The following is a 144,179-nucleotide window of genomic DNA, read 5'->3' on the forward strand; positions in this document are numbered from 1 at the left end:
TGTATATATTTATTTTTTTTATTGGTATTTTTATTATTTCTCTCTAACTTGCTTTGGCAATACGAATGTCCTCATTTGTCATGCCAGTAAAGCTTCTTTTGAGTTTGAGTTGAGAGAGCCGTAACCGAGCTACAGAGAGAACATGCAGACAATGAGCAGTGCTAGTGGTATAATGACAAATAATTGAGAAATAAACTATAAACTTGTTTAATGATGTTAAATCTGATTGGTTCATGGCGCGTATGTTTTAAAGCAGAAACAAACACGGGCACATCTCTGCACAAGAGAGGATCTTTCTGAAACTTAATGCGATGCAACCGCAGTACGTCTCTTCCCTGTAGTGTTTTTGTGTGTTAGCAGTCCGAGGGATGCAGAGTGTAAGTTTTTTAATACATTTTAGACCGGGGTGACTTGAGATTTTGAATACTTTTAAAGGGTGCCGTGACTGAAAAAAGGTTGAGAAACACTGGCTTAGACTATACTTGTATATATTGTCACAGCACTTTTCCAGATGGTGGCTGCAGTACCCGGGGACGGCCTGTAGGGGGAGCCTGCTGGATGCTTGTTCAGTTTCCCGGCATGCACCTGCCGTCCCGATCAGCCGTCTCTCGGCAGCAGCAGCGAACATGGCGGTCGTCAGTAAATACTTGACGGCGAAGAACTGTTCACTAGCCGGCGGTGCTCTGCTCGTTCTGTACCTGCTGAACCAGAGACGGAAGTCCTCCAGATTAAACGGGTGAGTGTTTAACATGTTTAACTGCAGCGCGCTTCTGTCCTTTATCTCCAGAACATGGTACATGCGGAGTTAGCAGGTTAGCTTAGCACTGTTACACTTGACCTGCATTGAGCGAGCTGTCAATCACTAACGGTCAACTTCAGTTTCTGCTGCTGTCATCAACGGAAACATAAAAAACCCCACACATTTTACATCTAATAAAAATAAGCCTTGTTTATCAGTCTTCATCTGTGTTTTAATCGGACTTCACAGCTTGTATTTAGTTTATTGCTCATTAATAGTCAAGCTGACCGGCTGGAATGTTGCAACAGTGCCTGAAGAGAAGAGAAATAGTTTCACTCTTTTAACAAACGATTGGGGTGGTTTGCTGGGTAGCACTGTCCCCTCACTGGGTTCGATTCCCAGGTGAAGTTTGCATGTTCTCCCCGTGTCTGTGTGGGTTTCCTCCGGGAGCTCCGGTTTCCTCCCATAGTCCAAAGACGTGCATTGTCCATGACTGTGTTCGATATAACCTCGTGAACTGATGAACCTTGTGTGATGAGTAACTACCGTTCCTGTCATGAATGTAACCAAAGTGTAAAAACATGATAAACAAACAGTTTTGCTGCTGGAGATCCATAAACATCACAACTACACCTGTCAAAGGAGAATCCTAACTGAATTACAGTCTGTCTGGGCGGCACGGTGGCTCGGCGGGTAGCACCGTCGCCTCACGGCGAGAAGGTCCCGGGTTCGATCCCCAGGCGGGCCGGTCCGGGTCCTTTCTGTGTGGAGTTTGCATGTTCTCCCCGTGTCTGTGTGGGTTTCCTCCGGGAGCTCCGGTTTCCTCCCACAGTACAATTGTCCATGACTGATTTATCTTGTGTAACCAGTAACTATCTGTCCTGTCATAAATGTAACCAAAGTGTTGAGCTATTAATTGAAAGGTTGAGCGTTCAAATCCCAGCTCTGCCATACAGCACGGTTGGGCCCTTGAGCGAGGCCCTTAACCCTCTCGACTCTAGGGGGCGCCGCACGATGGCTGACCCTGCTCTCTGACCCCAGCTTCCAAACAAGCTGGGATATGTGAAGAAAGAATTTCATTGTACTGTACAAATGTATATGTATATATGACAAATAAAGGCGTTCTAGTCTAAACCATGTGGTTAAAATCCTAATAAACAAACAATTATGCCGCCGTAGACCCATAAACAAATGAGAATCCTAATTGAATAACAGTTGTCTAACATTTTCCTTTTTTTAATTCCCCAAACAGCAAGAAGGGATCGTCAGAGCTCTTGAATAACGAAGTAAGTAATTTATTCTTACATTTATTTATAAAATTTATTTGTAGAGCACTTTTTACAATAGACATCGTCTCAAAGCAATTTTACAGCATCCAGGACCGAAAAACCAAAACAAAAACTTCCTGTTAAGCAAGCCGAGGGCCACAGTGGCAAAGAAAAACTGCCTTAAAATTACAGGGAAGAAATGTTGAGATCGTCAGCTGTACAGGCATCTCAGGAATCTGATCATTCAAACTCTGAGGCAAAGAAATAAAAATGCAGTAAAACATGGGATAATTTGGGTCTGTATACATAGTGAATTTTAAGTGACCTGAGTTGCCATGAAAGTAAAACTTGGGAAGGAAATTTCAGCTAATGATTGTCATCCAAGAAATTGCTCTGCCCACATTGTCATTTCTATTTCTATTTAGTTTAGAATCGAATGAAAAGGGTGCTCAGGTGGCAGTGTAACATGCTAGCACACACTGTGAAGTGTTCTCAGTAAAAACACCGTCCTGGCTGGGAGTCCACACAAACACAACTGGCCGTGCTTAAGGGAGGGGGGGTCGGACGGAGTCTTTTATCGTTGTTGCGCCACAACTCACACAGGACGGAGTCTTTTATCGTTGTTGCACCACAACTCACACAGGCACCCTGACCAGTTCCAGAGACCACATATCGCGGGATATGTGGTCTCTGGAACTGGTCAGGGTGCCTGTGTGAGTTGTGGTGGTGGTGGGGGGGGGACCACATGGAGCGGAGCGTGGCTCTCTGTGCACAATATGGACACCCAAAATCGGAAGGTGATAAGCAGTGCGTGTTGATTTGTCTCTTCTTGATCAGATCGGGGGTCATGCAAGCGGCAGCGGATTCACAAACGGGAATTGGAAATGACTAGATCGGGAGATAAAGGGGGGAAGATCCAGAAAAAGAAACAAAATTGAATAAAATATTATACATTTTAAAGAATATTAGTAACATGCTTGCATTTTATATACTTAACCAACATTAATCTATATGTGAAACAAATTATTACTATTAGTATTAAAACAAGTTCCCTTAGAAATAAATACATGATCAAAACAAAATGTATCCAGAGTGATTATTAACCACTGCTAGCATCGAATAAAGGGGTCACCATAAATTGTCTCATCACATTTATCTGTTAAGTCATAAGAGAGGGTTTATTCTTTTCTATCCTTTGTTTTGACAAGGGGGTGGACCAAACAAGAAAATCCACATTTCTGAGCAACAAACTATGTAAAAGTCTTTTCAGGGAGTAGACTGGGGTAAAATGTTAGAAGTTTGTAGGTCCCTGAGAAACTTGTTCTGTTTTAAAACTTAGTAAGTAATGTACTTCCTCATTCAAGAAATTCTCCATAAGAAGTGACTGTGTAAAATGAATGTGTTTACACTACGTTAGAGTTTATTGTTAGAGTTTGTGATCAGCGATGTAATATGAGTGAGTTTTAACTGAACTAACAGACTTGCTTTTACTTTACCAGAAAGATGCTAAAAAGGACCGAGCTGTCGTGGACAAAGCTTTTTGTGGCAGAATCTGTCGAATACTTAAGATCATGGTCCCAAGGTTTTTCTGTAAAGAGGTGAGAGCTTTGAAACAGTTAAACCATTACACTTTGTGTTCACACAAGCAAGCAACAAGTCACTGATGCTACTCATGTATGCAGTGTACTAAATAATGAATAGATAATATAAAACACTGCTCAATGTAAAGGTGTAATTTGGGTTTTACAGTGTTATTTAAAGCCAAATGTAAGATATTGACTTGTACACCTTTTATTAGACCTACTGTAAGGTAAATGATGCGTTTGTTCTTATGTAACACAGCCAGACCTTGTAATGAATAAAATAAAAAACGTCACTTTTAAACCAGCATTGTCTGCAGAAGCATTTTTGAATATCTAAAAGCTTCTGTTGTTATTATTTTAACTGAATGTTATTAGACTGCTAAAATCTATTACAATATTACCTGCTTGATTGTGTTGTCAACCTTACCAGGAGTCTACCAGGCACAGGGGAGGTCGACAGCGTTTCATTGCCGCTGTACAAATGCAAACTCTGCCGTCTGATTAGAGCACCCTGCACTAGTGATGGATGAAGAAGGGAGATTTGATAGCGTGTCTCTTCATGTACAGTACAGCTCCGAGACTGTGCGCTTTCCAGAGGGGGCATGTGGCCGTTTTAGCACTCTTCAGCCATCGCGATGGTGGTACAAGTGCCAATAATCTGCTTCAATCTAGTCAATTCCAATCACTGATTGTGAACTCCCAACCTGATCATGAAGGGTCGGTTCACTACAAGCCCCCTCCGACACGCGTCCGATCTGAAGCCGGTTATTATTCCCCGTCTTTCTTTCCTTTTAGATATTCCACAATCAAAACCTTCTTTGGTGTGCCAGGAGCCCCATGGCCTGGATTTCCATGGCAGAACAGTTCCATGCAAGCCTTACGTAATGCAGCGCAATGCCAAGCGCTCTAAACCATGCCACCACTGGACTCTGGAGTCATGAAAACGTGTTCTGGTCGTTCTGATGGACTTGGCCCTTTAGTTCCAGTGAAGGAAAATATTAATGTTTCAGCATACCGAGACATTTTGGGCAGTTGTATGCTTCTAACTTTGTAGGAATAGTTTGGGGGAGGCTCTTCTCTGCTTTAGCATGACTGTGCCTCAGTGCACAAAGCAAGGTCCATAAAGGCATGGTTGGGTAAGTGTGATATGGAAGAACATGACTGGAGCCCTGATCTCAACCCCTTTGGGATGAAACAGAACGGAGATCATGAGCCGCCAGACCCTGTCGTCCAACTTTAGTGTGACTTTGCTTGTTATAATGAATAGTTACTCTCTGATTTGAAATTTACATGCTGTGTTTTGTTTGGCCTAGACGTGGTACCTGCTCCTGATCGCAGCGATGCTGGTGACCCGCACATACTGTGACGTTTGGATGATCCAGAACGGCACGATGATCGAAAGGTTGGATACTGATCTTGTGCTGTACATAAATAATAATAATAGTCTAGAACTGTAAACAGTGCTGTCATATTTAAACACAAATGTCATTATTATTAGTTCTGATCATGGTTCTTTTTGTGTTTTAATCTTCCACAGTGGTATAATTAGCAGAGATATTACACTGTTCAAAGAGCATTTTTATTCCTACATTACAGTTATACCCGGGGTAATGTCTGTCCATGTGACTGTTGCTTTTAGAAAGACTAATTTCAGACTAATAACAGTGTGAAATAGTGCTCTCGACTAAAACACAGCCCTGGATATGTCTGCTGATTGAGAGCTGCCACAAAACAGACTTACGTTACCTAAACCTGCAGCTAATGCATTACCTAACCCTGTATTAAAATACAGATCTCCTCTGATGAATGTTATAATAGGACTGATATTGTCTATAAATCCATGTTCTCTTGTTTTTGTGCATGTTTTGGTTTACAGTGCAATTATTGGTCGCTCTACAAAAGATTTCAAGAAGTATTTGTTCAACTTTATGAAGGTCATGCCAGTTGTAAGTCTTGTTTTCAGTCCTTTTATAGTATTGACTCATTGCTCTGTTTTAATATTACTGTAGTTTGCTGTTTAAATGGTTAAAGAAAGTCAGAGGAGGCCTGATATAAATGCAACCACTTAACCAGTCTGAGTTTATGATGCAGTTATAACCCTGCGTTCACACCGGCAGCGATGCGTTATGACAAAAAAAGGGCCGTTATTTTCAGTTTGAGCTGGCGATTGCTGGTGACAAAAGGCAGCGCAAACTGTCGAATCTCAGCTCTGTACCATCCGACTGGGCTCGGCGGCTATATGAGCGACGATTGGCCTGTTGTTCATACAGGGTTAGGGAGCCGGATAGGGACCTCATAACTGATGCAATCACGACCTTGATGGTTGATGGTGTCTGCACAGAGTTGAGGAAAAATGCTGATCAGGGTGTGGCTCTCCGTGCACAGGGCCGATTCGCATATGAACTCGGCTGGTCGTAGTGGACGTGTGTCGGTTCACTCTCCTCAATCGGGGGCGGGGGTCAGCACCAGTAGAGCGGAAGCAAAATGCAATTGGGTAAAAGTTGGACGCGCTAACAATCGGGAGAAAATGCATAAAAAAAACAGTTTTAGCTTACTAAGCTAACACACTTCGCCTCAGGCCATTCAAACCAACGGGCTGAGGCGGCACAACCCGCTAGCGTGCCAACTAACATCATTGTTTTTTCTATACGCTCTGTAGATACTAGCCAGTAAAGTACGCTGTACTGCCATGGTAGTTTTTTTTCCCTTGGCAATCAAATGCCCACAGGAGGGTAGCACTGTCGCCTCACAGCAAGAAGGTCCTGGGTTCGATCCCCAGGTGGGTGGGTTTCCTCTGGGTGCTCCGGTTTCCTCCCACAGTCCGAAGACGTGCAAGTGAGGTGAATTGGAGACACTAAATTGTCCATAACTGTGTTCGATATAACCTTGTGAACTGATGAATCTTGTGTAATGAGTAACTACCGTTCCTGTCATGGATGTAACCAAAGTGTAAAAACATGACGTTAAAATACTAATAAACAAACAAACAAATGCCCACAGGCTGTAATGACTCTGCCGGTGTGGACGCAGGGCAGCGAGTGATCCGCTGTTTGGGCGACAAGAAGTAAAAAATCGCTGCCAGCGTGAATGCAGTTTAAGAGGCAGGCTTTAAGAAATAAACTAATTGTGTGTGTGTGTGTGTGTGTGTTTTCTGTTCTGGCTTCACCTCTCCCCTGTCTGTACTAAGAGGACATTCAGATGAGAAGCGTTTTGCACTTTGATCACTGCCAGGCTGGGTGTAAATTTGCTTGGCTTGTGCTGCGGTGCTTTGAAACGTCATCAAAACGTGCTCACTGTAGATAATCGGCTGTAAATTTGAAAACCATCAAATCCACTCACAAATCATCCACATGTATCTAAGTTGGGTTGGATTTTTCCTCACTGTATGGTGGGACACTTTAAAACTTGTGTTATTTAGCTGGAGGTGCTGAGAAACTATGAGAATCAGATTCTCCTCCATGTTCGTCCTGCCTGAGTCGCTTTTATCACGTCACAGGACAGACTTTGTCTCGTTGGAGGCGCTTTAAAAAGGTCAACAGCAGTTTAATCTGATTGAACTTTGAGCGCCACAGCAAGCACTGAAATGGCGAAGCGATGCAGCACACGCCACACTCTAGGAAACAATGGCACAGCCGGTGCAAAAGCCGGTTTGCGGCGTATCATGTGAATGTCCCCTAATAGTGAGACGTCCCTTTTTGACCCTGTTGTTGTTAATGTAGTGTGACTATAGAATTTAAGTGATCTAGGGCTGATTGTATGTAAATGATTAGTGTACAAGCCAGCTGATCTTTTACCCTGTAGATTGCCCTAGTGAACAACTTCTTGAAGTTAGGACTGAACGAGCTGAAACTTCGCTTCAGAGAACGACTCACTAAACATCTGTATGATGAGTACCTGAAGTAAGAGCAATTATTAACTCATTTCACGCATCAGATTGAGTTTCCTTCCCCGGTACTCGTCCTCAAGGTTCTGTTCTCTTGATTGAAATGTTTTAGGGGGTACACCTACTACAAGATGGGGAACCTGGATAACCGAATCGCCAACGCCGATCAGCTCCTGACTCAGGACGTGGAAAAGTTCTGCAACAGCGTTGTGGACCTGTACTCCAATCTTAGCAAAGTACAAAACATCTACACTCTAGTCATTCAGTAAAATGTCCATATTTAACATTTTCAGCATTTAGCAGACGCCTTTATCCAAAGCGACTTACGTTACAGTCTGAGCAACTGAGGGTTAAGGGCCTTGCTCAAGGTCCCAACAGCAGCAATCTAGCAGTGGTGGGGCTTGAACCAGCAACCTTTGGATTACTAGTCCTGTGCCTTAACCACTAGGCTACGGCTTGCCCTTGTCCATATGCCAGTCTCTCAATCGTATCTGACACACTAAGATAAATTCTCACAAATGAAACAAGATATATATTATTAATCAGGGTCCTACTAAATTCACGGGAAAATGTGCTTCATTTTACTGACCATGTTTTTCAAAATTCACAGATTTCACAGATTTATAAAGAAAAGAGCCACGTTTCACATCAGTCGTTAAATGACACTCATAAATTGAATGATAGAATAAATAGAAGCTGCAAGACACAGCACAGCTACCTTAATAGTTGAATGTAAACCTAGAACATTCAGCAACGGTGCGAGGCTTCGCGTTCTGTCTCGAAGACGAAAATATCACAGGTCTGTGATAGAGCTGTTTTGGTTATTCCACGTAATCTTTATGTTTTTGGGTGCGCTGAATCCGAAAATGACCTCCGTTTTGTCGTAGGACATCACATTTTCTGACAATTTAGGTAACTATGTTAAATAAGGCAATACCTCAAAATAAATGAAAGTAGACTTATAAAATTAATTTTTTATTACAAATTTTTCATGAAAATCATTTTTTTAACTGGAATGAGCTCACTAACACACACTAAAATCGATTCTTCTTCCCTGTGAGGCTCCTCTTGGTACATTTACGCTTGTGAGTAGCATCTGCGATGTCTCTCTGAAGCGTCCAACAGTAGTCTGCCATCATTGTAATTAGGGGTGGGTTTATAAAATCGATTTTTCGATTTTAATCGATCTTTATTTGAACGATCCGATATCGATTCATATAAATGCGAGATCGATTTTTTAAATACGTCCCTTTTTACGGTGCACACGGAAATCTATTACTATTGTTACCCCCTTTAATTTCGCGTGACCAGCCACTGTTTTTTCATGCAACGAGATCTGACCTGCACATCAGTTTAGCATGGCAGAAGCTCAAGTTATGACCACTACACAACTTTTTGCACTGATTTTCGCTCGGCTCTGGATTCAGGAGGAACTCGGTGTTCGCTCTGCGATCAAAACTCGGCTCTCAATCAATGTGAGAAACAGCGAGGGGAAACACGGGGGAGAGGTTGGAAACAGGTGGTGGAGCGCAATATAGTTTCTATCAGAATACATCAGCACACGCGAGATCGTTCTCTACAAAACAAAATATTTATTAACCTCCAACTCACTACAGAACGATCCATGCTGCTCGTGTTGCCAAATCCACTCAGATTCATTTATTTCATCAGCGCACAAACTTTGATCTCTCGCTACTTGTTGATGTGCATGTTTGGACGTGGTATCATTAAACCTTTCATCACTTCTCATGTGTGTTTTCGTGACAGAACGTAGTTTTGGAGAGCAGAGAAGCTCGCCTGTGATTCCCCCTGGTGATAGATGGTGTGGTGTAAAACCCCCCATCGCCGATCAGTCGTGTAGTGTGAACATTACAGCGACCAGGTGTTAATCAGAGTGTCGTGTCGTGTAAACTTGGCATAAGCTGTACAACAGCCAGGTGTATGTTTACATTACATTTACAATGTTGTAGCATGTCAGACAAATGGAAGAAAACAGTAACATTCATTTTTTATTATTATTTCATTTGTCTGACATGCTACAACATTGTAAATGTAATGTAAACATACACCTGGCTGTTGAATGTTACTGTTTTCTGTTTTGGATTAATTATTTATGTAAACAAAATACACAAATATTTTTAATAATGAGTGTTCTTTGTACAATTATCACATTCGTTCTCTGAACATCTGTACATATGTAAACAAAACCTGTTAATGTAACTCAAATATGCCTAAATGTGTTGAATCGAAATTGGATCGAAAATCGAATCGAAAATCGAAGATCGAATCGAATCGGGACCTGGTGAATCGGAATCGAATCGATCCAGGAAATTGGTGGTGATACCCAGCCCTAATTGTAATGCTCCGTCTTCCCTGGTATCTTCTTTCCATCTCTTTAATGTCCTGGTGGAATCGTTCACCTTGCTCTTCACTCACAGCTCCCAAATTTTCAGGAAAGTTGTCAAGGTGGGAGTGGAGGAAATGCACTTTCAAACCCATCAGGCAACCTAAAGCTTAAAATGCTTTCAGCATTCGTCCGACGATCTTTTTGTAGTCAGGATCTTTGTTATTGCCTAAAAATTTCTTTACGACTTCTGTAAATGCAATCCACCCTTCTTTTTGAGGATCCGTCATGGTATCGATAAACTCTTGATCAGCTATAAGCCTTCTAATGTCTGGTCCGACGAACACACCTTCCTTCAGTTTTGCCTCCGAGAGGCCTGGAAACTTGATGACCAAGTATGTGAAGCATTCTCCGTCTCTTGGAAGGGATTTTACGAATTGCTTCATCAATCCCAATTTTATGTGCAGAGGTGGTAGAAGAACTTTATCGGGAGGTACCAAAGTTTCTCGGAGGACATTCTTTTCACCAACTGTGAGCACCCTCGGCTGGCAGCTCTTCTTGGTCCAGTGATTTTGTCGGTCTCGACTGTCCCGTAGACACAGAAAACAAGGGTATTTGGTATGCCCAGCTTGTTGCCCGAGCAGCATGCGCAAGACTTTCAAATCCCCGCACACTTGCCAACCGTGGTCTTCATATTTAGGTTTACGAAGAACCAATTCCAAGTTCTCGTAGGTTTCCTTGAGGTGTACGGAATGACCTACAGGGATGGAAGCATAAAAACCGCCGTTGTGGAGTAAAACTGCTTTGAGACTTATTTTTGAAGAATCTATAAAAAGACGCCATTGCGCTGAATCATATTGGATTTTGAATTGACCCATCAAACCTTCGACATCGATGCAATTAACCAACTTATCTTCCTGGGCAAAGTAAGGAACGAACTCCTTTTCACGATGTCTGAACCATGAAAAAGACACTCCTGGCAACAATAAATTGATCCGTGTAACTCAGCGGCATCTTTGGGAAGATTCAGGTCTCTTACCAAATCATTCATCTCCTCCTGGGAAAACAATTTTGGTCTTGTATCATCTTCAAAGTCAGAACTTGATTCATCATCTGGTTCAGGTATGACTCCATCTTCATCGGAGCTAGTTATCTCTTCCAAGGTAGCAGGGGCCTTGGGTACTGGTATATCTGTGCCATGGGGGATGGGACGAATTGCTGAGTGAAGATTGGGGTATGAAATGGAATGCTTCCATTTTGAATTATGCCCTTTCACATCGCATGAACAAAAGTAACAATCGTCACTATGGTTCTTCTGCTCTCGCCATACCATAGGAATCCCATAACGGAAAGCTTTTTTCTTACCCTTGAACCAATTTCGGAGGTCCTCAACACACCGTTTGCACACTTTATGAGGCGCCCAAGCTTTATCTTGATCTCCAAGCTTTAGTCCGAAGTATGTGAAGTATACTTTTTTCACAAAGTCTGTAATATTCAGCTGTTCAGCTTCAACACTGTATATTCACCACAAATGTAACAGAAACTGTCAGGCGAATTAATACACTTCCGCTGAGCCATAATGCTGATTTTAAGAAACACGGTTGAATAATGACGAGCTAACACGAACTGAGATAAAAAAAGTGTGAACAGGCGAGAACCAAGAAAAAACTATTGAATCAAGCCCGGGCATGTCAGAGCCTGCGTGTTCAGCTTGCAACATGTTGATGCTGGTTTCATTAGCTCACTGTGGAAGTTCATTTCTTTGAAAGTTATATTTTTTTGGCATTGTACATCTTGAATGCACTGATGTGAATTAATTAATAGTAATTTTGACTTTAAATTTGGTTAAAAACCCTAAGATCAAAAAATACCAAAAATTGAGAAAAATTTACTACATTTAAAGAGAATTTTGCATTTTGTGGCAAATCCTGACGTCCAGGATTTTTTTCAATATTTTTTTCGTTTTCAGCACACCAAAATACATGGAAATTAGATGAAAATAATCAAACAGCTTTTTAGTCGCACACCTGTGTATTCATTCGTGTTTTGATCATCTTCATCAACAGACTTGGTTGGGATTTTTCCAAACTTAGTTACCTGAGTCGTGTTTTTAGCTGCTTTAGACTTCGACATCTTGAACATTTTGACTAAGTGATTGCTAACAGTAGGATTGCTCTCAGTAAACATGAGGCACTGAGACGCTATGCGAGTAAACAATGTTAAATCGCGCTGCCGCTCAGGTGGCGCAGCGGTAAAAAGAAACGCGCTGCAACCAGGGCTGGATTCTGAGAGCGTGGTATCGAATCCAGCCTTGCTTTACCGGTTCGAAGCGGAGTGGCTGTATGAGCAACGATTGGCCGGTTGCTCATGTGGCGGGTGGGACAAAGAACCGGATGTGGGTCTCTCTCTGTCAGAATGCGATTGCGTTCTCTGCCGGCTGACTGGAGGCGCTTACACAGAGATGGGAGGGGGTGCCCTTAGGGTGTGTCTCTCCGCATGCAACGCTAGGTGGCGCCAAACTCGTCAATGTGTGGGTGGCAAAGATGCATCTGGCTGCTACTCGTGTTTCGGAGGGGATACGGGTTAGCTTCAATCACCTCCGTCAGGGCAGGGTTCGGCATAGACAGAGAGGAAGCACGATGCTAATTGAACAATTGGATGTGCTAAAAGGGGAGAAAAAGGGGTAAAAAAAAAAAACAATGTTAAATCGCTAAACACAAACCTTAAAGTTTAAATTTCACAGCAAATTGCTTATTACACAAGAAAAGGCTCGTTTCACGGTCCGAGACACGATCTTCATGGCCGTGAGTTAGGTAGGGCCTGAATTATTATATATTTATTACTAGGAAACTCATATAAACTTGCTGATGGAGCATTAGATGCTCGCTCTGAATTGTTGTTAATAATTGAGATGATTGTGTTCGAGTGTGTCACCTGCCTGGTGCCCAGTATTTCTAGGTGTACTACCCACTGCGACCCTAACCAGGATTAGTTAGTCAAAATTAATCGTTTTGGGCGGCAATAGAGTAACGAGAAGCAACATGTGCAGACTGCAGGACCTCACTACTTATCTAACTGTTTACTTAATCAAAAATAAAGGATGTCTTGTTAAATAATCAAGTGATATTTAAACCTTTATCTGATTCGTTTGATGCTTTTTAAAAAAGGAGCTTATTCTTCTGTAGCATTGTAGATGCAGGGTTACGTATAAAGCATACAAGCCAGACATGTGATCTGTTGTGCTGAAAGTGAGTGTTTGATCTAAATATTACAATGAATAAAAATAAATAAAATATCAAGGTAACCTTCTAGTACAAACAGTGATCACTGTAGTGTGTCATACTCAGGTTATTAATCAATTTATTACATTGTCAGGGGAATAAAACACACCTTACTGGTCATTCATGCTTACCAATCTAACATATCAAATTTACAGTGCATGTATGGCTGTGGGTAGAACTGTCACCTCACAGCAAGAAGGTCCTGGGTTCAGTTCTCAGATCGAGAGGTCTGGGTCCCTTCTGTGTGGAGTTTGCATGTTCTCCCCGTATCTGTGTGGGTTTCCTCCAGGAGATCCGGTTTCCTCCCACAATACAAAGATATGCAACTTAAGTGCACTGGGGATACAAAATTGTCCATGACTGTGTTTGATATTGAAGCTGAACCTGATGAATCATGGGTAACCTGTGACTACCTGACCTGTCAAGAACGGACCTCAAAATCGAAGTGTTCACATGAATAATTTCTATTTAAACTGGGGTTTCAGTCTGACTATCAGATCTTAATATGAGGCAGCATGAAAACCTAGCAAGTGTATTAGATTTAAGGCTAGAATTAAGCATTCTGACCCTGATTTATTAATTTTATTTCATTTCTTCAGCCTCTTCTAGATATCGGTCTCTACATCTTCAAGCTAACAACAGCCATTGGAGCACAGGTAAGCTTACCGGTGCTTCGGAGCCTGATTTAGCATTCGTGTGTAAATCACTGGCATCAATCACATCTTCGTCTGTGCTGTCAGGGTCCCGCTACTATGATGACCTACCTGCTGATCTCAGGCCTCTTTTTGACGAGGTTGAGAAGACCCATCGGAAAGATGACCATCGTCGAACAGAAGTATGAGGGCGAGTACCGATACGTCAACTCCCGACTCATCACCAACAGGTGAGGTGTAATATTAGAATTACACTGTATAGACTTACGTATATATGTGTCTTCATACAAAGACGATTGATCCTGTTCTGCTGTTTCCTAGTGAGGAAATCGCCTTCTACAACGGAAATACGAGGGAGAAGCTGACAATCCACTCTACCTTCAAGAAGCTGGTGAGAGCTCCTTCTGTGCTTCTTCAATGTTTTTTAAACATGAGCAACGTATAAATTAAACTAACTTAAAGTAAAGGACAGTTTTTAATGTATATGTAATGTATGTGTGTTGTGTGTATATGTATGTGTGTGTGTGTGTATATACAGGGTTTTAGACCACAATAATTTATTAGTATGGTGTAGGGCCTCCTTTTGCGGCCAATACAGCGTCAATTCGTCTTGGAAATGACATATACAAGTCCTGCACAGTGGTCAGAGGGATTTTAAGCCATTCTTCTTGCAGGATAGTGGCCAGGTCACTACGTGATGCTGGTGGAGGAAAACGTTTCCTGACTCGCTTCTCCAAAACACCCCAAAGTGGCTCAATAATATTTAGATCTGGTGACTGTGCAGGCCATGGGAGATGTTCAACTTCACTTTCATGTTCATCAAACCAATCTTTCACCAGTCTTGCTGTGTGTATTGGTGCATTGTCATCCTGATACACGGCACCGCCATTGGATGCACATGGTCCTCCAGAATGGTTCGGTAGTCCTTGGCAGTGACGCGCCCATCTAGCACAAGTATTGGGCCAAGGGAATGCCATGATATGGCAGCCCAAACCATCACTGATCCACCCCCATGCTTCACTCTGGGCATGCAACAGTCTGGGTGGTACGCTTCTTTGGGGCTTCTCCACACCGTAACTCTCCCGGATGTGGGGAAAACAGTAAAGGTGGACTCATCAGAGAACAATACATGTTTCACATTGTCCACAGCCCAAGATTTGCGCTCCTTGCACCATTGAAACCGACGTTTGGCATCGGCACGAGTGACCGAAGGTTTGGCTATAGCAGCCCGGCCGTGTATATCGACCCTGTGGAGCTCCCGACGGACAGTTCTGGTGGAAACAGGAGAGTCGAGGTGCACATTTAATTCTGCCGTGATTTGGGCAGCCGTGGTTTTATGTTTTTTGGATACAATCCGGGTTAGCACCCGAACATCCCTTTCAGACAGCTTCCTCTTGCGTCCACAGTTAATCCTGTTGGATGTGGTTTGTCCTTCTTGGTGGTATGCTGACATTACCCTGGATACCGTGGCTCTTGATACATCACAAAGACTTGCTGTCTTGGTCACAGATGCGCCAGCAAGACGTGCACCAACAATTTGTCCTCTTTTGAACTCTGGTATGTCACCCATAATGTTGTGTGCATTGCAATATTTTGAGCAAAACTGTGCTCTTACCCTGCTAATTGAACCTTCACACTCTGCTCTTACTGGTGCAATGTGCAATTAATGAAGATTGGCCACCAGACTGGTCCAATTTAGCCATGAAACCTCCCACACTAAAATGACAGGTGTTTCAGTTATTTTGCGGGTATACAGTTTTTATGTATATGTAATATTGGTGTAATATTCACAACTCTGCATTATGTTGCACAATATAGATTCAGTATTATGTTCAGTTCTTGCACAACTGTTGTCACTTTTGCACACTTGGTTCACTTTTTTTTGTCTATTTTGTAACTAATGTGGCCGTGCAGTCACAAAAGCATTTCACTGCCAGTTGTACTGTGTATGACTCTGTATGTGACCAATAAACCTTGATTCGATTTGACTTTTATTTCTTGTACTTACCTTTCTTTTCCTTCAGGTTGACCACTTGCACAACTTCATCTTTTTCCGCTTCTCCATGGGTATGATAGACAGCATCATTGCTAAGTGTAAGTTCAAGTTTGCTGTTAACATCCAGGTTAAACAGTGCAACTGAATTGCGAATAAACCTCACCTGAAAAGTGTAAAAAAACGACAACAAATAATAAACTGGTGTTTTTGTTGTGGTCTGTTGTGCAGATCTGGCCACAGTGGTCGGATATCTGGTTGTCAGTCGACCCTTCTTGAACCTGAAGCACCCGCGCCACCTGCACAGCACACACGCTGAACTTCTGGAGGTAAGATGCTTTAGCTTCACACCGGAGAGGAAAAGTAGGTGGGTAGCACTGTCGCCTCACAGCGAGAAGGTCCTGGGTTCGATCCCCAGGTGTGGCGGTCCGGGTCCTTTCTGTGCGGAGTTTACATGTTCTCCCCGTGTCCGTGTGGGTTTACTCCGGGTGCTCCGGTTTCCTCCCACAGTCCAAAAACATGCAGCCAGGCTAATTGGAGACACTGAATCGTCCTTTAGGTACCGAGCCACTAGGATGCATAAACCAGTGCGTTGTAGTGCCCAAGCCCGGATAAATAGTGAGGATCGTGTCAGGAAGGGCGTCCGGCGTAAAAACTGTGCCAAATCAATAATGCGGATCCTGATCCGCCGGCGACCCCTAATGTGTGCAGCCGAGGAAATACAGAGAGATATATAGGGGTCACCACAGCGGATCTGATCCACATACCAGACTTGTCACAGTTTTTACTCCTGATGCAACCCTCCTATTTTTATCTGCGGCTGGGACCTGCATTAAGAGTGCACTGATAAGTGCACCTCCCAGTGGCTAGGCTGTTTTAGACATTAGCCAATCACGTCCATGTAGAGGCCTGACTGGCCGATAGCACAGCTGAGATTCAAACTCTGGATTCCTAGATCTCAGCAGTAGTGAGCTAGCGTACTTTTGCGCTGCACAACTTAAACGCCCCTTTAATAAGTTTAACTATTTATGGGTGTTGTACTGGAAATGGCTAAATGTCATCCGTAAAAATACCAGTTTAGGCTTTACTAACCTTGTTCTTGTTTGATCTTGTTTCTCTTGTTCAGCATTTACATCACATTTAACTGTAATTGTGGCTCAAAAACAAACATGAAACTGAAGCTGTAAAGCTTAAAAACAGGGTGGATTTAAAACACCAGTAAGCATGTTCACGGAGCACCTAGTTAAACCCTCATATTTTTCTCTCTCTGTAGGATTACTACCAGAGCGGCCGCATGCTGTTGCGCATGTCACAAGCCCTGGGCAGGATCGTGCTCGCTGGGCGAGAAATGACGAGGCTTGCTGGGTAATTTTTTCTGCACCGATTTCAAGACTGTTTTACTTGCACTGCACCATTTACAATCAGTAAACATTCATCCCATATTTAAATCTGATCATGAACGATACATTTGAACTGTTTTCAGCATGAACCAGAACCACAGCCACCCTGACCAGGATAAAGCATTTACATTTACATTTTCTGCATTTAGCAGACGCCTTTATCCAAAGCGACTTATGCCAAGTTCACACTACACGACTCTCCAAGTGGTCAGGTCGCTGTACAGTTCACACTACACGACTGGATCTCCTGCACCCGGGAGTCTTTCAGTGGGTGTGTATTTCACACTACACGACTGATCGGCGATAGGGGGGTTTCACACTACACACCATCTATCACCGACTGGAATCGCAGGCGAGCTTCTCTGGTCTCCCTTTTTTTTCTTCTTTTAAACAAAAACACACGTGAGAAGTGACGAGGGTTTTAATGACACCACGTCCAAAAATGCACGTCAACAAGTAGCGAGTGATCAAAGCTGTTTGTGGTCTGATGTGCAGCGTAAAATCAAAGAGGAAAAATAAATGAATCTGAGTGGATTTGGCAACACGAACAGTATATGGCTTGTTCTGCAGTAAAGTGGATGTTAATTAATAATTTTGTAATGCAGCGTGGGTGTTATGTTTTGTAGAGGACGATCAAATCAGAAATACTACGTGTGTGTGCCGGTGTATCCTGATATAAACTATATCCTCTCCTGCATTTCCCCTCACGCCGTATCCTGCGTTCTCATTGGCTGTTCGACATGTCACTCATTCCCAGTCGCACGTCTGAGATCAGATATCTGACGTGCTAGAAGACTCGATCCGGTCGCCGAGCGGTCGGCGAGCCGGTCGGGTCGAGTGGTCGGGTAGTTCACACTTAGCGACCGAGAGCCGAGTTTTGATCGCCGAGTGAACGCCGAGTTGCTCCCGACCCGGAAAATCAATCGCCGAGCGAAAATCAGGGCAAAAATCGTGTAGTGTGAACTAGGCATTACAGTATAGTTACAGTATACAGTCTGAGCAACTGAGGGTTAAGGGCCTTGCTCAAGGGCCCAACAGCAGCAAACTAGCAGTGGTGGGGCTTGAACCTGCAACCTTTGGATGACTAGTCCTGTGCCTTAACCACTAGGCTACGTAAAGCATGTTTACATAAAGCCCCTAAAAAATTTTTAAAATGCCAATAACAAGGATAAAAACATGCGTGAAAGGACACGACCCAGTTGCTGTGTGGTACCAGCTTATGCAAAAGATTCACTTTTATATAGGGCCCTACTAAATTCACGAGAAAATGTGCTTGATTTCATGGACCTCGTTTTTCAAAAATCACAGATTTCACACATTTCACGTCACTCATTAAATGACACTCATAAATTAAATGATAGAATAAATAGAAGCTATAATACACAGTACAGCTACCTTAATAGTTGAATGTAAATCTAGAACATCCAGCAACGACGCGAGGCTTCATGTTCTGGCTTCTTCCAACCGAGTCGTGTTTTTAGCTGCTTTACACTTCGACATCTTGGACATTTTGTCTGAGCGATTGCTAACTGAATCGCCATAGGATTGTTAGGACGCCTCATAGTTTAAATTAACCAGTAAATGTGAGACACTTGAAGGCTACACATATAAAAAAAACACTAAATCGCCAAACACAAACCTTAAAGTTTGAATTTCACAGTAAATTGCATATTACATAAGAAAAGGCTCAATTCCTGATTGTGAATTAGGTAGGGCCTTACTTATGTGCTTTATACAGGCTTTCTCAGGATTTTAAGGAGCTTTGGATGCTTCACTTGACTTCTGTATATTTAGCCTGGATTAGTGGTTTCAAAGCTATGCAGCTTCACATTAGTGTAGACCTGAACTACGCATGTCTCAAAAGCTGTGGTTTTAGTAAAGGATATTTCATCGGTTGTATGTTCTTGTTAGATATGACTGAATACGCGCTCCGGTGGCGCAACGGTTTACTAAAGGTACGAAGTAAAGTACGAAGGTCAAATAGGATAAGTAGATTGAATTAGTACTAGGTAGAGATGGGACGATCGGGGTTTTTGGCACCGATTCCGATCTCCGATCTCCTTTCAGGGACATCTGCCGATAGCCGATTGCGATCGGGGGGGGGGGGGTTAGCAGTAAATAAAATAAATAAACTTAAAAAGAGCCTCACAGTGAAGATAAACCGGAGCAGCGCGCGCGTGTTTGTGTGTGTGTGTGCGCCTTCAGAAGAGACGCTTTGTTCACAGTATCGCTATAAGTGATTCATTGATTCATGAGTTGATTCGTTTTTATGTGAAGCGTAAGTGTCTCTTCTCAGTTATCTCTCCGTGTTTACTGTTATTAATTAAATGTCGTGGTTTTAAATAAACACCAGCTACTACAGAACATTTTGTGTGACTCTCTTACATTAAAAAGCTTCATTAAAAGCTTCATTAAACTGCTATTACCACAGATCTGTAACCGACCGTCAGACTCGTTCCGTCTAAGGAGCTAAAAGTTCAGCAGATGATCCTGAACTAACGAATTTGGTAATGAATAAACTTTTGCCTCTGATTGGCTCTGTAACGTTTTCTGTTCTCATCTACATCACAAGTAAGAACCGCTTACGATTTACCAAAGTGAACCAGGAGTTTATATAACGTGCTGATAGAATCGACTCAGATGTGACCGGGTTGAATTATCTTTTTAAAGTAAATATTACAATCAGCAAAATTACATCGTATGTATGATGCACAACGTTAATGACGTTATTTTAGGTCATGAAGAGCTTTCACTGTGGTTTCTGTACGATGGTTGATGAATGGTGATGTGATGGTTGGTGCTTCGTAGCTCAAAGTCTGGATCAATCCACTGAGCTGTTAACTTAACATGGTCTTTATATATCACACGATCGGATCGGCTACTTTTAGGAAATATCGCCGATCGCCGATAGCATATTTTGATTAAAAATCGGCCGATACCGATTCATAGCCGATCGATCGTCCCATCTCTAGTACTAGGTGATGCTGTGTGTTCCACCCCGGTGGGAATCAGACGACGCTGTGTGATACCGTCTGCCCCATAGTACCAGAAAAGGTGAGACGCTGTGTGTTCCACCTGACCCGTCGTTTAAGGATTAACAGTAAAGACGTCTGGGACGCCTGTCTATGTAAGACAGAGATATCACCACGGACGAATTCGCTATATGAGAGAATGTCATTGTGTGGCAGTAGAACTGGAACACTGTACTATTGGTGACGGCCGGTAGTATAAGTTACTTTGTCTGCTGTCAGTCTGTGGGATAGTCTTAGTATTTAATACTGTAATTTCCCTGTTAATATGTATAATTAATCCCTTATAATAACGTGTATTTCTCTTGTTTTAATTTCATGTTCTCTTAATTGTAACTAAATGTTTGTTTCTGAGGTTTTAGATCTCAGGAATGTTTGAATGCTTTTAATAATTATTTTTCCCTTATGTAAAGCACTTTGAATTGCCACTGTGTATGAAAGGTGCTATACAAATGAACTTGCATTGCCTTACTACACTAGCCTAGATCCGGGTTCAGATTTCCTCTGTGCTGTCATTCGGTCAGGCATGATTGGTTATGTCTGGTGGAGAGTGGCTGAAGCCCTGCGATGAATTGGCACCCTGTCCAGTGTCTTCCCGCCGCGCACCCTGTGTTTCCGGGCAAACCGGATCTGACAAAGATTAAGCCTTTGATAAAAATGAAATGGACAGGACTAAATATTGACTAAATGTAGCTAATAATTTCATTAAGCCAAAAATAGACAGAAAAAGTGTAAAAATAAAGACGCTTTATTTTTCCTCGCAGGTTTACCACTCGTATCACAGAACTCATGAAGGTCTTGAAGGAACTAAACTCTGGGAAGTATGAGCGCACCATGGTCTCTCACTCGGAGAAAGGTAACTCTTAATGTTCATTTAGAGGATTTTAAGCCAGTATCAGATCATGTTTTTCACACTTAATGTCTAATTTCCAGACGCCGATGCCTTAGGAAAACTAACCTTGGTGCCTGGAAGTGGAAAAATCATCATCATGGATAAAATCATCAAGTATGTACGAATCCTCGATGGAGCCAGATTTCATAAATGTGTCCGATTACTGTCGAACACACGGACAGGATATTAATTAATATCTGTTGTTTTTGTCTAGGTTTGAACACACACCCTTGGCAACACCTAATGGAGATGTCCTGATTAAGGATCTGAATTTTGAGGTAATCATTTTTGGGGGTCATCGTTTCATACGTGACATAGCTAAAAAGATGTGGACAACTGAACATCTGTATGAGTTTCTTTTGCTTAAACAATCAGCATACATAAAAAGTTTTTAGCCTATTCGATGCTATAGCAGTCTTTACTCCTTTGAGAATGCTTATGTGTTTGCCAGTATTTACCTTTTTAGGTGCAAAAGCTATAGCTGTAAGATCAGGCTTAAAGTCACCTTTCCAATTCATCCCAAAAGTGTTGACTGGAGTATAGATCAGAGGTCTCAGAAGCCTTTCCGATTACGTTCAACACACCCAACACACTTGGTGCATTTCTTTAACCAATCAGTGGGGCGGCACGGTGGCTCGGTGGGTAGCACTGTCGCCTCACAGCAAGAAGGTCCTGGGTTCGATCCCAGGTGGGGCGGTCCGGGTCTTTTCTGTGTGGAGTTTGCATGTTCTCCCCTTGTCCGCATGGGTTTACTCTAGGTGCTCCGGTTTCCTCCCACAGTCCAAAGACATGCAAGTGAGGTGAATTGGAGACACTAAATTGTCCATCACTGTGTTTGATATAACTTTGTGTACTAATCACATCATTTTGTGGAAAAGCTGTCCTCTAGAACAGCACTACTAGTTAGTGGGTGGCTTTAGTATGCAAAAAAAGATGCCACCCGGTGACGGTTATTGACCTCTGCACTACAACCCATTCTGCTGCCAGTGTTTGTAGAGATTGTGCCGCTACATATTTGATTTTCTGCATCATTTACTTAGTCAGCGGGGCGGCACAGTGGCTCGGTGGGTAGCACTGTCGCCTCACAACAAGAAGGTCCTGGGTTCGATTCCCAGGTGAAGCGGTCCAGGTCCTTTCTGTGTGGAGTTTGCATGTTCTCCCCGTGTCTGTGTGGGTTTCCTCCGGGAGCTCCGGTTTCCTCCCACAGTCCAAAGACGTGCAAGTGAGGTGAATTGGAGATACAAAATTATCCATGACTGTGTTTGATATTAAAAACTTGAACTGATGAATCTTGTGTAACCAGTAACTATCTGTCCTGTCATGAATGGAACCAAAGTGTCTAAAACATGACGTTAAAATCCTAATAAAATAAACAAATAAATAGATTGTGTTCACACAGGCTTTGGCTAGTCATGTAAAGCCGGATAGCCCCAGTGACCAAGTGGTCATCATAAGTTATTTCTGATATACTACAGACTTTAATTTGAAATCACTTTTGTGTGTGTGATGCAACATAAGTATTTTTGTAGTAAGGCATGTTAAGGACTGAAGAAAAATCGACATTTTTGTATTTGAAATGTTTACAGAACCAAGATGTGAACGTTGTACCACAAAGCAAACCCTGTTAAATGTGAACCACTTACTCCGGTGTTTAATTCCTCCTCGGGAATCAACATGTTTTGGATATGTAATGTTTGTCTGTATAGAAGATGTTCATAAAGATCTTACATGGAGTATTTTGTTGTATGCAGGTCAGATCTGGCACCAACGTTTTGGTGTGTGGGCCCAACGGCTGTGGGAAAAGCTCACTCTTCAGAGTGCTTGGAGAGGTACGCCCTTTGACCTTTTGGATTTCATTTATATTTGAACGGCTCTACAAGACAGCCCAATCTGAGGGAATTGGTAATATACTGGAAGATTTTAATGAGATTGTGCTTTTTTTTTTTTTTTTTTAAAGCTGTGGCCTCTGTTTGGTGGAAGCTTGACCAAACCTGAGAGAGGAAAGCTCTTCTATGTCCCTCAGGTAAGATCCGTAAAACAGCAACGACATTAAGAGTGATTAAATGGTTCTGTTTTTTTGTAAAAATACATTTGTCTTTAATTGTAGAGGCCATATATGACGCTTGGATCGCTGAGGGATCAGGTGATCTACCCTGACACCTATGAGGACCAAAAGAAGAAGGGGATTTCAGATCAGGTCCTGATTAACATCAGCATTTATGCGTGTGTTATTCATTTTCAGTATTCGCTTTATCCTGATCAGGGTCGCGGTGGGAACAGAGCCTGAGTGTTGTGTAAATTAACAACCAGTGAAGGTTTTCTTGTGTTTATTTCAAACCCATTAAAGTTCCAAATACGTTCCTCTCAGGAATCTTGTAAAATGTGTAACGCATGTAAAATCATGTAAAATGGGTAAAGATTAGGATTCTACTAAATTCATGGGAAAATGTGCTTAATTTTATGGACAGATTTCACAGATTTTTACAGAAAGGGGCACATTTTAAGGCCGTCATTAAAATTACACTCATCAATCGAATGACAGAATAAATAGAAGCTTCAATACACAGCACAGCTACCTTAATAGTTAAATGTAAACCCAGAACAGGTGCGCGGCTTCATGTTCTGTCTCAAATATAAAAATATTACCCAGTCCACAGAATTGGTTGTTAGTTTTCCAAACTCAGTTACCCGAGTCGTGTTTTTATCTGCTTTAGACTTTGACGTCTTGGACATTTTGACTAACCGATTGCTAACCGAATTGCCGTAGGATGGCTAGGACGCCTCATAGTGCGAATTAACCAGAAAACGCGAGACACTTGAACGCTACACGAATGACAAATGTTAAATCTCTAAACACAAACCTTAAAGTTAGAATTTCCCAGCAAATTGCGTATTACACGAGAAATGTCTCTGTGAATTAGGTAGGTCCTTCGGGGCGACACGGTGGCTAAGTGGGTAGCACCGTCGCCTCACAGCAAGAAGGTCCTGGGTTCGATCCCCAGGCGGGGCGGTCCGGGTCCTTTCTGTGTGGAGTTCACATGTTTGCATGCCCGTTTCCTCCCACAGTCCAAAGACATGCAAGTTAGGTAAATTGGTGACACTAAATCGTCCATGACTGGTTACATTCATGACAGGAACGGTAGTTACTCGTTACACAAGGTTCATCAGTTCACCAGTTTATATCAAACACAAAGTGTAAAACATGACGTTAAAATCCTAATAAACAAACAAACAAGGTAGGTCCTTAGTAATGATCAATGAGTAAAGAATTAGCTGCTCGCTTTATTGCTGTGCCAGTGCTGTGTGCTGTGCCGTCTCCGTCTCACTCTTCAGTTTCCTCTCTGTGTTGGTGATAGGTGCTGAAGGGATACCTAGACAATGTACAGCTGGGCCACATTCTTGGCAGAGAAGGGTCTTGGGACACTGTTCAGGACTGGATGGATGTTCTCAGTGGCGGAGAGAAGCAGAGGATGGCGGTAAGGATACAAAGACTCATTAATGCTTCCAGTCGGGACCGAGCCTCTGTCTGTACATGTACACACCACACCAGTCTCTCACACACACACACACACACACACACAGTATATTTGATTTATTTTTACTATGATAAAAAAGCTGTTCATTATATAGAAGACAAAAACCAAAACATGAACAATTTGCACTGGCATGTTTAGTTAAGACAAACCAAACTACCTGTTCTAGTTTAAGTCAGACAAATGCATCAGGGTTCGATTCAATTATAAATACAACAGGGGGCGCTCAGGTGGCGCAGCAGTGAAACCCTTTAGCATTCCAGCACTTGAGTCTGAATCTCAGCTTTGCTACCTATACAGACAATGATTGGTTCCTCCAAGGGTGGGAATGCCGGGAATTCCTCTTAATGTACGGGGCGGCACGGTGGCTAAGTGGGCGGCGCTGTCGCCTCACGGTAAGAAGGTCCTGGGTTCGATCCCCAGGTGGGGCGGTGCGGGCCGGGTCCTTTCTGTGTGGAGTTTGCATGTTCTCCCCGTGTCCACATGGGTTTCCTCCGGGTGCTCCGGTTTCCTCCCACAGTCCAAAGACGTGCAAGTGAGGTGAATTGGAGATACGGGATTGTCCATGAGTGTGTTCGATATAACCTGGTGAACTGATGAATCTTGTGTAATGAGTAACTACCGTTCCTGTCATGAATGTAACCAAAGTGTAAAACATGACATTAAAATCCTAATAATCCTCTTAATTTACGACCTCTGCTGGCGGATGAATGGCGCCTGCACAGAGGAGGGGGGGGGAATAGAGATCAGTGCTTGTTTCTCCGTGTGCTATACAGATCTCCATATGAACCTGTCGTGCAGATAAAAAAAAGCAGCTGGCTACTGTACCCATATGGGGATGGGGGGTGTCCGTTAGTTACACCTTTCCTTGGTCAGGAGTGGAGGTCAGCAGCAGTAGATGAAGCGAAATGCGATCAGACTAGATTGGGAGGAAAATTGGGGGGGGAATGAATTCTGGGCCTTGTTTTAAAAACTTAAATATTTGTGGTTTTGAAGGGGAAAGGATTTAAAACAATTAAAGAATAAATCTGATGAATTTTAAAGAGCCGTGCACATAACAAAACATTAACAAATCTACTGATACCTTTAATACAACTTTTCAGTACAACTATATGTCAGAACCAGCTTTATTCGCCAAGTATGTTTGCACACACAAGGAATTTGTTTCTGGCTGTTGTTATCTCTGTACAATATACAAACAATACAATATACAGACAAAACTACATGCAGGCAATGTACAGATTTAACATGCTAGGCAGAATTTGCGTATATACAGAAAATAAAAAAGTAGCATAAGATAAATAGTAAAAACTATATATTGGTGTTTCTTGCCTGCAGATGGCTCGACTGTTTTACCACAAGCCCCAGTTTGCCATTCTAGATGAGTGCACCAGCGCTGTGAGTGTGGATGTGGAGGATTATATCTACAGCCACTGCAGGAAGGTAACCAGGTCTTATTCAGTGTGTGATATGTAGTAGGATCTCAGGAAGAAATCATCAGTATTAGTTTTTAATTTGCTAAATGTGGAAATCAACCGTCTATTGATATGCCTTATTGTGGCCAATATCGTAAGTCGTTAGTGTAGGTTTCATTTATCCAAAGCGACTTACAGTAATGTGACAGTATTTTGTCTAAGCAATCGAGGGTTAAAGACCTGCTCAAGGGCCCAACAGTGGCAACCTGGCAGTCATGGGGGCTTTTAATTACTAGTCCAGTACCTTAATCACTAGGCTACAACTGCCCAGGTTTCATTCGATTATATAGCTTACTCAGTACAATGAGAGCTTCGGCAAATAGCCTCAAACAGCTGCTAAGTGAAATGTGTGTGTTATATAGGGTGTCCCAAAATTCACGCAAGATTTTAATCATGCAATTTAACGCCGTTGGACTTTTTTCTTTGGGTTTTTTTGAAGTCTAAGGTTTATGCCATCAAGCCCACGACCACCCACGCCTTGAAGGAGGAAATCGAGCGCTGTATCAACGAAATTCAGCCACATTTATGCAAAATGGTCATGGAAAATTTCATGGGCCAGCTGTAGCCTAGTGGTTAAGGTACTGGACCAGTGATCAGAGGGTTGCTGGTTCAAGCCCCACTACTGCCAGGTTGCTGCTGCTGGGCCCTTGAGCAAGGCCCTTAACCCTCAATTGCTTAGACTGTATACTGTAACTGTAATGTAAGTCGCTTTGGATAAAGGCGTCTGCTACATGTAAATGTAAATTTCGACAAAAGAGTGCGTATGTGCCAGCAAAGCCGTGGAGGCCATCTACCCGATATGCTATTCCATACATAACCCTATACTGTATACTTTATGAATCAATTAAAAATGTACAATTTTTAATTAAAAACCTGTGTTCTCTATCAAAATTACTTCTTGCGTGAATTTTGGGACACCCTTTAGTTTACTCATTATTAAGGTTTTGTTTGAATTTGCATTCGTGTGTGACGGACAAGTCATTCCATGGTTCGGTGCATCGTCTGGCCCGCAGCTGGCCATGACGGACACAAATCTGGTCTTGTTGGCTGCAGACATGCATTAATCAATAGACGTATAGTCTGACATGCACGTTCATTCTGCACTTTAAATGGCTGCAGGATAAGAAATACAAAGTTTACAGCCTATATGGCTAATAAAGCCAAACTGATTGATTTGAAAAAGCTAAGAATTGATCTATCTATCTATTCCCCCGGCTGCTTCCGTTAGGGGTCGCTGGCTGATCGTGATCTGCATTATTGATCTGGCACAGTTTTTACGCCGGATGCCCTTCCTGACACGACCCTCCCTATTTATCCGGGCTTGGGACCGGCACTACAACGCACTGGTTTATGCATCCTAGCGGCTCGGTACCTATAGGGCAATTCAGTGTCTCCAATTAGCCTGGCTGCATGTTTTTGGACTGTGGGAGGAAACCCACGCAGACACGGGGAGAACATGCAAACTCCACACAGAAATGACCCGGACCGCCCCGCCTGGGGATCGAACACAGGACCTTCTTGCTGTGAGGCGACAGTGCTACCCACTAAGCCACCGTGCCACCCTAAAAAGCTAAGAATTGATCAATTAGATTTGGTAAAGACAGTTTTACTAAATCACGGCTTAACTAATATGATAATATGATAGGGCAGTGATAGCTCAGTGGTTAAGGTACTGGACTAGTAAATATAACATTTGCTGGTTCAAGCCCCACCATCACCAAGTTGCCACTGTTGGGCCCTTGAGCAAGGCCCTTAACCCTCAATTGCTCAAATTGTATTCAGTAATAATTGTAAGTCGCTTTGGATAAAAGCTTCTGCTAAATGCAGCAAATATAAATGATAATGATTATGTGATCATGTCTAATTGCATAAGAATACCTATTAAAACAGCATAGTTTTGAATATAGAGAGTGCAAGTATATAATAACTCAATAAACTCTCTGCAAATAACATGTTTTTATCAGTAATGTAAGTATATCATAGTCTGTTTTGTCACAATTGTATTGCCTGTGTGTGGACCAAACAATTTCACTGTAAATCACCTCCAAAGCTTTGTTCCTGAAATGTAGAAGAAGGGCACCTGACATTAACTGGAATGCACTCGAGTCCTCTGCTCCTCAGTGAGACCCGTTTCTAGCGGCTAAAGCTCAGTCCAATGTAAACAAGTTCTGTGCCATACAGTGCACATTGCTCTACCTTTCTGAAAATGAGTCAGCGAAAAACAGGGCTGAATATCATGCTGCTGTCTGTTAGCTCTACGTAATGTCCTATCGTCTGAACTTCCTTTGTAAAGCACAGACTAATTTTCTGTTTTTTTCTGGCAGGTTGGCATCACTCTGTTTACAGTCTCTCACAGAAAGTCCCTCTGGAAACACCATGAGGTGAGTCTGAAACTCCTCTGGTCAGACAACATTCATTTATTTAGGCATTACCAGCTATTAAACAACTACACACACACATCCACACACACACACTCACACACACACACAGTCACCTTCCGATGCATTTTTACAGCGTCGTACCAATTTTTTAATGTCATCAGCAAAACATGTTTGTTGTTGAGCTTGTAGCCACTGATGCAGCGCTGCTTTCACATCATCATCAGATGAAAATCTTCTTCCTCTTAAATCTTCTTTTAGCAAAATCAGATGGAGCAAAATCTGGACTATGAGCATCTCTTGGTCTCTTAGACACGACCGATTACTCTTCCTCCCACCCTCACCGTTTATAACCAAAATAAAAGTACAGAAACATTTTGAGAGTGAGAGTGAGAGTGAGAGTGAGAGTGAGAGAGTGTGAGAGTGAGTGAGTGAGTGAGTGAGAGAGTGAGAGAGTGAGAGAGAGAGAGAGGATTCTGAGAAGTCATCGACTTATAAGTCAGGTTATTCAGACTTTTACTGATACAGCGATTACACCAGTTTTTGCTTGCTAAGCTAACACAGTTAGCCTCAGGCCATTCAAACCAATGGGATGAGGTGGCACAACGTGCTAGCATGTCAACTAACATTTCCATCGGTTAAACTGTTTCTGATTAACCCAAATTTACAAATAAATGACACTTGTGCACCTTTATACAAATGAAACATCAGTGAGAATTTATTTACAATTAAAAATAACTTCATTGGTTGCTCTGCATTCGTCCGCCATATTTGTAATTTTCTGTGAGAGAAGTTGTGCCGCACTGAATGCTGGGAGTGCCTTCACCACTAAAATGACTTCCCTTGTTATTCAGTCAAAATACAGTTCAAATTTAAGCTACCCTGCTAGACAGCATTTTAGAGCCTTCTTCTCGGGAGTGCACGTAGGATGGAGTAAAATGCGTCTATGTAGAGAGATCACTAGGTTTTCGAACGGACCCACCGTCTGCTCCAGGGGCGGCTTACAATGGCTGACCCCAGCTCTGACCCCAGCTTCCAAACACGCTGGAATATGCGGAAAAAGAATGTCATTGTACTGTACACCTGTGTCTGTATATATAACAAATAAAGGCCTTCCTCCTCTTTTTTACAGTACTACCTGCACATGGATGGAAGAGGGAACTACGAATTTAAGCCCATCACCGCCGACACGGTCGAGTTCGGCTCCTAGAAGAGCGGACGCCAGCTCCTCACGCGGCTTCAAGACTCGCACGTAGCTTCAGCTCGGAGGCGTAGTGATATTGCAATTAATGAATGCAGTTAAAGAGTGGCCAGATGGATTCGTTTTTAATCATTCGTAACAGTTCCTAGTTTTTGACACTAATGTTCCGTGATTGTGTAATTTGTGATTAAAAACGCGGTCCGATTTACTGGACAGCCGCTAATAAGAATAGTGAACGGGCTAATCACGATAAAATGTTCACCCCGTGTGTGAACTAAATCATGTTTTTATGATCAGTGTAAATGACATTAGCCTGTGCTTTGGGGATGAGAGATGTACTAATAACCTGATTATGACCCCAGGTACACTATTCGTTTTGAAAATATCAAGCTACTAAGTGGCCTTAGTACTTACCGTAGTGATCAATGATGGGTCAGTTATGTGGCCCTGCTGAATAGAATAATGGACCTATAATATAAGTGGGATACCTTCTAAGGTAAATAGATTGCACTGATTTGCAAGCCAGAAAGCTTTGTACAACATACCGTCTGTAACCGGCAAATATTTGCCAGTATGCATCATTTAGTTCGATGTAAAGCATAATATTTCTTTGTGGTAATGTTTAATAACTGAGAAGATCTGTAGAAAACAGAAGTCTTTTTGTAACCTATTAACACACTTTACAAGACGTCCATAGACCTGCAATGAACTAATCCATGCGTTTTCATTAAAATATTGCAGACAGTCTGAATGTGTGCTTTTGTGTACTTTACTTTTGAGTCACGGTAACAAACAAGGTTTAAAAGATAACATTTGAGAAAGGTGAGGGGGTTGCTCACATGATTACCTGCCCTTTCACCCTGTCCATAAATGACACTAGTTATTTTTCATTATTTGTACAGGCCGTTTGAGACAGTAAGAACACCACGAAATATTCATTTACTGTCAAGGCTAAAAAACAAGCTTCTTTATTATAATAATTATTTTGATGACTTCTACACAAGTTGCAAGTAAGGTGATTTGATTGTTTATGTACATGGGAGGTTGAGGGCAGGTTTGGTGTTTGTGCTCTACAAAGACAGACAGCTCCCATGAGGTAAGCTCCCTGTAAAGTTGGAACCTAGATGTGTGTGCATTAATGTTTAGTTTAATAGAGGGTGCATCATTTTTTTGGACCTGCTTTGCTATCCAGAGTAAGCAAATAGTCTAACGTGTAAATGACATCTTTTAGTCATTAGTGGACAGTGGTAGCCTAGTTGGTAGAGCTTTGGGCTATCAACTGAAAGGTTGAGAGTTCGAATCCCAGCTCTGCCATGCAGCAAACTGTTGAGCCCTTGAGCAAGGCCATTAACGATCTCTGCTCCAGGTATTTATAACAAATAAAGGCATTCTATTCTATTTAATGCAAGACTACAAGGCCAAATGCTACAGGCTAACAACATTGATTACCATAGTTATGCAGATGACACACACATATATCTGGCTCTCTCACCAGATGATTACAGCCCAATAGATTCACTGTGTCAGTGTCTGGAGGTCATCAATAACTGGATGAGCCAGAATTTTTTACAGTTAAATAAGGACAAAACAGAGATTGTTGTGTTTGGTAGCAAAGAAAAGAGGACCAGTGTCGGTGAACACCTCAGTTCCCGGGCTCTAAAAACCAAAGACCAAGTCCGAAATCTTGGCGTTCTAATAGATTCAGATCTCACATTCACCAGCCATATTAAAACCATCACCAAAACAGCCTTCTACCATCTTAGAAATATAGCCAAAATCAGGGGTCTAGTGTGCCAACAAGACCTAGAGAAGCTGATCCATGCTTTTATCTCCAGTAGGGTGGACTATTGTAATGGTCTCTTAACTGGACTTCCCAAAAAGACCATTAAACAGTTACAGCTCATTCAGAACGCTGCTGCTAGAGTTTTAACTAAGACGAAGAGAACTGAGCACATCACTCCAGTTCTAAAATCTCTACACTGGCTTCCGGTTAGTTACAGAATAGAATTTAAAGTGCTGCTACTGGTCTATAAATCACTGAATGGGTTCGGCCCAGAATACATCTCAGAAATGTTTAGAGAATATAAACCCAGTAGATCTCTTAGATCCATGGACTCAGGTCAGCTAGTTGAGCCCAGAGTCCAAACTAAACATGGTGAAGCAGCATTTAGCTGTTGGGCTGCATATAACTGGAACAGACTGCCAGGAGATATTAGATGTTCCTCAAATGTAGAAATCTTTAAATCCAGGTTTAAAACATTTCTTTTTTCTTGTGCCTATGATTGAGCTCGAAATTTTTGCTATTACCCTCATTTTACCATATTTCTTTTAGTTTTTCATGCTCTTCTAAATTGTAGGGTATATTTTACTATATTTTCTTTTAGTTTTCATGTTCTTAATTTTTTTATCTCTCTTGTTTTAATTTCATATTCCCTAAATTGTAGGTTATACTTTACAATAATTTCTTTTAATTTTTCATGTCCTTAATTTTTTTTTATCTCTCTTGTTTGAATTTCATGTTCCTAATTGTAACTAAATGTTTGCAAGAAGTCTTTCTGAGGTTCTAGATCTCAGGAATGTTTTAATGCTTTTAATTAAATTTTTTTTCCTTATGTAAAGCACTTTGAATTGCCACTGTGTATGAAAGGTGCTATACAAATAAACTTGCCTTGCCTTGCCTTGCCTTACAAGGAATTCTGGGATTTCACTACCTAAAGTACCTAACTTTAATGAAGGCGGAGCACTGTCACCTCACAGCAAGACGGTCCTGGGTTCGATTTCCAGGTGGAGTGGCCCGGGTCCTTTCTGTGTGGGTTTGCTCCGGTAGCTCCGGTTTCCTCCCACGGTCCAAAGACGTGCAGGTGAGGTGAATTAGAGATACTAAATTGACTGTGACCGTGTTTGACATTAAACTTGAACTGATGAGTCTTTTTTTTTTTTTTTTTTTGCTCCCAATCTAGTTGTATCCAATTACCTGATTGCATTACGCTTCCTCTCTACCGATGCTGATCTCCACTAGCGAGACTATCACACCCCCCCTCCGACACGTGTGCATCTTTTTGGCGTCTGCATCTTTTTGGCGCGTTCATATGCAGATCAGCTTTGTGTACAGAGAGCCACTTTTTGGCGCGTTCATATGCAGATCAGCTTTGTGTACAGAGAGCCACTGCAGGCGTCATCAGTCAGCCAGCAGAGAGCGTAACTGCATCAGTTATGAGGTCATGGCTCCCACCGGACAACAGCCAATTGTTCGTGTAGCTGCCTAGCCTGCCACAGCTGAGTTTTGAACCGACAAGTTTGACATGTCAGCTCTGGTGCGCTAGCGTGTTTAACCGCTGTGCCACCTGAGCGGCCGAACTAATGAATCTTGTGTAACCAGTAACTACCTGTCCTGTCATAAATGTAATCCAAGTGTGTAAAACATGATGCTAAAATCCTAATAAATAAATACAGCAATACCATGTCGCATTCTACATGTTACAACAGCATAGTTTTGTATTAGGAGATTGCAGGTGCTAGACTGGCCTGTCTGCAGCCCAGATTTGTCTCCAGTTAAATGGAGATCCTCCAATAAATGGAAATAATGCCACTTTCTACAACTAACTACAACAGTTAGTGTCATCAGTTCCCAAATGATTATATAACATATAAAAAGTGATGTTGCACGGTGGTAAACATGCCTCTGTCCTAACTTTTTAAAATCAATTTTATGCCTCTAGCTTCTGAACAGCTTTTGGTTTTATGTGCATGTTTTTGGCCACCAGAACCTACTTATTACGACTCAAAGTTCAGACCATAATTTTGATTAATTAGTGCAGGAATTCAGATAATGCCAACGGGTTCACAAACTGTTCCTCACCACGTTAGTCTCTTTTTAAACTTTACAGTCCTAGTGAAGATAGCGGCACTTTATGAGGACCCCACCCTGCCCTGCTCATACTGGGTTAAAGTCTGGTTGATCAGGCTTCAGTCAGTTCATTCTTATTGGTGGTGTGGTGCTCGTGCGGCAATGAGCTGATATTTTATTTTGCTAATGATTAATAAGGGAGCAACTGAAGAAGCTACACTCAGTTCTTTTGTAAGCACTCTGTCTTTTTCTTTTTTGATTTAGAAATACATAAATAAATAAATGTAGAAATAAGTAAATGCAGAAATATAGAAATCGACCAAATAGATGTTGATAAATGGAAATGTAGAGATAAATTCAAAACATTTATTTTAAAATGCCCTTCTTAACAACACGTATTTATTCATGTATTTATTCATATATTAAACTATGTATTCATTTTCTCGTCCTCCATATACCCCATGACCATAGGCTAGCTGGTAATTTGATCATTGCTAGGTTATATCACATGGTTCTGTTTTCGGCTGGGTTGACACGTGAACTACATGACAAAGCACTTCTGTGTTTTTTCCCCGTAGAACAATTCAGGAAGCTTCTGTTAAACCACAAACTACTTCCTCTTCTCAGAAAAAAAGAAAGTGTTAATCATATCACTACACTTCGGCTCTGGCTTGGTGACTCATTAATGTTGCTTCCATGTTGATTTAACTGGACAAAAACCTTCTAAAATCAAGCATGAACTGGATAGCACCAGTGCTCCTGGTCGTCCTTCAGACATTCTGCAAGTCATGCCAAGCTCAGCAACAAAGTACATACCTTTTAATATTACTTATTTTATTAAGATGCTTTAATTGCTAATTATTTTGTCATTTTGTTTAATTGAATTACATGTTGGAAGAATCTTACAGGTTTATGCACCTGTTGTTTCTTTTCAGGCTCCTTGCGATTTGTTGGCATTGGAGATTGGGGTGGTCTCCCCATTCCTCCCTACTATACACCTCATGAGCAGTCGATAGCTGAGGAACTGGGCAGACTGGCTGAAAATGTAGGATTGGACTTTGTTCTCAGTCTGGGAGATCACTTCTACTTCCACGGAGTCAAGGACATCGATGATATCCGCTTCAAGGTCTGTCACTGTACTTCATCATTACAGAAATTATGCCAACGTGTGAGCGTGCAGTATCTGCGTCTACTGTTTATAAATAAATTTATAAATAAATATGGTGGCATGTTGGTGCAGCAAGTGGTGTGGGAGTCCCTGGGACCTCAGCTCTATCCCTGTCTCCAGTCCCTGACTGTAAGGAGTTTTGCATGTTCTCCTAGTGTTGGTGTGGGGTTCCACCAGCTACTTTGTTTTTCTTTCACCTCTTCAAAAATACCAGGAGGTGGACTGACTTCTCTGTATTGTCCCTAGGTGTGACATTGTGAATAAGTACGTGTGTAGCGCCCTGTGATGGATTGGTGTGCTGTCCTGCGTGTATTTTTGCCACACGCTCTATAATTTTGGATAGATCTGGACCCACCACAACACAGACCAGGATTAAGCCGTTACTAAAAAGGATTTTATGAATAATTGTATAAATAAATCTGAAACGCAGCTACCTTTAGCAGTCACTTTAATGTAAATAAATGTTAGGGTGGCACGGGGCGCAGTGGGTATCACTGTCGCTTCACAGCAAGAAGAATCTGGGTTTGATTCCCCAGTCAGGAGGCCAGGGAACTTTCTGTGTGAAGTTTGTATGTGTCTGTGGGGGCAGTTGTAGCCTAGCAATTAAGATACTGGACTAGTAATCAGAAGGTTGCTGGTTCAAGCCCCACCACTGCCAGGTTGCCACTGTTGGGCCCTTGAGCAAGGCCCTGAACCCTCAATTGCTTGGACTGTAAACTGTAAGTCGCGTTGGGTCTGCTAAATTATTAGGATTTTAACGTCATGTTTTACACTTTGGTTACATTCATGACAGGAACGGTAGTTACTGGTTACACAAGATTCATCAGTTCGAGTTTAATATCAAACACAGTCATGGACAATTTTGTATCTCCAATTCACCTCACTTGCACGTCTTTGGACTGTGGGAGGAAACCCATGCAGACACAGGGAGAACATGCAAACTCCACACAGAAAGGACCCGGACCGCTCCATCTGGGAATCGAACCCAGGACCCTCTTGCTGTGAGGCGACAGTGCTACCCACTGAGCCACCGTGCCGCCTTATAGCAGCATGATTAAGTCCATGTTTTGGAACTGGATGTCCAAAAAGCTTATGGTCAATTGTACATACTTTTGTCCATATATAGTACCTTTGTTTATGTGGATGTGCACGAGAGGCACAGTGGTAAATTATGCTAGCCCACTACTGCAGGGATTCGAATCCCACAGCAACGGCAGTGCTATTGACTGGTCAGGCAGCTACATACAGACATAATGTAAGAATATGGCTTGGGATTTCTTGGATTGGCGTCCTGTGTAGAGCGTGTTTAACGCATTATGCCAAGTGATTCCTGGGAAGGTGGACCCACCACAATCCTGACCAAAATAAAGTGGTGATAAAGCTTTCGGAAAGGAAATTATGTAGAAAGTAGTAAAATGTGTATACCTGGACTCATATGACTAGTATGAGTATACCTAGACTTCCATGACTAGTATGAGTATACCTGGACTCATATGACTAGTATGAGTATACCTAGACTTCCATGACTAGTATGAGTATACCTGGACTCATATGACTAGTATAAGTATACCTGGACTCATATGACTAGTATGAGTATACCTGGACTCATATGACTAGTACGAGTATACCTGGACTTACATGACTAGTACGAGTATACCTGGACTCATATGACTAGTATGAGTATACCTAGACTTCCATGACTAGTATGAGTATACCTGGACTCATATGACTAGTATAAGTATACCTGGACTCATATGACTAGTATAAGTATACCTGGACTCATATGACTAGTATAAGTATACCTGGACTCATATGACTAGTATGAGTATACCTGGACTCATATGACTAGTACGAGTATACCTGGACTTACATGACTAGTACGAGTATACCTGGACTTATATGACTAGTATAAGTATACCTGGACTCATATGACTAGTACGAGTATACCTGGACTCATATGACTAGTACGAGTATACCTGGACTTACATGACTAGTACGAGTATACCTGGACTTACATGACTAGTATGAGTATACCTGAACTCATATGACTAGTACGAGTATACCTGGACTTACATGACTAGTACGAGTATACCTGAACTCATATGACTAGTACGAGTATACCTGGACTTACATGACTAGTACGAGTATACCTGGACTTATATGACTAGTACGAGTATACCTGGACTCATATGACTAGTACGAGTATACCTGGACTCATATGACTAGTACGAGTATACCTGGACTTACATACCTGGACTCATATGACTAGTATAAGTATACCTGGACTTACATGACTAGTATGAGTATACCTGGACTTACATGACTAGTATAAGTATACCTGGACTTACATGACTAGTATGAGTATACCTGGACTCATATGACTAGTATAAGTATACCTGGACCTACATGACTAGTATGAGTATACCTGGACTCATATGACTAGTATAAGTATACCTGGACTTACATGACTAGTATGAGTATACCTGGACTTACATGACTAGTATGAGTATACCTGGACTTACATGACTAGTATGAGTATACCTGGACTTACATGACTAGTACGAGTATACCTGGACTTACATGACTAGTACGAGTATACCTGGACTTACATGACTAGTACGAGTATACCTGGACTTACATGACTAGTACGAGTATACCTGGACTCATATGACTAGTATGAGTATACCTGGACTTACATGACTAGTACGAGTATACCTGGACTTACATGACTAGTACGAGTATACCTGGACTTACATGACTAGTACGAGTATACCTGGACTTACATGACTAGTACGAGTATACCTGGACTTACATGACTAGTACGAGTATACCTGGACTTACATGACTAGTACGAGTATACCTGGACTCATATGACTAGTATGAGTATACCTGGACTTACATGACTAGTATGAGTATACCTGGACTTACATGACTAGTACGAGTATACCGGGACTTACATGACTAGTATGAGTATACCTGGACTTACATGACTAGTATGAGTATACCTGGACTTACATGACTAGTACGAGTATACCGGGACTTACATGACTAGTATGAGTATATCAGTGGCGATTTCTCTAAGACTGCAAGGGAAGCTCAGCTTCCCCTAAAATGTCAAAAATTAAATGGTCAAATATGTACAGTTGTGTTAACATTTAATTGACTACAAATGCGTTAGAACACGTTCATCTCGAAGACGAGTTCGTTCAGAATCAGCTACTTATCACAAATCGACCGACTCGAACTTCTCATACTTTCCCGTAGCGTCAATGCATTTACCCGTAGAAGCTGAGCGTCTATTCACTTCAATGGGGCTGCATGGAACGTTTTTTTTCATTGCTTCGAAACTCACCGGTCATTGGATAAATGCCACGATTTTGGAGAAAGTTAGAATTAAACAGCAGGGCAGATCAACACTTAAGATTGATTTGGTGCAAAAAGTAAGTACAATGGGCCAAGGCCGTCTAAGCAGCCTAGCTCTGCTGGCCATTGAAAGGACACTGGTCAAGTCGCTGGAAAAGACGTCTACTTGGTATGATAGGATCACAGGCCATTTTCTTGAAAAGGAACGGAGGGCAGAATTTATGTATAAATAAATTGACAAATTTTATGATGTAAGCCGACAGTGAGCTTCCCCTCTTTGAAAGACCAGCAGCCGCCACTGCAGTATACCTGGTTAGCTCTGCAGTAGAAGGTTCACATGGTAGGTAATGGCAGTAAGCACACGTGTCACGTGTTACTGCCACTTATAGTTTGATCATTCTGCCCTCTAGTGGAAATATTGATACTTGTCACTAGGAGCAATCAAACAAATACACTGTATTGTTCAGAAAAAAGAAGTGATACCTGTAAATATAACATTTTATTACACATTTCTCTCTTTTGTTTGGTTTCAGGCTACATTTGAGCAAGTCTTCTCTCACCCAGCTGTGCTTGAGGTACCGTGGTATTTGGTGGCAGGAAATCATGATCACTTGAGGAATGTGTCTGCTCAGATTGCCTACTCAAGCAGATCAGAAAGATGGTGAGTTTGGGATCAATATACAACCCCTGGCAAAAATTATGGAATCACCACTCTTGGAAGATGTTCTTTCAATTGTTTAATTTTGTAGAAAAAAAAGAAATCACAGACATGCCACAAAACTATCATTTTTCAAAATGTCAACCTTCTGGCATTAAGAAACAATAAAAAAAAGAAACAAATATAATAGTTGTGGTCAGTCACAATTGCTTTTTTTTAGATCAAGTAGAGGAAAAAAATATGGAATCACTCAAATCTGAGGAAAAAATTATGGAATCATTAGAAAACACTGCACCATTATTACTTTGTTGCACCACCTCTGGCTTTTATAATGGTTTAAACTCTATGAGGCATGGAGTTAACTAATGACAAACAGTATTCTTCATCAATCTGCCTTCAACTGTCTCTTGCTGTTGCCAGATCAGCTTTGCAGGTTGGAATCTTGTCATTGACCATTTTCTTCAATTTCCACCATTGACATTACATGTTTTCTTGAAGGAAAGTTTTCACGTCCTTTGCCCTATGGCAAGATGCATTATCATCTTGAAAAATGAAGTCATCATCACCAAACATCCTTTCAACTGATGGAATAAGAAAAGCGTCCAAAATTTCAATGTGGACTTTGGCATTTATTGAAGACCATCTCCCCTGTGCCTTTACCCGACATGCAGGCCCATATCATCAACAACTGTGGAAATTAACATGTTTTCTTTAGGCAGTTATCTTCATAAATTTCATTGGACAGACACCAAACAAAAGTTCCAGCATCATCACCTTGCCCAATGCAGATTCGCGATTCATCACTGAAGATCACTTTTATCCAGTCACCCACAGTCCACGATTGCTTTTCTTTAGCCTACTTTAACCTTGTTCTTTTCTTTTTAGGTGTTAATGGTGGCTTTTGTTTGGCTTTTCTGTATGTAAATCCCATTTCTTTTAGGTGATTTCTTACAGTTCAGTCACAGACATTGACTCCACTTTCCGGCCACTTGTTTCTCATTTGTTTTGTTGTGCATTTTCTGTTTTCAAGACATATTGCTTTAAGTTTTCTATCTTGATGCTTTGATGTCTTACTTGGTCTACCAGTATGCTTCCCTTTTACAACCTTCCCATTTTGTTTGTACTTGGTCCAGATTTTAAACACAGCTTACTGGGAACAACCAACATCTTTTGCGACATTCCACAATGATTTATCTTCTTGAAGGAGTTTTATAATCCTCTCATTTGTTTCAACTGACATATCTTGTGTTGGAACCATGATTCATGACAATCTGCTTTGTGCAACAGCTCTCCGAGGTGTAAGCACTCTTTTTAAACTGAAGAATAATTAGCAAATCTAATCTGCTGCAGATGTTTTGTTTTTAAACTGCAAATTACAGAGTGATTCCATAATTTTTTCCTCAGATTTGAGGGATTCCATATTTTTTTCCTCTACTTGATCTAAAAAAAGCAATTGTGACTGACCACAACTATTATATTTGTTTCTTTTTTTTATTGTTTCTTAATGCCAGAAGGTTGACATTTTGAAAAATGATAGTTTTGTGGCATGTCTGTGATTTATTTTTTTTCTACAAAATTAAACAATTGACAGAACATCTTCCAAGAGTGGTGATTCCATAATATTTGCCAGGGGTTGTATATATAGTGAATATAGATCTAAAAAGGGTTAATTAAACGAATTATAGTGCTCTTTGTTGCCAGTCACAAATAATTAAAAAAAAGTCCCTGGAAAAGGTAGCCAGGCAAGCAGGGGAGGCCATCAAATGTTCATGGTTAAGCATTACAAAAGATTCTAATCCAACTTGAAACGTTATTTAGATTGGGGAAAAAATTGCATACAATTTAATATTTAATATATTATTATTATTATTATATTAACCAATATTATCCTCACAGCCTGTTTTGATGAATGAATGAATGAATGCCTTTATTTGTCATATATACATATACAGGTGTACAGTACAACTAAATTCTTTCTTCACATATCCCAGCTTGTTTGGAAGCTGGGGTCAGAGCGCAGGGTCAGCCATCGTATAGCACCCCTGAAACAAAGAGGGTTAAGGGCCTCGCTCAGGGGCCCCACAGTGGCTGCATGGCAGAGCTGGGATTCAAACTCTCAACCTTTCAGTTGATAGCCCAAAGCTCTACCCACTAGGCTACCACTCTCCTGAATCGTTATGTGTGTAAAAATACATTTTTGTGTGTTTGTACACTGTATGGCCAAAAGTATCTGGTAACCTGAACACCTTATTTCAAAACCATGTGCATTAATATGCACCCTCCTCTCTGCAGGTATAACAGCCTCCACTATTGTGGATTTCCACAAAATTTTAAAGTGTGTTAAGTGGGATAATAATTTGTTTACTAAAATGGAAGTTGCTGAAACACCTGATGTAAAACTGCTGCCAGTGTCCTTTTACATAATTGAATAAGTACGTATATATATATAGTTTATGCATTCTCTCCCCTTTTTCTCCTGACTTTAGCGTGTCCAATTGCCCGATTGCGTCATGCTTCCTCTCCACCAATGCCAATCCTCGCTCTGATTGAGGAGAACAAAGCTAACCCACGCCCCCTCCGACACGTGGGCAGCAGCCGTATGCATTTTGTCACCTACACTTTGGCGAGTGCAATGCGGATCAGCACTGTGTACGGAGAGACACACCCTGACAGCACTCTTTTCCCGTCTCTGTGCAGGTGCCATCAATCAGCCAGCAGAGGTCGTAATTGCATTACTTATGAGAGAGTCCCTATCTGGCTTTAATATCCCACCACTATCTGAACAACAGGCCAATCGTTGTTACATCAGGCAGAGCTGAGACTTGATACGATGTATTCGAGATCCTAGGTCTGGCGTGATTTAATTTTTTTACTTTGATTTTTGGTGGGATTTTGAATCCAGGCCTCATTGCAAGACTGTATCCATGAATTAATCACGGTGGGTGGGGGTTGGGTTTGGGGGGCCTTGCCTTGGGTTGATGATTTCCATTAATCGTTGTTACATCATTTGGTTTTCAACAAATTACACAATCGTTTAATAGATCTGATGTGTGTATATATACTGCAATATATATACTGCTTTTTTTTTTAAGCAGTATATATATTTATATCCTTGTGGAATACATTTATCATGCTTTACTGTAACTGTGATGTTAATCCGTAGGCGTTACCCTGAGCTGTACTATGAGCTGCGATTTAAGGTTCCTCACAGTAACGTCTCCATGACGGTCCTGATGATAGACACAGTGATTCTGTGTGGGAACACTTATGACGGACTACAGCCTCAAGGTCCAGAGGAATCAGTTCTATCAGAGCAGCAGTTTCAGTGGATCGAGAAGAAGCTACAAAACACCAAGTAAGCTTTACACAATCTAGATCAAGTTCAACAAGAACAAACAAAACCAAGTACAAACAAGAGCAAGTCAGTTCAAGTATCAGTGAGTAAACCACAGACAGTACACAGCACGCCACGTCGGCTGTTTTTGTCTTTTTTCCTGTCGCCAGTAGTTTAAATACCTTAGCAGGAATGTGGGAGCGTGTTATAACAAAGAGTCGACCTGTCTCACTCCCCTCCTTACATCCACTTCCACTCATTCCTGAGGACAATCAGCAAGTGACTCATTCTGTATTTTATCCCACAATCCAGCCCTCACACCTTACTACGACTACTTAATGTTGCTCAACATGACCGCAACATCCAGTCATATCAAAATCAGGCTTCATGAACTTTTCTGAAGTAAATTTGACACTTGACTAGAAGTTACACTTATGCTAGCCACACAGAGTTAAATACACAATAACTGTTAGAAATAAAAATTTTTGGGGTGTTCGGGTGGCTCAACGGTAAAACTGGCGACCTGTCTGGGGTGTTTTCTTCCTTTTGCCCAATGAATCAGACCCACCGTGACCCTGACCAGAACAAAACGGTGGTAAAACAGACAATGAATAAATGAATGAAAAATTAGTTATTTTCTTTTATTCATTAATTTCTTTATCTTGATCAGACCATGGTGGGAATGTACCCAGTCTAAAACCCATTTAGGGCACCACATATTTACCCATGCACTTACTCCGTACACCTAGGAGCAATTTAGAGTAACCAATCCACCATCTACATGTTTTAGGTTTTGAGGAAACACTTACACTGATCAGCCATAACATTAAAACCACCTCCTTGTTTCTACAATTAGCTCAACTTACCATATAGAAGCACTTTGTAGTTCTACAATTACTGACTGTAGTCCATCTGTTTCTCTACATACTTTGTTAGCCTCCTTTCACACTGTTCTTCAATGGTCAGGACCCCCACAGAGCAGGTATTATTTAGGTGGTGGATCATTCTCAGCACTGCAGTGACACTGACATGGTGGTGGTGTGTTAGTGTGTGTTGTGCTGGTATGAGTGGATCAGACACAGCAGCGCTGCTGGAGTTTTTAAATACCGTGTCCACTCACTGTCCACTCTATTAGACACTCCTACGTAGTCGGTCCACCTTGTAGATGTAAAGTCAGAGACGATCGCTCATCTATTGCTGCTGTTTGAGTCGGTCATCTTCTAGACATTCATCAGTGGTCACAGGACGCTGCCCACGGGGCGCTGTTGGCTGGATATTTTTGGTTGGTGGACTATTTTTAGTCCAGCAGTGACAGTGAGGTGTTTAAAAACTCCAGCAGTGCTGCTGTGTCTGATCCACTCATACCAGCACAACACACACTAACACATCATCACCATGTCAGTGTCACTGCAGTGCTGAGAATGATCCACCACCCAAATAATACCTGCTCTGTGGTGGTCCTGTGGGGGTCCTGACCATTGAAGAACAGTATGAAAGCAGGCTAACATAGAATGCAGAGAAACAGATGGACTACAGTCAGTAATTGTAGAACTACAAAGTGCTTCTATATGGTAAGTGGAGCTGACAAGTGAGTGTAGAAACAAGGAGGTGGTTTTAATGTTATGGCTGATCGGTGTATAAATGTAGGAAGACAGTCAGTGACAGAAAGCAAGCCAACACATCTCCCAACCCATGCCGCCCCATCAAATCAGATGTGCAGTTATTCTTACATGTATTTATAGTTTTAAGACTTGATTTTCTATGAACTATAATAACGACATAGTATTTGTTCCCTTGTTACTGTTACTGTGTTAGATTTCTCTGGGTACTTCTGTTTCCCCCGCCTTCCAAAGCATGCCAGTACATGGATTTGCTACTCTTAATTCTTTCTAGGTGTGACTGAGGTGTGGTCACGCGTTGCGATAGATACACCCAGTGTTTCGTAGACAGGCAATCCTCACCAAAATTGAGCTGTTACTAGGGTGAATGAATAAATAACACCGATACTTCATGAGTCACTGGACTTTTCCCCTCCTGTCCACTGAGTTCTGACATGTCCACTGATCTGAATTCCTGTTAGGTCTGAGTATGTTGTGGTGGCCGGTCATTATCCTGTGTGGTCCATCGGTCACCACGGTCCTACGCGCTGTCTGGTGAAGAGGCTGAGACCACTTCTGAAGAAGTACAACGTAACTCTGTATCTGAGCGGTCATGACCACAATTTACAGGTCAGCATCTTTTAAATTAAGTCAAGTACAGTGGTACCCTAAAAATCGACGTCAGTTGGTTCTGGGAGTGGCGTCTAGTTTTGAAGACGTTTCGAGGTATGTTTCCCATAAGGATGTATGAGAAACCTGTTAATGTGTTCCATGGTCCTGTGGAACTGCATAGATTTTAGGCTAATGTAGAATAACGGGGTTGGTTTCGAAACATACACTTTAATTCTTTATTGTTTCCTTGTGCTTCCTAATCGTGGAGATGGAATACCGTATTCCGTTCATTACCGGCGCATTCACATAAGAAGTGACAAAATCGCTTTTGTGCTGCTGTGTTGTTATTTCCTTGTGGAGTGTGACGTGGTGCACAAAACTTAACGTGACATTGTACTAAAACAACGAGTGAGGAATTTCATTAGTGGAGAGAATTTATGATCAGTAATAATTCAGAGGAGTTTAGTGCTTCTGTGTTGTTCTTTTACTACACTAAGTCACATTAAGCTTTTTTTTAATGATGTGTTTTAGACTCTGATTCTCAAAAATTTTAAAGTGAAACGGAGGAAAATCCAGATAAACACAGATACATGTGGAGCTTTCAGACTGGATCTGATGGTTATTCCACACAAATGCAGATTCGTCTCATATTCACACTTTGATGACGTTTTACTGCACCGCTCCAGCCAGTTGCACACACATCAAGTTTAAGGGTACAAATTTCTTTCAGAAGGGTGTTGAGTTTCAAAGATTTTGAGTTTAGGGGACGCTGAGTTACCGCTGTACAATGAATCGAATTATTTTGAGCCTGAATATAACTGAAGTGAAATATGGCATAACATTATGACCACCTTCCTAATATTGTGTTGGTCCCTCTTTTGCTGCCCCATACACAACAAACTGTGATGCTCTGTGTATTCTGACACCTTTCTATCAGAACCAGCATGAACTTCTTCAGCAATTTGAGCTACAGTAGCTCGTCTGTTGGATCGGACCACACGGTCCAGCCTTCGCTCCCCACGTGCATCAGTGAACCTTGGCCGCCCATGACCATGTCGCCGGTTTACCACTGTTCCTTCCTTAGACACTTTTGATATTTACTGACCACTGCAGACCGGGAACACCCCACAAGAGCTGCAGCTTTGGAGATGCTCTGACCCAGTCGTCTAGCTGTCACAATTTGGCCCTCGTCAAACTCGCTGAAATCCTCACGCTTGTTCATTTTTCCTGCTTCTAACATCAACTCTGAGGAGAAAATGTTCACCTGCTGTGTAATATATCCCACCCACTAACAGGTGCCGTGATGAAGAGATAATCAGTGTTATTCACTTTATATGTCAGTGGTCATATTGTTATGCCTGGTCGGTGTATATATCACTGAACTGTATTTGGACATGGGCATTACTTTTAAATCTCATTAAAACATGGGACAGTCTTTCGCTCTAGCCACACACAGACCCAATATATGTACTGTAGTACGAGGTTTACTTGGCACTCTGCACTGTTTTATGATTCATGATTGTGTTTGTTTTCATCTCTAATCAGTTCATCATGGAGGAGGATGGAAGTTCGTTCGTTGTGAGCGGCGCTGGGAATTTTCTGGAGAGCTCCACGTCCCACAGCAGGAGCTTCCCTTCCTCCTGGCAGCTGTTTTCCAGCGCTGTTAATCACACTTTAGGTGGTTTTGCATATTTTGAGGTGACGGAAAGCAAAATGACGATAAGTTACCAACAGTTAGATGGGAAGTGTGTGTATCAGACCTCTGTTCCTAAACGCAATTTATGACAGACCAGAAGACTTGATAAGGAAATGATTCTCAGAACAAACTAATGAATGAACTAAGCACTATATATTTTTATTTCATTGCATTATTCCACCTGATCCAGTGATTTTAGTCAAACCATGTTTACTTCTTTGTCATTATTTTTGCTAATTACTGTATATTGCAGTTCACATGCTGCCTTGTAAATTCTATCTAAGCTGTGCTGGATTAAAAAATATACATAAAATTGTGACATCACAGCGTCTTAAATGTGTGACCCAGTGTGTTACACACACTCACTTTCTTAACCGCTTATAACACCCCGGACGGAGCACCAGTCCATCACAGGGCAGACACACACACACACACACACCTATGGGGCAATTCAGTGTCTCCAATTAACCTGACTGCATGATTTTTTACTGTGGGAGGAAACCCACACAGACACGGGGAGAACATGCAAACTCCGCACAGAAAGGACCCAGACCGCCCCGCCTGGGGATCAAGCCCAAGACCTTCTTTCTGTGAGGCGACAGTGCTACCCACCTGGCCACCATGCCGCCCTACTATCCATTTAAAGTTTGGCTTTTTCTTGTGTTAGTCAATGTGGGTTTCCTTCATTTACATTTCCAATATTTAGCAGACGCTCTTATCCAGCGTTTCCCAACCTTTTTTGCATCACGGACCAGTTTCATATAAGATATAATTTCACGGACTGTCGGGGAAGGGAGGATTTAATAATATTGCTCACAAGGGGTGTAAAATGAGCTTTTTTCGCTGCAATTGACAATAAGACAATTACACCCGAAATAGAAGCAGTAAAAACTGCTTTTCTAACGATCTCTAATTATTCGTTCATTCTGTGTGGCCTGGTAATAAATGACCCACGGACTGGTACTGGTCCGCGGCCCAGTGGTTCGGGACCACTGCTCTAACCCACCACAACACTGACCAAAATAGCCAAAATAAGCACAAATGTTTACAGAAATTAATGAATATACAGTAGACCCTTGAGTTACGAACGGTTTACCATACGAACATTACGAGCAATCTTTTTCAACTTAATGTACAAACAAATTTCGGATTACGAACAGAAATTCGCAAAACACATGATGTCACGAACAAGTTGACTCCACCCATCTCTCTTTCTCTCTATATATATACAGTGAGCGAACATTCGGACAGTGGACGGTGTTTTCTTTATATTTTATAAAATTCTATATTAAAATGTCCCCAGATAAGGTGCAGAGAAAGCGTTGTTTTTTGTTGTTGTATAATTACTCCTGCCAGTAGCGGTCACTGTGTATCAGACAGAGGGGACAGTGAGTGAGAGAGAAGAAGCAAGTTATTCTTTCGTCAAATTACACCTACAAAATACAACACTATTGAAATAAAGAAGGAAATAATAGAGAAATATGAGAGTTATTGTTGTTTCTGGTAGATACATTTCATATAAAAAGAAGGAAATGTATTATGGTGTATGGTACAGCACACGTACTGTACTGAAATGTGATGTGTTTATGTACAGTACTTCTGTGTATTGTTGTATATTATTGTTTATTACAGTAATGTCTATTCTATAATTTAAGATTTAAGGGAAAATATACTTGTATTTATAACAAAAAAGAGCATTTAAGACATTAGAAAGGTTAGGTAAGGGGGGGTTTGGGAGGTCTGGCACGGATTAATTCTATTTACATTATTTCTTATGGGAAAAATAGGTTTAACTAACGAACATTTTGACTTAAGAACAGAACTTCAGAACCAATTAAATTCGGAAGTCAAGGGTCCACTGTATTTCGGTTTTATGTTCACATCGACTGGTGATGTGTAGGATTAAAACAACATCAAGAAAAGCAAATGAATTTACCAGTTTATTCATAGTCACAAAACTGTAGTACCATTTTCAACAGGTTTCACACATCATTCTCAAGTTTCATATCTGCTGTCAACAAGTGTTTTGAACAAAAGTCCAGTATGTAAATCTCAGGTAAATATGACATTTCTAACATTGTATGGAATGTTTCACATCTATAAAATCTAAAAACTATAAATATGATTTTATAAACTAATATACAGATAACATTAGTAAAACCTACAAAAATAAAACATCTATAATAAAAGTAGTGTCATGTTCTTGTACAGCTGCATACACAAAGCTCCCAAATTTGAAAACAGTAACTCCTTAATCCAGCAATAAGAATAAGAATTCGGTAGTGCTTAGGAAATATTTCAACAGTAGATAACGCCAGTGATTGATAGTACCGATATGTTAGACAGTAAATCCTATAAAGTAAAAGTCTAGCTTAGTTTCATAGAAACAAAAGATTCCCAGTGTTCTCCACTGAAGTGTCGATTTAAAAGGACGAGTCCAGTTCTGTTCCATGATCCCCATGAGTGCGAGTTCCTCTGTACAGAGGAGTTTAACACACACTGCTCATACGCCCCTCAAAGGCACGCCCTCTTTCCCTTTCCTCTTTGCTTTCTGACGTCGTTTGCAGCAGATCACTGCAACAGCGATCGCCACGGCTATTAAAATCAGGATGGACAGGATGGCTGTAGCAATCACTGCTAAACTGTACTCTGGAAAAATACAGAAAACAAGAACATGAACAAGATTATTGAGTGTTTACTTACTAATCATCACATACAGACAAGAAATACTTAACCCTTTATCCTGCTACATTTGATGGGAATCTGGTGTGTTTACACCAAAAATGTCGAGAACTCTGCTACGGACGTCATCACAGACTGGACTGAATAATGAAGAATATTATTCTCTGTGCATATTTTGTTTGTTTGTGCATTTTCTACCCTTTTTCTCCCTTTTAGCGCATCTAATTGCTCGATTGCGTCATGCTTCCTCTCCACCAATGCCGATTCCCGCTCTGATTGAGGAGAACAAAGCTAACCCACGCCCCCTCCGACACATGGGCAGCAGCCGTATGCATTTTGTCACCTACACTTTGACGAGTGCAATGGGCCATCAATCAGTCAGCAGAGGTCGTAATTGCATCAGTCATGAGAGAGTCCCTATCTGGATTTAATATCCCACCCCTATCTGAACAACAGGCCAATCGTTGTTCATGTGGCTGCTCAGCTCAGCCGGCAGGCAGAACTGAGATTCGATACGATGTATTCGAGATCTCAGCTCTAATGTGCTAGCGTGTGTTTTTACTGCTGCGCCACCTGAGCAGCTATAACTTTTAGTTTAATTTAATTGTGTGTATGTTTGTGTGTAAATTCTATTTATTTAAATTATTCTCCAGACCACCCAAGAAGGATGATGGTCCTTGATGAGTCTGGTTCCTCTCAAGGTTTCTTCCTGTAATTTTAGGGAGTTTTTCTTGCCACTGTCGCCCTTGCTTTGCTCAACAGGGGTTTTTGGTCTGTTGGTCCCGGATTCTGTAAAGTTGCTTTGAGATGATGTCTACTGTAAAAAGCTCTGTACAAATAAAACTGACTTGACTTGATCTTTAATGGTGTGCTCAACCATTTTGATTGATTTTTAAAGTCTAAATACTTGGGTAAAAATAAGCTGTAATTAAATTATCTTGTTTGGGTTGTATCTACTCCTTGGCTGACATGTTTTAAACTAAAAAATATTGGTAGATGGTTTTAACAAAACAGACTTTCTAACCTTTATGTCAAATTGAAGCTGCAGCTGAAAAATCACCCATGAAAAGTTGTTTGGTTGAGGCTCATTAAATAAAATACTGTGTGCACTAGTAATAAATAATAACAGTTTGTTGTTGGTTTAGTCCCAAGACACTAAGAAATGCAAAGAAATAGTTTGTAATAATAAAATAACATTATTTTCTTGGTAAGACCAATAAAAAGTTAGGACTTACATTATAATTTTAATGATTTATCACATTTTTAAATGAAATGCAATAAAAGACAACCTTATTAAGCACAAAATAGTTTTAAACGATCTCTGCATTTACCAAATGAAAAATATCAATAATGCCAACTAGCCTCGTTTGAAAAAGGTAAGTCCCCACTTAGTGTTTTTCCTTTACGGTCTAATAACCAACTTTTCAACGTTAACTAAAGACTGGGTTCAATTATACTATCCAAGTATTGATTGCTGCCAGCACTGTTGAATCTAAATACGACTAAATAAATAAATACAAACGTTAGTATTTAGGATTTGAATCCGGTTAAAAAATCTCTACAAGCACATCACGAGTCAAGTCAAGCCAGGTCAAGTTAAATATATTTGTAAAGCGCTTTTGTTTTTTCAGTGGACATTAGGGCTGGGCAATTTTCCCGATTAATTTGGTTAATTCGCATGAACGTTTTCACCCGGTTAGAATGTGACAATCGCGATTGTTTACATACTTTATATTTTAATTAAAATACCAACATGTCACGAAGCAGAAACTGACCAGACGCCCGCGGAATATAAATCAGGGAAAATTTTATATAAAAAGGGTGAAAACAGTGTACAAAATCAGCGAAAACCAAAACAGTAAACGGAAGACAACAAGGATTATACACGGTAACGGTTAGATTCAGTAATAAGGAGGGCAAACACGATCGGCAAAACGAGACACAAACAGAAGAGTTTAATTAAGATTCACTGAATCAAACACAGCCGAACTGAATCAAAACTCCGGAGACGGTGAGCCCGATCAGGATCGGCTGAAAAATTACGAATTACATTTACTCGCGTTACTGTAATTGAGTCATTTTTTTTGTGTACTTGTACTTTTTAAAGTAGATTTTACAGCCTGTCATTTTACTTTTACAGACTCACTCAGTGGTGGAAACAGCACAGTACAGGCTCGTGTTCCTTTTAAGAAACCTGTAAAGAACTTTTTGTAGTTTTTTTCCTAATGTAAGGAGGTTCTGCTGAACATTATTTAAAATAAAAGTTGTTTGTGAGCTATTCTTAGATATAGATAGATAAGGATATAGATAATTTAGATCTATTTTGTTTTAATTATTGTTAATTATTGTGATATCGTTATTGTTATAAAGTTTGAGTCCCTTAAAAGGATAATAATAGGTGGTGCTGTTACTATTTTTGCACTTCTGCAGCCTTTAATTACAATGCAAAAAAAGAAATTTGAGTCTTATTTTAATTGCATTATACAAGAACAAAAAAAAATCGAAATCGTAATCGACAATCGGGTATAATTTTAAAATAATCGAGATTTTTTTTTTTTTTGCAAAATCGCCCAGCCCTAGTGGACATTGTCTCAAAGCAGTGTGGCAGAATCCAGGACTGACAAACCAAAAAACTCCTGCTGAGCAGCCAAGGGCAACAGTGGGAAGGAAAAAACCCCTTAAAATTCCAGGAAAAAACCCTGAGAGGAACCAGACGCAGCAGGGACCTTAATCCTCCCTAAGGGACCTGGAGGATCATTTGAATGAATTGAATCTAAACTACGGAGCCCCTTAGTAACTAACAAAAAGAAAATATGTGAAGAGCAAAATCTGTACCCTCGGTTTAGTAATCCGTACGTATGGATTTGTAAACTCTACCCACGGTTTAGTCTAGAATTGTAAATTTTTTGTCATGAAATGTCACATTTCAAATACCTGTCTTTGCCATAAAATAGCCAATACGTTGCTGATATGGCGATAAACCCAAACAAACAAACAAAACCCACGGTTTAGTAATCCATACCCACGGATTTGTAAATCGTACTCTCAGATTTAAAACCCGACCGCGGTCACGCGATCTGCACTAAAGGTTTTACTGTGCATCTAAACCCTGTTTTATGGTAATACAGTTGCGAAGCATCAAAGAGGGTAAAGCATCTCTTTACAGCTTAATATACAAAACCTACCGAGTTCTGATGCACAAACATTTAACAGAAAGAAAAGTGTGTTACAACCTATAAGTAGATGTAAAAAGTTGGAAATTAAGTCCCTCTCTGTTATTAATAAAATCTATTTATTAGATTTATTTATTTATTTATTTATTAGGGCCAGTGATAGCTTAGTGGTGAAGGTACTGGACTAGTAAACAGAAGGTTGCCGGTTTAAGCCCCGCCACCACCAAGTTTCCACTGTTGGGTCCCTGAGCAAGGCCCTTAACCCTCAATTGCTCATCGTGTTCAGCTCATTGTGTGTAAGTCGCTTTGGATAAAAGCGTCTGCTAAATGCTGAAAATGTAAAATGTAAATCTATGCATTTTTAAAAATTACTTTCCTACATACTCATTATACATACTTTTGATTATATTTTGACAACATAAAGACATAACATGATAAAATTATGCAAAAGACCAACATTTTTAAATTCCATTAAAAAACAAGTCGAATTGTTAGAGATTAATTTTAGAGGTTATTATTAGATTATTTTATTTGACTTCAAATTGTGGTCTTAAAACAACCAAATAGACACTTTATGTAGGTTTGCAATCTTATTATTCTAAATTCCTACAGTAAAATTGTTTCAAAATCACAAGGTGAGTACCAGTGTTCTTTATGATTGTGGGGGTGGCATTTGATATCAATCTGATTTTACTTTTTAATAAGTTTGCCATCCCATCACCCCAGATTCCTACAGTAAAATGTCTGAAATGTATTTCATTAATAAAAGAGTTAATGATCTTAAATAATATAGTGGAGTGATTGGATAACAATTTGATTTGCTTATTTTATTAGACCTCTAAAATATTAACACAAAATTAAAATGAACACACTTTTCTTTCTGTTAAATGTTTGTGCATCAGAACTTGGTAGGTTTTGTATATTAAGCTGTAAAGAGATGCTTTACCCTCTTCAATGCTTCGCAACTGTATTACCATAAAACAGGGTTTAGATGCACAGTAAAACCTTTAGTGCAGATAGTGTGACCGCGGTCTGATTTTAAATATGAGTGTACGATTTACAAATCCATGGGTACGGATTACTAAACCTTGTGTACGGATTACTAAACCGAGGGTACGGATTACTAAACCGAGGGTACGGATTACTAAACCGTGGGTAGAGTTTACAAATCCGTACAAATGGAGTACTAAACTGAGGGTATGGATTACTAAACCGTTCCGTACGGATTACTAAACCATGGGTAGAGTTTACAAATCCGTACGTATGGATTACTAAACCGTTCTGTACGGATTACTAAAACCATGGGTAGAGTTTACAAATCCCTATGTATGGATTACTAAACCGAGGGTAGAGTTTACAAATCCGTACGTATGGATTACTAAACCGAGGGTACGGATTACTGAACCGTTCCGTACGGATTACTAAACCATGGGTAGAGTTTACAAATCCGTACGTATGGATTACTAAACCGAGGGTACGGATTACTGAACCGTTCCGTACGGATTACTAAACCGTGGGTAGAGTTTACAAATCCATATGTACAGATTACGAAACCGAGGGTATGGATTTTGCTCTTCACATATTTTTTTTCGTTAGTGACCACTAAGGGGCTCCGTACTAAACAAACCACACATTAAAAAAATAATTTTAAACAAACTAGTGACTATTCAAACTATTCAGTCTAGTCTGTGATAAAGTCTTGATAAAGTGCGTTCTGGACATTTTAAGCGCATCAGGAAGACTTGAATGAATCAGGAAGAGCTGAATGAATCCTCCCTGAAGTGACTGACCTATCAACTAAATACAAAAAGTTGCAAAAAAAACAAAAAAAACAAAAAAAAAAAACCCAGACTTACATCTAAGGAACTGCAGGCCTTGCTCACACTAAATAAAGTGAGCATTTATACTTCCACCATTAGAAAGAGACAGGAATATGATATCCATGTGAGAGTCACAACACAAAAACACTGCTCACCAATTTGGGTTGGGAAGTTCTGTGGGCTCATGAGTCAAAAGTGGAAGTATTTTAAAGGACAAACATAACTGCGGTGACAGTGTGATGGTTTGGGGATGCTTTGCTGCTTCAGGGGTTCAGCGACGTATTTAAAATAAGCATGAAATCTATTTCCTAATGTACAGTCATCAGTCAAAGCTCATCTGGCATATGCAACAACACAAAAGCAAGTCCAGCTTTAATAGACCAAAAGAAACGAGTAAGGTTTTGGAGTAGACTGGTCATGCTGTGGTAGGACCTTAAGCAGGCAGCGTCTGCCCAACAGACCTTTGATGTGGCTGAAGAAACCAATTCTTAGCGCTCATGATAGATCACAGTATTACGCCCAGTGATTCCGGGAAAACCAGGTTAAAGCAAGTGCTTGATTTCTATTGTTACTATTAAGGGTTTGTTATTTTTACTTCGATGATATAGGTGTTGTGTAATGTTTTCTTCAATAAATAATCATTTAAAACTGTTTTGTGTTTCCTTGTCTTATATTACACAATCTGTAAAGATCTAAAACCATTTAGAAAAATGTAAACCAGGACAGGCAAATCCCTTTTACTGTATCTATTTTAATAGGAGCAGTGACCAATAGTACTTAAAGGTGAACAGTCAGATTTGGTACTTATTGTTTTATTATGGGCACTCATCTGACAAAGTGATAAATTACACTATCCCACTACCGATGGGATCCAGGGTTCAAATTCCTAGCAGACATGATGTCAGGAAAGGGAAGGCGAAGTCCCAGCATGGGACTGGTGTCCTGTTTGGGGTGTGTTACCCCTGTGCACCCAGTAATTCTGGGGATACTGGACCCACCATAGACAAAGCTGCAGTAAAACACTTCTTGAGCTCTACACCTGTGTAATGCTGACACCATTTTTGCCAATGGTTTTGAGAGTTTGTTTTACTCCCACACAGAAACCAGGACCAATTAAGAACAGCCCGTCTCTGAGATCAGCTTTTACTTACATTTTTGCACAACTCAGCAGCCTAATCATTAACTACAAAGTATTTCACATTATTACTGTAGGGTCAAAGTGACCTGAAAGAAAATCTCTGTAATTAAAGTAACGTTGTGAAAATCATCAGCATTTTATGACCTAGGTGTCATGGGTGGTGCAGAAACATACGTCCTAAGTTTGATCCTCACCTAAAGGCATGTGTGTTTCCCCTATGTGCTTCAGTTTTCTCCAGAGTTTACTGTATGATAGTGCAGTTGTAGCCTAGTGGTTAAGGTACTGGTCCAGTAATCAGAAGGTTGCCAGTTCAAGTAAATGTTCTCCTTGTTTTTCCTGTTTGTTCATTGTTTATTCGTTCCCTGTATTACTAATTGTACTCTGTAAGCATCTTTGGGTTGTTGAAAAGCAATATATAAATGTGATGTATTATTATTATTATTATTAAGCCCCACCAATGCCAGGTTGCCACTGTTGGGCAAAGCCCATAACCCTTAATTGCTTAGATCGTATACTGTCACAAGTGTAAAATGATTTCTGACCTGACCATAGTGGTATAAGCTACTTTATCCTGGTCAGGGTCTGGTTGAGTCCAGTTTTCCTGAAACATCTGAGTGCAATGCAGTAACACACCCCAGACAGGAGGCCAATCCATCACGGGGCCTCAGGCATCCCACCCTCCTCAGAGGTAGCCAATCATGTCTGTATGTATACATTAAATAGTTCCCAGCAGTAATGGTTGAGCGTATTTTCCTGCTGCGCCCTCTGAAGCTACTTCTTTCCTTAATATACAAAGGTTTATTAACAATGATCACATATCAAACACAGCTCACCTTCAAAAATAGACGTGTTCCCCTCAGGAGAGCACTTAACGTTACTGATCTCGCCCAGCTGTTTGCCAATGCTGCGGGAAGGAATGTAGGCCTGCACGGTAAAGCAGTAGCTCTGGCCTCGGTCCAGATCTGTTAGCTCTATCACGCTGCTCGTACTGAACTTCTCTTTCTGTAAAAAAAAAAACACAATGCAACGTTACATGTGCAATTTCATTGTTTTATCATTTTTTTAAGCAATTTTAAAGGCTAAATCAGTGCATGTTTAGGAGTCTCACACGATAACGAGATTGGCATACACCGAAGTTCATGGACTGATTCCAGGAAGAAAAAGTACTTGAGGTAACTCCAAGTTCATTAAAAAATATGCAGCATGTAAAAAAAACTCATCAAGGCATGATAGGTCTCACGTTCCTTTTGAGATCAGGTAAGGGTGCTAGTTTGGATTTATCTTGTTTAATTTGTGCTGTCTTTGAGGGTGGAAGGGGATATGACTGAACAGCCTAGATATCGAAGGTGCACTTTCAAGTGCGCTCTCAGTGTCGGTCCAAGTCCAGATACAAATACGGAGGCTTGTATCAGGAAGGGCATCTGGTGTAAAAAACTGAGCCAAATCAGGACAGCGGTAGCTCGGTGGTTAAGATACTCAACTCCTAATTAAAGGTTGCAGGTTCAAGCCTCACTACTGCCAGGCTGGCACTGTTGGGCTCCTGAGCATGGCTCTTAACGCTCAATTGCTCAAACTGTATACAGAATTATTGTAAGTCACTTTAGGTAAAGGCGTCAGCTAAATGCTGGGTCCTGGGTTCGATCCCCAGGTGGGGCGGTCCGGGTCCTTTCTGTGCAGAGTTTGCATGTTCTCCCTGCGTGGGTTTCCTCCCACAGTCCAAAAACATGCAGTCAGGTTAATTGGAGACACTAAATTGCCCTATAGTTGTGTGTGTGTGTGTGTCTGCCCTGCGATGAACTGGCGCCCTGTCCAGGGTGCTACTGTGTGCCTTGCATCCATTGAAAAGCTGGAATAGGCTCCAGCACCCCCCTGCAACCCTGTTTGGATAAGCGGTTAAGAAAGAGAAGAAAGAAATCACCCATGTGAAAAAGGAATTACCCTCTAAACCTAATAACTGGTTGTGCCACCCCTGGCAGTAACAACTGCAATCGAGTCATTTACATCGGGGTTTTTCCTTGGGTGGGTCAAGAGCCAAAAAATGGGTCACAGAGAAAAATAATAGTAATTAAAAGTAATTAAATTTTAACAGGCACATAATAAACAACACAAAATAAACTTGTACACAAACGCTTCCTTGTGGAGGCTTTACAATACATATTGTACACTACAGTGGGACCAGTTTGCCACCAATTTCATTAATTAAGTATATTTCGTTTTGGTGCATTGTTTGTGTTGCCTGGGTTGTGGTAATAATCATGGACAAAATGTGGGTCGCTTGAAAAAAGTTTGAAAAGCGCTGCATTACATCACTGTGCAGGAATTCGGACCCACTTTTCTTTGCAGAACTGTTTTAATCCGGCTACATTGAAGGGTTTTCAAGCGTGAATGGTGTTTAAGGTCGTGCCACAGTATCTCAGCGTGATTCAGGTCAGGACATTGACTTAACCAGTGCCAAACCTTTTTTTTTTTTTTTTTTTTACAATGGGCAGTTGTAGCCTAGTACTAACCAGGTACTGGACTAGTAAGCAGAAGGTTGCTGGTTCAAACCACACCACTGCTAGGTTGCCACTGTTGAGCCCTTGAGCAAGGCCCTTAACCCTAAATTGCTTGGACTGTACACTGTAAGTCGCTTTGGAAGTGTATGCTAAATACCATATATCTATATATTATTTTTTGAGCCATTCAGAGATGGACTTGCTTGACCTCTATGACAGCTGTACAGAAATGAGAACATGCTTTATTAGTGCTGTCATTTCATAAGCAGCTTCATCCTGGTCAGGATGGTGATCTGGTGGAGCTAAAAACCCTGAGAACAAGCAGGAATAAAGCCTGGACAGGGCTCCAATCCATCGCAATCCTCGTTTTTTAGTGCTGCCAATCCACCTCCTGGAGTTTTGGGACGTGGATGGAAATCTGAGTACCAGGTAGAAAGTAGAATTTTGCTTATTTGTAGATGAGATAAAATAGCCTTTTATTATCCTACAGGGGGAAATTTGCAACATTACAGCAGCTTTAAGAATAAAGATATAAAATGTTTATACATATATATATATAAAAAAAAAATGAAATGTCAAAGTATATAAAAAGATAAAAAAATTACAAAGCTCAACAAATATTGCACTGTTTATATTATATTTGATAAGATTAATGTTATCGGAATACATTTTCTTTCCGCACGGTGGCTCAGTGGGTAGCACTGTCGCCTCACAGCAAAAAGGACCTGAGTCAGATCCCCTGGCAGGGCGTTTCCCGGGTCCGTTCTGTGCGGCATTTGCATGTTCTCCCCGTGTCTGCGTGGGTTTCCACTGGGAGCTCCGGTTTCCTCCCACAGTCCAAAAGCATGCACTCAGGTTAATTGGAGATACTGAATTGCCCTATAACTGAATGGGTGTGTGTGCATGTGTGTGTGTGTGTGTGTGTGTACGTATGTAGGTCAACCCTGTGATGGACTGGCGCCCCTTCCAGGGTGTTACTGTGTGCCTTGCGCCCATTGAAAAGCTGAAAGTGAAGTAAATGAATGAATTTTCTTTCCTATTTTAATTGTAAGATTAAACTTAGACTAATAAGCAACATGAATGACTTTGTTTGTTTTATCTATTAACCAAGTGTGCCAATTATTCAGAAGCTGAATTATAAATACACGTCCATATGGATCAGGCGGCGCTTTCTTTTGATGTGGTGTAAATCACTTAAGTTTATCTCTAGTCAGAGTAAGAAAGTGTTGCTCTATAATAAACTCGTTTGAATACCATTGTAACAAAAGGCATTTTTGCTATCAGTGAATTCTGTTAAACATTAAACCGTCGTTCACTGATAACTGTGGGACCGTATCTGGGAAATATGAAAAAAATGCCTTTCACTTACATGGGTGTAACTTTAATGATTTACTTATATTTACAACATAAACCATATTATTTACCAGCTATCTCTTACCTGCCCGGAGCTCTTTGCTTTCCTGTAAACGACCTTATACTGCAGATCATCTTTGAAGATTTCCCGAATAGTCAGCCGCTTCTTCTGTTCATTGAAGACAGCCGTGGCAATATCCGTTACATAGAGGGTAATTTTCCGCTCGCCATTGTTCACCTCGATCTTAAAATCAGGTCTGCTGATGTTAGCTAAGGAAAAAAAAGCCCCAGACGATGTTTACCATGGGTGTATTACACCGAACAGCCATAACATTAAAACCACCTCCTTGTTTCTACAAGCACTGTCCATGTTATCAGCTCCACTTACCATATAGAAGCACTTTGTAGTTCTACAATTACTGACTGTAGTCCATCTGTTTCTCTGCATGCTTTGTTAGCCCCCTTTCCCCCTGTTCTTCAATGGTCAGGACCCCCACAGGACCACCACAGAGCAGGTATTATTTAGGTGGTGGATCATTCTCAGCACTGCAGTGACACTGACATGGTGGTGGTGTGTTAGTGTGTGTTGTGCTGGTATGAGTGGATAAGACACAGCAGCGCTGCTGGAGTTTTTAAACACCTCACTGTCACTGCTGGACTGAGAATAGTCCACCGACCAAAAATATCCAGCCAACAGCGCCCTGTGACCACTGATGAAGGTCTAGAAGATGACCGACTCAAACAGCAGCAATAGATGAGCGATCGTCTCTGACTTTACATCTACAAGGTGGACCAACTAGGTAGGAGTGTCTAATAGGGTGGACAGTGAGTGGACACGGTATTTCAAAACTCCAGCAGCGCTGCTGTGTCTGATCCACTCATACCAGCACAACACACACTAACACACCACCACCATGTCAGTGTCACTGCAGTGCTGAGAATGATCCACCACCCAAATAATACCTGCTCTGTGGTGGTCCTGTGGGGGTCCTGACCATTGAAGAACAGCATGAAAGGGGGCTAACAAAGTACGTAGAGAAACAGATGGACTACAGTCAGTAATTGTAGAGCTACAAAGTGCTTCTATATGGTAAGTGGAGCTGATAAAATGGACAGTGAGTGTAGAAACCAGGAGGTGGTTTTAATGTTATGGCTGATCAGTGTATATTTCACTGTTAAATATGATACATTAAAAGCTTTTTTTTTAGAAACCTACTGTCTTTATAGGGACAGAACCAGCTAGACGTTGAATGGGGGAACTCGACCAGGTCTGAGGTTTCACCCCGCATGGGTTCTGACAGCACGTCTGCATTGTAGCTGCCTTTCAGGTCTTGAAGTCCGGCCGTCAGATCGCATTCAGTTTCGTTCGTCCTGATGCAAAGAGGAAGCCTTTGTCTGTTCTCTCCCTGTCTGGAATTGAAATATTGAACCAAGTTTAAGCTTCTAATGCAGAACACAAGTTCTTAAACGTAAGTACGGCATGCTGAAACATGTAAAGGGTGTGGATTTTACCATACCTGTACACTGACTGCCTGTAACAATCCAAATAAAGCCTAATCATTGCCCTTGTCTTGTGTCCTGGTTTATATAAACCTGCAGCATTGTGAACCCACTGTATGCCAAAGTCTATTTTGAAACTCAACACTTCAACATGGACTAAGTCAACCTATGGTATTGACCCCGTATGTTGGGTTAATTTTTAACCCATTTTGTGAATAATAAATGCTAGTTGCTGGGCTAAAAACATTCATGGTTCTGTCAAAATCTCTATTTTTGACCCCATCAACCCAAACTAACACTACAAGAACGCTACCAACAATAAAACAAAATCATTAGCAATATAAACACAACCGGACTGTATGTAAATTGGTGGGTATGTAGCTAATAAAATATTCTTTATCTATTATTTTTTTTTTAAAGATATTTTATTTATGCTTTCTCTCCCTTTCAGCGCTTCCAATTGCCTGATTGCGTCCATGCTTCCTCTCCACCAATGCCGATCCCTGCTCTGATTGAGGAGAACGAAGCTAACCCACGCCCCCTCCGACACCTGGGCAGCAGCCGTATGCATCTTATCACCTACACTTTCACGAGTGCAGTGCAGCTCAGCGTTGTGTACGGAGAGACACACCCTGAGAGCACTCTTTTCTCATTTCTGTGCAGGCGCCATCAATCGTAATCGTAATTGCATTGGTTATGAGAGAGAGACCCCATCCGGCTTAGTCCCGCCCATATCTGAACAACAGGCCAATCGTTGTTCATGTGGCCGCTCAGCCTTAGCCGGTAGCCAGAGCTGATATTCGATACGATGTATTCCAGATCCCAGCTTTGGTTCCAGCGTGTGCTTTTACCGCTGCGCCACCTGAGCGGCTTCTTTATCTTTTGTTAATACTTCCTCTAACGTTAATAAGACAAACATGACGTACTTTGAGTACTCCACAGTGTATGAATAGTTTGTTGGTTTAGGCCTCCAAGTCAGTAAAGTCTTGAAATTGCTGGAAACCCACGTGACGTCCTGAGCGGTTGGATAAGAACCTGCAAACAGAAATGCACTGTTAGAAAAAAAATCTACTATATAGTTCTTTGGATGACGAATGATGTAGGTCAAATGGAAAGAGTAAAAGTATGACATTATTTCCAGATTATTTAAGCTAACTATAATGGAGAACTAGGATATTTCACAATACTACTGTAACTTGGCTCATCTGCTGAATGAATTCGGTAGTGAGTCATGTTAAGAGTTGCGTCCTTATTGTTGCCGACAGAAACACCACAGAGGCGCAGATGACTGACAATCACCTGCGACTCGTGAGCATTAATTTGCTCCAGGTGGAAGTTCTTCTATATATGCCGGTTTTCCCATTTCATATTTGCCAACTCCTTTGGTGATGCTGAGCTGCTTGGTCTGGGTTTGTAGTCTGTATCCTTCTGTCAGATTGTTTTGGGCCTCACAATAGAACTGCCCTAGAAGAGTGCATTTACCTTTTATATTTAAAAGGTCATTTAAACCATATTTATTTGATAATACAGCTATAAGTGTCTGTTTGCATAATAGAACATTGTGTCTTTGAGTGTAGAATTGAATCTGGATCCAATATTCTAAATAAGATAAAATGTTATTTGCAAAATAACAGGACAGACAGTTGATATGAAAATTCACCTTTAGTTTGACTTTTAATCTGTGCAATTCAATCGAAAAACAAACAGAAATCACTTAGCGTGGAAAAACATGTTTAGCGTGGTTGCATAAGTGTGGTTATGTTCAAAAATGAACATTTAAGCTCATGTTAAATAGTAGTCTATACCTGCCATTAATTACAGTGACTCTATCTCCAGGTAAAGTTCAGCTCTTCTAGCAGGATTTTCCTGACCATCTTACTAAGTTCCATTTTACTGCGGCCAACCATCAAAGGGATCTCGTTGTTTAAAATATCCAAAACTGATGAAAAGACGAGAAGAAAACTGGTCTTGGTGGCTGCCAAGAGGCCGACAGCAACATTAAAGGAGCTGCAAGAATTTCAGGTTGTGTAAATGCGACAACAATCTCATGTGTCCTTCAAATGTCTGGACTGTGGGGCAGGGTGGCAGGAAAAACATGCAAGACCTGATATATTTTAAAATATAAAATCCTGCATGTGGGAAAATCTGTTTAATGAGGTACGTTAGACTAATAAAAACAACACCATTATCACAGTGAAGCATGGAGGTGGCAGCATTATGCTTTAGGACTGTTTGTCCTCAGTTGGAACTGGAGCTTTAGTTAAGGTGGAGGGAATTATAAACAGTTCCAAATATCAGTTTATTCCTCTGGCTTTTGCCAGAAAGACGAAGAGGAATTTCAGCTTTCAGCATGATAAGCATACCTCCACATCAACAAAGGAATAGATCACCAGAAGAAGATTAAAGTTATGAATTTAACTGAATCCATCCCGAAATTTTGTGGGGTGACATGAAGACCAGGAGATGACCTCACAACTAGTCTGATTTGGAGCGCTCTTGCAGGGAAGAGTGGGCACAAAATGCCAAGTCAAAAAGACTGAATGTTGTTATATAATCAAAAGGTGGTTCAACAAAGTATTAGTTTAAGGGTGTGCATATTTATAAAACAAACAAACAAGATTTTAAAGTGTTTTTCAGTTGTACTGTACACATTTTAAGTCACATTAAAGGTGAAAATGATTCATTTTGGTTTCATTTATTTACATCACAAAACCCTGACATTTTAACACGGGTGTGTAATATGTTTACATTCAGTGTATGATTGTATAAATCACAGAAATGTGCTAGAATGTGAAGCTATAATTTGGCACTGGTACCAAAGCAGGTACTAGTCCAGCAATCAGAAGATCGCTGGTTCAAGCCCCACCACTGCCATGTTATCGCTGTTAGATCCTTTGCAAAGCAAAGCAGCCAAACATTTGACAGCACACGGTCACAGTATTAAGTGGCCATAAAATGTCATGAAAGTAGAAATAATCAATAATAATTGAAGTTATTAATTTAACTACATCCAACCAGAAAATCTATGGGGTGACCTGAAAAGGGCTGTGCCCAGGAGATGCCCTCCCAATCAGACTGATTTGGAGCGCCCTTGCAAGGAAGAGTGGGCAAAGAATGCCAAGTCAAGGTGTGCCATGATGATAGACTCTATATATTATAATCAAAAGGTGCATCAACAAAGTATTAGTGTATATATATATATATATATATATATATATATATATATATATTGTATATAATAATATAGTATATATAATTTTTAAGATTAATTTGTTCACATTAAAGGTAAAAAGTTCTGAAATTATTCATTTTGGTCTCATTGTGAAATGTACTAGAGTGTGAAGCTCTAATTTGGCACTGGTACCAAAGCAGGTACTAGTCCAGCAATCAGAAGGTGGTTGGTTCAAGCCCCACCACTGCCATGTTATCACTGTTAGATTATTTGCAAAGCAATCAGACTGATTTGGAGCGCCCTTGCAAGGAAGAGTGGGCAAAGAATGCCATGTCAAGGTGTGCCACGATGATAGACTCTATATATAATAATCAAAAGGTGCATCAACAAAGTATTAGTGTATATATATATATATATATATATATATATATATAGTGTATATAATAATATAGTATATATAATTTTTAAGATTAATTTGTTCACATTAAAGGTAAAAAGTTCTGAAATTATTCATTTTGGTCTCATTGTGAAATGTACTAGAGTGTGAAGCTCTAATTTGGCACTGGCACCAAAGCAGGTACTAGTCCAGCAATCAGAAGGTGGTTGGTTCAAGCCCCACCACTGCCATGTTATCACTGTTAGATTATTTGCAAACAAAGTAGTCAAATATTTTAATAGCACACGGTCACAGTATTAAGTGGCCATAAAATGTCATAAAAGTATAAATAATCACAGCCAGCAGTCTCACCTGAAGCAGCCTGTATCAGCAGCAGCACCATCACACACACCAGAACACACAGCACACTGTACTGGGTCTCTTTACTCCTCATTTTACCCACGCTGGCTCAAGTTTAAGTCTCAGTGTTACTGAATGAACCGAAACTCCCGGGAGCAGCTGATAGTTCCTCTGGAGAGACTTATATATTAATAAATATAAACTCAGACATGTACCATGCCCTCAGTGCACCTGAATTCTAATGATCGGAGTCCGGCTGTAGCGCTGTATAAATCCGGGAGTGGAGACCAGCTCATCCGCCCTCATTGGTCACAATAGAAACCGAGCACGTAACTGTTGACCATATAAGGTCATCCGCTTCAGTTCGCATTCGCCGCGTTTTGACAATCATGGAGGTCCACTTGAATTTTACTGACCGAATGAACGCAGTGATTGCTCACATCTTTCCCAAATATCCACAGCTTCACTTCAAATCTGAAGTTTACACACGCCTGCACGTTTGCCATGTATGCCACACTAGTCTTAGCATTTCCAAAATGTACATTTACGGCATTTAGCAGATGCTTTTATCCAAAGCGACTCACAGTACTGTGACAGTATATTGTCTAAGCAATTGAGGGTTAAGGGCCTTGCTTAAGGGCCCAGCATTGACAACCTGGTAGTTGTGGGGCTTAAACCAGCAGCCTCCTAGTTACTAGTCCAGTACCTTAACAGGTAGGCTACAACTAGGGTCGCCAACTTTCAGAACTGGAAATAAGGAACACCCTGGGCTGGCGGAGGGTATAGGGTGGGGGGTGGGATGGCAGGTGTTTACCTGACCAGCAGCCTCCTAGTTACTAGTCCAGTACCTTAACAGGTAGGCTACAACTAGGGTCGCCAACTTTCGTGTTTACCTGACCAGCAGCCTCCTAGTTACTAGTCCAGTACCTTAACAGGTAGGCTACAACTAGGGTCACCAACTTTCAGAACTGGAAATAAGGAACACCCTGGGCTGGCGGGTTGGCGGAGGGTATAGGGTGGGGGGTGGGATGGCAGGTGTTTACCTGACCAGCAGCCTCCTAGTTACTAGTCCAGTACCTTAACAGGTAGGCTACAACTAGGGTCGCCAACTTTCAGAACTGGAAATAAGGAACACCCTGGGCTGGCGGGTTGGCGGATGGTATAGGGTGGGGGGTGGGTTGGCAGGTGTTTACCTGACCGGCAGCGGGGGGTAGGCGGTTAGGGTTGCACCTATAAAAAATATAACGGGTCTTACACCGTGACGTAACATTTCTTCTCAATAGTGCAAACAACATTTTTACATAATCCATCTTCACACTGACATGCAGCCCCGGTTCTGGATTGCGTTGCTTAGGGGGGGCGGTAAGAATATCTGGGGGGGGCAATGCCCACCCCAGAGCCCCCATAGCGCCGGCCCTGCTTGTGTTACCTTAATTTCGCCTTAAACCGGATTCGAACCTAGGGCTGAAAAATACACGCGATGTGCTCTGCCCACTGCGCTACTCAAACAACGAAGTAATAAACCGGTTGTTATGCTGATATGTCTGCTCACACACTGCTTTCTAATTCCCACGGTAGCGGCAGTTTCCTTCTGTTTCATACATATCGGCCTGTCTCAGACTAATCTGCAGCATTTATCTCCAATTGATAAAATACGGAACAAAGTGCGTCCTGTATCAGTTCGATACGGAACACCACGTTTAGTTTCCAAATAAGGAACGATTCCGTATTTTACGGGACGGTTGGCAACCCTAGCTATACTACAACTGCCACCATCATGCTTCACATGCCACTTTTGCCTAGAACATCATAAATGTTCTTACAGTCTTCTAAGTGAAGATATACATAAAGATATACAAAATGATTTGGTGATTTAGGATGGTCTGTAATGTCTATTTTGCCTGGCTTCCCAATCTATGGTTATTGATTATGATTGACTACTCTGTGCCCATCCAAATTGGTCTATTTTGACCGCATCTATTACAAAAGTACATGGAACAGTGGTCCTCTACCTTGGACAGGTCTATCATGTATTAGAAGCCAATGGAGTATCTGTGAAACTGTCTACAGTCAAGCAGGCTTAAAGGGTGCATGCAAAAAAAAGACCCCCCAATGGTTTGCAATATTATTTTCGGGTTTCCATTTGGCTTAATATCTCAGACACATGGGGCCAATTCTACGAAGGATCTTCAAAAAGTTTCCGCACTTTTATATTTTGGTTATAAGCGGTGAGGGTGGGAGGAGTAATCGGTCGTGTCTGAGAGACTGCGAGACACTTATAGTCCGGATTTAGCTCCATCTGATTTCCACCTTTTTAGATGTTCAAAGAAGCTTTAAGGGGAAGAAGATTTTCATGAGAGGATGATGTGAAAGCAGAGGTGTATCAGTGGCTACGTGCTCAACCAAAAATATTATTTGCTGATGGCATTTAAAAGTTGGTACGACGCTGGAAAAATTTATCGGAAGGTGACTGTGTGGAAAAGTGATGGAGTTTGTTTTTGAATTTCTTAATAAATAGAATTTAAAAAGTGTGGAAACTTTTCGAAGAACCCTTGTATATGTTTGCCAATTTATAAAAAGCAAGGTTGTAATATATACACAGTATAGTATACTGGACATTTGAACATGATCAAAGTGTACCCCCAATATACTGATGTAAGAATGATAAATAAACATATTCCACTTACTGGCTTTGTGTAATGTTTGGATCTGTCAGTATTCCAATCATCTGTTGAAACAACAGGAAGGTTTTAGACTGCAATCCCCCCCCCCCCCAATGTTCAATTCATGGCTACGTCCCTCCTTTTGTTCAAACATAGTCTGGTGGGCTGTAATAGTGGTAAAAGACATAACTGCAATTGCTCTGCCTTTATCTGGGTTACAGTGGAACCATGACCTACCTGAAACAGCAGGTGCCTAGCAGCAGTATACCCTGGTCAGGTTGTTCATCCATTTCATTTTTTATTCATTTATTCATTCTAAGAAGCAGTTAAGAGTCAAGGCATGTTTGGAAGGTGGAAGGAAACCAGTGTACAGAGAGGAAACCTATGTGGACACTGGGAGAATGTATCCCCATTGTGTTCACAGGCAATATTTAGTGACTGTCTATTTGAAAAGCTTTTTAGATATAACATAATAACATTAGTACTTCTACAGTAAAATACAAAATAATCTTCCTTAGAAATTCAATGTAGTTATTTTGGCTTTATGTTTGGAGTTGTTGTCTTGTCGAAGGAAGCTGATGAGATTGGCAGATGAGATAAAATTTCCTTTTAATGTTCCACTGCATTGCTTTATTTATGTTCCTATGATGATACTTATGCAACCAACACTATCATAATGCTTCTAGCTTCCTATCTACTTTGGGTGTGGTGTTCTATCATACGTGCAACCATTTTTTCCCAAACAAAAGCTTAATATTGGCCTATTTTTGTTTTATATTTTATTTGTTGCCCATTCTTTTGATTTGTTTTAATGCTTATGTGCAAATATTAGATATACATTGATCAGCCATAACATTAAAACCGCCTCCTTGTTTCTACACTCACTGTTCATTTCAGCTCCACTTACCATATAGAAGCACTTTATAGTTCTACAATTACTGACTGTAGTCCATCTGTTTCTTTGCATGTTTGTTAGCCCCCTTACATGCTGTTCTTCAATGGTCAGGACTCTTCCAGGACCACCACAGAGCAGGTATAATTTGGGTGGTGGATCATTCTCAGCACTGCAGTGACACTGACATGGTGGTGGTGTGTTAGTGTGTGTTGTGCTGGTATGAGTGGATCAGACACAGCAGCGCTGCTGGAGTTTTTAAATACCGTGTCCACTCACTGTCCACCCTATTAGACACTCCTACCTAGTTGGTTCACCTCGTAGATGTAAAGTCAGAGACGATCGCTCATCTATTGCTGCTGTTTGAGTCGGTCATCTTTGAGACCTTCATCAGTGGTCACAGGACGCTGCCCACTGGGTGCTGTTGGCTGGATACTTTTGGTTGGTGGACTATTCTCAGTCCAGCAATGACAGTGAGGTGTTTAAAAACTCCAGCAGCGCTGCTGTGTCTTATCCACTCATACCAGCACAACACACACTAACACACCACCACCATGTCAGTGTCACTGCAGTGCTGAGAATGATCCACCACACAAATAATACCTGCTCTGGGGTGGTCCTGTGGGGGGTCCTGATCATCAAAGAACAGGGTGAAAGGGGGCTAACAAAGCAAGCAGAGAAACAGATGGACAGTCAGTAATTGTAGAACTACAAAGTGCTTCTATATGGTAAGTGGAGCTGATAAAATGGACAGTGAGTGTAGAAACAAGGAGGTGGTTTTAATGTTATGGTTGATCAGTGTATATATCTGTATATACTGTATGTGTTTTAAGTTTTTTAATCATTAAACAGACCTTGAAGTGTAGTGTCTTTAATACCTACACATCCAACATATCTTTATTGTTTTGATTTTATACAATACGAAAAACTAAGACATGAGGAACTTCTAAAAAGCAGCATTTACATTTACATTTACACTATTAATGTGTAGGTGAAACTGGTGTTTGACTATTCATCACTTTGCTGTTCATATTACGCACCATTGTTAGGTAGACAACTTGACCAGACAAAATCAGACCATGATATGTACTCATGACTATTATTACTACAGTTAACATCAAGAATCTATATAAAGGATTTTTTATCAGTCATTTTGCGTGTTGTTCCACTATGTTATAGTTTGATGTAATCACAAAAAAGTCCTTATGTGGGTTAAGCTCTTTGAGAATGTGGGTGACTCACTGGTGGTGTGCACAGTGCCATGTGCCAATAAATGCCATTGCCTATTCAGTAGTTTATGCTAATCAGAGACTAGAGGCTTCACTGAGGTTGTGGCTTTGCATGCTAAAGTCCTTGCTGCATAGTACAGTGAAGTGAACACTTATTAACTTGAACGAAATGTGATCGCTGTATGGAAAACTAATTATGAGTAACACACGAGTCTGTCATCTTTCAGACACAGTCTGTACAGAATTCCAATGCCAAATCCCACTTTTATACTGTAGCTTTGTATACAATAACCTGGGTTAAAATGTACCCATCCAGTAATAATGCAAATAAGATTTTTGCCTGTCAGTCCTATAAAACCCTTTTACCAAGTTACTTCCTAAATAAATATACACCGATCAGCCATAACATTAAAACCACCTCCTTGTTTCTACACTCACTGTCCATTTTATCAGCTCCAGTTGCCACATACTCACTGTAGTCCATCTGTTTCTCTACATACTTTGTTAGCCCCCTTTCACCCTGTTCTTCAATGGTCAGGACCCCCACAGGACCACCACAGAGCAGGTATTATTAAGGTGGTGGATGATTTTCAGCACTGCAGTGACACTGACATGGTGGTGGTGTGTTAGTGTGTGTTGTGCTGGTATGAGTGGATCAGACACTGCAGCGCTGCTGGAGGTTTTAAATACCATGTCCACTCACTGTCCACTCTATTAGACACTCCTACCTAGTTGGTCCACCTTGTACATGTAAAGTCAGAGACGATCGCTCATCTATTGCTGCTGTTTGAGTTGGTCAACAAGTGATGTTTTTAAAAACTCCATCAGCGCTGCTGTGTCTGATCCACTCATACCAGCACAACACACACTAACACACCACCACCATGTCAGTGTCACTGCAGTGCTGAGAATGATCCACCACCTAAATAATATCTGCTCTGTAGTGGTCCTGTGGGGGTCCTGACCATTGAAGAACAGCATGAAAGGGGGCTAACAAAGTATGTAGAGAAACAGATGGACTACAGTCAGTAATTGTAGAACTACAAAGTGCTTCTATGGCTGATAAAATGGACAGTGAGTGTAGAAACATGAAGATGGTTTTAATGTTATGGCTGATCGGTGTATACTATGTGGTGAGTCAGAACTGTTGTCTTGAAAGTCTGAGCTGGTCATTTGGACCATTCAGAGATTAAAAATGTAATCCACTATTTCCAAGTTACCCCCCAGTAAGCCTCAGATAAATCAGCACAGTTCTCACAGGGTTTCTACTGATTGAATTAGCAGCATTACTCAGATATGCTCAAGTTTTACTCAGACTGAACATTATTTCAGGTTTCAGTTAGCTTATGGATTTTCAATTAGTTCTGATTGTCTGTCTGAGCTCAGTCTAAATATAGAGCATGGTTACTCAGCTCACCCTAAATGTATAAACCACTCACAGTTCGTTGCACATACCCCCTTGGGTGAGCTTTTGTGCTATAAGTAGTTTAGCAGAGCAGGAGAACGTGAGAAAAATGACCTCACTACTGTATCCATAAAAATGTCTCTACATTACATAATGTCGAGACTTTAAATATTGTAATCTAATCAGTTCTTAATTGCTCATAGGTGTGAGTGACTGTGAATGGATGAGTAAGTTTGTGATACCCTGCCATAGACTGGAACCCTGGCCAGGTAATGTGTCACAGTGTTTGGAAAAGATCTGCACAGGAAGAAGGTGCAGTCATAGTTTTAGTTTCAGTTTTTTTATTAAAACATTTTGTGTTAATATATATTTATATGTTTATATGTATTTTTTGTTTGTTAATTTTTTTATTCAAATAAAAAATACAGTAAAAATGCCCGACATTAGTACGGTGGCCGAGAAGTGCAAAACAAATTTACATTTCAGAAAACAAAATTACAAAAAAACAAAAACAAATTTACAACGAAAGCAAAAACTAATTTACAAGTGTTTGGGTACCCAGTGTTTGTAAATTTGTTTTGGCATATGTAAAAGTGTTTCAGCACTTGTAAATTTGTTTTCGGCATATGTAAATTTTTTTTCTAAAATGTTAATTTGTTTTGCACTTCTCAGCCACCGTACATTAGTTAATGATTAGAACTATATTAAGTAATAAAACTGATAAGTACAATTACGTTTTCCAAGTTCAAATCCTATACAGCTGGCCCATGTTATTATGTGGTGATGGTGTGTTAGTGTGTGTTGTGCTGGTATGAGTGGATCAGACACAGCAGTGCTGCTGGAGTTTTTAAATACTGTGTCCACTCACTGTCCACTCTATTAGACACTCCTACCTAGTTGGTCCACCTTGTAGATGTAAAGTCAGAGACGATCGCTCATCTATTGCTGCTGTTTGAGTCGGTCATCTTCTAGACCTTCATCAGTGGTCACAGGATGCTGCCCACGGGGCGCTGGATACTTTTGGTCGGTGGACTATTCTCAGTCCAGCAGTGACAGTTCATCTCCATCAGCATTGCGGTGTCTGATCCACTCATACCAGCACAACACACACTAACACACCACCACCATGTCAGTGTTACTGCAGTGCTGAGAATGATCCACCACCTAAATAATACCTGCTACGTGGTGGTCCTGTGGGGGTCCTGACCACAGTTTAAGCTTTTAACTGGTACCTAGGAAAGTAAAAGCACTAAGTAAAACTGCTAAATACAGTCGCTAATCTGTTGTTGTTTATCTGAATTTACAGATTATTTGTTCATTTCTACGCTACATTTCCATTATATGTTTTGTGTAGATAAAATTGACTCGTGACTTGACTCGGACTCTAGCCTGAAGACTCGTGACTTGACTCGGACTCTAGCCTAAAGACTCGTGACTTGACTCGGACTCTAGCCTAAAGACTCGTGACTTGACTCGGACTCTAGCCTGAAGACTCGTGACTTGACTCGGACTCTAGCCTAAAGACTCGTGACTTGACTCGGACTCTAGCCTAAAGACTCGTGACTTGACTCGGACTCTAGCCTAAAGACTCGTGACTTGACTCGGACTCTAGCCTAAAGACTCGTGACTTAACTCGGACTCTAGCCTGAAGACTCGTGACTTGCCTCGGACTCTAGCCTAAAGACTCGTGACTTGACTCGGACTCTAGCCTAAAGACTCATGACTTGACTCGGACTCTAGCCTAAAGACTCGTGACTTGACTCGGACTCTAGCCTAAAGACTCATGACTTGACTCGGACTGGTATTTTGTGACTTGTGAACATCTCTGTGATTTGAACAACTGGAAAGTTGTGTAGTGTAAACTTGGCATAAGTAGAAATGAGAAGGTCATGTCGTGAATGTAAATAACATTGAATGTTATACATCAAAATAGCAAATGATTGGAACCCTTTTGAACTGTGTTCTGATTATTCTGTCATAAATACAGTGCAGCTGCCAAGACTGCCATGACAGATTATTGTCAAAAAAAAAGTAAATCCTTGGTATTGATTCTATCCAACGTTTATCTTGAACTGAAAAATGTTCTTTCAAAGCTTCTTTAAGCTTCAGTGGAGTACAATGGGAAGGATTGTAGTCATGGAAGAACCCTTTGTTTCCTCCTTCATTGTCTTCCACACGACTTGTTTTTTAGGCCAAACTATTGTTCCTGAGCCTCCTGAATCCTGCTTGATTAAAATTTCCTAAACCTTCCAGAAGATGTCACGTGACCTGGATGGGGAGGGTGTGAAGAGCACAAACATCCTGTTATGGGTAACTGTCTAAGCATTCGAACTGAAACCACCGTGCACTGGTGGCCATTCCAACCTTTCATCACCAGCTCTATCAGATCTGTCCTATCTGTCTCAATCTTCCTTATATGTCCTTTGCAATTGTGGCTAAGAAATAATGTTAGTGGTTTTGTAATGTGTCATTCCTTCCTGTACTGTACTGTAGACAGGTTTTCACCTGCCAGATTGCAGGTCGAGACCTGTCTGTAGTATCGTTACTGTCTCAGATTTACTTATTACTTCTGTAGTTAGAACTGGAGTGTAGAAACCATTCAAGATTTTACGTTTTAATTTGACACGGTTTTAAGCAGTGCCATTCTTGGTTAAAATATTTACTTATTAAAGATATGTGCTCTGCTGACATTCCAGGCATTATGTTGGCAAACACAGAAACCTGTTAGGCCACAGAGTCAAATAACTGGCAGTAAGGCGCTCTTATCAAGAGGCTGGGAACAGATCCATGATAAACAGAGAACATTCCTTTCATTAAGGTGAAGGCCTTCATACCTCCAAATGCAGCACTGTTGTCAAGTCAAGTCAAGTTAAATGTATTTATATAGCGCTTTTTACAATGAACATTGTCTCAAAGCAACTTTACAGAATACAAGACCAACAGACCAAAAACCCCTGTTGAGCAAGCCGAGGGCAACAGTGGCAAGAAAAAACTCCCTTAAAATTACAGGAAGAAACCTTGAGAGGAACCAGACTCAGCAGGGACCCATACTCCCTGGGTGACCTGGAGATGTAAGTCTGTTGTCAGACTTACATTCACATTTATGGCTTTTAGCAGATGCTTTTATCCAAAGTGACTTATAAATAAGGCCCTACCTCATTCATGGCTGTGAAAATCGTGTCAAGATTTGTGTTTAGCAAGTTAACTTTTTTTATTCACATAGCATTCAAGTACCCCAGGTTATTTTGCACTATGTGGCGTCCTAGCAATCCTACGACAATTCAATTAGCATTTGGTTAGTGAAAATGTCCAAGATGTTGAAGTCTTTGCTGGCGCTGCGTGTTGGCTTCTGGCTGTGCCTCATTTCTGACCCCTAGAACCGGAGCTGCCCACCCTGACTATAGACAAAGATGCAGAGCTTGTGGGTTCTAGGTCATAGAAACTTGTGGTGATCAGGGATGTTGGGTTGCTGTCGTTCTGCCTCTCTTGTCTGATCACTCAGGTTTGATGACGGTGGGGGAGGTGGGCGCTGATGTTCTGTGAAAGCCTTCATGACCTTGTTACCTGCTCGCTCTTCCTTTTAGTTGTGCTGTAATAGTCTAAAGCTACTCTCTGCAGAACTGACATTTTACTCGTAACGATTTCACATTTTAACTACATTTTCTATTGTTTTACCCCAAGGTGGTTCTGACGGAAACCTGTTTACCCACCTGACGTCAAAGACTGCAAGTCGAGACTGCCATGCCAACAATGCTGCTCCTGCTAGATGTGATGGTGACTGTGTTTGCACAAAAAATGTCAAGAACTCACTACGGAATTTATCACAGACTGAACTGAATAATGAAGAACTCCAATTATTATTTTTATTTTATTTGCTAATTATAACTTCAATTTAATAAGTTCAATTTTGTGTGTGTATGCTTTGTGTAAATTCTATTCATTAAAATGATTCTCCAGGCCACCCAGGGAGGATGGAGGTCCCTGCTGAGTCTGGTTCCTCTCAAGGTTTCTTCCTGTAATTTTTAGGGAGTTTTTTCTTGCCACTGTTGCCCTCGGCTTGCTCAACAGGGGTTTTTAGTTGGTCCAGTTGGTTCTGTATTCTGTAAAAAAGTCGCTTTGAGACAATGTCCATTGTAAAAAAGTGCTATACAAATAAAATTGACTTGACTTGAAGTCTAAAGCAACTAAAAACATGACTCGGGTAACTGAGTTAGAAAACTCCCAACCAATTCCGTGGATGTGGGGGGTGGGGTGTCTAAACACGGACGAGACTTTTCGTATTTGAGATGGAACATGAAGCTTCACACCGTCACTGGATGTTCTAGGTTTACATTCAACCATTAAGGTAGCTGTGCTGTGTGTATGTAGCTGCTCAGTGGCCCAACTGTGGCAACCTGGCAGTGATGGGACTTGATCTTGGGCAACCCATTAATTACTAAACTAGCACCTAATCACCGAGCTACCACTACCCAGACTTAAAGTGGTTATTTAAGTGGAGTTATTTATTGATACAGATATTATGTCACACAGGAACTGAAAGCTTTCTGACTTGTAGGCTCATTAATAGGAAATGGCAACATTTATGGACAAGAGAAGAAACAAACCAGGCAGACACAGGTTTGTAGTAGTTTTAATTTATCATTATACAAGGTCTATTTAAGGTTAATGAACTAAAGAACTAAAGAAAACCCCAAAACAATCTTGCCTATCTTAATATCACTGAGAACTAAACTACAAAAACAAACAAGAAAAATCCTATCTACTCTAATTATTCTTATCTGAAACAAACATACAACATGGGAACAAAACGTCACACCTAATGTACATAGTCATTCTAAATACCTACAGTATGTGCAGAAGATATGAGGCACCCTGTTTTACCTGTCAGACCTTGTTAATACACAAAAGGCTATAAATGATGTTTTAGACATGTAACAACGTGTAGCTGAATAAAAACAACGTGGAGCTCACAAATAAATGCTGAACTTTCGAATAAGAAAAGCTCTACACAAACACACAATCTCTATCAACTCTGTTTTAAATCTTTTTGTTTTCTATTTTATTTCTGCATTTTCTCCCATTTTTCTCCCGATTTAGGGTCGTCAATTTGTCTTCCACTGCTGGGGGATCCCCGATTGCAGTCGAGGTGGGTATATTGCTGCTCACGCCTCCTCCGACCCACGCGCAGCCCTTAGTGGAACCCTTTTTCACCCATGCATTCTGCACAGGCGCCTCTCTATCTGTCAATCAGGGTCCTTACACAGCATTTAAAGACCTTACCCACATAGTCCGGTCATCCAACCCTAGCAGAGACGTGTCTGTTGCAGGCACGGCCAATTATGCCCGCTAGATGGCACCCAGTTGACCGGTGGTAATGCCGAGTTTCGAACCAAGGAGTTCAGACTCTCTGCGCTGGTGTGCTAGCGGAATATCCCGCTGCGCCACCTGGGCGCCCTGTTTTTTAATCTTGACGCTCTGCCATATTCTTTTCATCCATGCCACCTTATTTGTCTGGTAAATAACATCACCTGTAGGCACAGACAGACAGAGAATAAGAAAAAAACAAAGAGGAAAAAAAGATTCCAGGTAAATGTGCACTATGCTTATGATAGGTTTCAACCTGCCGTCTGAGGGTCATTTACATCCAGCGGAACATTAAGGAACTTCTATACTAACAGCCTGTTGTTTCTATATATAAAGGCAGTCATGTGGCCTGCAATACTGGCTTTGGTTACTGTCGCAGTCCATTAAAGCTCAGATGACAACCAGTAACACATGGGCAAAGACATAAAACTGGCAAAGACATTAACAGCAATGAATTGTAGCCTTAAACAAATTTAGAGCTACACTACATGGGAAATTACGAATATACGTTTTGCCCCAGAAACTTTTTTAAAAATTGTATTATTTTAATTGCCTTAAACAGTGTGTTATTATAGTTACTAATTTTTTTATATTTTTATAATTACTAAATATATAGTTACTAATTTTTGGTCCACAAGCTTTTTACCTTATAGTGTATGTGATGTGACATTGGTGTTTTTTCATTATTTTCTTTCCACAAGAAACATGGTGGCACATGGATTACCAATAAATACAAACATTATTCAATAAAATGCATCAATATTTAAAGGCTGATACAATTAACCAATCTCACTGGTGCTCTATTGACTGGGGTTTGATCCCGACCTCTGGTTACTGTTATAAGAAGGTTGGTGTGTTTACACATTGCCTGCATGTTTTGAGACTAGACTGGCGTCCTGTCCAGGTTGTAATTCCGCTTTGCTCCTAGTGTTTCCACAATGGGTTCCAGACCCGATGTATAAGGATGAAGCTGTTACTGAGGATGGAAGAATTAATGACGGTGTACTGAAGGTAGAGCAGCACGGATGCATCCTGTTTAATCACAAGCATTTTTATAATGATAAGCTTCAGACCAGGATGACACAGGCAATGAAAATAAATGAATAAATGTGTGACTTGTTTTATGTTTCTGGTCAGTTCTGTCACGGATTCAGCCCCTCTGTACTCCCGGAGCATGTTCGGTGTCTAGGTGCCACGCCCCACTCTCCAGGAGCACTCTTGGTCTAGAGCCAATGCCCCTTTTTTGATAGGTCCCCTGCTAATCACCCAGAGGCATATAAGGAAGAAGCTGGGAACCATTTGTTGGAGACTATTTTGGTTTAACTTGGTTGTATCGGTCTGTGCCTAACTCATGTTCGTTTGATTTGCATTTGCTTTTGATTTGATTTGGATTTTGCATTTGCTCCTGTCGGTTTGATCCTGTTTGTTTGATCCTGTTTGTTTGCTAATGTCCATGTTTCTTGTTAGTCCATGCTTCTTGTTTAAGTCATTTAGTTCATGTCTTGTCTTAGTCCAGTTCATGTTTAGCTTTGTTCATTTGTGTTTAGCGATTAGCATGTTCATGTATGTTTAGATTAGTGTTTAGTATTAGCCTTTAGATTAGCTTTACCATTGTTCTTGTTTAGAGTAGCTTAGCATTTAGCATAGGTCTTGTTTGAGTATCTTGTCGTGTGTCACCTTGTCTTGTATTTTGTTATTATTAAATCATTGTAATCCATCTCTGCGTGTGTGTCCGCCCCCTCTTGTCTTGTCTAGCCCATATCCAGGTGCGTAACTACCGGGGGCAGGTGCACTGGGGCCCATGGCAGAGGGGGGGCCCTCCATGACATGAACTCAACCCCCCATTGGCTGCACTCGCCAATTATTATTATATTACACTATTGTAGCGGCGATATGTGAGTGACATTCAGCTCAGCCAATCAGAATGCAGCAACCGGTTTATACATGTGTGTTCGGACGTTTTGTATATGAGACTCGCCGTATGGCCCCAGCATTAAAGTTCGGGTGCTGGAGCTAGGCAGTCTAAAGTGTTGTAACGCTTATTGAAGTCCTGACTAAACAGTTAAAGTGACTCTACCTTGTGGTGTGTTTTTATTCCCACACCTCCACCACCGCACGAAGCAAAAGACCCGTAGTATCTCCGCCGGACGAGCAGCTCTCACAGCGGCTAGGTGAGCCGACTCTCTAGTAGCAAGTGGCTAATGCTAGTGGTAAAGTGCGGCGATAACAAAAGTAAAAACATAGGGCCCATGAGCTTCTAGTTACCCCACTGCCCATATCGTTACAAGTTCCATGTAAATCTTTGGACGACTATATATGAAACTTGAGGGAAAGCAGGGGACCGCTGTCTAAAATCTTTTAAGCTTCTCTGGGAAACAGAGTTCAGCTTAGTCTAAATGTGCTGAAATGGAGCGCCTGGACTCAAGAGATTCGACATTCTTTACAAATGACTTATAAGTGATAAGAAAATATGAGACAGACGTACAGAGTGAAAATAGGGGGATTTTACATGCATGTGCAGTAAAGCTGGTTCCCATGCCTTTACTAGTGTAATACATGAGGAAGCATTTTATGTTTTTTCTTTGTTGTTTTTTAGTTGTTGGCAGATCAAAGCCACATCGCTCTTGTATACTGTTATTTTTAGGATTTTTTCTGCATTTTTTTCTGCATCTCCTTGGGGAAGAAATGCCTGAGTTGTATCCATTCACATGTGGTTCCACTTAGGCGACATACTGTATCACACTATTTGTACCAATAATCATTCATTCTTATAATGAAGTGGGTATGGAAAAAAAACATTCCCATGCTGAAGTAAACTTAAAAAATCACTTATAAATAAAAATGTTATCCGATATAAGTAAGGCCCAATCAAATTCACGGCCGTAGAAATCAAACACGAACCATGAAATGAACCTTTTTCCGTGTAATATGCAATTTGCTGTGTCATTGTCATTTATTGCAAACCTCATCTTCAGTTTATTATACTCGCGTCGCTCATCGTATTTCACTGAAGGTTCCTAAAACGAACACCATTTTTGGTCAGTCATCATTTCAAGTGACTGCAGCCATAGACTGGAACAAACTGCAAGAAACTCTAAGGCTGGATACATTTATTTCTAAGACATATTTAAAAAAACAAATTACAGATATCTTAAGAGATACATGCAGCTGTATGACAAATTGATTCTTCTTTTATACTGTTGCTGGGTGATTCGACTATGTGTTGTTGTATTGTATTGTGATCATTGTTGTTTGTTTTCAATGTTTGATGTAAATTTGTTTGTATGATTGTTCCTCAAGAGGCTTTGCCTTCTGCCAGGCCGCCATTGTAAATAAGAAGCAGTTCTTAATGACTTGCCTAGTTAAATAAGGAGTGGGTTCGCCGGGTGGAATGCCTCGTGGTGGACGGACGCAGAGGGAGGGTGAAACCGGCAATAGATAACTCAAATGGCTCGGCCGCCAGCAGAAACTGCTGGAGAACGCCGAGCCGTTTACCGGGCGCGAGTTATTTGTAAGCTCTAAGGAATGAGCGTTACGGCGCTATCACCAGCCAGAATGGCTGGGAAGTGGCCGTATTAAAAGAACGCCCCAGAGGGGAAAAGCGACGCTGTCACCAGCGATCTGTGCTGGGAGGGGGTCGCGTCCCTCTGGGCGCGTGAAAAGTAATGCCAGCGGCGCTGTCACCGGCCAACCTGGCCGGGAAGTGGCCGCTTTAAGTGGGAAGCGCTCGGAGACATGGCGGCGGCGCTGTCACCAGCAATCCGCGCTGGGAAGTGGCCGCGCCACTCTGAAACGCCCCGAAAAATAATAGAAGCGCGCGGACTGAATCCGGGGTTAGACCTTCCTTGCGAGCCCAATGCTGGGTGAACACCCCAGAGGTCCGACAGCGCTTACATAGGCGTGCGGTGGTAACGGTGACGTATACTGGCACTTGCCGGCAAACGCAAAACCCGAAAACAAAACCGCAACGCGTGGGCTGCACGAAGTCGCACCAAAAATAAAAATCTAACCCTACCTTACCTCCGCCTTACGACGTACCCACCCAGACGCTATACAGCGCCTGGGGAACCAGCTAGCCCTAGGCAAAGGAAAGTGGCTGGTGCGGTGCAGCCAAAAGAAAATAAATGAACATAAAAGGGCACCGCAGTGCCAAATGAACTGAAAGAAAAGAAAAGCAAACAACCAGGAAAAAACAGAAGGTGCGACGCCTGCAGCTTAGCGCCATCCCCTTAAATAAGGGGAGGCGCAGCTGCAGCGCGTTCGCCCTAACGAGCTGGCCGGGTACTTAACGACCAGCTCGTTTCTGCTCTGTAAGGCCTGTGGCGTCAGGAAGAGATGGTATATTCCCCTGACGCCACAGAGCCTAACATACCTGTAATAGTTCTTGTAAAAAGTGGGCTCGACTGTCACTGGGTGTCCACACAGACATGATTGGCTATGTCTGTGGGAAATACTGTAGTTGAAGCCCTGTTATGGATTGTCACCCTGTCCACGGTATTTCTATCTTGCACTTAAGAACACAAAACATCTTACAGACAAAAGTAATTAATAAATTGTAATACGTAGATGGCAAAGTGAGATAACACAGCTTTACAACCCCAAATCAGAAAAAGTTGGGACAGTATGGAAAATGCCAATAAAATAAAAATGCAGTGTTCTTTACATTTACTTTGACTTTTATTTGATTGCAGACAGTTTGAACCTGAGATATTTCATGTTTTATCTGCTTAACTTCAATTCATTCATTAATAAACATCCATTCCTGCATTTCACGCCTGCAACACATTCCAAAAAAAGTTGGGACGGGGGCAATTTAGGGCTAGTAATGAGGTGAAAAAACTAAATAATGATGTGATTTCAAACAGGTGATGTCAACAGGTGATTGTAATCATAGTTTGGTACAAAAGCAGCATCCAGGAAAGGCTGAGAGTCTCTGATGAGTAAAGATGATCAGAGGATCCAGTTTATCAACAAATGCAGTCCTGACCTGTCCCCAGTAGAGAATGTGTGGACAATTTTGAAACGAAAAATGGGACAACGACGACCCTGTACTGTTGCACATCTTAAAACATGTTTGCAGGAAGAACGAGACAAAATTAAAGCTGAAACACTAAATCACTTGGTGTCCTCTGTGCCAAAACGTCTTTTAAGTGTGGTGAAAAGGAATGGCAACATTACAGAGTGGTAAATGCTTTACTGTCCCAACTTTTTTTGGAATGTGTTGCAGGTCTGAAATGCAGGAATGGATGTTTATTAATAAATGAAATGAAGTTCAGCAGATAAAACATGAAATATCTCAGATTCATCCTGTCTGCCATCAAATAAAAGTCAAAGTACATTTAAGAAACTGTGTTTTTTTATTATTTGCATTTTCCAAGGTTTTCCATAGAAGGAAAACATTCCCATGCTGGAGTAAACTTTTAAGAAAACACCAATACATAAACATATCCAGTAAAATGCATCAGTATTTAAAGGCTGATACAATTAACCAATCCCACTGGTGCTATAGCTTGGCCGGGTGTCCACACAGACATGAGTGGCTGTGTCTGGTGGGAAAACCTGAAGCCCTGTGATTGATTGGCACCCTGTCCAAAGTATTCCTGCTTTGCACTTATGAACACACCAAACATCCTACAGACAGTAATAAAAATAAATTAATGAATTATAATACAATGACAAAGTGAGAAAACTAATAGTGCTGGTGCTGCACAGCTTTAGTTTGGTATACAGTGTTAGAGGTAGTTTTTGATTTCCTGCGATGGATTAAACTTATAGCAGAACTTGATCATGGCAAATGCAATAACTGAAGATGAATTAATAAATGAATCCTCCTTATGTTTATGTTTATTTTGTAAAAATCATGGAAGGATGGGTCGTCCACGTCCTTGTCCCAGATCCTGAGCAAACGAACTACAAAATAATTGCTACTTGTTTACTTTGTACACTTCCTTCCCTTCTCTGGCATCCACCCCAAAGTTAAGTTTTAACACTCAGAAACTCTCTCTCTCTCTCTCTCTCTCTCTCTCTCTCTCTCTCTCTCTCTCTCTCTCTCTCTCTCTCTCTCTCTCGCTCTCTCTCTCTCTCTCTCTCTCTCTCTCTCTCGCTCTCTCTCTCGCTCTCTCTCTCTCTGTCTGTCTGTCTGTCTGTCTATGTTTATCCTCCTTCTCCTGGCGTGTATTCCAAAAACAAGTGCCTGAATATAAAAGCAAGAATTTAATGCACATAAAACAGGCTGTGCTTTTCGACTGAGGTGATAAAACACCTATTAAATCAAACTAATTAAGCTAGCATGTGTGAGACATTGTAAAGATGTATATCGAGGAATAGAAGAATAGAAAGAACTCAAGTGCAAATGCTTTAATCAACGTAAAACAACACTGTGGTGGAAACAAAGAAACAAATGAAAGAGACAAAAACATGAGCAGCCCACAGTAGACAAAGTAGATAGAACAGGGACAGTGCAGAACTGACAACTGGTTGTCCGTAATATGACAGGCTCTGGTCAGCTGTGACAACTCAGTTATCAGAAAATAGTGAAGATACGAAACCTTCAGGACTAGAAACTTAGCTAGCTAGAACCTTCAATGCACGAACGGCACCCCAAGCATGCCAACTGACGCACCGCATTCATAATGTGGATGTACGGAAAAGGTACAGCATGCTGCCTCTAGGACCATCTGCTCTTCCAGGGCAGTTCCACTGTGAGGCCTTAAACGCTGTGACACTGGGGTGAGTTACCAGAAAACTACAGAATGCCAGCAGAAGACCAGACCGGACCGGACCATGCGTCCCAGTGTCATGGCTTCAGAGAAAAGCAGTGCCAGCAAAGGAGCTGGCAAGTGATAGGGAGAATATATAGAGAGAGAATTAGCACATAAGATGTGCAGGTGATTGTCAATCAAGACAAACTGATTCTCCCTATCACACAATCATTTGCGCCTCTGTGCACCTTCTGCTGACCAAGAAATGCAGAAGGACTCTTAATGTGGGTCAACTGCCGAACTACTGCAGCAGCTGGCACATTACAGTACATACACAATTATATTGACATCTAAACATTACAAAATATTTTTATTGTACACATTACATGTGTCGGGTCCGACATGCAGCTGTTCCAAATAGACAACATATCCCAGTGACCACCGCACTCATACACTGCACTGAGCTTAGCATAATACAGCTGTGATTTCAGATCAGCATGGTGCTGAGTCTTGAGCGTGAGCTTTATTTCAGAGAGATCTCTTTAAAGAAGTTAGTGTATCTACATATCTATGAAGTATTAATCTGCTAAGAGGATCTGTTATCCCCCCTTTCACTCACTCTCTCTTAGTAGGGGAGAAGGGAGCATTGGTGTGTGGTTATGTGGTAATATGTTGGTGGATGGAGTAGCTGGCATATCGTTCCAAATTGCAATTCCACCTAAAGCCCTTACATGTGTTTTTCTTTTTTTAATGCATTTTCTCCCAATTTTCCTCCCGATTTAGCGACTCAATTTGTCTTCCGCTGCTTAGAGATACCCGATTTCATCTGAGGAGAGCACGTCGCTGCACACGCCTCTTCTGACACGTGTACAGCCCTCCTCTTCTCGCTCCTGCATTCTGCACAGGCGTCTCTTCCGCCAATCAGGGTCCTTACACAGCGTATGAAGACCCGCCCACCCACACATAGTCCGGCCCCCACCCTGCAGATACGGTGGCCCATTAGTATCTGCTGCAGGCACTCCCAATTGTGCCCGCTAGGTGGCGCCCAGCCGACCGGTGGCAACACCGAGTTTCGAATTGAGGAGTTCAGAATCTCAGAGCTACTTACATGTGTAAAAACATGGCCATGCATTGCTGCTTTAACAGCCTCCACTCTATTACATGGCTGTCTTAATATTTGTTTCTTTATATTTACAATGGAACAACACACAGATATAAATTTGGTCTCATTTTGGAGAACACAAGCTAAGGTAAGCTTTTCTATTCCTTTTATTTGTATTTTGGTAGGACAAGTAACTGGACACTTTTGTTTTGCAATGAAAACAAAGCATTATCAAATATTGAATTTTGGGGGGAGATTATTATGTTTATGATTATTAATTATTTGAAGCCATATGGCCAGTATAAATGTGACTGTGATTTTGTTTTATATAAAAAATTGTCAGTATTAATTTATCAGTGTGTACTTGTTAGTTTTTAACAAAATAAGCTTTAGTTATTTAAATTATTTGCATTGGTAAGCAGTATGCATTCCAAGCTTTTATGATGTACACTGTAAAAAGGAGACTGTGAAATGTACAGTAACTTGGTGGCAGCAATTAGCCGGTAAGTTGCTGTAATAAATTTTACAGTACGCATACTGCAAATTTAATTACAGTAACTATAAAATACTGTAATATTTATTACAGTAATAATCACAGTACTGTAGCTCTTTTTACAGTAATTTCACATTACTGTAACCTATTACAGCAGTAATCACTTTACTGTAATTGTTATCACAGTCTTTTAATTACAGTAAATATCAGACTACTTTAAAGGCATTACAGCATTTAACACTAAAATAATATTCGAAAAATAACTATACATTGTAAAAATTAAGACACTGTATTTGTAACAAAAAATCATTTATTGAATTTCAACATTTTAAAAATACATAGATAATTAAAAAAATACATATTTTTATAAACACAGCTGTTCTGAACAAAAACAAAAATGTGCAAGTGCTTTGTTTTACATTTGCTGGAATCCACATCTTGGGCTGAAGTTTTCTTCCCTGGACTGTAAAGATAAAACAAGGAATTACTGTTACTGCTGTAGAAATGTACAGTGTATCACAAAAGTGAGTACACCCCTCACATTTCTGCAAATATTTCATTATATCTTTTCATGGGACAACACTATAGACATGAAACTTGGATATAACTTAGAGTAGTCAGTGTACAGCTTGTATAGCAGTGTAGATTTACTGTCTTCTGAAAATAACTCAACACACAGCCATTAATGTCTAAATAGCTGGCAACATAAGTGAGTACACCCCACAGTGAACATGTCCAAATTGTGCCCAAATGTGTCGTTGTCCCTCCCTGGTGTCATGTGTCAAGGTCCCAGGTGTAAATGGGGAGCAGGGCTGTTAAATTTGGTGTTTTGGGTACAATTCTCTCATACTGGCCACTGGATATTCAACATGGCACCTCATGGCAAAGAACTCTCTGAGGATGTGAGAAATAGAATTGTTGCTCTCCACAAAGATGGCCTGGGCTATAAGAAGATTGCTAACACCCTGAAACTGAGCTACAGCATGGTGGCCAAGGTCATACAGCGGTTTTCCAGGACAGGTTCCACTCCGAACAGGCTTCGCCAGGGTCGACCAAAGAAGTTGAGTCCACGTGTTCGGCGTCATATCCAGAGGTTGGCTTTAAAAAATAGACACATGAGTGCTGCCAGCATTGCTGCAGAGGTTGAAGACATGGGAGGTCAGCCTGTCAGTGCTCAGATCATCCGCCGCACACTGCATCAACTCGGTCTTCATGGTCGTCATCCCAGAAGGAAGCTGACGCACAAGAAAGCCAGCAAACAGTTTGCTGAAGACAAGCAGTCCAAGAACATGGATTACTGGAATGCCCTGTGGTCTGACGAGACCAAGATAAACTTGTTTGGCTCAGATGGTGTCCAGCATGTGTGGCGGCGCCCTGGTGAGAAGTACCAAGACAACTGTATCTTGCCTACAGTCAAGCATGGTGGTGGTAGCATCATGGTCTTGGGCTGCATGAGTGTTGCTGGCACTGGGGAGCTGCAGTTCATTGAGGGAAACATGAATTCCAACATGTACTGTGACATTCTGAAACAGAGCATGATCCCCTCCCTTCGAAAACTGGGCCTCATGGCAGTTTTCCAACAGGATAACGACCTCAAACACAACCTCCAAGATGACAACTGCCTTGCTGAGGAAGCTGAAGGTAAAGGTGATGGACTACACCCAATTGAGCACCTGTGGCGCATCCTCAAGTGGAAGGTGGAGGAGTTCAAGGTGTCTAACATCCACCAGCTCCGTGATGTCATCATGGAGGAGTGGAAGAGGATTCCAGTAGCAACCTGTGCAGCTCTGGTGAATTCCATGCCCAGGAGGGTTAGGGCAGTGCTGGATAATAATGGTGGTCACACAAAATATTGACACTTTGGGCACAATTTGGACATGTTCACTGTGGGGTGTACTCACTTATGTTGCAGCTATTTAGACATTAATGGCTGTGTGTTGAGTTATTTTCAGAAGACAGTAAATCTACACTGCTATACAAGTTGTACACTGACTACTCTAAGTTATATCCAAGTTTTATTTCTATAGTGTTGTCCCATGAAAAGATATAATAAAATATTTGCAGAAATGTGAGGGGTGTACTCACTTTTGTGATACACTGTATATACAAGACTGGAGACTATGACAATTTAGTTAATTCCTAACCTCCCATTAAAGATATCACATTAATAAACACATTCTACTATAAAAAATTTGCTGTTTAAAATTCTTACCTGTTTTGGGGCTCTGTTTTGCTTTAGTCCACTTCAGTAGGCTACTTAGACATGCCTCACGGTAACTAGAAAAAAACGAGTGACGAGTTTCACCACATAAAACATGGAGCTACAGCACAGCCACATATACACACGAACGTTACGAACAGTGTTGTTACTCCTACGTACATTCAACTGATGCCGTTATCAACTAAATATCACCAGATAACAAAATATCATGTACAAATAGCTTATTTTGGTAATGTTATGAACGCTGGCTCTCTAGTGTATCACTTTTGGCTAGACCATTAGCTAGTTGTTTATCAACTGGCCGATTAGTTCTATGTTTAGCGAGCTAGCTCGCTTTCTGTCTTGATAGCGTTTTAAAAGAGTAGGTGACTATTATCAAGTAATTCTAATTTCTGTACCTGTTACTGATGATATAAAGACGTCTTTCTGTCTGAGTGATAAAAAAAAACTAGTATTTGTGTTAGATATAATGCAAACTGTACTATTATCAAAGACGGATTATTGTTTAAACTGACAGAAAAAGAAAAATCCCGCTTAAACTTACCGTATTGTGATTCACAGCAGAAATATGCTTACTGTAGAATTCGCCCACCACTGAATCTTGACCATGATCCTTTGCAGATCTACAGTAAAATGCTGTGTACAGGTTCTACAGTAAGAATTTTAACATTCTACAGTAGTAATACTGTAAAAACTACAGAAATTTGTTACAGTGTAGTCTTGGGGTGGGGGGGTTGGAGGGCTGAAGTTTAAGAGTCATGGTTCACTACTGGAATGCACCAGTCATATTTGACCAAGATGGTTGTACAGAAAGTACAGATGTGGTCTGGGTGATATAAAGATGTCTGTATCAGATAAGGTTATGTAATCTGTAAAAACACTGAGAGTGCATTTACATTATCGTTTTACTCTCCTATACTGTGTGTATAGCAGCGCTGTTTCTCTGAGACATCTTGTCTTGGCTAGTAAACAAGCACCGTATTCTTTCCTGTCTGCCGGAACTTAACCTGCTGGAAGAGTTTAAGACCAAACACTCATGGTTTTAATTACCATCTGGTTGTTTTCCTCTTAAGTGAAGGCAGATGCCCTCTTCCAAACTACCCAGTGGCATGTTGCTCAGACCTGTTCAACCCTCTAAAATTGCCCCTGTGATGTCTGCAATTACTGAACAAAGCATGAAGAATGGCAACAAGCATTTGCTGGCACCAACAGTTCCTTATATGGACATATTTGCAAAAATTGTCATTATTAGTAATGTTGTTGTTGATATTTGATAGTTGATAGTTCCACTTGATAGTTCCCCTGGCAGTAAAACAACCCCTAGAGTATAATACGACCACCACTCTGCTTGACAGGAGATAAAGTGTTAATGGGTTTAAATCCCTCACCTTTTTTCTTTTAAACGTATTGCGGGTGATGGTGGCAAGGCTTTTGTCCATGTTATCATTACCTATGGGTGCAACTAGCCCTGTTTACATGGGCATGAAGAGGTCACCAAGTGGTTCACCAATCATGAGCCCTAAGTCAGTAATTGTAGAACTACAAAGTGCTTCTATATGGTAAGTGGAGCTGATAAAATGTACAGTGAGTGTAGAAACAAGGAGGTGGTTTTAATGTTATGGCTGATCGGTGTATATAAATTTACTTTCCACTTACATGCATCATTTTCTTTTATCTTAAAATCTCCCCAGCTGGCTGCTTGGTACCCACATCACTACAAGTCCATACTAGACAAAGAAATCATCTACAGACGGGAAAATAGACAAGAAGCTGTGTGTTGTATTGCATAACTACGTCTGCAGGAAATGGCTGTATGAGGGCCAGAATGGTGGGAACACATTCATTCAGGGTGATATGGGTTCTGACATCCTCTTTTACACACCACAACAATTTAAGCCTTCTCGGAAGGAACTTAGAAAAGTACAGAATCACAACAGCCTTAGCAATTATTGTGAATGAGCAAGTAAAATAAATATTGAACATTATATTTATAAAAAGTGAAATCCAGGATTAATACAGGATTTATTTTCTCTTTTCTTTTATGTAACAGCAGCTGAGGAGACAAGCGTCCTCTGATCTCCATCATCTGTAAAAACAAAAATGCAGAGCCTTCCTGGGGTGATGTTTCCATTTCCTATGGACAGATGTTCCTGTTCTTAAAAAACTTCATGTAAATACAAATAGACCCAGACACTCAATATGATGTGCAAACTGCTTAATGATAAACTAACCAAACCAATGTCTAAACCACCTGACCAAAATTTTTTGGACACCCAGTGCTTGAGCATCAGGTCCAAAATGGGGAAAATTATTATGAAGATGATCTCTTTGCAGTACACAAAGTGCCAGGCTTGTAAACAAAATGTAAACAAATAAAAAAAAAATGTGGATAGATAGATAGATAGATAGATAGATAGATAGATAGATAGATAGATAGATAGATAGATAGATAGATAGATAGATAGATAGATAGATAGATAAGATGGATGGATGGATGGATGGATGGATGGATGGATGGATGGATGGATGGATGGATGGATGGATGGATAGATAAGATGGATGGATGGATGGATGGATGGATGGATGGATGGATGGATGGATGGATGGATGGATGGATGGATGGATAGATAGATAGATAGATAGATAGATAGATAGATAGATAGATAGATAGATAGATAGATAGATAGATAGATAGATAGAACTTTCTAGATATATAAAAAGATAGATAGATAGACAAACAGACAGACAGACAAATAGATAGAAAGAACTTTCTAGACAAATAAAAAAGATAGATAAAAAAGATAGACAGACAGATAGACAGATATAACTTTCTAGATATATAAAAAGATTAGATTAGATTAGATTAGATTCAACTTTATTGTCATTGTGCAGAGTACAAGTACAAAGCCAACGAAATGCAGGAGCATCTAACCAGAAGTGCAAGATAGAGATTATTTACATATACAGTAATACAGTAAAAAGTGCAGTAGTGACCAGATAAGTAAAAAAAAAATGAAGGTGCATATATTAAAAACAGTAAACAGATAATGGTTGTACAGTGTATAGACTACTATATAAGGTGACTACAGTGGCTAAATGAATGATAATAAATAGAAGAGAGTATATAAGTATAGTGGATAATATACAATATATACATACATTATTGTTGTGCTGGTGTGATAGGAGTGCAGTAGTGCCATGTGCAAATTTGCAAATACTGAAATGTAAACAGATGAGATGAAACACTTAAAAAGTACAAAGGTTTAGTGCGATCCGGGGTGCAGTGATATTTTTACATTGGAGTGGTAGAGTTGAGCAGGGTAACAGCCTCTGGGAAAAAGCTCTTCCTGAGCCTGCTGGTACGAGAGCGGAGGCTCCTGTAACGCCTGCCAGACGGAAGCAAGGTGAAAAGTCCACGGTTGGGATGAGAAACGTCCTTGATAATGTTTCTCGCTTTGCCCACGCACCGTTTGTGATAAATGTCCTGTATGGTGGGTAACTGAGTGCCAGTGATGCGTTGGGCGGTTTTAACCACCCGCTGGAGAGCTTTCTGGTCAGCTGCGGAGCAATTGCCGTACCACACAGAGATGCAGTTTGTGAGAATGCTCTCTATGGTACAGCGATAAAAGTCCACAAGTATTCTGGAGCACAAGTGTTCTTTCTTGAGTCTCCGTAGAAAGTAAAGGCGCTGTTGTGCCTTTCTGACCATGACTGATGAGTTGTGGGACCAAGAGAGATCTTCAGAGATGTGGACGCCGAGGAATTTGAAGCTGGGCACCCGTTCTACTACAGCACCGTTGATGCAGATAGGGGCGTGGGCCTGACTTCCTGTTCTTCTAAAGTCCACAATAATCTCTTTTGTTTTCCCTGTGTTAAGCTCCAGGTTGTTGTCCTCACACCATGCAGCCAGTTGCTGAACCTCCTCCCTGTAGGCCGTTCCATCGTTGTCTTTGATTAGGCCTATCACCGTGGTGTCATCCGCAAACTTGATTATGGAGTTGGAGCCATAAACAGGAACACAGTCGTAGGTGAACAGGGAGTGCAAGAGGGGACTCAGCACACAGCCTTGTGGCACGCCAGTGTTTAGGGTGATGGACGATGAGTGGAGACTGCCTAATTTTACAGACTGAGGTCTGTTGGTTAGAAAGTCCAGAATCCAGTTACAGAGATAGATGAAAAGATAGAGACAGACATAATGTACATAGATAGACAGACAGACAGACAGACAGACAGACAGATATGTATATGTATATATATATATATATATATATATATATATATATACAGTGTATCACAAAAGTGAGTACACCCCTCACATTTCTGCAGATATTTAAGTATATCTTTTCATGGGACAACACTGACAAAATGACACTTTGACACAATGAAAAGTAGTCTGTGTGCAGCTTATATAACAGTGTAAATTTATTCTTTCCTCAAAATAACTCAATATACAGCCATTAATGTCTAAACCACCGGCAACAAAAGTGAGTACACCTCTAAGAGATTACACCCCTAAATGTCCAAATTGAGCACTGCTTGTCATTTTACCTCCAAAATGTCATGTGACTCGTTAGTGTTACTAGGTCTCAGGTGTGCATAGGGAGCAGGTGTGTTCAATTTAGTAGTACAGCTCTCACACTCTCTCATACTGGTCACTGAAAGTTCCAACATGGCACCTCATGGCAAAGAACTCTCTGAGGATCTTAAAAGACGAATTGTTGCGCTACATGAAGATGGCCAAGGCTACAAGAAGATTGCCAACACCCTGAAACTGAGCTGCAGCACAGTGGCCAAGATCATCCAGCGTTTTAAAAGAGCAGGGTCCACTCAGAACAGAACAGACGTCCAAAGAAGCTGAGTGCATGTGCTCAGCGTCACATCCAACTGCTGTCTTTGAAAGATAGGCGCAGGAGTGCTGTCAGCATTGCTGCAGAGATTGAAAAGGTGGGGGGTCAGCCTGTCAGTGCTCAGACCATACGCCGCACATTACATCAAATTAGTCTGCATGGCCGTCACCCCAGAAGGAAGCCTCTTCTGAAGTCTCTACACAAGAAAGCCTGCAAACAGTTTGCTGAAGACATGTCAACAAAGGACATGGATTACTGGAACCATGTCCTATGGTCTGATGAGACCAAGATTAATTTGTTTGGTTCAGATGGTCTCAAGCATGTGTGGCGGCAATCAGGTGAGGAGTACAAAGATAAGTGTGTCATGCCTACAGTCAAGCATGGTGGTGGGAATGCCATGGTCTGGGGCTGCATGAGTGCAGCAGGTGTTGGGGAGTTACATTTCATTGAGGGACACATGAACTCCAATATGTACTGTGAAATACTGAAGCAGAGCATGATCCCCTCCCTCCGGAAACTGGGTCGCAGGGCAGTGTTCCAGCATGATAATGATAACTGCTTTATTGAAGAGGCTGAGGGTAAAGGTGATGGACTGGCCAAGCATGTCTCCAGACCTAAACCCAATAGAACATCTTTGGGGCATCCTCAAGCGGAAGGTGGAGGAGCGCAAAGTCTCGAATATCCGCCAGCTCCGTGATGTCGTCATGGAGGAGTGGAAAAGCATTCCAGTGGCAACCTGTGAAGCTCTGGTAAACTCCATGCCCAGGAAAGTTAAGGCAGTTCTGGGAAATAATGGTGGCCACACAAAATATTGACACATCAGGAACTTTCACTAAGGGGTGTACTCACTTTTGTTGCCGGTGGTTTAGACATTAATGGCTGAATATTGAGTTATTTTGAGGAAAGAATAAATTTACACTGTTATATAAGCAGCACACAGACTACTTTTCATTGTGTCAAAGTGTCATTTTGTCAGTGTTGTCCCATGAAAAGATATACTTAAATATCTGCAGAAATGTGAGGGGTGTACTCACTTTTGTGATACACTGTATATATACCTATATATATATATATATATATATATATATAGATAGACAGACAGACAGACAGAAAGACAGACAGACAGACATAGATAGATAGACAGACAGACAGACAGATAGATAGATAGAGAGACAGACAGATATAGATATATAGATAGATAGATAGATAGATAGATAGATAGATAGATAGATAGATAGATAGACAGACAGACAGAGAGAGACAGACAGACAGACAGACAGACAGACAGACAGACAGACAGACAGACAGACAGACAGACAGACAGAGAGAGAGAGAGATAGATAGATAGATAGATAGATAGATAGATAGACAGACAGACAGACAGACAGACAGAGATAGATAGATAGATAGATAGATAGATAGATAGATAGATAGATAGATAGATAGATAGATAGATAGATAGATAGATAGATAGATAGATAGATAGATAGATAGACAGACAGATAGACAGACAGACAGATATAGATAGATAGATAGATAGACAGACAGACAGACAGACAGACAGACAGACAGAGAGAGAGATAGATAGATAGATAGATAGATAGATAGATAGATAGATAGACAGACAGACAGACAGACAGACAGACAGACAGATATAGATAGATAGATAGATAGATAGATAGATAGATAGATAGATAGATAGATAGATAGATAGATAGATATATAGATAGACAGACAGACAGATAGATAGATAGATAGATAGATAGACAGACAGACAGACAGACAGACAGACAGAACTTTATTAATCCCAAGGGATATTTTACTTAGTTTTTATAGAGAGGCTGATTGAGAGAAGTTTAAATTTACAGTGGATGGCACAGTGGCTTGGTGGGTAGCACTCCTCGGTAGATCCTGGATTTGATGTCCAAGTGGAGCAGTCCGAGTCTTTTCTGTGTGGAGTTTGCATGTTCTCCCCGTGTCTATGTGGGTTTCCTCCGGGGCCAGTAGGTAACCAGTAGGTAACCAGTAACTACCTGTCCTGTTATGAATGAAACCAAAGTGTAAAACAAAGAAGAAGTCCCTCATACAGCTGAGCATGTGATGTATTAATAGAAGCATCAGTCATCTGAGAATTACAGTGTATCACAAAAGTGAGTACACCCCTCACATTTCTGCAAATATTTCATTATATCTTTTCATGGGACAACACTATAGACATGAAACTTGGATATAACTTAGAGTAGTCAGTGTACAGCTTGTATAGCAGTGTAGATTTACTGTCTTCTGAAAATAACTCAACACACAGCCATTAATGTCTAAATAGCTGGAAACATTAGTGAGTACACCCCACAGTGAACATGTCCAAATTGTGCCCAAATGTGTCGTTGTCCCTCCCTGGTGTCATGTGTCAAGGTCCCAGGTGTAAATGGGGAGCAGGGCTGTTAAATTTGGTGTTTTGGGTACAATTGTCTCATACTGGCCACTGGATATTCAACATGGCACCTCATGGCAAAGAACTCTCTGAGGATGTGAGAAATAGAATTGTTGCTCTCCACAAAGATGGCCTGGGCTATAAGAAGATTGCTAACACCCTGAAACTGAGCTACAGCATGGTGGCCAAGGTCATACAGCGGTTTTCCAGAACAGGTTCCACTCGGAACAGGCTTCGCCAGGGTCGACCAAAGAAGTTGAGTCCACGTGTTCAGCGTTATATCCAGAGGTTGGCTTTAAAAAATAGACACATGAGTGCTGCCAGCATTGCTGCAGAGGTTGAAGACGTGGGAGGTCAGCCTGTCAGTGCTCAGACCATACGCCGCACACTGCATCAACTCGGTCTGCATGGTCGTCATCCCAGAAGGAAGCTGACGCACAAGAAAGCCCGCAAACAGTTTGCTGAAAACAAGCAGTCCAAGAACATGGATTACTGGAATGCCCTGTGGTCTGACGAGACCAAGATAAACTTGTTTGGCTCAGATGGTGTCCAGCATGTGTGGCGGCGCCCTGGTGAGAAGTACCAAGACAACTGTATCTTGCCTACAGTCAAGCATGATGGTGGTAGCATCATGGTCTTGGGCTGCATGAGTGTTGCTGGCACTGGGGAGCTGCGGTTCATTGAGGGAAACATGAATTCCAACATGTACTGTGACATTCTGAAACAGAGCATGATCCCCTCCCTTCGAAAACTGGGCCTCATGGCAGTTTTCCAAAAGGATAACGACCCCAAACACAACCTCCAAGATGACAACTGCCTTGCTGAGGAAGCTGAAGGTAAAGGTGATGGACTAAATCCAATTGAGCACCTGTGGCGCATCCTCAAGTGGAAGGTGGAGGAGTTCAAGGTGTCTAACATCCACCAGCTCCGTGATGTCATCATGGAGGAGTGGAAGAGGATTCCAGTAGCAACCTGTGCAGCTCTGGTGAATTCCATGCCCAGGAGGGTTAAGGCAGTGCTGGATAATAATGGTGGTCACACAAAATATTGACACTTTGGGCACAATTTGGACATGTTCACTGTGGGGTGTACTCACTTATGTTGCCAGCCATTTAGACATTAATGGCTGTGTGTTGAGTTATTTTCAGAAGACAGTAAATCTACACTGCTATACAAGCTGTACACTGACTACTCTAAGTTATATCCAAGTTTTATTTCTATAGTGTTGTCCCATGAAAAGATATAATGAAATATTTGCAGAAATGTGAGGGGTGTACTCACTTTTGTGATACACTGTATGTGGCAAGATGCTTGACAAATGCAGATGGTGACGGGATGAATAACTCAATTAGCGGAGAAATTTCTAAGCCTTTATTTATAACTAAACTATGTCTTGATGCTTTAAAATTTAATGGACAGGCTTAATCCTTTAAGCTGAATGTGATCATGTCAAATCTGTTTGCTCTCCAGGGAGATGTTTGTTTTTTTCTGATCCAGTCACTGGTTCATCCCCTAAAAACTCAGCTGGATAATTTCAGGCAAAAGTTAAAAACACAGAAAAATACTCTGACTACACAATAAATGAACTAAAACCCTGAATACTTGTTTTTCCCTGTATTTAGCTTTCCCATGGTGAAGGAGACTATTTAATAAAATATTTAATTATCATAATAGTTTATAGGTTTTTCTTCTGATCCAACATCTAATGATCGAACATTCTATAAATAACACGCTATTTATTCTGAGAGGAAGACAAAAATGTAGCAATACAAAAGTAAACTCTCGTAAATATTTATCTTGGTTCTGCTTTTTCTCACACTGCATCACACAGGAGACTCACAACCACAACCATGAAATCTTCCCAGTAGCAGAAACACAGCACTTAGCGCTGTTTCACTTTATAATTAAATTTATTTTTTACAACTGTTACTTACAATCTACAGCCTTACTATGTAAACCAAAATAACACCTCAATATTTACCCTCAGGTCCTGTTGTTGTGATTATACAGATACTTGTTTGTATAATGTGAATCTCTGTAGTGTGTACTATTACTTTTGATTTACTTAACTTGCAACTGAGGCCTTAATTTTCTTTGGGATTAATAAACTATCTGTCTGTCTGTCTGTCTGTCTGTCTGTCTGTCTGTCTGTCTGTCTGTCTGTCTGTCTATCTATCTATCTATCTATCTATCTATCTATCTATCTATCTATCTATCACTATTCATATCTTAAAAATCTCATAAGCAGGAAATTGATACAGGACAACAATGCAGACAGAGCTATCGTAATCGCTGGATGTGACGAGAAGCCTGATAGCGGTCGGCATGCAGGAAGCATTCCACGAGGCTGGAAAGTAAAGCTGGTCATGAGAGACACAGACCCTAACTTTATTAAAAAGCCCAGACTTAATCAAGTCCTCTTTCCAGCATGCTGACAATGCACAGGGCTGTTTGTGTTGCTTAAAATACTAAATGCATTACTGTGTACGTTAGGGAGTTAGTCTAGCCTTAAATACACTGATCAGCTATAACATTAAAACCACCTCCTTGTTTCTACACTCACTGTCCATTTTATCAGCTCAACTTACCATATAGAAGCACTTTGTAGTTCTACAATTATTGACTGTAGTCCATCTGTTTCTCTACATGCTTTTTTAACCTGCTTGCACCCTGTTCTTGAAGGGTCAGGACCCCCACAGGACCCCCACAGAGCAGGTATTATTTAGGTGGTGGATCATTCTCAGCACTGCAGTGACACTGACATGGTGGTGGTGTGTTAGTGTGTGTTGTGCTGGTATGAGTGGATCAGACACAGCAGCGCTGCTGGAGTTTTTAAATACCGTGTCCACTCACTGTCCACTCTATTAGACACTCCTACCTAGTTGATCCACCTTGTAGATGTAAAGTCAGAGACAATCGCTCATCTATTGCTGCTGTTTGAGTCGGTCATCTTCTAGACCTTCATCAGTAGTCACAGGACGCTGCCCACGGGGCGCTGTTGGCTGGATATTTTGGTTGGTGGACTATTCTCAGTCCAGCAGTGACAGTGAGGTGTTTAAAAACTCCAGCAGCACTGCTGTGTCTTATCCACTCATACCAGCACAACACACACTTACACACCACCACCATGTCAGTGTCACTGCAGTGCTGAGAATGATCCACCACCTAAATAATACCTGCTCTGTGGTGGTCCTGTGGGGGTCCTGACCATTGAAGAACAGCATGAAAGGGGGTAACAAAGCATGTAGAAAAACAGATGGACTACAGTCAGTAATTGTAGAACTACAAAGTGCTTCTATGTGGTAAGTGGAGCTGATAAAATGGACAGTGAGTGTAGAAACAAGGAGGTGGTTTTAATGTACATGTTCAGTGGTTAAGATACTGGACTAGTAATGGCAAGGTTGCTGGTTCAAGCCCCACTCCTGTCAAGTGGCCACTGTTGGGCCCCTGAGCAATACCCTTAACTCCTAATTGCTTTGGATAAAAGCATCAGCTAAATGCTACAAATGTAAATGTCTAATGCGCTAGGACACCACCGCTGAGATTTTAATGTGGATTAAACTACAGACCTGGCCGGGTGTACTGTAGACCAGAGGTCCTTAACCTTTTTCGCACCACGGACTGGTTTCATATTTGATATAATTTCACGGCCCGGCGAAGGTGGGAGGATTTAAAATAGAATAACTATAGAATGGAAAGTCAATGTGAACCCTGAGCTTTTGTCAATGCAACGAGATGCTGCTCCCACCTAGTGGTGATTGGGGACATTAACACCTGAAGAGTTTTGGAAATTTTATTGATTTTGTAGCAATCTCTAATTATTTATTCTTTCTGTGCGGCCCGGGATTAAATGACCCGCGGACCGACCCGGTGGTTGGGGATTACTGCTATAGCCCAGTGGTTGCCAGGGACCGGTACTGGCCCGTGGGTCATTTAATCCTGATCTATCTATCTGGTTAATACAAACACTGCTTCCATTTTCAACAGCCTATCTTTGTGAAGCGGGATTTTCTGCAGTGACTGCAACCAAAACCAAATTACGTTATTGTCTCCTATCACCCCTAGGTGGGAGTGTCTTGTTGCAGCTAAAAAGCTCAGGGTTCCCACTTATTTCCCATCATTGGTGAGTAGTACTCTTATGCACTTTGTGTTTTTCATTATGCTCGTTGTATCATTTTATTTAAATCCTCCCGCCTTTGCCAGTCCGTGAAATTATATCTTATATAAAACCAGTCTGTGGTGCAAAAAAGGTTAGGGACCGCTGCTGTAGATACAACTGGCTGTGTCTAGGGGTGAAAAGTTGAGTGGAGTTATTCCTCTCTGATGATGCGAAGAGGTGTCAGCTTAAGTGTTGGGGGAAATTCACATGAAGATTAGCATGAATGTCCACACCCAATAAAGCTCTGTGTGCGAGGCCTCAGTACTAGCCAGCGAATTATAAGCGTTCAGCTACTTCTGCACACACGCGTGCCTCAGATAATTGGAAAGCTTTCCCACACAGCAGGCTGGGACATTTGTGAAGTTTCTGCCAACACTATACTTATACCCATGGTTTTGGAATGGGATGTTCAGTTAGCTTATCGTTATGTGTCTACATACTTTTGGCCACATAGTGTACCTGCAAATAACAGTTTGCATTGTTTTTTTGTGCATTTTTGTTGGAATTTTGTTTGTAAATCCAAAAACACAAAGTTTGAGACACATGTTACATTTATACATTCATTGTTTTGCCATCTGTAACGAGTTGGGCTAGACTAGACAAGAGAGGGGCGGACACACACGCAGAGATGATTTATAAGATGTTTAAATATAACAAAAGACACAAGACAAACAAATGCTAATGCTAACAGTGCTAAACCAGTGATGTTCACAAGTCACAAAATACGAGTCCGAGTCGAGTCACGAGTCTTTAGGCTAGAGTCGGAGTCAAGTCACGAGTCAATATAATATACACAAAACAAATATTAGAAATGTAGCGTAGAAATAAATAAATAATCTGTAAGTTCAGATAAAAAAACAACAACAGATTAGCGACTGTATTTAGCCGTTTTACTTCATGCCTTTACTTTCCTAGGTACCAGTTAAAAGCTTAAACTGACGTTTTGTTTTCATTGCAAATTACGGCACAGCGGCCAAAATCCAAAACACAACCCAAAATCCATAATACTGCTTACCTTAGCTTATGTTCTTCCAGATGCTATTAAATTTATAAGCGTGTGTCCCATTAGGAACAGAATCCGTTATTTTGTAAATGTGCTTATAATTAAAAACCTCCAAACTTTTCCCGGTTGTGAAGTAAAACACGAACTCGTTAGAAAGCAGATCGAGCGTTTCATTACCACGTCATCTGTGTGACGCTGCAAACCAAATACATGCAAATAACAGCATTTCTTACTAACAATTACAATCAGAAGGTCTGATTGGTTCATAAAGCGGTTCATACAATCATTAGCGCCAATTCTTCACATTATCTGTAATTGTGAAATGCACTACGTAGGGTATTCCACCATTTTAAGTAAGGAGACGGAACCTGGCTGGAACATTTACCCACTGCGTGTGTTTATTAGAGAGAAGAAAATAACACGATCACAATGATGTCGGATCATATTATATATATATATAAAATTGTCACACGTAACTAATGTTGCTGACTTTTGTTGTCCACAAGTCAATTTTCGCGATTTACGAGTCGAGTCTGAGTCATTTGAAACGAGTCCGAGTCGAGTCTGAAGTCGCTGTGTGTGCGACTTACGTGCGACAGACTTGAGTCCCCATCTCTGATCTAAACACATGAACAATGCTAAGACTGAATGCTATGCTAATCTCTAAGCTAAATGCTAATCTAAACATACATGAACTAACCTTAAGCTAAACATGAATCCTAACACGTACACGAACTAGAATAAGACAAACAGAAACAAGACTAAACCGTAACAAACAGACATTAACAAACAGACAGGAGCTAACTAACAGAAACTAACTAACAGGAGCTAACTGGAACAAACAGACAAACAAACCAAAATAATGCCAAGACAAAGGCAAACTAAACAGACACAGTCAAACCAAACAGGCAAAGCTAACTAAATCACAACAGTCCCCAATGGGTCCGCCACAGCTTCCTCCTTATATTCCTGTGGGTGATTAGCAGGGGACCAATCAAAAAAGAGGCGTCGTCTCTAGACCGTGAGTGCTCCCGGAGAGTGGGGCGTGGCGCCTAAACAATGAACATGCTCCGGGAGCACCTAGGGGCTGAATCCGTGACACCATCTCATTATTCTGGTCAGGGTCATGGTGGGACTGATACGTTTGGCGCAGGGCAAAAAAAACACCCCAGACAGGTCGCCAATCCATCACAGGACACATTTTATATTTATTTATTGTACTAATTGACCAAAACGATCATGATTCTACCTTTGGTTACATTCATGACAGAAACGGTGGTTACTCATTACCCATGATTCATTAGTTCACAAGTTTAATGTCAAACACAGTCATGGACAATTTTGTATCTCCAATTCACCTGACTGCACGTCTTTGGACTGTGGGAGGAAACCCACACAGACAGAACATACAAACTCCACACAGAAAGGACCCGGACCGCCCCACCTGGGGATCGAACCCAGGACCTTCTCGCTGTAAGGCGACAGTGCTGCCCACCGAGCCACCCTCATTATTCTGTTAAAGCCGTTATTATACAGCCCTCATATTTTGCGACTATCAGAATAAGTAGAAAAATGCTCTTTTTTTTAAAGCCTGCTGAATATTACAGACCAGATAAAAAAGGAATTTGACACTTTGCTGCTGCAGTTGTGTAGGTGTTTACAGTGTATGCTGAATCCACACTGATGCATAGATATCCCTATGACCACGGTCATTTCTGGTATTAGAAACACCCATGCTAGAATTTCACAGCCTTACAGGTTGTTGTATGACTAAGTTCCTTTTAAAGGAGTAGGAGATTTGCATCTGACACAACCTGCCTCAACAACCAACGTTCAAGCCACACACCCTTCCATATCATAGTCTGGGTCATGACTCCACACATGACACAATTGCCTCACTGTGACTGTGTGACTAAGTGTAGTTCATGTGGAACAAAAAAATCCATATTATGTACAGACTATATGCAAATAACAGCATTTCTTACTAAAAATTTTAATCAGAAGGTCTGATTGGTTCAGAAAGCGTTTTTTTTCTATAATTAGTGCTAATTCTGTAGGAGAGTTCCATTCACATTATCTGTTACTGTAAAGTACACTATATATTCCACCATTTAAAGTGAGATTCATATTCAAAGAAGGGAGTAGGGAGCGGCGCTTCATCACTAGACTGGAAGCTGGCTGAAACATTTAGCCATTGCGTGCGTTGCGGGTTACGACGGCCGGAGCGTTATTAGAGAGCAGAAAATAACACGATCAGAATGATGTCAGATCATACATATACAGTGTATCACAAAAGTGAGTACACCCCTCACATTTCTGCAGATATTTAAGTATATCTTTTCATGGGACAACACTGACAAAAGGACACTTTGACACAATGAAAAGTAGTCTGTGTGCAGCTTATATAACAGTGTAAATTTGTTCTTCCCTCAAAATAACTCAATATACAGCCATTAATGTCTAAACCACCGGCAACAAAAGTGAGTACACCCCTTAGTGAAAGTTCCTGAAGTGTCAATATTTTGTGTGGCCACCATTATTTCCCAGAACTGCTTTAACTCTCCTGGGCATGGAGTTTACCAGAGCTTCACAGGTTGCCACTGGAATGCTTTTCCACTCCTCCATGACGACATCACGGAGCTGGCGGATATTCGAGACTTTGCGCTCCTCCACCTTCCGCTTGAGGATGCCCCAAAGATGTTCTATTGGGTTTAGGTCTGGAGACATGCTTGGCCAGTCCATCACCTTTACCCTCAGCCTCTTCAATAAAGCAGTGGTCGTCTTAGAGGTGTGTTTGGGGTCATTATCATGCTGAAACACTGCCCTGCGACCCAGTTTCCGGAGGGAGGGGATCATGCTCTGCTTCAGTATTTCACAGTACATATTGGAGTTCATGTGTCCCTCAATGAAATGTAACTCCCCAACACCTGCTGCACTCATGCAGCCCCAGACCATGGCATTCCCACCACCATGCTTGACTGTAGGCATGACACACTTATCTTTGTACTCCTGACCTGATTGCCGCCACACATGCTTGAGACCATCTGAACCAAACAAATTAATCTTGGTCTCATCAGACCATAGGACATGGTTCCAGTAATCCATGTCCTTTGTTGACATGTCTTCAGCAAACTGTTTGCGGGCTTTCTTGTGTAGAGACTTCAGAAGAGGCTTCCTTCTGGGGTGACAGCCATGCAGACCAATTTGATGTAGTGTGCGGCGTATGGTCTGAGCACTGACAGGCTGACCCCCCACCTTTTCAATCTCTGCAGCAATGCTGACAGCACTCCTGCGCTTATCTTTCAAAGACAGCAGTTGGATGTGACGCTGAGCACGTGCACTCAGCTTCTTTGGACGACCAACGCGAGGTCTGTTCTGAGTGGACCCTGCTCTTTTAAAACGCTGGATGATCTTGGCCACTGTGCTGCAGCTCAGTTTCAGGGTGTTGGCAATCTTCTTGTAGACTTGGCCATCTTCATGTAGCGCAACAATTCGTCTTTTAAGATCCTCAGAGAGTTCTTTGCCATGAGGTGCCATGTTGGAACTTTCAGTGACCAGTATGAGAGAGTGTGAGAGCTGTACTACTAAATTGAACACACCTGCTCCCTATGCACACCTGAGACCTAGTAACACTAACAAATCACATGACATTTTGGAGGGAAAATGACAAGCAGTGCTCAATTTGGACATTTAGGGGTGTAGTCTCTTAGGGGTGTACTCACTTTTGTTGCCGGTGGTTTAGACATTAATGGCTGTATTTTGAGTTATTTTGAGGGAAGAATAAATTTACACTGTTATATAAGCTGCACACAGACTACTTTTCATTGTGTCAAAGTGTCATTTTGTCAGTGTTGTCCCATGAAAAGATATACTTAAATATCTGCAGAAATGTGAGGGGTGTACTCACTTTTGTGATACACTGTATATATAATTGTCACACGTAACTGATGTTGCTGACTTTTGTTGTCCACAAGTCATTTTTTGTGAGTCACGAGTCGAGTCCGAGTCATTTGAAACGAGCCCGAGTCGAGTCTGAAGTCGCTGTGTGTGCAGTCGCAGACTCGAGTCCCCATCTCTGTAACAGGGTGCTATACAGTTCATAAACAAATCTAATTTATACATACTGTATATATTATATGAATAAGTAACAACAGAGCTATTATGCATTAAAATCACAAATGGAAGCGGGTTTGCATCAGTATGCAGACTGACTGCATGTTAAGCTTTGTACATATGAACTTGTGTGGAATGTTATTTGTTTGACTGGCGACCAGTCCGGGGTGTTTCCTGCCTCTCGCCCAATGAATTGGACCCACCGTGACACTGTTTAGAATAAAGCAGTGGTAAAACAATTAATAAATGAATGTTATTTGTTTGGAAAGATGTACTTGCACATGTTCACAGGAAAAAAATCTGCTACCCATGTTTTTAGAAAAAGCTTTAGGATGCCTGTTGCATTTCTATTCTTGATTAGCATGTTTAGTAAACCATTGGAACTGTTTTCTAGTGACTTTGTTGAAAATCTATGTACTGAATGCTGAAGTAGTTTTGCTTATGGTGTTTGTTTGTCCTACTCTTCTACATCACTGCCATGAGAAGCTGCTTTTTAATATCAAATAAAGCCTTGCTGGTATGAAACTCTATGATGATTTTATTGGGACATTATACGCTTGTTAGTTAATGGTTAACTGTTACCTAATGACAATTGGACAATTTCAGATATTTATAGTTCAGTGGTCTCCAGTTATTTTTAGAAGTGGAAGTAAGAATATTTTGTGTTTAGGAACAGAGCCCTGACCTCAACCCTACTGAACACCGGAACAAAACAGGAATGTTGATTGTGTGCCAGACCCTTTTATCCAGTGCCTGCCTGACCTCACACATGCTTAACAGGATAGGCACACACTGTCACAAAGAAACTTTAAGATCTTGAGGGAAGCCCTCCCAAAATAGTGTTCTTGTGAGACAGATACATCTATTCAGACAGTACACAAAGATGGCAAGGAATTACTGATTCATTTGTGCTACTTGCAGGTCAGACAAGTTCTTACAAGACCTTGTGCATGCAATGGCATCATGATTAGACTACTGTAATGCCCTTCTATCTGACCTCCTGGGTAAAACCCTCAGTAGGTTACAGTATGTACAAATTGTCGCTGCTAGGATTGTCACTTACTCTAGAAAGACTGACCACAACACTCATTTCATAGCATTTCATATTTCAGTACAAAGTTTTATCATATCATTAAATTTTAAGCTTTGCACAGCCTGACTTTACACTACCTAGTTGAGCTTCTCCATCAGTATGTCCCACATCGTACCTTACAATTGCTAACCTTAGGCCTTCTTGCTGTTCCAAGGTTTAAACTAACCACCATGGTTGGTTAAATCGTTTAGTTTGGAAGCTTCCAAACTGTGGAATACTCTACCCAAGTATTTCTGTAATGCCTTCTTTTTTTCTTTATTTAAATCTTTGTTAAATACCTACTTGCTTAGGGTGCATTAACACGAGAAGCATTTTGCGCTTTGCTCACAGTGAGCCTCGGCGCAAATTGCTGCTTTTCTCAGCGCTCGGCTTGAGCGGTGCAGTAAAACGTCATCAAAGTGCAAATACGGGACAAATCTGCATTTGTGTGGACTAACCATCAAATCCAGTCTGAAAGCTCCACATGTATCTGCGTTTATCTGGATTTTCCTCCATTTCACTTTTAAACTTGTGTTACAACTCGAGCTTCTGAGAAATGGTGAGAATCAGCTTTTCCGAGAGTCTAAAATGCTAAACGTAAAAAAAGCTTAACATTAAAAGAATGTCATCGCTTGTTGTTTTAGTACAATAAGTCACGTTAAGCTTTATTGTTCATGTTAAGCGTTGTTCGTCTGCGTCATATCAAACAGTTCGTCTCACTGGAGGAGCTTTGGAAAGGTCAGCGGCAAACTGGTTCAAAGCTTAGTCAGATGAACTTTGAGCGCCACGGCAAGTGAAAAATCTCAAGTCCAACGCAGCAAAAGTGTGCGGTGCGCCACTCAGGGAAGCACTGAAGCAAGCTAAGCAGCACCGTCACAAATGTGGTTTTGTCGCTTCTCATGTGAATGCGCTCTTATACTGTGTTTTCAAGGTTCCTTCTGTACCTGAATGTTCTACCTGCAATGTCTATGTCTTTTGTTTGTACTTTTGTTTAACATGTTTATGTTCTTTCAGTGTAAGCGTCTTGAGCATGGGAAAAACGCTATATAAATAAAAGTGATGATGATGAGCGTTCTTTTAAATCTACACTAGAAATATGGCTGCTTTTGGTACCTCTGGGAATGGTCAGTTTAGACTGGACTAAATGTCTCGTACCCTCATAATGACCTAGTAAAATCTGTGGGACTGCAGTGCCAAAAATCTCCCCTTAATGCCCTGATAAGGTTTCACTGTTGCTGCTTATCAGATTTAATGGTGCTGTCCAATGCTGTGACGTGATCGATTGGAACTCAACTCATTCATCGCAATCTTGTTTCCCAATTCAACCATTAAGTTTGTGTTCTGTGGAATTAAGGAGAGGTATGTGTAAGACTGGCCACAATTACACTCTGTGCACTGCTTTCTTATAATTGTTTTTATTATTAGTTGTTAACAGTTTGGAGAGAAACCTTGTGTTCATGCACATGTATTTGCATCTTAAGATAACTGGAAAGATAAAACACATTTAGCCTTTTACGCATCAAATGGATCTGAACTGAAAACCTGTCCATACTTCCAGCAATGGTAGTAAGAAAAAGCTTTGGGGAATTTTGGGGCTGCATTATTGTTTAATAACCATGATAATTACTCTTTTGGGACAAAAGCTACATAACATTTCCCAACTTCATGATCTTATCTTGAGCAGACAGTGAAAAAGTATATTCCCAAATCATTCTAAAGTTCTTTAGTCCAATACTATCTTAACTTCTACAACCCCAAATCAGAAAAAGTATGGGACAGTATGGAAATGCAAATAAAATAAAATTGCAGTGTTCCTTACATAGCACTTTTCTACCAAAAGAAAAGGTTCTGTTCAGGTTTCTTCAAACCCACGTTTCCACCAGTTTTTGGGAACCAAACATACGTCATCAACGGTGGGCATTACGCAACGAAAGTAAAGAGTAACATGATGGCGGAGCGTGTAGATTATGTACGAGCATTTGTGCTGTTGTTACAGATGTTTGTTTTTATGCAAAAAGCATCGATCAACTATTGGTGATAAGAAGATGTAGACGTGTTTGTATCTGTTGTTGTTTTCTTTAGTTCATTGACGTGAGAAGGGTTTTGCGCTTCGCTCTCACCGTGACCCTCTGTGAAAATAGCCGATTTGCTCAGCGCTCGGCTTGAGCGATAAAACATCACTAAAGTTCCACGACACGAACATCCATCTGTGTGAAATAACCATCAAATCCAGTCTAAAAGCTCCACATGTATCTGTGTTTAGCTGGATTCACTTCACGTGTGGTGTTTATGCAGCTCGGGATTTTGAATCCGCCTCTCAGAAGAGTCGAAAAAACTTCACGTAAATAAAGCGTAACGTGGCTGAATGTACTAAAAGTACGACACAGAAACACTAAACTTCTCTCTGTTATTACTGGTTATAAGCGCTCTGTACTGCCCAAATTCATCGGTCACTGTTTTAGTACAATAAGCCACGTTACACTTTATTTTTCACGCTAAGCGTTGTTCGTTTTGTCCGGGTCACTTTTACCACGTCATATTACACAGTTCATCTCTTTGAGAATATCAGCGGCAAACTGGATCAAAATGTAATCAGGTGAACTGGAAAATGAAAGTGCAGCACAAACGTGGTTTTGCAGATTCTCAAACCTCTACACTCGCGCTGAAAAACCCAGTATTCTGTGGTGCCAGATTAGACACTAGTTCACTGTCTGGAACCTTTTTTTTTTCAGTGGAAACACGCAGAAACGGTTCAAAGTCAAGTTCGCGAACTGCAGTGGAGCCGGATTCGCGTCAACATTTACTTTGACTTTTATTTGATTGCAGACAGGATGAACCTGAGATATTTCATGTTTTGTCTGCTCAACTTCATTTCATTTGTTAAAATACTTCCAGTCCTGCATTTCAGCCCTGCAACACATTCCAAAGGCATGGCTGCGGAAGAAGAGGGTACGGGTACTGGACTGGCCTGCCTGCAGTCCTGACCTGTTCCCAATAGAGAATGTGTGGAGAATTTTGAAATGAAAAATGAGACAACGACGACCCCGTACAGTTGCACATCTTAAGACGTGTTTGCAGGAAGAACGAGACAAAATAAAAGCTGAAACACTAAACACTAAAAGGAACGACAACATTACAAAGTGGTAAATGCTTTACTGTCCCAACTTTTTTTGGAATGTGTTGCAGGCCCGTAATGCAGCAATGGATATTTTTTTTATAATTTTTTTTTTATATATATTTAGTTTTTGCATTTTCTCCCCTTTAGCACATCCAGTTGCCCGATTGCGTCATGCTTCCTCTCCACCAATGCCGATCCCCGCTATGATTGAGGAGAATGAAGCTAACTCATGCCCCCTCCGACATGTGGGCAGCTGCCGTATGCATTTTGTCACCCACACTTTGACGAGTGCAATGCGGATCAGCACTGTGTACGGAGAGACACACCCTGACATCACTCTTTTCCCATCTCTGTGCAGGCGCCATCTGATACGATGTATTCAAGATCCCAGCTCTGGTTCCAGCGTGTGTTTTTACCGCCGCGCCACTGTCACAACCTTTTCTGATTTGAGGTTGTATTTTAGATGTCAAGCTCTGCCATTTGTTGACACCCAGCTTGGGTACAGCAGGTACATTACAGACTTAGAACTTTTCTACTTAGCATGTTAATCTAATACTGAGGGAAAATACATATACGGTATGGTAGGATGTATGCAATTATCTGTTATGTTTTGTCACCCACCTTTATATAGAAATGCAGCCTGGTGTTTTGGGAGTCAGGCTCTGTTTATTAGAAACTATGAGAGGTGAAGGCACAGCAGGAAATATTTGCCTTAAGAATAAACCACATCAACAAGTGACCATTAGAACATACAAACAGGATATCATAAACAAACTGTTCTAAATTTCCCATGATGCTAAAGAACACAAACACATTCAGCACTGGACTAGAACAAGTTGAACCACAGTGTTCACAGGAAATTCCACATCGCCTGCTGACCATCCCAATAATCACAGTGCTAACATTTTGATGGGTCACAAGAAAACTGAGCAAATAAAAGTGTTTTGTTTTGTTTAAGTCAGCTGATCTGCATATTATGTACCTAACTAATTAATTAGCGCATCCCTCGAGCTGCTTTTTCAATGCATTTTGCTAATGAACATTTAGCAACCTTTATAATAAAGTAACGCAGCTTTAAAGACATGCAAAAATGCTAACAGGATAACTCTGTTTTACATTTCAGAACAACACAATGAATGCAGTTTATTCAGTCAAAAGTTTATATACTTTTGCACAGGGAATGAATTCGTTTCTGAATTGTATAGATTTTGCTTCTTGTCTAATGACTGAATGACTGGAATGCATACTTCTTTCTGAGTGTTATTGTCTGCAGTCAACTGAGCTTGACACAGCACCATGAGCTTAAAGGCTGACGTGCAAAATAGAAGCCCTGCTCTTAAACCATAAAGCTCGACTGAAATACTAGTCATAAAACAGGTTTAAACACCAACACCTAAATATATCAGATAATCATATGTCAGATAACAGTTATCTATTAGTTTATGACCTGGACGTCTGCCCTGGTAAGGGTTATCACTGTAATAATGGGCGTTTAATCTGGCCGACTATTTGATGATCAGTAGTGTTATAAAAACTTTATGTTTTAATTTCACAACTCACTGTCTGATATATTTGAGATAAATTGTCTGTACAAGGGGCGGCACGGTGGCTCGGTGGGTAGCACTGTCGCCTCACAGCGAGAAGGTCCTGGGGTCGATCCCCAGACGGGGCGGTCCGGGTCCTTTCTGTGCGGAGTTTGCATGTTCTCCCCGTGTCTGTGTGGGTTTCCTCCAGCAGTCCAAAAACATGCAGTCAGGTTAATTGGAGACACTGAATTGCCAGGTGAATGTATGTGTGTATGTGTGTCTGCCCTGCAATGGACTGGTGCCCCGTCCAGGGTGTTACTGTGTGCCTTGCGCCCATTGCCCCCCCCCCCCCCCCGACCCTAATTGGATAAGCGGTTAAGAAAGTAAGATGAACATAAAGAAGATGAAACCATGTAGTGATGCTGCTGCTCCAACTTCTATAGGAACATCACTCCGAATACTGCACTTATTTGTAATTCAATTACAAAAAAAAAAAAAAACTTTAAACATTTAAAAAATATGTTTAACTAATACAAAAGTACTGATATAAAAAAACATTTATTTGAAGACAGCTTGAAATGCCAAATGTCAAACTTATGTTGAATATTTAACTTTGACAGTCACATGGTAAAGTTGTTTTATATTGGACATTCACATGATATTGTCTTTTCTCTTTTTCTCAGTCAATATAGGAAAAATACAATAAAATAATTTTGTTTTCAGCAATTTCTTAAAAGCCATGTTCATCTGAGTGGATAAACTAAGGGAACGTCTAAAAAGAGCATTGGTTACAATGCTTTAAAGGTGGTAATATTTACCTAAAGAGTCAAGAGTCGAGAGAGGCTTTATTGTCATTTCAGTTATATACAAGTACATATTGAAACGAAACAACGTTTCTCCAGGACCTGGGTGCAACACAGAACAAAAGTGCAAGACAGTGCAGATAGACAACAGTATAATAAATACAAGAAAGGCCTAAAAATAAATACAAAAACACATTCATAATCTAAAGAGTAATTAAGGAAGACGAGACTAGAGACAAGTGTTGGTCAGTACATGGTACTGAGTAAATGATGGGTGAGGTAGGGAACACATATTCTGATATGCAAATGTAATGTTTCAAGTATTATTCCGGCATATAACGTTTCAGTTTAGGATTAGAATAATTTTATAATGTCCAGATGTGCAGGTATTGTACAGAATAAGCTATGTGTATCAAGTCAAGTCAGACCCATTTATATAGCTCTTCTTACAATGAACATTGTCTCAAATCAACTTTACCCCTGTTGAGCAAGCCGAGGGCGACAATGGCAAGGAAAAACTCCCTTAAAAATTACAGGAAGAAACCTTGAGACGAACCAGACTCAGCAGGGACCCCCATCTTTCTTGGGTGGCCTGGAGGAGTTCTTTATTGTTCAATCCAGTCTGTGAAGAAGACCTGGACATTATAAGTTCTGGACAAGTACTAATTACTATACCTGTAGTACAAAATAAAAGTTATACAATACGGGTATTTTTTAAAAACTTTTAATTTGTAAATTGCAGTTATAGTAAGCAGTAAACACTCATGGATATTTACATTTACATTTTCGGCATTTAGCAGACACCTTTATCCAAAGCGACTTACAGTTGTGTGGCAGTATACTGGGGTTAAGGGCCCAAGAGCAGCAACCTGGCAGTGGTGGGACTTGAATCAGCGACCTTTTGATTACTAGTCCAGTACCTTAACCGCTAGGCTACAACTGCCTATATTTAAGCTTTTTTTGCAACCTTCATATTAAACTTTATATTTATTTTTTTCATTTTCATTGTACAGTTCATGAATTATTACTGTATACTGTATTCATACCCTAGCACCTTTGTTTTGATGCCTGTGTAGTAGGTAGTACGTTTCACCAGGTAACTACTACTACCTTTCTTGATGCATGCTCAATAATCTAGGTACACAAATCCACAAAGTTGGATCAGTTCATCTGGAGAACTTGTGTCCAGATGAACCAAACGTGTGTCCAGATGAACTGATTCAACTTTGAGGATACTACTACCTTTAACACATTTTTTTCTATTTTATTGATGCATTTTCTCCCAGTTTTTCCCAATTTAGCGTAGTCAATTTGTCTTCCGCTGCTGAGGGATCCCTGATTGCAGTCGAGGTGGGTATACTGCTGCTCACGTCTCCTCCGACCCGTGCACAGCCCTTAGCGGAACCCTATTTCACCTATGCACTCTACACAGGCGCCTTTCTATCTGCCAATCAGGGTCCTGACACAGCTTTTTGAAGACCCCACCCACATAGAACCGTGTCTGCTGCAGGCACTAGATGGCCGCTAGATGGCGCCCAGCCAACCAGTGGCAACGCCAAGTTTCGAACCGAAGAGTTTAGTGGAATATCCCACTGCGCCACCTGGGTGCCTACCTTTAACACATTTTAATCCATTGTTTTTCATGCACTTTTTAGACGCTCCCTAGTACCTCAGGGCAGATTAACCTTCCCTTTATGAAATAACTAATATTTGAAGAATATTAAAAAATATTTGATTATAGTTTGTTAGTTGTTTACTGCATAGTGAGTCGATACAATTTCATGAATTTTTGGATGTTTATTGATCGAGAACGAGAAGTAAGAAGCTCGAATACCAGGCGAACGTACTAACTACCTAACTAACTTCACTACCTCGTAGCAAAGCGTTTCGTTATTACCACATGGCTTTGGGCCTGCGTGTTTTCCGTAGATGCTGTGACGTACCCGGAAGAATGGAAGTTGAAGTTACCCGGCATGTCAAACCGTCTTTAATTCAAATATTTAGTTAAATATTTATTATAATATAAATTAGAGCTCTGCTGTTATATAGTCATTTTATTGCTTTGCGCCGCAGTGACCGTTCCCGCTGCGCTATAGTGTGTAGTGGTTTGTTTACATATTTAACTGTTCTGGTTATGTATGTGAGTATGTAACGTCATGTCGGTCTCAGCACTCTGTGGTTGTTTCCTGGTTCTAATAATCTTCATATTACGGTTAATCGTTGTCCTAAGGACAGAATGCAAACCTGGCAAAAAGGGCTCCGTGTCCGTTCTTGTGGTAGCAGGATCAGGTAAGACACTGGGGGTAGTGGTTTCCTCCAGGTTTTTAGTTTTCCCCCTCACCACAGAATTGATCAGTTCAGGTTAGGGTTGCCAACCGTCACGTAAAATACAGAATCGTTCCGTATTTGGAGACTAAACGCGGTGTTTATTTTTATCAATAGGAAAGAAACGCTGCAGATTAGACTGTTCAATACTAGAGCTGGGCGGTTCCTGAATCACCCGGGTTAATGATCCGAATCTTTGTACTGAATCAGGAATCACGAGTCCGAAATCTCTGCTGTTAAGTACACAAGGCGAGTGAGCCGACTCACTGGAAACACATCTGACTCAGATGATTTGGCTGAACCGACTTCACTCCAGTCTGTGAATCTAAGCAATAAATTAAATATTCCAATAAACAGCGATTAAACACACTGGTGTTCGTTATGTGGCTGATTTTATGCACATGCTATTATTATTATTATTATCAGTAGTAGTGGTATAGATTAGTAATGCAGCATATTTTCTTGTAAGCAAAATAACAAAATATAGTTATATTATTATTATTCAAATGCAAATGCAAATGCTGGCTACTTTAGTACTGTACCGCTTAAGGAGTATCATAGCACCCATGGTCATTTTAAACCCTTGACCCATATCTGAGTGGTAGGTGAGTCCACCCCCCCCCCCCCCCCCCCCCCCCCCCGCTTAAAAAAAGTGTCAACTTGTCACTGACAGGAGACGTGTGAGGTGCCAAGAGAATCAAGAGAGAAGGATGAGTGCATGTAAGACAAGTGATATTTGGATGCATTTTAATGCAATAAATCAGTCACAATCAGAACGTCAGTATAAGTGACTCAACTGACTCAAGTGACCCAAGTGAACCGGATCACATTACTGAGTGACTCAGATTAACCCGAGTCCATAAAATGAACCGAATTTACCACCACTATAAACACGCCGCTGTTTGAGTAGCGCTGTGGGCAGCGCGCATCGCGCACGTTCTTCTGCCCTAGGTTCGAATCCGGCTTAGGGTGAAACTAAAGTAACACGAGCAGGGCCGGCGCTATGGGGCGCTGGGGTGGGCATTGCCCCACCTCTTCCCCAATTTTCTTACTGCCCCCCTAAGCAACGCAGTCCAGAACCGGGCTGCATGTCGGTGTTAAGATGGATTCTGTAAAAATGTTGTTTTCACTATTGAGAAAAAATGTTACATGATGTAACTACTAAATGATGTAACTACTAAACCACTCCCGCTCAGGTAAACACCTGGCATCCCACCCCCCACCCTATGCCTTCCGCCAACCCGCCAGCCCAGGGTGTTCCTTATTTCCAGTTCTGAAAGTTGGCAACCCTAGTTCAGGTTTTAATATCAAACACAGTCATGGACAATTTTATATCTCTAATTTATCTCACTTGCTCATCTTTGTATTGTGGGAGGAAACCGGAGCACCCGGAGGAAACCCACACAGACACGGGGAGAACATGCAAACTCCACACAGAAAAGACCCAGACCGCCCCGCCTGTAAATCAAACCCACGACCTTCTTGCTGTGAGGCGACAGTGCTACGGTGCTACCCACCAAGCCACCGTGCCGCCCCCACTCGTTTCTCAACTCACTAATTCCTACAGCCTGTATAGCGCCTCACAGCAAGAAGGTCCTGGGTTCGATCCCCAGATGGGGCGGTACGGGTCCTTTCTGTGTGGAGTTCGCATGTTCTCCCCGTATCTGTGTGGGTTTCCTCCGGGAGCTCCGGTTTCATCCCACAGTCCAAAGACGTGCAAGTGAGGTGAATTGGAGATACAACTCCTTCAACTTTTAAGGGTACGCTTGTGTTTTGTTTGTTTGATACATATCGCCATATCAGCTGCTATGGCTATTATCACGACTGAATAATAGGTTTTTCAACAGGTCAAAAGGTTGTTTTTTTTTCCCCTATAGAAATTCACAGACACTTTATAGGCATTAGGGTGTTGGGGTTCACTAGTGTAATTGAAAACAAGCAATAGCACATTAGGTATGGCAAAGATAATACTAGATTTGGATGTGCACCGTATGATATTGTAGAGTACCATGCAATAAAAAGGAGACTTTAGTGGTGGTTTACATTGCCATGTGACCCCTGCAGTACCCAAGAACCCATGCTAAATTTTATTACCCTTCTTGACTAGGTACCAAGTGTTAAAAGCAGGTTGTATTCATGGCCATATTTAAAACCCAAGTGCGATAGATTTTATGAAAGTGTGCAGCTGCTTGAACACGAGGTTTTACCTTTTTTAAATGGCATACAGTCATTAATTCATAATAGTAGTATAGTAGTAGGGCAGTGATAGCTCAGTGGTTAAGGTACTGGACTAGTAAACAGAAGGTTGACGGTTCAAGCCCCGCCACCACCAAGTTGCCACTGTTGGGTCCCTGAGCAAGGCCCTTAACCCTCAATTGCTCATCGTGTTCGGCTCATCATGTAAGTCGCTTTGGATAAAAGCGTCTGCTAAATGCTGAAAATGAAAATGTAAATGTAGTAGTACTGTAAAGTGTGAGAATCATCCCATTTCGGACGCAAAAGAATGTGAACAGTTCCCTAATTTAGTGCATGGGGGGGTTTCATCATGGCCTTCAATATTCTACTCTCTGCTTTCATATACGAATTACAAAATGCAAAAGTCTCTGATTGGAGCAGTATATAATGAATACAATGTGACTTAAATGTGGTTTTGAATAGTAAAAAATAAATGCTAAAGGTTTTATTTTTAAACGATATGTTCCTCATTTTAGGTGGACACACCACAGAAGTAATCCGTTTGATGGGGAGTTTATCCCCGTCCTACTCCCCGAGACATTATGTCATAGCAGACACCGACAAGATGAGTGAGGAGAAGATCCGTACGTTTGAAGCATCAAAAAAGGACGGTGACACTTTTTCACAGGTAATGTTTATGAACATGTTTAGTAGGGCTAGGATTAAATTAAAACATAGAAACCAAGAAGTACCAGAGCAATAGAAAAACGTTTCTAGTTTATTTAGTCTGGAATAGAAATAAATCAGTGTAGCCTAATCAAAACTACTCTGAACTCACATTCTTGTGTTTAGCATTTAACACCCAGAACTTGTTTCTCCGTTCATTTCAGTTGTATCATACAATGTGTCTTGTCCACTACAATTGAAACAGAATTAAAATTGTTTTGGTAAACTAGTACGGAGCCCCTTGGGGGTCACTAATGAGAAAAAATGTGTCAGGAGTAAAATCTGTACCCACGGTTTAGTAATCTGTACTCTCAGTTTCTAAACTGTACCAACAGATTTGTAAAGTGTACCCACAACCCGCAAAACAGCGCTCACGGTTTTCTAAATCGTACTCTTAGATTTAAAGTCTGGTTTTTCTAAGATTTCAGTGTATCTATTGTCTTATACGTACATATATTACCCTAATATTTGATGATACATGTATTTATATTTATTATTGCTTACGTATTTATTAACGTTAGTCCACTATAACCAGCATGCAAACCTTAGAATTGGTGACACAGTGGGAGAGTACGGCTTACTAAACAGTGGATATAGATTTTGCTCTTCACATATTTTTTCTCGTTAGTGACCCCTAAGGGGCTCCGGAGGCACTAGAGATGCAACAAACTTCATTTACAAGTGCTTGGGACCGGCATGGAGAGCACACTGACTAATGTCTCTCCCAACAGGTCTTTGACAGGTGACGTAAAAGTGGATTGTGGGTTAGCCACCATATTGGAGGCATTCAATGGTTGAGTCTGTTATGTATTCACCTCTGAAGTATTGTATTTTCATTCGCTTTTGCATTGATGAAATGGTGCAATTCTTCATAAATATTAAATAGCTACAGTATTAAAATGCAACAATTACGTCAATACAACTGCAAGTAAAGACTAAGTATAGATCTTATGCTATTATGTCCACCTACAGTTGGAGTTACAGTGTGTGCCTTGTGTTATGATTAGAGCTATTTTTTATACACGTTCTTGGCTGTTTTTTGTTATCAACATTTTGACTGGCAGATGAGCTATGAGATTTAGATTTAGTTATAATAACGGAACCTTTTCTGGTTCTATATAGAACTGTTTTCAATCACAGCACATTGGCCATCAATCTGAAGAACCTGCGTGCCAGCCACACTGTGTATATAAAGTACCTCATTATATTAAAACAAACTTCTTACAATAGCTTTACTGTAAAATAGTTAAACTGCAGCAGGGAGCAACTTCACCTTTCTGGAAGTTAATCAGCATCCCTGTAGGTGGTCATGCAGAGAAACCAGATTACTACCTGACCTATGTAAACTCAGAGATTTTACATTATTTGTTTGCTGATGTGCATGTAAACCTGGTCAGAAACGTGATTTTTTTTGCAGTTATTTGATAAAAACTGAACTCAGTGGTCCTATTGAGATGTGCATCTACCATGTGACCAGCAGGTGGCGTTACCTCTTTTTCAAGTATTACTCTTTACAGGTTTAAAACTCAGAGACTTGCATTTAGCAAGATCTTGTATTTAACAAGATCTGTACATTTATTTAAACCTTTTCCTTCAGGGGAGTTAATGTACTATATGGCCAAAAGTATTAGGACACCTGACTGTGAGCTTGTTGAACATCCCATTTCAATAACAAACGGTATTAACCCTTTGATGCACAACCTGAGTTTTTATTTTCTATATCTTTGCAATAAATTAATTTCGTCATTCAAGCTTCCATGGATTCCTCAATTAACTTGTTTTTGATCATCACAAATCCTTATTTCAGTTTTATATTTTTGGCTTTTTTAATAAAAATCATTTTTGTATCACTACCCTTCTAATGCACAACATGGGTCAAAATGACCCTCATGTATTTACTATGGAATTTGACAGGAACTACTGACATTTGTAAGTGTTTGTAGTCAAAAACATATTTACTGATCTTTTGAAAGACAAGCAAAGATTAGGCTCTTGAATCTTGAATATGTCCAATACTATTTGCTTGCTAGCTGTTTACATATTCTAGTATAGATAGCTTTTATTAGCTAAGACAGCAAATACATGAATAACTGACTAATGTGCATATGAAAATATTCTTGAATGGATGAATATGGGTCATTTTCCACCCATGTTGTGCATTAGAAGGGGTTTGCTTAGCTTGTGCATCAAAGGGTTAAAATAGAGTGACCGCTTAGCTATTGTGTGGCTTCTCACAAGACTTTGAGGTATGTCTGTGGGAATTTGTGCCCTTTCAGAAGAGCATTTGTATGGCTGGGCGCTGACGTTGTTCAAGAAAATCTCAATTGATGTTCCAGTTTATTCCAACGCTGTTCAGTAGGGCTGAGGTCAGAGCTCTGTGCAGGCCACTGGAGTTTGTCTTCATAGAGCTGGCTTTGTCCACTGGGATACAGTCATGCTGGAGCTGGAAAGGGCCTTCCCTAAACTGTTGCTGGGAAGTTGAAAGCTTATAATTTCCTTTATATATTTGATCCATTTCACCTGTTAGCAATTGTTGTGGCTGAAACACACGAATTCAATCATTAGAAGGGGTGTCCCAGTACTTTTGTGCATGTAGTGTATGTCTGGATGCATTAGCCATATATTTAAAATATTCTTCTTTGTTAGTAAGCCAGAGTCAACTCAGTTTTGTATTAATATATACATTTAATCAGTCGTAATGCTTCTTTCTTTGTTCCTCCTCAGTTCACTATTCACCGGATCCCTCGCAGCCGAGAGGTTCGACAGTCCTGGACGTCGTCTGTGATCAGTACTCTGCGTTCTCTGCTCCACTCAGTTCCTCTGGTGTTTAGACTCAGACCTGATGTGGTGAGTCTCCCCGTCATCCCACAGCTTCATTAACTTCTGACTGCACTCCATTCCTCAATCTGTCCCTGCTCAGCCTTTAATTTAACATCTATAACTTATTTATGAAGTGGCTTCAGTTCCTTTTTAAGAACAAATGAGGTTTGTTTAATTGTTTTTAGCTTACTTTCTATTTTTAAGTTAGAGTAATCTAACTTGGGTTGAAGCAGCAATGCCTCATCAGTCTGCTGATTACACGGTTGTGCTTCGAACTGAATATGTACGTCTACATCAAGCCTAGTATCACATAGAATCATATTTCTCACTTTAATTACAAAAACAACCTTTATGAAGTATACTAGGATCCTTCATGCCTCACTTAGTATTTGTTTTGTATTTTTTTCAAAGAGCCGTGTGGCCTAATAAGTACATAGTACCGAAGTGGACAAAATATCAGAAATGGTATCAATGTCTTTGTTTTAAGTTTAAGAACCGGAGTGTTTGCACCAGAGGGTGCACTTGGTCTCTTAAAGTTGACCTGAAGTTGTTGCTGTTATATGACCATGCGAATTAATCATAGGTTGTAATGACTTCCCCCAGATAGCTGTACAGATCATTATGGATCCCTTGCTGCGCCATGTTTACTGTTTTTTATCCACTGAATTAAACCCACCACGACCCTGACCAGGTTAACAGGTGGTAAATAGACAATGAATGAATGAATGAATGAATGTAAAAGCTAGAATTGTTCATGTATGTCCAACATGCTATCATCGGGGTGGCACAGTGGCTCAGTGGGTGGCACTGTCGCCTCACAGTAAGAAGGTCCTGGGTTCGATCCCCAGGTGGGACGGTCTGGGTGCTTTCTGTTTGGAGTTTGCATGTTCTCCCGTGTCTGCCTGGGTTTACTCCAGGAGCTCCGGTTTCCTTCCATTCCAAAACGTGCAAGTGAGGTGAACTGGAGACACTAATGTGTCCATGACTGTGTTTGACATTTAACTTGTGAACTGATGAATCATGGGTAAAGAGTAAATACCTGTCCTGTCATGAATTTAAACGAAGTGTATAAAACATGACGTTAAAATGCTAATGAATAAATAATAATAAAAATAACCAGGGGCGTAACTACAGGACGCCAGTCCTTTGCTGGGTCTCGTCCAAGACGTAGCCAATCATGTCTGTATATAGACACCAGACAGACAGTTATCACTGTAGCTACCAGGCGTTTGGGTTGGTGGACTATATACAGTGGGGAAAATAAGTATTTGATCCCCTGCTGATTTTGTAAGTTTACCCCCTTACAAAGACTTGAACAGTCTATAATTTTTATGGAAGGTTTATTTTAACAGAGAGAGACAGAATATCAACAAAAAATCCAGAAAAAAAACATTAAATAAAAGTTATAAATTAATTTGTATTTAATTAAGGGAAATAAGTATTTGATCCCCTACCAACCAGCAAGAATTCTGACCCCCACAGACCGGTTATGTGCCCATGAGGCACACAAATTAGTCCTGTCCCTGTATAAAAGACTCCTGTCACAGAATCAGTTTCTTCCGTTCAAATCTCTCGACCACCATGGGCAAGACCAAAGAGCTATCAAAGGACGTCAGGGACAAGATTGTAGACCTGCACAAGGCTGGAATGGGCTACAAGACCATCAGCAAGAAGCTTGGTGAGAAAGAGACCACTGTTGGTGCGATCATTCGAAAATGGAAGAAATACAAGATCACAGTCAATCACCCTCACTCTGGAGCTCCATGCAAGATCTCACCTGGTGGGGTAAGAATGATTCTGAGAAAGGTGAGGTCAGTCCAGAATTACACGGGAGGAGCTTGTCAATGATCTCAAGGGAGCTGGGAGCACAGTCACCAAGAAAACCATTAGTAACACACTTCGCCGTAATGGATTGAGATCCTGCAGTGCCCGCAAAGTCCCTCTGCTCAAGAACGCTCATGTACAGGCCCGTCTGAAGTTTGACAATGAACACCTGAATGATTCAGAGAAAGCTTGGGAGAATGTGATATGGTCAGATGAGACCAAAATTTAGCTCTTTGGCATCAACTCCACTCGCCGTGTTTGGAGGCAGAGAAATGCCCGGTGGGGATGGTGTTCTTGGGGTCATATCCAGCATTTCTCTGCTCCCAGCTCCCTTGAGATCATTGACAAGCTCCTCCCGTGTAATTCTGGACTGACCTCACCTTTCTCAGAATCATTCTTACCCCACCAGGTGAGATCTTGCATGGAGCTGTATATATAAAATTGTGTTGAGGGGGCCCAAAATTAACCTCTATGATAGTACTCTCATTTGGAAATTTTTACACTGTTTCAGAACCAGGGAAATCTTCTTAACAAGGCAGATGTGCTGCAGTCCACTGATCTGTGGCTGTTGTGATGTTGTGATGCTTTTTCTAACAGACAGATATCTTCCAAGACTAAACTGCTCCAGCCCACTGCCTCTGGGATCCAGGGTTTGAATACCCAGCAGTGATAACTGATTGGCTACGTCTTGGTTAAGGCCTGGTGATGGTCCTGTCCAGGGTTTGTTACTGCACTGCGATTAGTGATTCTTGAGAAACTGGACCCACTGCCACACTTTATTTTAGTCTAGGCGCCGTCGTGAGCGGCAGCCTCTCCAGTAGTAGCTCCGTCAGTGTTTTACTTTTCAGTGTTTCTATTGTGTTTTTCTTTTATTCTTTATTTTGTGTCACGTTTTTTTATCTCAATTTTTCTATCATGAATACAACTTTTTCACAAGCAAAAAACATATTTATTCACAATAATTTCCTTCGGGATAAATAAAGTATCCATCCATCCATCCATCCATCCATCTATCTATCTAACCGGGGTACTGCTTTGTGGTGTGAATGCAAAAACTCCCTCTGCAGCAATAACAACATATTCTGCGTTACCCGGTCTTTACCTGACAAACTCTCTCTCCATTAGCTGCAGTTTTGTGTTTTGCTGAACTGGCACCTTTATTGGACACTTTGCAGGTCATACATTCTGCTTCCCAAGGATCAGAACGAGACGAAAACGTGGACATTTTTTCTGTAAATCGTCTGTGAGTTTTAGTTTGCAGACTACAAGAGCCGAATCCCAGACATTTTTGGTGATTTAGAAAGATTTTTTTAGGTCCAGGAAAAAGAGGACGTATGGTCACCCTAGTTTTTTCTCTTTTTTTATGCACTGTGGTTCATTTTGAAAAATGACATTACACAAAGAAATGATTAGTTTTACTCACAAAGAATTCGGTAGTGCTCAACTCACTTAGGGTTTAACTTTATCCAGCAGCTCCTGGACAGATTACTTAATCAGCAATGGTCACACTTGCTATTTTGAGGTCGCACATTCCATTTGTCAGGCCGTGTGAACACTGAAGCGCTTGATAGTGCCAGTTTACTCCTAGCGGATGATAAGGCTATCGTAGCTATCGTAGCCGTGCTACAGGATATCAACACATCTGGCATTTCTCATCCTGTCTCCGGCTGAGTAACAGGAGCGAGGAAAAGTGTAGCCAGGGCACCGGCGGGTAGATAAAAACGGGGTGGAGAACGAATAACTGAAGCGAGAAAGTGCTGACGTGAGGTAAGGAAAAGTAAATCCTGCAGTTGGGGGGTGGGTGCCCGGTTCTCAGGCTGCTGTGGGGCCTGAGCGGCTCCTCAGCTCCAGCTGTGAGTCTTAAGAGTGGGGAGGACGGGCTGAACAACGCCGGCCGGGATGGGCGGAGTGGAGTTAAGCAGCAAGTTTTCGCAAGCTCTGTCTAGTGGGAGTGAAAAGTGGGAGAGTGGGAGTCCGGCTAGAGAAAGGAGCCGCCTGACATCACAAAGGGAACGAAATTATCCTTCCCTAATCTGTAATTAGCACCCTTGGTTGACTTGCAATTATTTTCCACTCCTGCTTTCTTTGGAGTCTGTTGAAAACGGGTAAGAGGGTGGAGCAAGCAGAAAGACTTTCTTTTTGGAAAATGAAAGACGGGTCCTTGTTTTTAAAATATTTTTAAGATCATGTACTGTAAAGAACAGACTCTGTGCACGCAATACAAATCAGAAAAAGTTGGGACAGTATGGAAAATGTAAAATAAAATAAAAACAGAGTTTCTTACAGTTACTTTGACTTTTATTTGATGGCAGACAGGATGACACTGAGATATTTCATGTTTTATCTGCTCAACTTAATTTCATTTATTAATAAACATCCATTCCTGCATTTCAGGCCTGCAACACATTCCAAAAAAGTTGGGACGGGGGCAATTTAGGACTAGTAATGATGTGATTCCAAACAGGTGACGTCAACAGGTGATTGTAATCATGGTTTGGTACAAAAGCAGCATCCAGAAAAGGCTGAGAGTCTCTGATGAGCAAAGATGATCAGAGGATCCAGTTTATCCACAAATGTGTGAGAAAATGATTGAAATGTTTAAAAACAATGAACCGCAAAGAAAGATTAGAAGGGATTTGCATATTTCTCCCTCTACAGTGCAGAATATCATTAAACCATTCAAGGAATCAGGAGGAATTTCAGAGCGTAAAGGCCAAAGGTACAAGCTGAATCTGAACACCCGTGATCTTCCATCCCTCGGACGGCGCTGCATCAAAAACCACCACTCAACAATAGCTGTTATAACCACATGGGTGAGGGATTAGTTTATCAAACCTTTATCAAGCTCTACAATACAGAGTTACTGCACAAATGATACTTAAAACTTTACTGTGCAAAAAAGAAGCCTTATGTTAACCATGTCCAGAAGCGGCGTCAACTTCTCTGGGCATGGAGGCATCTAAATTGTGGTCAGATGAATCAGCATTCCAGGTCTTATTTTGGAAATAATGGACGCTGTGTGCTCCGGACCAAAGACGAAAAGGATCCAGACTGTTATCAGTGACAAGTCCAAAAGCCAGGGTGTGTCATGGTATGGGGGTGTGTCAGTACCAGGGTCTGTCATGGTATGGGGGTGTGTCAGTACCAGGGTCTGTCATGGTATGGGGGTGTGTCAGTACCAGGGTCTGTCATGGTATGGGGTGTGTCAGTACCAGGGTCTGTCATGGTATGGGGGTGTGTCAGTACCAGGGTCTGTCATGGTATGGGGGGAGTGTCAGTACCAGGGTCTGTCATGGTATGGGGAGTGTCAGTACCAGGGTCTGTCATGGTATGGGGAGTGTCAGTACCAGGGTCTGTCATGGTATGGGGGTGTGTCAGTACCAGGGTCTGTCATGGTATGGGGGTGTGTCAGTACCAGGGTCTGTCATGGTATGGGGAGTGTCAGTACCAGGGTCTGTCATGGTATGGGGAGTGTCAGTACCAGGGTCTGTCCTGGTATGGGGGGGTGTCAGTACCAGGGTCTGTCATGGTATGGGGGTGTGTCAGTACCAGGGTCTGTCATGGTATGGGGGGGTGTCAGTACCAGGGTCTGTCATGGTATGGGGGTGTGTCAGTACCAGGGTCTGTCATGGTATGGGGGTGTGTCAGTACCAGGGTCTGTCATGGTATGGGGGTGTGTCAGTACCAGGGTCTGTCATGGTATGGGGGTGTGTCAGTACCAGGGTCTGTCATGGTATGGGGTGTGTCAGTACCAGGGTCTGTCATGGTATGGGGGTGTGTCAGTACCAGGGTCTGTCATGGTATGGGGCTGTGTCAGTACCAGGGTCTGTCATGGTATGGGGTGTGTCAGTACCAGGGTCTGTCATGGTATGGGGTGTGTCACTACCAGGGTCTGTCATGGTACGGGGTGTGTCAGTACCAGGGTCTGTCATGGTATGGGGTGTGTCAGTACCAGGGTCTGTCATGGTATGGGGTGTGTCAGTACCAGGGTCTGTCATGGTATGGGGTGTGTCAGTACCAGGGTCTGTCATGGTATGTGGGTGTGTCAGTACCAGGGTCTGTCATGGTATGGGGTGTGTCAGTACCAGGGTCTGTTATGGTATGTGGGTGTGTCAGTACCAGGGTCTGTCATGGTATAGGGTGTGTCAGTACCAGGGTCTGTCATGGTATGGGGGTGTGTCAGTACCAGGGTCTGTCATGGTATGTGGGTGTGTCAGTACCAGGGTCTGTCATGGTATGGGGTGTGTCAGTACCAGGGTCTGTCATGGTATGTGGGTGTGTCAGTACCAGGGTCTGTCATGGTATGTGGGTGTGTCAGTACCAGGGTCTGTCATGGTATGGGGTGTGTCAGTACCAGGGTCTGTCATGGTATGTGGGTGTGTCAGTACCAGGGTCTGTCATGGTATGGGGTGTGTCAGTGCCCTTGGTAAAGGACAATAACACTTCTGTGATGGCAGCATTAATGCAGAAAAGTACATTGAGATTTTAGAGCAGCATATGCTACCTTCAAGACGTCGTCTTTTCCAGGGACGTCCAGCATTTTTCATTAAGACGATGCAAAACCACCTGCTGCACACATTACAAAGGCGTGGCTGTGGAAGAAGAGGTAACGGGTACTGGACTGGCCTGCCTGCAGTCCTGACCTGTTCCCAATAAAGAATGTGTGGAGAATTTTGAAACTGAAAATGTAACAATGACGACTCCGTACTGGAAGAACGAGACAAAATAAAAGCTGAAACACTAAATCACTTGGTCTCCTCGGTGCCAAAACGTCTTTTAAATGTGGTGAAAAGGAACGGCAACATTACAAAGTGGTAAATGCTTTACCGTCCCAACTTTTTTGGAATGTGTTGCAGGTCTGAAATGCAGGAATGGATGTTTATTAATAAATGAAATGAAGTTGAGCAGATAAAACATGAAATATCTCAGATTCATCCTGTCTAACATCAAATAAAAGTCAAAGTTAATGTAAGAAACTCTGTGTTTTCATTATTTGCATTTTTCATAGTGTCTCAACTTTTTTTGATTTGGGGTTGTATGTATCACGTCACTGTTCATTTCATGGATAAAGGTTATTTTTAAACGTTTTAAATCTCTGGAGTCTTAAAACGCTACATATTTGTCCTGTGTCCTATTTTTTCCACTAGCGTTCATTTCGAAGCTTTATTGAATTTCAGACCTGTAGCAGTCGTGCATTCCTTTAGTCCTGTGAGTCGGGGCTTATAGGGGCTGTGACGTCTGGCGCTCACGTCTGCATTCCTGAGCGTGTCTTAAAGATCTCCTTGTTTGTTTTTACCAAACTTGAGCATGTGTGTGAGAGGCCGGCCGCTGCGGGGGCCACATTCTGGGGAGAAATCCGATGGAACCGAGGGGGTCAGACCCAGAAGCTGGGAAGAGAGGTGGGAGTGGTCTTGAACTTCAGTTTGCCATAAAAGGACATGCATGAATCACAGAAGGCCTCGGCTCAGCCCACCGCCTACAGATGTGTCAGCACAATCCGACAGCCTGACGGCCTCAAACCGGCTAATGCGATCCAGTCAGTCTGAAGGACGGCTCGTTCTGAGAGTTTGGAATGGCAGTGGTGGCTCAATGCTTAAGGTACTGGACTAGTAATTAGAAGGTTGTCGGTTCAAGCCCCACTACTATCAAGGTGCCACTTGCCCCTGGAGCAAGGTCTTTAACTCTCAATCAAAAGTCTCATTTGTAAGTCACTTTGGATAAAAGTGTCCGCTAAATACCTCAAATGTAAATAACAAATGTAATAAATAGGACAGGTGATGTAACATAGTGATAAAAGTGTCTCTGTACCAACTTTTGTGGGCAGTTCTAGTTTAGCAGTTAAGACACTTGATTATTGATCAAAAAAATGCCACTTCAAGCTTATAATGACCATATATAAATATTTCTCAGCCTCTTTACTAAAATACAACCAGACAATGTAGGTAATTTGTAAGAAATATTTAAGTAAAAAAACATCTTCTCTGGGCTAAAGTGGCAGATATTTAATGTGACCTCCCCTTACAATTGAGCAATAGCGGGGACTTGACTGTCCTAACCCTAAACTTAAATGAAATAGAACCAATTAATTATATTAATGAAGTTCCAGCTCTCTCAAAAAGAAAGCACAGGAAAAACAGGGTCACTCAGGCCAGACGTTTTCCAAAAACAAATGAGAGTGTCTAAAGGACGGCTCGTTCTGTTCATTACTGAGAGTTTGGAGGGGCAGTGGTGGCTCAGCGGTTAAGGTACTGGACTAGTTATCAGAAGAAGACCATTTCAAGGCCCCACCACCACCAAGGTACCACTGTTGGACCCCTTTAATCCTCAATTGCTCGATTTGTATTCAGTCATAATTGAAAAATGTAATTAATAGGAAAGGTGGTATAACAAACATAGTGGTAAGCTTGTCTCTGTCCCTTTGTATGTGGGCAGTGCTAGTTTAGCATTTAAGGTACTGGACTATTGATTAAAAGAAAGACAGTTCAAGCCCCACCACCACCACCAAGGTGCCACTGTTGGGCCCCTGAAGCAAGACCTTTAACCCTTAAATCTCGAATTGTATTTAGTCATAAATGTAGGTCATTTTGGATAAATGTAAAATGTAAATAAAAATGTGATTAATATGAAGGTGATGTAGCACAGTGGTAAACATGCCTTTGTCCCAACATTTGTGGCAGTGCTAGCATAACAGTCAAAGTTCTGGACTATTGATCAGAAGAATGCCATTTCACACCCCACCACCACCAAGGTCCCTTTATCCCTTATTTACTTCAGTTGTATTCAGTCATAATCATAGGTCGCTTTGGATGAAAGACTCTGCAAATGAGTTCACTTTACCAAACCACTGAGTTTACCGTACATGAGGGTATATACTGTATATACACGTAGATATGGTCGTGACTGAGAGACGCTTATAGTCCAGATTTAGCTCCATCTGATTTCGAAGGTGCCACCCTCATATGCTTGATTTGTATTCAGTCATCATTATAAGTCTCTGCCAATAACTTAACATGAGGGTGTTTTCCTGAGTGGCAACAACATTATTGTTGGCATCAGTTTTTTTCCAGTGACTTAGTTTATGTTTGCTCTTAAATTTATCAGAGTAAAACAGGGTACGCTGTTGCCACTGGGTTCATTTACACTTACAAACCTGGAAAATGCAAAAATACTTGATTTTGGTTCTAATTTCCTTGTAATGTGTAAACATGACCTTAAGTAATGTAAGCAAATAGGAAACCTTGCCTTTTCGTGAGCTAGTCAGTGGGTGTGTGAGCTGCCTTGCTGTCTTACTGCCTACATAGGCAGCTGCCTCAGTAGAGAGGATTCTAATAAGTCATTGACTTATAATTCAGGTTATTCGAACGCGCTACTTAGACAGCGATTCCATCAGTTTTCGCTTACTAAACTAACACAGTTAGCCTCATGCCATTCAAACCGATGAGATGAGGTGGCACAGCGCGCTAGCATGTCAACTGACATCTCCCTCCATTATTACTCCGTGTGGTTCTCTGCACCGACCGCCATATTTTTTATTTTTCTGTGAGAAAAGTTGTGCCGCACTGAATACTGGGATTGCCTTCACCGCTAAGGCAGCATCGGATGCTCCCTCGTTATTCTGTCAAAATAGCGTTCAGATTTAAGGTGCCTTACTAGGCAGCATTTTAAGGCATCTAGGAATTCGAACAGCCTCTTCCTCGGGAGCGAGTGTAGGATGCCGTAAAATGAGTCACTAGGTTCACTAGGTTTTCCAACACACCCATTATGTAGACACATTAATTGGTTTCACTTCATTTCCCAGTAGTTTTGCTGTTTTATTCCATATATTCCAGTATTCAACTGCTTTATTCAAGTGGTAGACATGTCTCTGTCCCAACTTTTGTGCTCAGTGGTAATTTAGCAAAATACTGATTCAAGCCCCATCACCACCAAGGTGTCACTGTTGGGCCCCTGACACAAGGCCTTCATCCCTTATTTACCTCAGTTGTATTTAGGGATGTCCTGATCACATTTTTTTGCTCCCGATCATTCATTTTGATCCCGATCCGATACCGAGTCTCAAACTGATACTTGAATTTTCTAGATATTGTCTAGATAACAACTAGATAATACTGTTCACACAGTATAAAAATACAAAATACAAAAATAAAAGTAAACAAACTTAGTGCAGCATTGTAGTAGTAAAACTAGAACACTCAAAATGAAGTGAAGGTTCTTTTTGAGGAAAATCAGCATCTCTGCCGTGTTAGCGGACAGCCGGTTCCTCTTCTCATCATATAATAATAATAAACTCGCTGTATTCGGCCGAGTGTTTATTTTTTAGGTGCCTTATCAAATTGGTAGATCGTTTGGTTAAATGATATCTGGTTTGTTTATGAGCCACCGTACTTGTATGCATGTTGTAACTAAGCCAATCAGAGTGCTTGATACTGAGATGTCGTTCAGTCTTGTAACTCGTGCTGTATGTTATGCTCCTTTCATACTCGGATTAAAAGTGATTGTTTTGTAAACCGGTGTGATCCTTGACTCACACACCATATAAATAGTAAAATTCTACACATTACACTTTGCTGTTGGACTCTGCTTGACCGCTGACGTAAAACGAAAAATCGGGCTTAGGATCGGGCTTAGTAAAGCCGATACAAATCAGTTAAAAATGCCTCGATCGGGCCCTATTCCGATCTTTGAGATCGGATCCGGACATCCCTAGTTGTATTCAGTCATAATCATAGGTCGCTTTGGATGAAAGACTCTGCCAAATGCTGCAAATGAGTTCACTTTACCAAACCACTGAGTTTACCGTACACAAGGGCATATACAGTATATACACATAGATATGGTCGTATCTGAAAGACTGAGAGACGCTTATAGTCCAGATTTAGCTCCATATGATTTTTACCTTTTTGGACGCTCAAAGAAGCTTTAAGGGGAAGAAGATTTTCATGTGATGATGATGTGAAAGCAGCGCTGCATCAGTGACTGTAGAAAAGTGATGTAGTTTGTTTTTGAAATTCTTTATAAATAGAGTTTTAAAAAAAGTGTGGAAACCTTTTTGAGAACCCTCGTGTATATAAATACTTTGCTTTCCATTTTCCTCCTCTCTCAAAAAGAGAGCGCAGGAAAAACAGGGTCACTCGGGTCAGAAGTTTTCCAGAAACAAATGAGAGTGTCTGAGAGCCGCACGGTGAGCAGCTCGCCTCAGTAGCATTCCAGAGCAGCTCCTTTCTGCTGAGCTCTTTTTTTTGAACATCCAGCCCAGTGCCTCGACACCATATGTTTTATTTTAACCTTATTAGGAAACGGTTGGAGAAGGGAATGGCATGTTGATTGTTTTAAGGAAGATTCCAACATGCAATCTGATACTCAGTTCATTTCCTTCCCTGTGATGCTCGGAATGACTGCGTGATTCCCCGGCCAGTATTCGCAGGTTGACGTTTTATTGGCTATTAACACTTATTAATATTTGCCGGTGTTTTTAAATGCAGTTTCTCATATAGTTTGCTAAAATATATGTAATTTATACAGTTATGAGCTAGCATATGCGTGTAGATGTGGCGGTGCTTCGTTTTATGTGGACGTCCATCTGTTCAAACAGTGACACAGTCCTGTCTCTTCGGTTCTACAACACTGAACATGTCCAGCTGTTGGAATTGTTACACTGGTAGATGTTTGTGTAGAACAGCTGTACAAATTTGCCTTTTTTGGAGAGTGAAAGATGGTGTTGCAATTTCTTCAGCTGTTTGTGTGTTCGTTTCTGACAGTCTGTTGGTGTGATTGGGTTGAGATGCTTTGCTGCTTCACCATAAATTCTGCTTTCTAAAAGAAAATGCTACAAAAGGTTTTTCTGTTATCAGTTGTGACAAGGATCTGAAGCACAAGAGCAAGTTCATGTCTAAATGGCTCTATTGAAGAAACCTTCACCTCAGTACACATCTACAAGGTGGACCAACTAGGTAGGAGTGTATAATAGGGTGGACAGTGAGTGGACACGGTATTTAAAAACTCCAGCAGCGCTGCTGTGTCTGATCCACTCATACCAGCACAACACACACTAACACACCACCACCATGTTGGTATCTCTGCAGTGCTGAGAATGATCCACCACCTAAATAATACCTGCTCTGTGGTGGTCCTGTGCTGGTCCCGACCATTGACGAACAGGGTGAAAGCAGGTTAAAAAAAAGTATGTAGAGAAACAGATGGACTACAGTCAGTAATTGTAGAACTACAAAGTGCTTCTATATGGTAAGTGGAGCTGATAAAATGGACAGTGAGTGTAGAAACAAGGAGGTGGTTTTAATGTTATGGCTGATCAGTGTATACATATATATATATATATATATATATGTGTGTGTGTGCTATGTGCTTATCAATATCGTCAGTGTGAACGTGGAGTAGATTAGATTGATTTACTTGCTGAATCATGGTCTTTATTTAGATTTATTCTGATACCAACACATGGAACAGAACACAGACACAAACCAAGTGATTTCAACCATCATATTCAACACCAAGTCAGAAAAAGAGTTTTAATGTTAAAAAATGTTTGGAAAAAAATGGTGACTCTTATTTTACTCCAGACAGTTTGAACCCAAGATAATTTATGTTTTGTCTGGTCAACTTTATTTCACTTGTTCATATACATCCATTCCTGTGTCTCAGCTTAGGCTCGCAGCCTTGTAGGCTGACCGGTCCGGTCAGAATGTCTGTGACAGTATACAGTGACTAACTCCAGCTACCGAATCACTAGATAAGAAATGATATCATGATTTTATAGCTTTCACACCTGGTGTGCTCTGAGTCACGCACCACTCCCTGTACCCAGTGTGGGAGTGATGGTAGTGTGATGCAGTATGTTGAGTGTGTATGTGTTGAGTGTGAAGTGACTTCATCACTGTGTCATCAGACTGCACTTTATGACCTGTGTGAGAACTCATAGGCTGGTTTTATTTACATTTACATTTATGGCATTTAACAGACGCTTTTATACCTGATAAGGAGAACGTCGGGCAGATGGAACATTAACATTAAAACCACCTCCCTGTTTCTACACTCACTGTCCATTTTATCAGCTCCACTTACCATATAGAAGCACTTTGTAGTTCTACAATTACTGACTGTAGTCCATCTGTTTCTCTGCATGCTTTGTTAGCCCCCTTTCACCCTGTTCTTCAATGGTCAGGACCCCCACAGGACCACCACAGAGCAGGTATTGTTTAGGTGGTGGATCATTCTCAGCACTGTAGTGACACTGACATGGTGGTGGTGTGTTAGTGTGTGTTGTGCTGGTATGAGTGGATCAGACACAGCAGCGCCGCTGGAGTTTTTAAACACCTCACTGTCACTGCTGGACTGAGAATAGTCCACCAACCAAAAATATATCCAGCCAACAGCACCCCGTGGGCAGCGTCCTGTGAACACTGATGAAGGTCTAGAAGATGACCGACTCAAACAGCAGCAATAGATGAGCGATCGTCTCTGACTTTACATCTACAAGGTGGACCAACTAGGTCGGAGTGTCTAATAGAGTGGACAGTGAGTGGACACGGTATTTCAAAACTCCAGCAGCGCTGCTGTGTCTGATCCACTCATACCAGCACAACACACACTAACACACCACCACCATGTCAGTGTCACTGCAGTGCTGAGAATGATCCACCACCTAAATGGTACCTGCTCTGTGGGGGTCCTGTGGGGGTCCTGACCATTGAAGAACAGGGTGAAAGCAGGCTAACAAAGCATGTAGATAAACAGATGGACTACAGTCAGTAATTGTAGAACTACAAAGTGCTTCTATATGGTAAGTTGAGCTGATAAAATGGACAGTGAGTGTAGAAACGAGGAGGTGGTTTTAATGTTATGGCTGATCGGTATATATATATAATTATAAATATAAACAATTAACATATCAAAGGATTATCAGAGAATTATGTGTAGGTGGTTTGTTGGTTGAGAGTGAGTTTGCCTGAAAGAGTTTTCTAAAGTGTATATAAAGTACAGTGTGTGGGGGTGTGTGTGGGGGGGAGGGGGTGGTTATCAGTTGTGAACGTGTGTGTGTCGGTGAGGTGCCAGTGGAAAGGTCCAGATGAGGGTGTGCTGGACAGGCAGGCACAGACATGAGGAATGTTCAGCGCTGCTTTATGAACCTAGCTTGCTGCAGGATGTGCTTACGGTCTCCGCCCGTCTCTCAGGAGCTGGAGACGCGCGCTAGCCTGATCCACTTTAACTTTATTACATTCCAGTTAGCGCCACATACTTTCCGAATCCATGTCATATGAAACGGATGTGGCATGGGAGTGCAGGACGCCGAATCTGTTCCTCTGAAGAGAGACGGATATTCAGCTTCAGTCAACGTTTGCAGAAGATGATTAACATTTGAAATTGCAGCCACAGAGAAGCTCTGTACTGTGTGTGAACACAACATCTCGTTTATTAGGCCAAGCGGGCGGCACGGTGTCTCGGTGGGTAGCACTGTCACCTCACAGCGAGAAGGTCCTGGGTTCGATTCCCAGGCGGGGCGGTCCGGGTCCTTTCTGTTTGGAGTTTGCATGTTCTGTTGCATGTCTGTGTGGGTTTACTCCGGGAGCCCCGGTTTCCTCCCACAGTCCAAAGATGTGCAAGTGAGGTGAATTGGTGTAAAACATGACAATAAAATCCTAATAAATAAAATAAATAAATAATTCACGGCCAAGAAACTCAATCTTTAAGGTTTGTGTTTAGCGATTTAACATTTTTAATTTAAAGTATGAAACATGAGGCGCAATATGAGGCGTCCTAGCGATTATACGGTAAATAAGTTAGTGTTAGAGACTTTTCTTTGGTGTAGTGTTCTGTGCTGACAATGTTTGATGTGTGTTTATGTATGAAGTGCATTTTGTCCCTTTGAATATTCCATAAAAGTGTGTTTCTTTACACACATGATCATCTCTGTGCTTCACCTCAAAAGAACAGACCAGTAAAGCAGGAGTGGGCAATTGAATTTTCCAAGGGGCCACATAAGAAACTGGGACTGTTGTGGAGGGCCGGACCAATAAGGTGAACTTATTAACATTTAACATTCTGCTCAGTATAAATTTTATCTCTTTATAAAAAGCAGCAAATTGTACAGTTCTGATAATCTGTTACTGTTTAGATGTTACAATCAGAAGAAGTAGGCAGAGTAAAAACATCAACATTATTTAACTATTTAATCGACTAATTTTTCAAAAACAAATGTGAACAAAATGTGCAGCTTTTTAAACTTTACACTATTTTGATTGGAGTCTAATTACCTCATTTCCTGTTTTTCAGTCCTTTGTTATTGTTGGATATTCTTTTTAAAATCACTAAGCTGGTCCTGACTGCGTCATTTCTGGACGTGTTAAACTTTATAAAAAGTCCTTGTTGCTTTTGCAGTTTAGTTAGCGCAGCTTCAGGTGTGACGCTCCACATCGTTAAAGTTGTTGTATTTCTCAGTTTAGTACCGTAACAGCGATTTAGAGCCTAAATTGTGATCCTTAACCAGCTTTACATCTGACTTCAGTAAATAAATACTTCAGAAATCCATGTCTTGTTAAAAACTCCACCGTCAATCACACTCAGTTCTGTTCGCCGACACATTACAGTGAAGCTGATACACTCGCACACACGTAAATCGAAACTTGCGGAAATTTAACAACAAAGCGGTCCCGTCAAAAAACAATCCTGTTATATTTCATGTGTTATGTACATTTATTTACATGTGGTTTTCAATTGCCACGGACCTCATGCGGGCCGGTTGGAGATGTTTTGCGGGCCGGATGTGGCACCTTTGGTACAATGCCCAGGTCTGCAGTAAAGTATTCTGCTCCTGATTGTTTGTGTATGTTCAGTTTATGACAGTGGGAGCCTAGTGGGTAGAGCTTCGAGCTCTCGACTGAAATGTTGAGAGTTTGAATCCCAGCTCCGCCATGCAGCCACTGTTGGGCCCTTGAGCAAGGCCCTTAACCCTCTCAGCTCCAGGGGCGCCGTACAATGGCTGACCCTGCGCTCTGAGCCCAGATTGCATCTGTATAAATGCAGTCCTGTAATAATGATGCCCTCTGATAAATCCACGTTTTTGTCTCGGACGGGATTCTTGGGAAGCAGAATGCATGAAATGCAAAGCTGACACATACTGTACGTTTCAGTGTTAAATAAAGGTGCCAGTTTAGCAAAACACAAAACTGCAGCTAAAGGAGAGAGTTCGTCAGGTAATGACCAATTAACACTGAAGTTGTCGTTACTGCTGCAGAGGGAGTTTTTGCATTTCACACCACGAAGCATCACAACAGCTACAGATCAACAGACTGCTCGTCTGCCTTGTTAAAACGTCTCTCCCTGATTCTGAAACAGAGCGAACAGAGAACCCCGAACAGCGCCCCCCCCCCCCTCCCCCATCCAAACTTTCAACCACCCTAGCTAACAGATCCCTTCACTGTATCTTTTAAGCATTCAAGAATCTACACCAGATGACTTGGTGTTTACCAGCCTCCAGTTAAGCAGTCTTTGTGACCATCGCTTCTGCCATTCCTGCTTTGAAAGTCTTTTTCTCTCCCAAAAATCTGGGTCAAATGGGTCTGCTGAGCATGTTTATGTCACACAGCCTTGTAGATGTTGACTACCCAGTTGTATTATACGATCTTGGCTTGTGCCCACAGCAAATGGTCTCCAGTCTCAAAACACAAGCCAGTCCATTTTTAGAGCTGGGTCAGCTTCTCACGGTTGGGTGACGAAGGATTCACTGCCAAAAGCAGACCTGCAGGAACTTGTGAAGTGCAAATACCTCACTGGTAGGACACGCATCAAGACCTCAAGACCTCAGGACCATGCCATCACCAGTCAATCTTACACAGAGAAAAAAATGTTATAGTCATTTATTAACATTGAGACGATTCGAAAATAAAACTAGTAAATAAATTGGCCTAATTGAAATTCGGCTTTCACAATGTGGTAGGTGTGCTTTCATAGCCAGATGCTATTTGAATTATTGATGACTAATTTAAATTTACAAGCAATCGTTTGTTCCGACTTACTAGAAGTAACTAAATGTAATATTGTCGTCTGATTTTCAAGTCACGCAGGAAAACACGCTTAATACACAACTTCTGTTTACACAGCGCCTACACAACTTCCGCTTACACAACTTCCGGAGGTTCGGTAATTAAGTAAGCATACATGTCATATTACGAAGTATTTTTTATGATTTAATGATTGTTAAATTAATTACTTCAAAATTATTAGACTAAAATTAAATATTTAAAAAACATGTGGCGACCCCCCCGTAAAAACCTCCAGGTCGCGGTGGTATAATAGGGGATTGAACCCCATCCCCAAAATACCTTAGTGAGACGCTGTGTTCTCACAGATTACCTGTGTTTTATTTATAATAGGGGATTGAACCCCATCCCCAAAATACCTTAGTGAGACCCTGTGTTCCCACAGATTACCTGTGTTTTATTTATAATAGGGGATTGAACCCCATCCCCAAAATACCTTAGTGAGACCCTGTGTTCCCACAGATTACCTGTGTTTTATTTATAATAGGGGATTGAACCCCATCCCCAAAATACCTTAGTGAGACCCTGTGTTCCCACAGATTACCTGTGTTTTATTTATAATAGGGGATTGAACCTCATCCCCAAAATACCTTAGTGAGACCCTGTGTTCCCACAGATTACCTGTGTTTTATTTATAATAGGGGATTGAACCCCATCCCCAAAATACCTTAGTGAGACCCTGTGTTCCCACAGATTACCTGTGTTTTATTTATAATAGGGGATTGAACCCCATCCCCAAAATACCTTAGTGAGACCCTGTGTTCCCACAGATTACCTGTGTTTTATTTATAATAGGGAATTAAACCCCATCCCCAAAATACCTTAGTGAGACCCTGTGTTCCCACAGATTACCTGTGTTTTATTTATAATAGGGGATTGAACCCCATCCCCAAAATACCTTAGTGAGACCCTGTGTTCCCACAGATTACCTGTGTTTTATTTATAATAGGGGATTGAACCCCATCCCCAAAATACCTTAGTGAGACCCTGTGTTCCCACAGATTACCTGTGTTTTATTTATAATAGGGGATTGAACCCCATCCCCAAAATACCTTAGTGAGACCCTGTGTTCCCACAGATTACCTGTGTTTTATTTATAATAGGGGATTGAACCCCATCCCCAAAATACCTTAGTGAGACCCTGTGTTCCCACAGATTACCTGTGTTTTATTTATAATAGGGGATTGAACCCCATCCCCAAAATACCTTAGTGAGACCCTGTGTTCCCACAGATTACCTGTGTTTTATTTATAATAGGGAATTAAACCCCATCCCCAAAATACCTTAGTGAGACCCTGTGTTCCCACAGATTACCTGTGTTTTATTTATAATAGGGGATTGAACCCCATCCCCAAAATACCTTAGTGAGACCCTGTGTTCCCACAGATTACCTGTGTTTTATTTATAATAGGGGATTGAACCCCATCCCCAAAATACCTTAGTGAGACCCTGTGTTCCCACAGATTACCTGTGTTTTATTTATAATAGGGGATTGAACCCCATCCCCAAAATACCTTAGTGAGACCCTGTGTTCCCACAGATTACCTGTGTTTTATTTATAATAGGGGATTGAACCCCATCCCCAAAATACCTTAGTGAGACCCTGTGTTCCCACAGATTACCTGTGTTTTATTTATAATAGGGGATTGAACCCCATCCCCAAAATACCTTAGTGAGACCCTGTGTTCCCACAGATTACCTGTGTTTTAGTTATAATAGGGGATTGAACCTCATCCCTAAAATACCTTAGTGAGACCCTGTGTTCTCACAGATTACCTGTGTTTTATTTATAATAGGGGATTGAACCCCATCCCTAAAATACCTTAGTGAGACCCTGTGTTCTCACAGATTACCTGTGTTTTAGTTATAATAGGGGATTGAACCTCATCCCTAAAATACCTTAGTGAGACCCTGTGTTCTCACAGATTACCTGTGTTTTAGTTATAATAGGGGATTGAACCTCATCCCTAAAATACCTTAGTGAGACCCTGTGTTCTCACAGATTACCTGTGTTTTAGTTATAATAGGGGATTGAACCCCATCCCTAAAATACCTTAGTGAGACCCTGTGTTCCCACAGATTACCTGTGTTTTATTTATAATAGGGGATTGAACCCCATCCCCAAAATACCTTAGTGAGACCCTGTGTTCCCACAGATTACCTGTGTTTTATTTATAATAGGGAATTTAACCCCATCCCCAAAATACCTTAGTGAGACCCTGTGTTCCCACAGATTACCTGTGTTTTATTTATAATAGGGGATTGAACCCCATCCCCAAAATACCTTAGTGAGACCCTGTGTTCCCACAGATTACCTGTGTTTTATTTATAATAGGGAATTGAACCCCATCCCCAAAATACCTTAGTGAGACCCTGTGTTCTCACAGATTACCTGTGTTTTAGTTATAATAGGGGATTGAACCTCATCCCTAAAATACCTTAGTGAGACCCTGTGTTCTCACAGATTACCTGTGTTTTATTTATAATAGGGGATTGAACCCCATCCCTAAAATACCTTAGTGAGACCCTGTGTTCTCACAGATTACCTGTGTTTTAGTTATAATAGGGGATTGAACCTCATCCCTAAAATACCTTAGTGAGACCCTGTGTTCTCACAGATTACCTGTGTTTTAGTTATAATAGGGGATTGAACCTCATCCCTAAAATACCTTAGTGAGACCCTGTGTTCTCACAGATTACCTGTGTTTTAGTTATAATAGGGGATTGAACCCCATCCCTAAAATACCTTAGTGAGACCCTGTGTTCCCACAGATTACCTGTGTTTTAGTTATAATAGGGGATTGAACCCCATCCCCAAAATACCTTAGTGAGACCCTGTGTTCCCACAGATTACCTGTGTTTTAGTTATAATAGGGGATTGAACCCCATCCCTAAAATACCTTAGTGAGACGCTGTGTTCTCACAGATTACCTGTGTTTTAGTTATAATAGGGGATTGAACCCCATCCCCAAAATACCTTAGTGAGACCCTGTGTTCCCACAGATTACCTGTGTTTTAGTTATAATAGGGGATTGAACCCCATCCCTAAAATACCTTAGTGAGACGCTGTGTTCTCACAGATTACCTGTGTTTTAGTTATAATAGGGGATTGAACCCCATCCCCAAAATACCTTATTGAGACGCTGTATTCCCACGGATAATGTAATTTTGAGTTGGGTGATTCAACCCCATCCCCAAACTATCTTCTTGATAATCTGTATTTGAGTAACGATGGGGGTTTAACCTCATATATAAGGCCCTACCTAATTCATGGCTATGAAAATCGCGCCACAGACCGGGAAATGAGCTGTTTCTTGTGTAATATGAAATTTAAAATATGTGTTTAGCGAGTTAACATGTTTTATTTGCGTAGCATATGAAATATGAGGCGTCCTAGCAATCATATGGTAATTAAATGAATGTAGGAGACTTTTCTGTGCTGTAGTGTGCTGACAGTGTTTGAAATGTGTGTTTATGTATTGAGAGCATTTTGTCCCTTTGTGGATTCCATAATCAATATAAAAGTGTCGCTTCTCTACACACGTGATCATCTCTGTGCTGCGCCTCAAAACAACAAACCAGTAAAGTATTCTGCTCCCAATAGTTTGTCTATGTATGTTCATTTCTTTCTTTATAAACTCAGCAAACTCTAAAGATGCTCGGTTACACTAACAATCGGTTAAACAAAATGTTAAAGGTGTCGAAGTCTAAAACAGCTAAAAACACGACTCGAGTAACTGAGTTTGGAAAACTAACAACCGATTCTGTGGACGCAGACGGGTGGGGTGTCAAAACACAGACGAGAATTTTCGTCTTTCAACCATTAAGGGAGCTGTGCTGTGTGTTGTAGCTTCCATTTATTCTATCATTCAGTTTATGAGTGTAATTTAATGACTGCTGTTAAATGTGAAACTTTACTTTATAAATCTGTCAAATCTGTGATTTTTTTTAAAAACGAGGTTCGTAAAATTAGGCACATTTTCCCGTGAATTTAGTACGGCCCTGCTCGTATCCAAACTTGCTTACTTTTATTATTTTCTTTTGTTTTTAAATCATTTGCTTTATACAGTTCGTTCCCTGCAGTCAGGCTGGATCGTTCCGACAGTAATGTGCACCCGGCTCTTGGTTCGCGAGTCAGCACGGTGATGGATTCTCCAGATCCGATGGCTTCTTTCCACAGCAGTCTGACCAGCTTCCTGTACTGCTGCTTTTTTTCCAATCCATAATTTCTCATATTTCTGCTCAGTAGGAGAAATTCGGTCCCTGCAGGTCTATAGATCTCTCACTTCTAACGCTTTCAATGCTTTTTACTGAATAATTCGACTTGTTTAACAGTAGATCTTGCAGTGCAGGGTTAATTATACGCTGTGTGGTGTGTGTTTGATTCTTTCAGGTGCTGTGTAACGGACCTGGGACCTGCATACCCCTGTGTGCTGCTGGACTTCTTTTAGGGATCCTGGGGATGAAGAGAGTGCTGTTGGTGTATGTGGAGAGTATCTGTCGTGTGGAGTCTCTCTCTCTGTCTGGGAAGATCCTTTACCATTTTGCTGATCACTTCTTTGTTCAGTGGCAGCCACTACGAACCAAATATCCCAATTCTGTTTACATCGGAAGGATCGTATGATAAAAGGTGTAAAAATAAAATAGTTTACTGTATACTGAAAATGATCTGCATTTATTTTGACTTATTAGAACATGAGACCCTAAGCATATAAATAATAATAATAAAAGTCTGGGGCATTATTATTATAATGGGGGCCTTTGTTTGTCATGTATACACCGATCAGCCATAACATTAAAACCACCTCCTTGTTTCTACACTCACTGTCCATTTTATCAGCTCCACTTACCATATAGAAGCACTTTGTAGTTCTACAATTACTGACTGTAGTCCATCTGTTTCTCTGCATGCTCTGTTACCCCCCCTTTCATGCTGTTCTTCAATGGTCAGGACCCCCACAGGACCACCACAGAGCAGGTATTATTTAGGTGGTGGATCATTCTCAGCACTGCAGTGACACTGACATGGTGGTGGTGTGTTAGTGTGTGTTGTGCTGGTATGAGTGGATCAGACACAGCAGTGCTGCTGGAGTTTTTAAACACCTCAATGTCACTGCTGGACTGAGAATAGTCCACCAACCAAAAATATATCCAGACAACAGCGCCCTGTGGCAACGTCATGTGACCGCTGATGAAGGTCTAGAAGATGACCGACTCAAACAGCAGCAATAGATGAGCGATCGTCTCTGACTTTACATCTACAAGGTGGAGCAACTAGGTAGGAGTGTCTAATAGAGTGGACAGTAAGTGGACACGGAGAAACAGATGGACTACAGTCAGTAATTGTAGAACTAGTGCTTCTATATGGTATTGTACCTTCTATTTATTCTATCATTTAATTTATGAGTGTAATTTAATGACTGACGTGAAATGTGGATTTTCTTTAAAAATTTGTAATTCTGTGAATTTTAAAAAACATGAAATTAAGCACATTTTTCACATAGAATTTAGTAGGACCCTGGTTAAAAGTGTCAGACTTGGGTTTGATACAGTAATTCAGTTATTTTTAACTAATCACTTTATCCTGGTAAGGATCACGATAGATCCTGTGTCCTTACCACTGGACACACGGACTGTGAAGAGTTTTGCACACCCTGTCCGCACTCTATATTCTATTACAGGACTTAAAGGGTTAAAATGTTACATACTTTTTATACTTTATTTTTTCAGCTTACAGTAAGGGAATGATATGTATTTTCTCTCTGGTTGTCTTCATACGTTTCTGATTTCTATAAGGGCTCTCTAACAACATTGTATTATAGCTTTAAGTGTCTGATTATTTCCTTTTTGTTAAAAGTGATATTATTTTTGGTTTTCAAATCAAACTGAGTCGAAGTGGCGAGCAGAAGATCGGCTGCTGAAATGTGCTGTCATGAAGCTTTCAGGGGAAAAAAGCAAAGAGGAAAGAATTCTCTGCACAAACACAGTAGCCAAATCAAACAGCACGTATCACATCAGTATCTGCTTTTAAAAAATGATTTAAAGAATCACACCTGAGTGGGGTGGGACCTGAGTACTCTTCAGGCTTTCACTAGTGAAAAGAAGAGGAATTCCTCTGCAGTGTTACTGTGTTTATCTGATTTTGTGTTCTGGTTCACTATGGGAAGCCTGGAATTGCAGTGGAGTTTCCTGTCCTCACTGCTGCGGCCCACACAGACACTGCCGAGGGCCAGAGGAAATGACATAAATAATGGAGATGTTTTTAGCCGCCGTAAAAAGAGGGGGAAGGGAGGAAAAACAAAATCCTAGCTACATTTGTTTATTTTCTAGTGCTAATCTCCCAACATCATTTATTTAGACTTGTCCTTTAGCTGATGTTGGAAGTTGCCATCTTACGTGTGAGCACCATTCAGCAGTTACGCTTCCTCTCTGAATGTTTGGATCTCTGAGGGTTACTTTACTTTACTTTACTTTACTTTACTTTTTGGGCATTTAGCAGATGCCTTTATCCAAAGCAGTCTGAGCAATTAGGGCGGCATGGTGGCTAAGTGGGTAGCACTGTCGCCTCACAGCAGGAAGGTCCTGGGTTCGATCCCCTGGTGGGGTGGTCCGGGTCCTTTCTGTGTGGAGTTTGCATGTTCTCCCCGTGTCTGTGTGGTTTCCCTTTGGGAGCTCCGGTTTCCTCCCACAGTCCAAAGACATGCAAGTGAGGTTATCTTGAGAAGTGATGAGCCTTGTGTGGTGAGTGACTGCCGTTCCTGTCATGAATGTAACCAAAGTGTAAAACATGACGTAATCCTAATAAACGAACTGAGTAATTAAGGGTTAAGGGCCTTGCTCAAGGGCCCAACAGCAGCAACCTGGCAGTAGTGGGGCTTGAACCAGCGACCCTCTGATTACTAGTCCAGTACCTCAACCAGATGTGTGAAGCTTTATAATGTCATCAAACTTTGGAGCACGGCAGCTCAGTGGGTAGCACTGTCGTTTCACAGCAAGAAAACCTGGGTTCGATTCCCAGGTGGAGCAGTCTGGTTCCTTTCTCTGTGGAGTTTGCATGTTTGCATTTCCTCCGGGAGCTCCGGTTTCCTGCACAAAACCAGAGCGACTTACAGAAGTGCTTCCATAGTGAACATTAACTTACTCTAGTTTAAGTGGACAACAGTCAAAGAATACAAATCTGCTGGAAACCCTGTTAGATTTTTTTTTATTAAGAGTGTTAGTAAGTAAGTACAAGTCAGCTTAAGTGCTTAGTAAAGAGGTGATGAAGGTTTTTATTCGTCTTTTGAAGACAGTGAGAGACTCAGATGTTCAAACAGACAAGGGAAGTTTGTTTCACCACTTGGGCGCCAGTACAGAGAGGAGCCTTGATGCTCGTCTTCCTCGAGTTCTGGGTGGAGGATCAAGTCGGATGAGACTAGTGGCTCGAAGGTTGCGTTTATAAGTTATGTAAGGTAGTTTGGGGCTGGTTCCATTTTTGGCTTTGTAGGCGAGCATCAGTGTTTTAAACTGAATGTGTGCAGCTACAGGAAACCAGTGAAGAGAATGCAGCAGTGGGGTGATGTGGCAGTGTTTAGGTTGGTTAAAAAACAGGCGAGCAGCTGCATTTTGAATGAGTTGCAAGGGTTTTGGAATTGGAGATACAAAATTATCCATGACTGTGTTTGACATTAAAAACTTGAACTGATAAATGTTGTGTAACCAGTAACTACCTGTCCTGTCATGAATGCAACCCCCTGTCAAGTGTGAAAAATATGATGTTTTAATCCTAATAAATAAATAAACTTAGTTCCTTGTTAGTGATTACGATAGACTTCTTTATTGAACTTCAGCCTCTAAGAGCATGGGTATGGCAAGTTGAATGTTAACAGTGTCACCCATAATGCAGCAAATTTAAAATCATAGTAGAATGATATATTTGTACTTATTTTGTTACATCTGATCATTTAAATACAGTTATTCTCAGCTTGAGTTTTGGTTTTCATCCTAACCTCTGTTTCATGGTCACAGGAAAGTTATCAGATGTAGGGAATCATAATCACTAGTAAATTAAGAAGCCATGGCACAAAGCTTTAGGACATTATGGGATTGTATACACCAACAAATTACAGGCACCAGTCCATCACAGGGCAGACACACATACACACCCATTCACCCATAGCACAATTCAGTGTCTCCAATTAACCTGGCTGCATGTTTTTGGACTGTGGGAGGAAACCCATGCAGACGCTGGGAGAACATGCAAACTCCACACAGAAAGGACTCGGACTGCCCCACCTGGGGATCGAACCCAGGACCTTCATGCTGTGAGGCGACAGTGCTACCCACTGAGCCACCGTGCCACCCCAACCAAATTACTTATCAATAATTAATATGTTTTATTAGGATTTTAACGTCATTTGTTTTAACGTGTAACGTGTTTTACACTTTGGTTACATTCATGACAGGAACGGTAGTTACTCATTACACAAGATTCATCAGTACACAAGTTTATATCAAACACAGTCCTGGACAATTTTGTATCTCCAATTCACCTCACTTGCACGTCTTTGGACAGTGGGAGGAAACTGGAGCACCTGGAGGAAACCCACACAGACACGGGGAGAACATGCAAAGTTTACACTGGAAGAACCCGGGCCTCCCCACCTGGGGATTGAACTCAGGACCTTCTTGCTGTGAGGCGACAGTGCTACCCACTGAGTCACCGTGCCGCCCTAATTAATATGTTGCTATATGTACTAAAAGAAACTAAAATCTGTCAATTAATTCGTTTTTAAAGACCAAAAAAATAAAAATATGAGATACATTTGCAATAACTGAGATCCCAATACTGCCATGACATAAAGTATATGGCTAAAATATGAAGACATCTAATTCTAAAACCATGAGCACTGATATTGAGCTACCCCCACCCTCATGTTTATAGCAGACTATTTTTTGGGAATGCCTTCTACAAGTGTTTTTAGTGTTTCTGCACAGATTTGTGTACATTTAGTGAGGTCAGGCGTTCATATCGGCCAGGAAGGCCTGTTTTGTAATTTCCACTCCAATTAGTTCCAAATGCTTCAGTCTGAACAGGTTTTCAAACCAAACATGACCGACTGTGTCTTTACGGGCCCTGCAGTGGCACAGCCATTTTTATAACATCATTCTTTCTACAGCTGTTTCCAGAAGTTGCAAGCATGTAATTTATCTGACATAATTTGGTTTTGTAAGCATGTTAACGATGAACGTGGTCACATCGCTGAGCTAAAAAATAAGATGAGACAAGTGCATTTAAACCTTTGACGTCATCTATGTTGTTAAGTACTGATTAAAGAATGAAGACATAGAGAGACCAATGCTTATGACTGCACGTACGTGTTCATGCAGGCCAGATAATTGCTGGGTTGCTTTATTGTCAGTGAGCTCGCTCTCAACACGACAAGGAAGTCCCAAAACTGCACGAGAAAAAATGCTCACAAATTTAGTTACAATTGCTAAAGTAAAGTTTCAGACACCAAACCTAATACCTGATTATAAACATAAACTATCACCTGATTCAGAAGGTTTTGCACAGCAAATAAAAGAACAAGGAAGTTTTTAGACTTATAAAAGCCTCTGAGCAGAAGGTTTTGTGGAGATGGCGTGCTATCTAAGCCACTGATCACACCACAGCTTGAATGATGGGTGACTGTTATTATTGGCAGTTAGCATCAGTGATTAAATCAATCACAGTGGCTGAAGAGACAGAGAGTCATGTATGGAAGAGATACAATGCCTGTGGCAATGTGATCCAAATCCGATTCAGTCTGAAATGAGGCTGGCGAGAAAGAAACAGCTCCAAATTTAGTTGTAAGTATTCTCTCCTTACACATACATCTAAAGTCAAATGTTCATGTACACCTATGAGAGACACGGCAATTCTGGGATTTTGTAATGTTCTTTTTTTGGCACTGAATTATTAAAATATACTTTTTCTGTTTAAAAAACCTGTTCACAAATTTTAGCTGTTTTTATTTATTGTACAAACCTCATTTTCAAAAAGTTAGTACAATAAAATAAAAACAAAAATCTGTCATTTATTAATTCTCTTGAACCTTCACTTAACTTTAATTTTGACCAACTTGATTGTATTTTG

General features: G+C 41.2%; 4 protein-coding genes across 4 annotated transcripts; 3 read left to right on the forward strand and 1 right to left on the reverse strand.

Moving 5' to 3' along the window:
• Positions 1 to 600: 600 nt before the first annotated feature.
• On the forward strand, positions 601 to 30,399 carry abcd3a (ATP-binding cassette, sub-family D (ALD), member 3a). Its single transcript, XM_062991425.1, has 23 exons — positions 601 to 736; positions 1,992 to 2,025; positions 3,507 to 3,605; positions 4,904 to 4,992; positions 5,467 to 5,536; positions 7,392 to 7,489; positions 7,586 to 7,709; positions 13,698 to 13,754; positions 13,839 to 13,981; positions 14,073 to 14,142; positions 15,776 to 15,845; positions 15,976 to 16,073; positions 17,018 to 17,109; positions 20,938 to 21,029; positions 21,107 to 21,179; positions 21,280 to 21,343; positions 22,817 to 22,894; positions 23,023 to 23,088; positions 23,173 to 23,262; positions 24,422 to 24,541; positions 25,937 to 26,041; positions 28,398 to 28,454; positions 29,584 to 30,399. Exons 1-23 carry the CDS (start codon positions 627 to 629, stop codon positions 29,659 to 29,661), a joined length of 1,977 nt encoding a protein of 658 aa, XP_062847495.1. The 5' UTR covers positions 601 to 626; the 3' UTR covers positions 29,662 to 30,399.
• Positions 30,400 to 33,639: 3,240 nt separating this feature from the next.
• Positions 33,640 to 46,241, forward strand: acp5b (acid phosphatase 5b, tartrate resistant). Its single transcript, XM_062991426.1, has 7 exons — positions 33,640 to 33,730; positions 34,078 to 34,307; positions 34,435 to 34,625; positions 38,564 to 38,691; positions 41,852 to 42,043; positions 44,103 to 44,250; positions 45,778 to 46,241. The coding sequence occupies exons 2-7, from the start codon at positions 34,235 to 34,237 to the stop codon at positions 46,015 to 46,017; spliced, it is 972 nt and encodes a 323-aa protein (XP_062847496.1). The 5' UTR covers positions 33,640 to 33,730; positions 34,078 to 34,234; the 3' UTR covers positions 46,018 to 46,241.
• A 1,628-nt stretch (positions 46,242 to 47,869) lies between these two features.
• Positions 47,870 to 64,186, reverse strand: f3a (coagulation factor IIIa). Its single transcript, XM_062992211.1, has 6 exons — positions 64,010 to 64,186; positions 61,016 to 61,124; positions 59,806 to 59,999; positions 58,675 to 58,859; positions 55,575 to 55,743; positions 47,870 to 48,577 (listed from the first exon to the last, which is right to left on the reverse strand). The coding sequence occupies exons 1-6, from the start codon at positions 64,089 to 64,091 to the stop codon at positions 48,432 to 48,434; spliced, it is 885 nt and encodes a 294-aa protein (XP_062848281.1). The 5' UTR covers positions 64,092 to 64,186; the 3' UTR covers positions 47,870 to 48,431.
• A 47,010-nt stretch (positions 64,187 to 111,196) lies between these two features.
• alg14 (ALG14 UDP-N-acetylglucosaminyltransferase subunit) lies at positions 111,197 to 138,727 on the forward strand. The gene is made up of 4 exons (XM_062992212.1): positions 111,197 to 111,428; positions 114,176 to 114,327; positions 117,090 to 117,212; positions 138,456 to 138,727. Exons 1-4 carry the CDS (start codon positions 111,296 to 111,298, stop codon positions 138,684 to 138,686), a joined length of 639 nt encoding a protein of 212 aa, XP_062848282.1. The 5' UTR covers positions 111,197 to 111,295; the 3' UTR covers positions 138,687 to 138,727.
• The last annotated feature ends 5,452 nt before the right edge of the window (positions 138,728 to 144,179 follow it).

The sequence above is a fragment of the Trichomycterus rosablanca genome, chromosome 3, assembly GCF_030014385.1.
Source record: "Trichomycterus rosablanca isolate fTriRos1 chromosome 3, fTriRos1.hap1, whole genome shotgun sequence".
Classification (NCBI taxonomy): domain Eukaryota; kingdom Metazoa; phylum Chordata; class Actinopteri; order Siluriformes; family Trichomycteridae; genus Trichomycterus; species Trichomycterus rosablanca.

Bases quoted from the DNA above. Each gene is read 5' to 3' on its own strand.
- abcd3a (XM_062991425.1), top strand. From the start codon at position 627: ATGGCGGTCGTCAGTAAATACTTGACGGCGAAGAACTGTTCACTAGCC. The intron at 7,710-13,697 runs GTACAAAACATC...TCATTTCTTCAG, and splicing joins TGTACTCCAATCTTAGCAAA to CCTCTTCTAGATATCGGTCT. The intron at 23,263-24,421 runs GTCCTGATTAAC...TGTTGGTGATAG, and splicing joins AGAAGGGGATTTCAGATCAG to GTGCTGAAGGGATACCTAGA.
- acp5b (XM_062991426.1), top strand. From the start codon at position 34,235: ATGAACTGGATAGCACCAGTGCTCCTGGTCGTCCTTCAGACATTCTGC. The intron at 34,626-38,563 runs GTCTGTCACTGT...GTTTGGTTTCAG, and splicing joins TCGATGATATCCGCTTCAAG to GCTACATTTGAGCAAGTCTT. The intron at 38,692-41,851 runs GTGAGTTTGGGA...GTTAATCCGTAG, and splicing joins TCAAGCAGATCAGAAAGATG to GCGTTACCCTGAGCTGTACT.
- f3a (XM_062992211.1), bottom strand. From the start codon at position 64,091: ATGAGGAGTAAAGAGACCCAGTACAGTGTGCTGTGTGTTCTGGTGTGT. The intron at 55,744-58,674 runs GTAAGAGATAGC...TTTTTTTTACAG, and splicing joins AAGCAAAGAGCTCCGGGCAG to AAAGAGAAGTTCAGTACGAG. The intron at 48,578-55,574 runs GTGAGCTGTGTT...GTATTTTTCCAG, and splicing joins GAACACGTCTATTTTTGAAG to AGTACAGTTTAGCAGTGATT.
- alg14 (XM_062992212.1), top strand. From the start codon at position 111,296: ATGTCGGTCTCAGCACTCTGTGGTTGTTTCCTGGTTCTAATAATCTTC. The intron at 111,429-114,175 runs GTAAGACACTGG...TCCTCATTTTAG, and splicing joins TCTTGTGGTAGCAGGATCAG to GTGGACACACCACAGAAGTA. The intron at 117,213-138,455 runs GTGAGTCTCCCC...TGATTCTTTCAG, and splicing joins TTAGACTCAGACCTGATGTG to GTGCTGTGTAACGGACCTGG.